Source organism: Hippocampus zosterae, chromosome 20 (genome assembly GCF_025434085.1).
Source record: "Hippocampus zosterae strain Florida chromosome 20, ASM2543408v3, whole genome shotgun sequence".
Lineage (NCBI taxonomy): Eukaryota > Metazoa > Chordata > Actinopteri > Syngnathiformes > Syngnathidae > Hippocampus > Hippocampus zosterae.
The window spans coordinates 10,751,489-10,872,399 of NC_067470.1; the positions used below are offsets into that span (position 1 = coordinate 10,751,489).

A 120,911-nucleotide genomic window follows, 5' to 3' on the forward strand; every position below is an offset into this window, starting at 1 on the left:
GACCTCCAAAATTCATCAGACATCCGCAACCGTGGAAGAAAAGAAAACTCGAGAAAAAACCCCACGAAATGTTCATTGATATTTATTGTAGATCTCCATAATACAATGTCTGCTTCATGTCTAATCATCATTCTACTTGGTGGCATTACTTAAGTTACCGTAAATAAAAGAATTCCAGTAGACAAGCACCATTCTGGGCAAATACCTGTTAGGGGGGAAAACAAAAAAACGGACATTTTCAGAATCCGTATGATTTGTGAGATGCGGCCACATACGTAAGATTCACCACAAAATCCGTATGAACTATGGCTAAACCGTATGAGTTGACAGGTATGCTATTGTGACGCTCGGTGAAAAAGGGGATGAGTGCGGTGTGCGGCGTTTCCCCCAGATGGCGGTCATGCCAAGCGGATAAACGAACGGCCCGTCGCCGTCCAGCAGACGGGGCCATTTACACCCCAAAGGCAATCCCGAGAAGCTCACCGAGAGATGACGCGAAGCTGAAAGAAAAGACCCGGCGAGCAAAGCGAACGAAGCAGCACACAGGCTCACTGGAGCGTTTGACACAGAGCAAATGGTTCTTCAAGAACGACAAAGAAGAGGCTTTGAGCTTTCCGCTTGACGTTGCCCATCCAACTCAACGTCAAACTAAGAACGACAAGTTCTTTTCAAATCAACCACACGACGGTGGCGAGCCCACGTCGGGCAATTTAGCTTTCGACTCGAATACCGCCCGGCGAAGGCAGGCGACGCCACGCCGGCAATTTCACCCTGGAAAGTCTCCCAAAGCGCTGGCGCCGCCAACGATCCTCTTTTCAATGCGCGGCCGTCGGCTCGGCTGCTTTTGCGCTGTGCCAGGGATGCGTTGCCGCTATGTGGGTCACGCCGCCGCCTTCGGCGTCGTCGCGCTTCAAAGTGCAGCAGAGACATTTGTGGTCTCTCGGCAAACGCTTTCATTCTTCTCCAGTTTCCTTGAGGTCATTTGGCGGCAGCCGTTTTATTTGTATGACGCTGACAACGTGGGCAACGTGGGCATGGTGGTGGTAATAACTGGGTGATTCCGATCACATCTAGGATGGGGAGGATTTGGTTCACTCTCTCCTGAGCCGAAAGGCCATTGGCAGAGGGCGGAGCCATCCGCGCTCTCATTCGCCGCAAAGGGGGCGGGCGGCGGCCAATGAGTGAAGGGAAGCGTCCTCCTTTGGACACGCATTCCTCACTTTGTGACTGCTTCGCACGCTCATCAGCAGCCTCTGGCTCCGCCTCCCGCCCCCTCCCCGCCCCCCCTCTCTCTTTCTGCAAGGCGCACACCGAGTGGCTTCGAAGCGGGGTCGGGCAGCCGTCGCGAGAGGAGCCGCTCCCGAAAAGCTGAGCGGCCATCCGCCGCCGGCAGAACGGAGGGGGCGGGGGAGGGCACGGCGGGTGCGAGAGCCAGGCAGAGGGAATCGTGCTTGAATGAAAGCTCTCCCGTCTGGCGTGGGCATCATGTTGTACTTCCAGTTGGTGATCATGGCCGGGACCGTCATGCTGGCCTACTACTTTGAGTGCACCGATACCTTCGGGGTGCGCGTGCGGGGATTCTTTTGCTACGACACGACCTACACCAAGCCCTACCTCGGACCGGAGGAGCGCAGCGCCGTCCCGCCCGTCCTGCTATACGCCGTGGTGGCGGTGCTGCCCACGCTGCTGGTGAGTCCGCGCTTCATCCCGAGCGCCTCCGTCCCAACACGTCGTCGTCGTCCTTCCGTCCGCTTTGAGTCCTGAGAGGATGAACGCGAGCGACGGCGAGATGGAGCGCTTCGTAGCTTTGCGGCGACGTCATCGGCCGCGCGATTACCTCCGCTCTCGCTTTGGCGCTTCGGTCGTCGGAGAAGGCTGCCAACTTCACCGTCGGAAGAGGTCGGATGATTTTCCGGCTTTGCCGCGATAATGCCGCTGCGCTTTCTTTGAAAAATCTTCCATTGTGGCAAATAAAATGACAATAGCTTTCAAAATATACACATATATGCATGCGCGTGTTGCTCGTCAGCAAGCGCCTGAGGATTGGGCCTACGGCGGCAGAGAGGTCGTGACCTCCCCGCCGAGGCCATCGTCCTTTTATTTGGGTTTTGGTCGTTCCCTCAATTAGTTCATTCAGTACCAGCCAATTCTAGACCAAGTTTGAAAAGACGTTTAAAAACGACTTTGTGGGTGAATGAGTTGAGAGAGCTTCGGCGTTCTGATTCTCAATTGGCAAAAGTATCGCAAAACGCCGCCCGAGCATCTCTTGAAAGATGCCGACGTGAACGAGTGAGCGCCGAACTGCTCTCGGATGGCGAGACGCCGTCTTTTCCGCCGTCCGTCCAAAGTCGCTTCCGTTGCAACGGGAACGTTCATTCGGAACCGGACGTCGCATCACTTGGGATCTTTGGACGCATTCCGAAGTGACTCCCAAGTCACGCGAGAGCCAGCTTGAGAGGTCGTACCAAGCGCTCATTTGACAGCCGGCGCGCGGCTGACGCTAGCTAGCTGGTGGGCTAACCATCACCGTTTGCCCGATGAGCCGAGGGGGCTTTGGCCAACGCTGAAGCGGCTGTCTTTTGTCTGCTCTTGACTCGCAACAGATCGCAGCAACCGAGGCGGTGCTGTTCCTGCTCCAGTACACCTCCAAAGAGTTTGACCGATCGGAGAAGACGGTTGCCACGGGAGACTGCTGCTATCTCAACCCACTGGTGCGCAGGACGTTCCGTTTCCTCGGTACGCCACGCCACGCCTTTCCCGTGTCCGTCCGCGAGCGCCTCCGTGCCGCCAAGGCCGGGGAGGGGGGGGGGGGGGCTTAGTGATGCGTTTGACGCCCGCCCCAACAACGGCCGATCCGCCGATGCGCCCGGCGCCCGTTTCGATCGGGAGCGGTCGCGTGCCGTCCTCCGCAAAGACGTCCGGCATGTCCGTTTACCAGATTGGGTCATCGGCGTCAGGGTCGGACCACGATTTGTCAACGACGCATTTCACGAGGAAGAAGTCGTACGCGAGCCGTGCACGGAAAGGCGGCGCCTCGGCTCCAACGGACCGAGCCAATCGCGCTTCTGCCCTAATAAGCAATTTCAGAGGTGAAGGATGGCCGGCGAGAAAGCGGCAGTCATGCGTGAAGCGCGAAGCGCCCCCACCCACCGCCACGCAAAGGAGGACAGAATTAGAACAAACAGCCTGCGCGGCAAGCTGGAAAGCCTAAAAGGACATGGGGCTTGACAAAATGCATTTCCCGCTGCTTCAAAATGGCCGCGTCCACGTCCGGAGCCTCGCGTCGCTGCCATGACCGAGAAAATGTGCACTCGTTGACGTTTCCAACAATATGTGCAAGGGGCATGTCTTGTCTTGTCTTGTCTCCCCGCCCCACAATAGCGTGTCGTGCGCGTGCGAGCGCGCGGTACCTTTTGACGCAGATGCCCTGAGCGGATGAGGTGAGCGTGGCTTTCTGAGAGCTTCCCTTCTTCTGGCCAGGAGTTTACAGCTTCGGTCTCTTCGCCGTTGACATCTTTGCCAACGCGGGCCAGGTGGCGACGGGGAACCTGGCACCATATTTCACGAGCGTCTGTAAGCCGAACTACACAGCGCTGGGCTGCCGCGGGGCCCCGCGCTACATCGGCCGGCGGGAAGCCTGCACGGGAGACCGGGAGGACGTCCTGCGCGCCCGCAAAACCTTCCCGTCCAAGGAGGCTGCCCTCAGCGCTTATGCGGCGCTCTACCTGGCCGTGAGTCGCTCCGGGCTAATCCGCGAGTCCGCGCGCCGAACTCCAAATGGGAAGGATGGGAGGCGGCGGAAACAATTTTGCGTTTGGGGTTGGAGGCGAGCAGTCATCGCGGTGCCGCCCGCGAGACGCGCCGCGCCAGGAAACGCGATGCCGTTCATGCGCAGCGGAAGACAAAGACCGCCGGCTTAATCTCCCGCCTTCAGATGTACGTGACGTGCGCGGTGCGGGTGGAGGGCAGCCGCCTGGCCAAGGCCGTCCTGTCGCTGGCCCCGCTGTGTCCGGCTTTCCTCACGGGACTGAATCGCATCGCCGAATACCGCAACCACTGGGCCGACGTCATCGCGGGCTTCGTGATCGGCGCTGCCGTCGCCACCTTCTTGGTGAGGCTTTTGGCTCGCTTTGTTACGCCGAAGTGGAGAGGAGGGGCTATCCCGAGCCTTTCTTTTTCCGGTCACGAAGGAATCCGTCACTGTTTGTCACCTTGCAACCCGCTTTGGCCTTTGCTTCAGGTGGTGTGCGTGGTCCACTATTTCCAAGGAAAGTTGCTGCTGAACGACGACGTCCCGACGCGGCCCCACGCGGCACTTGCGGGCAAGGGCCGGCTGGGCGGAGAGTCCTCTGGACAAGTACATGGCCTCGCAGGTCCGTCGCTCGCTCGCCGCCGTTTGTTGACGTTTGTCCGACCGTCGCGATCGACTTTGGAAAATCAACGTTCAGGATGTCGGCGACAGATCCTTCGTCCTAGCCCACCCCTATGTGCGGATCCAGATTTGAGGCCTTTACGCGGGCGGTGACGGCGCTCGGACTTTGGCGCCTTCTCCCGGGAAGGCCTCGGACGGAACAAATGAGGGCGGCAACGGAATAGGGTCCGCCGGCTGGAACTGGGTCCGCCAAAAATACAAACAAACCGTGCGGGAGAGCGTCCAGTAAGCCGTTCACTTCCGAAACAAACACACAGTCACTTTGTTCAAGTCTGAGAGACTTCAGAGCAACGCGTCCCGCTACAAAGATGCGCATTTGGTGGAGCGTGAAAAGAAAGCAAAAACATTGAGTCACCTGAACACGGGCAAAACAAAATAGATCAGCTGGCATTAAACTCAGCGACGCTAGGCTCAGTGGAAAGGAACCGGGCTAAAAATAGCACGGCAAAGGCTCCAAGCGGAAGAAAACGACGAGCGAGAAAGAAACATGGCGTGCTTTTCATTGCCGTTTGGTTTTGCCGCACTCTACCATCAGCGTCCTTCTTTTGCCAAGTTTTAGTTCCGACGCTGCGTAGCCGGCGCGCGAAGCCGTCCATCGTTTCTGATTATTGTTCTTGTGCCGTAGAATCACATCGCCTTTGCTGAGGTCACATGACACGGAGCCGGACCGCGCCGCTTTTCGCCAAGCCATCCGGCTAGCCCAAAAAGCCGCTGCTCTCCTCCTCTCCGTCTTCGTCTTCTCCCTCCTGTTTTCACATAGCCATCGATCCATATGAAGCGTACATCTCAAGAAGGAAAAAAGAAAGTTGCAGTTCCTACCTTTCCAATGCGCACCGAGCCCTGTTGAAAGTAGGCCAACCACGACCTCCGACCCCGTCCTTTCCAAATGAAGCTCTTCACTTGAACGGAGCGCCAAAGCCTCCAAGCCCCTTCTCCGTCGCCCAACGGCCAAAAGGAAGCGGAAGAGTGCGTCGCTCAAGGGCGGCTTCCGGGGCGCTCCGAACTAAACGTTCCCATTTTCATCTCGTCACCGCGGCTTCAGGCCTTCGCGGACACGCAACGCGGACTCGGACTGACGCCACCCGCCCGCGATCGTGTCGCGTTATGACCGTCGGCGAACGAGTCTCCGTTTTGCACGGCTTGGCGTCGAGACCGCGATTTCTCGGAGGACTCGACGGTCTTTCCCGGGAAAAGACGGCCCGTGTCCAAGACGCTTTGCACTGTGAGGAGCAAACGTTCGCGATCTCAGGAAACCCAAGTCGCCGCCCACCCAAAATGTTGCTTCGCGATCATTCGTGAGAAGCCAACCAGCGCGACGATCGCTTCCTCCATTTTCAGGTGACTCCGACGATCACCGGCGATGCACGTGGATCGATGATTTCAGTCGTACGGTCTATATAGCCCAAGCTCGAAAGCGCTTTTGAAAGCCGAGCGAATGGCCAGAAGCGCGCGCCTTCTCCAAACGCGTCTTGGACGGACTCGGCGGCGGCTCGCGATGCTCGACGTCCGTTCAAGTGCCGCGCTCCGCGTGCATCTTCTCCTCTTGGCTCAGCGTTTGTTTGCCCAAAAGGGAGCCTCCTTTGCATGGACCTTGTTCCCCCTAGTGAGCCGCGCTCTCGCGCCTGTGTTGTGTGCGTTTGTCCTTTCAAAAACTGGATGGGAAACCCGGAGTGAATAAAAGCAAAAGGCTTCAAGCAATCTAAAGTCGCTGTCTGCTTGCTTTCGATTGCTTTACAACCGGTGTCGAGACGAGCGGCCGGCGCCTGACATTTTGGGGTCGATATGGGACCAAACACCGCGCGCGCGCCGACATCCTTTCTTCAGTCGAGCGCCACAAGCCGAATGATCAGCCAAACAAGCTTTTTCTTCGTCTGCATTTACTCGAGGATGACAATACAAAATCCGAACCAAAAAGGAGGCGCAAATTGGGATTTCCTTGTCACTTGACGCGTTTCTGTGGTAAAAGGGGATGTGGGGGGAGGATTTTCTTCTTCTTGTGGCGGGCACATTCAAGACACCTTCATCCTGCGTCTTCAACGGGATCCCTTCGTTGAGACAAGAGGAATGATTCCCACACCGCCAGGCACTGCAAGCCAAAAGGTGATTGATGAGCTCGCCATCCAGATTGGACGAAACCATCATTGACGGCATACAGGCAGTCGCCGCGCTTTGCTTGTCGCCCCCCCCTCTTCCAAATGTACTTGCTTCGATGTTGTCAATTTAACCCTCGTAGTGCACCGCTTGCGATAAATGTAAAATGATGTCTTTGAATCAAAAGGCAAAGGCATTCAGAAAAACACGAGAGAGCTGAAACTTATGGACGGGTTCTAAAATGGCCTAAATTTCATGATAATTCTCAGACATTGCAGCAATAATAAAAAACGTTTTGATACCTTAATCTTCACAATTTACATATTTTGCACCATAGAGACCCATTATTCATATTTTTGAATGCATCGTAAACCTAATGTGTATACATGCATTTCATGCGATTTTTACGTCAATCGCTTTGTTTTCGCTTGGAGAGACGTAAGCATGCCACATTGTTGGGTTGAGGTCATTCCAATTGTGCAACTTTTAGGTGGCGCCAGAGGATCGCAAATGAGTTTGCCTTTTTGCAAGAGGATTCAAACCAATGCATTTTACATGAACACGTCCGGTCGGGATTGTTAGTAGGGCTTGGTTGGGACCTCCAGACGCAATTTTTTTTTCCTTTTGCACAAAATAAAGAATAAAAAATCCCAAAGAACTAATAAAAACTATATATGTATGGATAGCACAGATGCCTCTGAACATTTTGAGTGTTTGGGAAAAAATAAAAAAAAGAATGTTTTTATAACACAAAATACATGATTACAAAAATTGTAAAATGCGTAACTTAAGTCCTTTTTAATTTGGAGCACACAAGGGTTAAGATGTCGCGTGTAGAAGTTTGGGGGCAACCGCGTGGATTGGACACTCGCCTTCTCATAGCATTCCACGTTCTTCTCAGCGGTCGAGATGAAAGCCCATTTGAGGTCGTCTCTCATATTGCTCTGCCAGCGGACCCAATCCGCCTTCAACGCGCCGTTCGCCGTTTCCAGTCGATCGGCCAGAGCGTCCACTTCTTTCTCCAGCTCGGCCTAAAACGGAGAGAAAGCCGGCAAAGATGATTCGGGTTTGCTCTCGCTCGCCACCGTCTTACGAGGGGACCGGATGCAGTCCGAGGCGCTCGGCCACTCGCGAAATCGCTGTCAATTGGAGTGACGTCGCCCTCTCCTGGCTGCGGTGCGTCACAACATGCAAGCTTGCTTCCAAAAACAGAGAAGCGCCACCCAAGTGCGACTCGGCAAAAAAGAATGAAACGGGGCTGCCGATAGAAAAACGTCTTCTGGAAAGTTCGCGGCGCGTCAGCACGGACGAGGCGCCAAGAGAAGTTGCCAGCGCCGATTCAGCACAACGGTCGCCCGAGTACGCGGCGCCGGGCGTCCGAAAGGGTCACGCGAACGGAGCGAGAGCGAAGAGCACTTACATCTTCTCGGTCGGACTTCTTGGAGGCGAGGGCCTCATTTTTGGTCTCCAAGTCGGCCTGGATGGCGTCTCGCCGTTTGGTCACCGTCTGAGAGCGACGAGGGAGACTGGAATCAAGCGCCGCGGTCGGCCTTTGCGCTGGGCGCCGCGCCGGCGCTCTCGCTCACCTTGAGTACCTCGGCGTAGAGCGCGTAGTCGTGGAGAGCGGGGACCAGCACGGCCGAGAGATGGCGCATCCGCTCTTCCGCTTCTTTGCCGCATCGCTCCACGCAGCGGGCGACGAGGTTGAGCGGCTCTCGCAGCTCCTCCTCCGCCTGCGCCCACTGGCCGTAGAGGGGCCCGTACTGCTTCAGCTCGTCCAAGTGCTCTGTCGGCACGGGCGACGCGGATATTGAAGGCAACCGACGTCGCCGGCGGTTTTCCGGCATTCGGGCCGGCCGCGGCGGTCTTTCCCAAATACGCCGGCCGCACACGGTGGCGTTTGGGGGGGCATACCTCGCTGCTCCTTGACGATCCTCCGAGAAACCTTGTCAACGGACGAGATCCGGCAGCCGAAACGTTCAGCGTACTCCTGCATCAGTGTGAACTCCTGCGGGCGGCTCTTGACGCCCCGCACCGAGTTGGCCGCCGCCCGGACCGTCTCGCCCATTCGACTCAAGAGGCCCGGCCCGGGTTTCTTGCGAGACGAGAAATCCTGCAGTTGAAAGGCGACTTACTTTGGGCTCGCGATGTGAATTTGCCTTTCTCGACTCGACTTTCAGTTTTGGGAGTCGAGATGTGAGGGGGGGGGGGCAACGATCTCTCCCCGATCAGGTCACCCATTCGTCCGTATTCGCTTAGCGCTTATCCCCGCAGGGGCGCCGGACTCGCCTCTCCCCGGCCGCTTCTTCCCGGGCCGGCCGGGAGACACCGCCTCTCCGGCACGTCCTAATGGGATGCCCTAGCCACCTCGCCTGGGTCCTCTCTTTGATTTTATCGAGGATTGGTGCGCGTCTTACCTGAGCAGTTAGGAAGAGTTGGAAGTGGCGACTCGAAGACAGGGTGGGATGCTCGGCGATCTTATTGAGGAAGCGGTGCAGGGCTTTCTTCCTGGTGTCGATGAAGTCGTCGGTGAAGCGCTCCACCATGCCTTTCATCACAAACTTCTCCGGAAGAGGCTGAAAGACCAGCATCCTTTTCACCATCACCCTCCAATCGCAGCGACGATGCTTCTTTTTCTTTTTTTTTTCGTTCAGGTTGCCAAGTCAGAACGTCACGTCTGGTGTAAGCTATATAGCCCGGCCCGCGACAAAGTCGCCATGCGCCGCGTTTACACATACGGGGACGATGAGGCTCGGGTGGCTTTCTTCCAGTCGGCTCCGTAGCCAAAGGAAGTCCTGGTAGCGGCGGAGCACCTCGTACTCGCATGAGTCAAACTCACTCCTCGCCGTCTGGAAAGAGGAAGCGCAAACCGCTCTCAACTCCCAGCGGGTCGCGCTGCGAGAGTGTGCAGCTGCCAGCTTACCTTGGTCACCACTCTGTACACGATGAAGGTCTCAATAGCTGTGACGCGACTCTCTGGACTGTCGACTGTCACAAGCAGGTCTTTAGCGCCGCCGGTCTGCCGTTCATCTTCATCCGGTTGGTACTGGTTGAGCATCGAGCTGGGAGAGTTGGCCGCGGGATCATCGTCTGTCAGTAATAATTTCTGAACCCAAGACAAGGCGGGCAGTATTTGAGGGGCGGGGGGATTCCCTCATGAGCGCACGAGCAAGGAATTCGTGCGGCGGCTGCTCGGGGCACGGCGAGCTCGCCCTCGGTCGCGGTGAAGAGCCACAACTGCGGCCTCTTCTCGCACTGAACGAAGCCAACGGCGGGTGAGGCGTCCGGCCCGCATCAAAGGGGACGGACCGCCCGCCTCACGTAGCGCAGCACGAAGGCTTCCAACGCGAACAAAACGACCCGTCTCCAAATCACTGGGCGCACTAACTCCGAAATGGACGCGGAGAGCAAAAGCCGATCGAAGCGCAAAGGTCAGCTCGTCTGCCGACTCCCAACGTTTGTCGTCCCTCCGCAAGAAGCGAACATTGCCGAAAGTTAAGACGGGGGGAGTCTTCAGCAAAATCGTCACTCGAGAGTGTTTTGAGCGGGGCGATGTCCGCGTCGCGAAAGCGGGAGTCGGGAAGTTTGACGGTACCTTACTGAACACCTCCAGGTCTTCGTCTTCTTCCAGATCCGACATGTCCTTTGCTAACATGTCCGCCCGACAATTCATCTCACCGCTTTTGCTGTGAACGAGTGGGAGCCGAGAGACAAACTTGCTCGACGTCTACGCGACGCCAACCACGGAAAAGAAAAGCAGCCGTCCGATCCCATAGGTGCTACTTTTTCCTTTCCAAATAAAAGCGAACGTTTTCAAAATAAAAGCGTGGCGAAGCCCGACCTCTCTGCTTCCTCTTCGCAGGTTAAACCCAAACGGGTTTAACCTGCGTTACCAGAGGCGTGGCGTTCATTGGAGTTTTCACAGTGGAGTCCCCACCCCCGCCGACCCCCGCATTCTTGGTTCGAGCTTCCGCCAGGACAGTTGGGGGCGGGGGGGGGGGGGGGGGGTTCAAACCGCACCGACCGAGGAGGCACCGAAAGATTGCACTTGCACCTGCGCAGGCCAACAACGTCGCTTCCGCAACATTCCAAATAAACTGACTTGAATGGTTTGGGGGGGCCCCGCTAACGTCATGTTGACGTTGCCAAAATTCGGTCCGTGTCTCTTTTGGGCAATCAGATACCATGTTTGGAAACGGAGCTTCAAAATGGGGAAAATGACGCGGTCTTTGTTTTTGGTTTGGATCGAAGAACTGCAACGTTGAAATAAGGCTTGATTTTCTGCTGCGTTGCTTGGAACGAGTCAGGAAAAGTTTAACAAGAGTTTTGGTGTTTCTAAAAGCAAAATAAAATCTAGCACGGGACACAAATAGAAAAATGGATTGTCGATCTGCTTTTATGAATTTGATCGTGTCTGATCGAAGGCCACTTGAGAAAAGTCCAACGCGTTGCCCTTCGCCGTTCTTGGTTTGTTTCGTTTGATCCAATGCAATCGATCTTTCGTGATACGGCGCTTTCACAACACCCGCAGCAGTAACGGGGAGCTTTGCAGCCGATTTCCTACCAAATAACGATCGTACAACTTCACCCAACTTGGGTTCGGACGACAGACAGACACGGAGTGCAATTTCTTTTTGCGGGGCGTTACCCAACGAAGACGCGCACGTCATCCGTGACGCGTCGGCGCATCTAAATCGTACATGCCGCTTGAAGCCTTGAACCTTTTCCCGCGAGCTGGTAGGTGTGTGCTTTGGGGTCCAGCGATGTGCCGCGTTCCCAACGTTCCCAAAGCGCTTGGCTCGTTGTTCGGGAGGCAGTCGCTCCTTTCTTTGCGGCCTCCGTTCTCGCGCATGCGCAGAGCTGATCGGCAAAAGCGGCTTCTCGCACTCCAGTCGTCCACCTTGGCGCAGTTTCAGCAGGTCTCGTCAGACACATTCTGTCCACTTCCATGTCCGTTTCAATTCGACGGGGCGTTGACTTGGAAATGTTTGCGCCAGACAAATTCGTCAAGGCCTCGGCCGACTTGCTGTTCGGAGACTCATCACTGTCGGGTTGGAGTGCTTGTGTCCGAGTTTGTGAAAGATGTGTCGCGCTTGATACGTTGTCGACGTGACAGCAGGTGCGCGGCGGGGTGGGGGTGAGGGGGGCGTCCCCTCCCCTATACAAGCAGGAGGCCCCAGCGCGGACTCTGACCGGCAGCAACGGGGGCAGCGGCGGCAGCAGCACACCGAGGACTGAGGGACGGCCTGGCAGGCCGAATCATGGACCGCGAACCGGACCCGGACGACGACGACGACGACGACGACCGACTGGACGACGACCAGGACGCCCGCCAGCTGGAGCGGCGCATGAGCGAGAGGCGGCGGGCCCGCTCGCTGCCCGCCTGCCCGGCCTCGCTGCTGCTGGCCGCCGTGGCCCCGAGCGAGCAGCGCAAGCGGGTCCAGTTCGCAGACTCGCTCGGGCTGAGTCTGGCCAGCGTCAAACACTTCAGCGCGCTCGACGAGCCCCGAGTGCCCACCAAGGTGTTCTCCAGACACACCGGGCGGCCGGCGGCAGCGGCGGGCGGGCGGCACTCGCACCCGGCGGGGGGAGGGCGCCTCGTGGCCTGCTTCTCCGAGCTGGCGGACCCTGACTCTCGCCTTCGGCTGCTGCGCGTGTGCCTGGAACGGCTCTCCGTCACGCACTTCGACGTGCGCGGCCACGTGCGCGTGCTGAGCGGTAGCGCGTGCGGGGAGGTGGGCGTGCGCTACACATTCAACGAGTGGCTGTCGCACGTGGACGCGCAGGCCCTGCTGCTGGACGCGCACCCGCCGGGGGGCGGGGGCGCGCGCTACGGCTTCACCGTCTACACGCCCCCTGAGATGGAGGAAGGCGCCGCCGTGCACCTGGCCGTCTACTTCCGCTCCGACCAGGGCGACTTCTGGGACAACAACGACGGGCGAAACTTCACGCTCCGCTACTGCGCGCCCGCTTTGCCGCCTCCCGAGCCGCACGAACGGAAGTGACGCTCAAATCATCCGTCGCGGATGTTCACGTGCTGCTCGAGGACATGTCACGCTTCCGGGTCAAGGTGCGCCGCATGTAAAAGTGCTGCAAAAGGGCTTTCTGTGTGTGTGTGTGGGGAGGGGGGGGGGGGGCTGATCCGAACAGGTCCAGCAAAACAAAACTTGTTGCAGGTGAACATTTATCATTCATCAGCCGACCACCCCACACGCTTTGAATCCATTTCAACTTATTTTATGCAGTCCTTCTCCTCAGCACCTGCTGTCTTTCTTTGGGTCCCATAGTATAACATCACTTTGAGGAAATGAACAGACTCGTTAACTTGTGGATTCCGAGTGTGCGCGCTTCCAACTGTTCTGGTGTTATTCCCACTCGATATTTACTGTGAAAGTGAAGATGATTAAACCTGGCTCTTCTCTTGCTGCGTTTGTGTTGCGTGTCATCCATTAAAGCTCAGCATCGTGCGCCCTTTTGTGGCAAAATGTAAGTCCAAATTCTGCCCAGAGTTTTAAAAATGTTCATCTGTGTTGTATGTTACACATAGGTACAGCACATTTAATAAAGTTGTTTCATTCATTCATTGTCCGAACCGCTTGATCCTCACGAGGGTCGCGGGGGGTGCTGGAGCCTATCCCAGCTGCCTCCGGGCAGTAGGCGGGGGACACCCTGAATCGGTTGCCAGCCAATCGCAGGGCACACAGAGACGAACAACCATCCACGCCCACACTCACACCTAGGCACAATTTAAAGAATGTCAGCCAAGGTCGGCCCCCCGACATTTTACCACATAAAATCTGGCCCCCTTGGCAAAAAGTTTGGACACCCCTGATTTAGAGTGTTCAATCAGCCTGCCACGCATGTTTTTGGAATGTGGGAGGAAACCGGAGCACCCGGAGAAAACCCAAGCGGGCCCGGGGAGAACACGCAAACTCCACACAGGGAGGCCGGAGCTGGAATCGAACCCGGTACCTCTGTGAAGCCGACGTGCTAACCACTGGACTCCCGGGCCGCCCACAATAAAGTTGTATTCAATTCAATTCAATTACTTTCAAGTCCAAGTCATATCTGAAGTGTGATCTATCATGGGCGAATGACGTCACCGGGAATGGCTGCAGGATTTTTTCCCCACCTCCCTATGCTGAACGGTTAAAGAATTCCTAAATATGTTTAATCTTGCCCTGCGATTGACTGGCAACCAGCTGAGGGCGGAGCCCGCGACTGCCCCAAGACGGTTGGGATAGGAAACCCACAACCCTCCTGAGGAGAAGCCCATTCAAAAGTGGATGGATGGATGAAACATATCAAATGAAATGCTGGAGGAGCTCAACTGGAGCAGATGACAGAGCCCACCCGCTCCCCACCGACATCATAGCCCCGCTAGCAACCGTGCGCGCTCATCACCTGTCGTGCGTTTGTGAGGAAGTGAGGGTCAGTCGCGGGTCGCCAAAGAACTCGGCGGTCTATTATTAGCCCGTCTGCTAGCTGCGCGGTCAGTCACCCGTTTCTCCTTTGCTCCAGTAACATTGACATCGGAGCCCGCCCCACTAAAATGTGAAGTGGTTTCAAAAAGCTTCCATTTCACTTTTGTCACGTAAAGTGCTTTTATTTGGGTCTCTGTGGAAGTCGGACGCTGCAACTCCTCCCATGACGCACCGCCCACCTCACAAGCCGGAAGCTGATTGGCCGGTTCCTACTACTCCACCGCTGTCTTCGGAGCCTGGAACATACCGCCCACAACCACCTGCAGGAGCGCGCAGTCGCGTGCACACACACACACACACACACACACACACACACACCAAACTGCGTCACGTGACGAGCTTCTTCCGTCGCAATCCCATCCAAATCATGGCGTCGCATGCAAACACAAAAAAAGAATGCTTTGCTTCTTAATTGCTATTACACAACACTCGCTTTGTTTGCCGTCATTGCGTGCATGCGTTGTCGATTGATTTTCGTGTTTTTGAGGACATATCAGCTCCACATGACCCCAGTGCAGGGGTGCCTTGAGACACGAGTTGAATGCGTTGCACCACCATGCCCATGAATCAAGACACGCTTTCCTCAAGGACACCACGGCAAATGCAATAAACCAACATGCAGATCTCCCCTGCGCATGCGTGGGGGGCGGGGGGGCGGGGGCGACCAAACCGCGAGCGGCTCGGGATACACACATACATGTTTATCGACTGGAATGAGGGGAATAGCTGCGCAAGACCACCAGAGGGCGCCAAAGGTCCAAGAGACGGCAGCCTGGTGACCTCATGGCTCGGCCTCGCGGCTGGCCATGATCTTATTTTATCTGGTGTGGTCCAGCCCGACAACAGCGGCCGTACGGCAATGGCCAAATAAATCCATTTAAAATCGACCATAAATGAAAATGGGGGAGAAAAAAAAGTTTTGAAGACAAAATGTGCTTTCGGTTTGTTCTCTTTTCATTTGTTTTAACATTCGTTTTTTATTTCAATAGGAAAATGTTTTTGGGTCCTCCCCCCGAATGCAGTTGGAGTTGGAGTAATGTCATTTGTTTTGGCGATCACCTTGATGGGCGGAAGGGCAGCAAAGCCGACAACAACTTGAAAGAAAGAAGAGAAAAACTGCAGCTAGGCCAACATTTGGTTAGCAATTTTTGGACATGCCGGCAGACTCCCAATGGAGCTTGTCGTTGCGCAATATATATCAAAGCGAGAGTTTCCTCGATTTGGTATATAGAAAGCGGCCCGTACGTCGCATTTGAAAACATTCCCAAAGTCGCTGGCAGGAAAAGAACGCAAAATATAGATGCAATGCTCCCAACCCCCACCACCCCCCGCCGATTTTCAGTGATGGAAGGGAAGCGCAGGGGGAGGGGTGTCGGCGAGGCAGTCGTTCACGCTGTGTGTCGTCCTACTTTGGACTTCCCAAAAGCAACTCGTGCGTCAGAGAGAGCTGACTTGGCTTCTGGTCTGAAGTTGCAGATGTGCACCCCCCTCCCAATTTGTAACAGTTTCCGCGACCTGACAACACACGAGCACAACCCTCGAGGTGGCCGCTCGCCGACGCATCGTCCGCTGGCGGCACCCAAGAATGAGCCTGAGGGCTGCGGATGCATTTTGGGAACGAGCTCAGGCCGCAGGTGGCAGGTCAGGAAACGGGCGCTCGTGTGCGTGCTCGTCAGCCTGAGGATCTGTCGGCGTTACCTGTCTCTGTATCAGCGCCAGTGACTGGCGGCCCTCCAGCACCAGCCTCTCCACCGTGTTTGGGTCGGCCACATTCTTGTTGACTCTGAAAGCATCGCGCACACGCCGCACCGCGTACGTCCTGCAAGGGACACAGATTGGGATCAGGATTCAATTCTTATTCTAATTACGACCACTCTCATCATCGTGTTTGAGGGTGGTAAAGGCCAAAACGGCCGCCTCCACAGATGGCGGAAAACGGGTCGAGTATCTGCCTCGTTCACAATTGCATTATTCATCGAGACAGCGTGTGGAGACTCGTGAGGACACGGGTGACATATTCGTGCAAAGAACATTTTGGCCTTGGGATCCCCTTCAAAAAACGGCGGGTTGGGACTGCGTCCTGAGGTCAGGGTGCTCTTGGAAGCGTGAAAGTACAAGGACTTGTTGTTTTGCCGCTTGTACTGACGATGGAGTGGAGATGCCACACAGCTGGCAGGTGCTCAGTGACCCTGACAAGTTCCACTTCTTCTTGCGGGCGCAGCACATTGAACATTTCAGAGCGTGCCACTAAAGCCGCGATGGATCCGATTTACTAGGCGTCGTTAAAAACACAAGCGCGACAAGGACGTGTTAGCGGGATGACGACTTTTGTAGGGATGAGATGGAGGGAGGGGAAGGACAAGGAAGGCAACGCAGGGAAATGACGCCGGAGGCTGGCAGGAATGGTGAAGTGGAAGTTTCATCCTTGTGCTTCTGATGGCAATCGACAACTAATTGATTATTCAATTTCACGACAACTCTTTGGACAAATGATTGATCATTTTCAGCGGGGGCGACCAGCCAGTGGATCACAGAACGACACCAAGTCGGCCGCGAGGTTTGTGTGCGGTTTAATATTCCTGATAAGAGATGATGTGGAAATGCATGACGTCAACCATGTGGAAAGTGATGCGCGCCTTGCTATATTGTACACTTTACGATGACAACGGAGTGTAGGTTTGGTGACAATTAACGAAATAACCCCGATTCTATTAGCCGGATGAGGAAAACATTTGATGGCTTTTTGATTCGGATGTTTTTGTAATTCTGTTTTTTCCCCTTTGAAAGCGCTGACAACAAGACTGTTTTTGACCGAGGTTTCTGTTGTGTTTTGATCCCGGTGCTTGGATAGCCATTTGGAAAGTTTAGTCGGGCCGTGGAACCCCACGGGGAATGGGCGGACCGCTGCATGCATTTCACAATGCTAAAAACGTCATTCGAGTGACGTCTGATGCAAACAATGTGTAGCTACACTAGCAACCCGCTGACTAACACGCATTTCAAACGAAATGACGCAACAGGAAGAATGGCGGTCTATCGACTCGCAGTTCTTACCTGTAGTTGTACGAGGGGAAGTTGTAACTTTCTCTTAGGAGCATCTTGTACAGAGAAATCACCTGCGCTCTCGAGGGCGCCGACATGTTACTACGCTAACAACGCTAAACCTCAGACAGCAGACATTAAGGCCCCACTGACCAGGGTGCCCGAAGAGTGCCTGTCCCATTTAAGCATTGTGCCGCGAACGTTTGTCTTTGTTGTGATTTCTGGCCAAACAAATTGATATTAGCCTCTTTTTTGGGTGCGGTGGTTGACGGTCAATATGCATACGTTTACAGAATTATACTTTGAATGACGAGTTTAACATACGGGCACGTTTCTGGCCACTAAACGGAAGGCAATGCCGGGCGACGTGTGAAGGTAAGTCTCTCTTGCGATCTGTACTATAAAAAAAAACAGTAACAAAACGTCCAAAAACGAACTTTGCGTTTTACCCACATGAAATGATGTGAGAGTAATGAGCGTTATTGCAACACGCCAAACGGCATACACGTTGATCAACATCTCACCCCACGTTCCCCTTTTGTTGTTATTGGGAGGTTGGAGGGCAAAGCCATTTAAAGTCATTTGTTTCCAAAGTGACACATGCATCAACCGCTGTCGTCGCAGATCACAGAGGGCCATGGAACGCCATCAAGACTTTACGATGATATCTCCACGTCTAATATTTGTCAGTCATGTAACTCACGAGTTAACCAAAATATGCGACACGCCTCGTATGTTATCCCGATGCCGTGCACTTGCAGACTCCTGCTAAGTGCAAACATGTTCACGGAAAACCTCCAACGTGAACATGATCACGTTTGGAAAGACACGCATCTTGATACAGCTCTTCCGTTGGGAACAAAATTCGGCCCGGGAATATACGTCAACGGGGTGGGCGGAGCCCGTTCAGAAAAGCCCCCAATTCCCGACGGCCACCAAGGCCCTGACAACGAGCTTTTAAAATCTGTGAAATTAGGGACCCTGCAAAAAGGGGGAAAAAGTAAAGAAATGTACACGCATTACATGGAATGTAGTTGGGACATTCCATCTCATGTTAACATATTCGAAGACTTTTGAAAAGGCCCAGTCAAGAAATGGCATAACATGGAGGAAAACATAAGAAGGCCCTCTCTCACAGGTCGAGTTGCTTTGAGCTCTTTATTTGGTAGTCACAGTTGAAGGGAAGTTTCCTGTCCCTTCGCGCTGGCCTTCGCTGAAGCCATGCTGAGCAAATGACGGCGTTGACCTTTTTGTCTCCGCAATTCCCCCTCGGCACAGAATATTCTGCTGACGTTGCGCTTTGCTTCTCCGCACACAGCCTGTAGGGGTCCGCCGGTGCTTCAGCAGTTTCTGGCACTCGCGGTCATGCTCTTCCGGCAGCCGCTGCGCCTCCTGTCTCCGCCACTGGCCGCGTCCCGCCGACGCGCGCACACAGTGAGCCCCGCCCTCGGCCAGGAAAGCGTGGAGGTGTTAGGCCGCGCCTACGCGTGCGACGACTTCACCAATGTCACGCCCAAGGTCCTGGCCAAAGTGGGCCGCAACCTCCACAACCAACGGCATCATCCACTGTGGCTCCTCAAGGAGCGGATCAAAGCTTACTTCTACAGGTGCCTTTGCCGCGCTCAAATGAAGTCACCGTTTTACCGGACGATATTCGCCCTTTTCAAAATATGCAGAGTCAGGATTTGCCCATGAAATGCTCATGCATTTGGCAATTCCGCCACTTTGTGAGCTTTCCTCTTGAGCGCACGCGGCGCCCAGTTAAGCTGACCATCTTAACTCATTCAGTACCAGCCAATTTTAGACCAACTCTGAAAAGACGTTTAAAAACGTCATTGGGAGTGAATGAGTTAAGAGCAAGCATTGTCGAAAAGTTCATTTCTGCTCCTTGTGGTTTTTCTGCTCAGCGCTTACGCGGGTCGCTCGGGCAACCCGCTGTTCTCGGCCCACGACAACCTGAGCCCCGTGGTCACCGTGGAGCAGAACTTTGACAGGTCATTTGATCGATCGACAGCCGTGTCCCCGTCCGGGCCGCTCACCGACTGTCTTGACTGATTGACAGCTTGCTGATCCCGCCCGAGCACCCCAGCAGGAAGCGCGGCGACAACTACTACCTGAACAGGTGAGCCGCCTCGCATGCCGCGCCCCGCCCACAACAGACGGCGCCCACTCACCTCTTCTCGTAGGAGCACCATGCTGCGTGCGCACACCTCGGCCCACCAGAGGGAGCTGGTGAGCAGCGGCCTGGACGCCTTCCTCTTGGCCGGAGACGTGTACAGGCGGGACGAGATCGACGCCAGCCACTATCCCGTCTTCCACCAGATGGAGGGCGTGCGCCTCTTCTCCAACCGCCAGGTAACGGCAAAGGCAAACGACAGATGCTCCTTTTGCAAGTGCCAACCCACCCAAAAAGGGACTCGTCTCCGCACGTCCCTTTCTACCCAACGCAAAAAGAGAATGGCAGATTTAGGCATCACGCAAGTACAAAAAAAGAAATTCCCGATTAGTTTCGCCAATCTGATCAGAAGTCGGATCAGTCTTTACTGTCCGGTCGAGCCCAGCCGCTCATGAGGGATTGGGATGCATTGGCAAAAAAAAAGGACAACTCCCAAAAATGCTGATGAACATTCAACGCATGGAAAATGCCCCCCCGCCCCCCCCCCCCGTCTCTCATTTTGAGTATATTAAAAATAAATAAAGGTGAACTAATTCATTATCTGACTTTGGATGGCTTTATTGTGCTTAGCTCTTCTGCGACGTTGCCGACGGCGACGAGCTAAAGATGTTTGAGGCGGCGGGGGGCCGCAGGACGCCTCACAAACAGGAAGTCCACAGTCTGGAGGCAGTCAAGCTGCTGGAATTCAACCTCAAGCAAACGCTCAGCGGACTCGTCAGGCACCTGTTCAGAGAAGGTCGGTGGTACGCGCCGCGCCTCGCCTCACCGAACGTCGGCTGACTTTGTCTTCGTCGTCCTCGGCAGACTTAGAGGTGCGCTGGGTGGACTGCTACTTCCCCTTCACTCATCCCTCCTTTGAGATGGAGGTGCGTTTCCGTGCCGACTGGATGGAGGTGCTGGGCTGTGGAGTCATGGAGCAGCAGCTGCTCAACTCTGGTCAGAAGGCACACACACACGCACGTAGCAAGGCAGTAACCTTTGAACTTGATGGATAAGGTTGCACGATGGAAGATTGGGAAGTTGTCATATTCCCTTCTTTGCTCGATTCAAGATCAAGTCTCACTCGGTCACTAATCGAAGACAATCCAGTCTGATGTTTGCCTCGAATTTGACATTTTATTCACCTTTTTGGGTGACACACCAACTTTAAGTGAAGTGGGTGTGCTGCTTGCTGGCTGCTGAACTTCCCCCTTTCCTTGCGCTGGCCCGCTGCTTGTTGCCACCAATCATCGACACTTGGCCCATCACCACCACTGCCGCGCGGCACTCTGCATTTGACTGCCGCCACGGCACGTGCGCGCGAGCCAGCCGACTCGCCTCGAGAGGCGAGCAGGCCAAAAATAGTTCAAAGATGCTCACGCATTCATTCGTACGCTGCACGAGACCAGAGTGCGCGCACGCCTCCCCTACACCTCCACTGCGGCAGTGTGGCTGGTTGCTGTGGTAACGGCCCCCCACCCCGCACCCCATTCTCAATCCAATATTTCTGCAGCATCGGAGACAATAGAGAGCAAAAAAAAGTGAGAGAGCACCCGAGTGACTGCAGTAGAGTGAGCGAGCGGTGGTTTGGGGCGCCTGGGAGGAGGAGGAGGAAGTGGCGGCGGTGGCGGCGGCAACAGGGGACACCGGTTGGCGTGCATCTTATTTAATTCTGCGATCGCCATATGTGGTGCCTGAGGCCAGGCGTGCATGCGTATGTGGTTGCGCGTGAGTGCATGGGGGGTCGTGGGGGGGGGGGCAAGGGCACAAAGCAGAGCTGGTGGGGTGCGGCCAAGAGGAAGTTAGGAAGACAAGGCGAAGTGATGGATGCTGGAGGAGAAATGAAACCTTATTAATTCACTCAGGAAGTGTGAGAGGAGCGAGTGCTTTTCCCCTTCTATTATTTAGCCATGACACTTTGTGTATGTGTGTGTCCCAGGGTTCCCCCTCCCAACAGATGGGACCTGCTAATGACCAGGCCTCCTGGCCAAAAACAGAATTACACACACACACACACTTCCCAGGGGACCAAAAAAAAAGGGATGTGGGGGGGGGGGGCAGGAGGGTTATGGTGAGATAATATGTGCATGGGGTGTGCGCACGCGTGTGTGTGGTTAGTGAAATCTGATTAAAGTCGTGTTGGTCACAATTAAGAGGCTCTCAAAACTGTCACCACGGACCCTTGGGGAATGTGTGTGTGTGGTTCAGGTGCTCGCTTTGGCTCTTAATCCCCCCTCTTGAATAAATCATGTCTCCCCCACGCCCACCAGTGCCCCGCCCCCTGCTGTCATAAAGCTTCATGTTTTGATGAGTCACTTTTTGTGAGCCGAGGATGGAAGGATGAAGGGGTGGTCAGGAGGAAAGAGGGAGGAATGACAGATTAAAAAAAAAGAAGGATGCAGGCCTGATGCAGGAGGAAAGACTGACGTCCGGTGGCGCTCCTTCCCTTTTCTCCGCCTCCGTGTTTCCACGTTTGTAACGAGCTGACCTCTGAGCCCCATGTGACGGATTTAGATCTTTGCCACCCCACCCTCCCCCTTCCCACCGATCCGTCCTTTCATCCCCACATTCCTCCTCCTTCTGCATCAACCCTCGCTCCGTCTGCCTCACTAACACCCACTGCAGACAATGACTGGTGGCCAGCTGGTCCGCTCCCCCCCTCCCCTCCCGACACACACCCGTTCCCCGGAGGGCCTGAGGCGACTGCTTTGAGAGGCTGTTAATTGTTGGCGACATGACTTTAATCTGATCTTACCTTCTCCATACACACGTAAGGAGAGCACGGGTCAACAGTGTGAAGACGACACATGACGCGGCGCGCCACTTTGATCCAACACTTGGCCAACTTGCACATTTGTGGCCATCAAGTTGTCAGAACGCATCCCCCCGAAATCCAAAGCACTCGTGAGAAGTTTGTTACCGTTGCTCATGGAAAGGAAGTGGAGGTCCAAATGTAAAACGGTAAAATAATCTCCCAAGTCAACAACCTCTCTCTCTGTGCAAATGTCTGAGTTTGGAACATGTGTGTTTGCACGCGCGCATGCTTGCGTGTGTCGGGAGGGTTAGCGAAGGGCAGAGCAAACATTTGTTTGCGCAACCATCCATCTCAGCAAGCCGTGCATGTTCCATAACAAACAGTGGGGATACACACAGATACCCCCCAACCCCCCAAAAAATGAAATAAAAACCTGATGTCTGAATAACACTTGGCACTGAGCTCCAGGGGGCGCTACTTGCAGTGGCGTTTAGCGCGCAGTTGCCACGAGCAGCTCGAGTTGTTTTTGGCTGCTCGGAGGCCGCAAATGTCGTTGATTTGATCCGCCGTTTTCATTGGCCTGCAAACAACGAGGATTTCAGTCAGATTGCAAAATTGGGCCTCTCTTTTTAAGAACAGGCCATTATTTCCAAATGATAGGAAATGGCAAAGCAAAAACCGATGACCATGCCGATCACATCCATCAGAGAATCCGCAAAAACCTCGGGCGCCGTCTTGCCAAGTAAAGATGCAAAGAAATTCCGTCTCGCTTTGCAAACATCGGGGACTCTTTTGTGCCACGGGCGGGGACAGCTTTCCCAAGGACCAAGGCATGATCCAAATGGTGGATGTTGTTGGTTGCGAACCAATCGTCGCACCTGTAGCGCCGCCCCTCAGAATGGGTCGCAGCCGACTTTGGCAAACAGCGGGATGCGCTTCCAATCGGTCGGCCGTGAACGAAAGAACGCGCTTGTGACGCAAAAGCAGACCGGAGACCAGGGTCAATTTTGGGGCAGGCGCGCGGGCCACAAGATCACGCGACGTGCCCCGTGGAAGCCGCACGTTGGCCGCACCCGAGAGTTCAAAGTGCGAAGGGCTTGTGTGGAGGAGTCCCGCGACCGCCTCCCGCTCAGTCGGCCAGAAGCTCGGTTGCAAACGACGGACAGATGGCGAGGCCCGGCGGGCGGCGCGTTCGCCGACATTTCCTTCTGCCGTCGCCTCCCCTCTGCGTCTTTGTCCGCTTTGTCGTCTGCAGAGGACGTCGTTTAGGCGCCATCTGCGCCAGCGCGGTGAAGCGCCACTACTTGCTGCGCAGCTGGACGGCACGTCGACGGGGCGCCACTTCCTGCGTGCGTCCTCGCCAAGGCGAGGTGCCGGGGTGACGTAACGGCCGCCCGCCGCTCGTTCATTCGTTCAGAGTCGAGTCACTCGCGCTCCTGACACGGACCGCCGTGAGATTAGTGGGCCTTTGAACTCACGCACTCGGATCAAGGCTTTGAGCACAGGAGGTGGGCGACGAAGGCTTCCTCGCGAAAAGATGCGCGCAGGCCCCGTGGTTAACGCGTCTGCCCGTCTTTGAATTTGAGCGGGCCAGTCGTGTGGACTTTGCCCTCCCCCGTTCCTAAATGTCCCGCTGCACCAGCCAAATGCCAACTGAAGGCCAAACATTGAACGTCAGGATTCGAGGGCAGAATTCATTGTTCCATCGATCACAGCGAGTCGTTCGGGTCCTGAAGCGGAGAAGCGGCCCCAGATGCCATGGATGCCGTTTTTGCTCGGTCGAGGTACCCGTGGCGTTGAGACGATGTCCCGGATTCCTCCTGGCTGAATTGGAATTTGGGCAGGCGGGCGACTGTTGCGTGTTTTCTCAATTAACGGATTCTCACCGTGCGTCGCCACGCTTTATTCCGCACCGATCAAATCCGTTCCTCAATGACTTGGGAGATTTCTCTTTCTGTTCTGGAATTTCTCGGGATTACGACTTTTGGTGGCAGCTTTGGGAGATCTTTTGGCGGCCGGTTTGTGTTTGAGGGGATTTTGTCGACTGAACGGGTCCAGAGCTCATCAGGCTTGGGTGTCATCACCGGAATTGAAATCCTGGGGGTAAAAAAAAGGTGACTCAGGAATGACCTTCAAGTGTGAATTCATCATTCAAAAACATTTGTGTGTGTGTGTGGGGGGGGGGGATCCACTATCTGACTTTCTTTGATGGTTTGGACATTTGAGAAGGAGGAGTTCAAATCCTTTTTGCTGTGGCTGAATAACATGTTGTTGAAGTCGCTGTTCTTTGTATGGTGCGTTTGTTGTCAGCCGGCGCGGCCAACAAGGTGGGTTGGGCCTTCGGACTGGGCCTGGAGCGCCTGGCCATGGTCCTGTACAACATCCCCGACATCCGAATGTTCTGGAGCCAGGACGAACGTTTCCTCAAGCAATTCTGCGTGGACGACATCCATCAGGAGATCCGCTTCCAGGTAGCGAGCGTGACCGCCGCTTGGTTTGCTTTGTTTTCCGCCCCATCGCGCACGTCGCGGGATGTGCGGCCGTGAGGAAGATGAAGGCGCTTTCGTCGGAGGCTCGGCGGGGATCGCGGCTCATCTCCTGCCCAGTGGCGTTGCGTCTTCCCCGGGCTGCCTCTTCGCCTTCCCCCTGCAGCCGGCGCGGATGCCCCGACACACGCACACACACACACACACACACACACACACAAAAGATTGAAACTTCAATGTGCTCTTTCGGAAGGCAACGCATGGCTGTTTTTTTCCAGAACACATAGGCCTCCTACACTACGGCATTAGATTGTTTCTCATGCTGGTGCTACTTGAAGGGCGAACCGTTTTTCTTAGGTGGGACTGAAAGCTTTGACAAGCACCCACTTTGACTTTGAATGACTTCACAACATAGACAACAAATTAGCCACTTGTTAAAGTAACCATTATTCCTTTTCTTGTACGCGCGTGTGTGTTTGTAGGAACTGAGCAAGTACCCGCCGCTGCACAACGACATCTCCTTCTGGCTCCCCGCAGCGGGCGAGGCGGCCTTCCACGCCAACGACTTCTACGAGTTGGTGCGAGCCGTCGCCGGAGACCTGGTGGAGGAGGTCAAGCCGCTGGATGACTTCACGCACCCCACGTGAGCGCACGCACACACACGCGCATTGCAGAGGAAGGACGGGTGAGGAGGGGAAGGTGTCATTTTCTAAAAATGAAAAAGTTTTGATGATGATGGTGGTGGCGACAGTTGGGGAAAAAATGCGCATGTCTCGGCTCTCCAGCTGCCATCCTCATGAAAACAATACAGTACAGTAAAAGTTTTCTTCTTAAAAAGTAGCTTCCTTCCACTCCCATGTTGTGCGCATGAACATTAGCATCGCTATTCAAACAAATAATTTCGAAAGGAGATTGCAAGTTCAATCCAAATTGTACTTGATCAGGTCTTAAAAATTGCATGCCAAATGTCATGTGCTTCAACGTGAACCATACCCGGTTCTAGAACCATGACGAATGCAACAAATGATCCAGAACCGGCGATCGTGTAAATGCACCGCGTGCCGTATGGCAGTGACGGGAAGGAAAGGGAATCGAGTTTCACGGGAACGGAATCGAGCGAGAGCAGATTAGCAAACACTCATGAGCCATTAGCTGCGAGCGGCCGTTACGCCACACCATAATGGAGCCGTGGAACCGCCATCTCGGATCGCAAGAGCGATCGATCGGATCGCGTTTCACGAGACGGACGCCCTCGCGGCAGCTCTTACACGCACGCATACACTCGCGGGAAGCGTTGACTTCCTGTTGTAGCAGGAAGTCAAGAAAGTGAGCGGAGCTAAAGCCACCGGGGCCTGCCGGGGATCATCAAAGTTCAAGCGGAGCACTTAATAAGCAATTAGCACTGAGAAAATGGCGGCTTTATTCATTTTTAAGCATGCCTGCGCGTACGCACATAAACCGATCACAGGACCAAAAATGGCTCCCAACTTGAGTTCTTTTGGGTAAAGTGCAACATGAGCATGCTGGGATTCGTGTGTGTGTGTGTGTGCCTTGATCTCTATGGTGGAGGTGCACAATTGCATCATGGAGACATCAATTATTCAACACATGCAGACATGACATATAGCACATTCACTCGTTGAGCGCACGTTGAATAATTGAGTGGCACCGGCGGGGCGAGCGACACGCGGGATGAATGAAGAAAGAGAGAGAGAGCGAGAGAGAGAGAGAGAGAGAGAGAGAGCGCGACTGAGCCGGCCCCCGATCCTGTGGAGTATTTCAGGAGCGGAAGGCGGAGCTTGTGCTTCCGCCTGGTTTACCGCCACACGGAGCGCACGCTAAGCCAACAGGAAGTGCGTGCGGTTCACCACCAGATACAGCGCGAGGCCGAGACGCAGCTGGGCGTCGAGGGACGCTACTGAACCCGCCCTTGGTCAATCTGTCCACTTTTGCTGATCGTCACAATGAAGTATCAGTTGGTATCAAAACATTGGCGCTCATGTTCTCGTTGAAGATGACAACTTTTAAAGCCAGTAAATGTTTCCAAATAAAACATCACAAATATATCAGCTGTCCTGTGTTTGTTTTTGAGTGCTGTGATGAGTTAGCCTTTGCCAGCTCACAGAGAGGTTTACTCCCAAGGCTCAATCTTCAGAATGTTCATTTTGACGGTGAAGGGGAAGAGGAGGTCCAATCGCGCCATGAGCAACAAGGAGCGAAGCTCAAAAACAAACGGGAAGTCCGAGATTGAAAGCCGCAGGCGACCGCCTTTCGACCGCCACAAAGCTAGCATCAAGCTGAAGCTCGCGGTGAGCTCATGCTCATGACCGGCTCGTTGTCACAAAAAGTATCTTCATCATTTTTCTCTGTCTTATTTCAGCCACTGCCATGTCCCGTTCACGTGGCGATGCGCGGATGACCGATCTGTTTCATTTGGGCTCCGCGGTTAACAAATCTTCGTTGTGCGTGTGTTGCTGTGGAAACGATGCCGGGCTGCATGGGCGTAGCCTGGGCTCGTTGTTGTTGTCTCGTCGTGACTTAGCTTGTGAACATGTGTCACATGTTTCAAAATAGGAAGGTTTCAAGAAGCTTGCCGACACCCTGCCAAGCGCACTTCACATTTCCTGTTAAGACAGGAAGCTCGGTGCCGCGGCAGCCCGGTGCTTTCTGATGGGGCTCCCAAAAGGGGGGGGCGGAGGCGCTCTTATTTTAGCAGCGACCCACTTTTACTCCTGAGCTACACACTTGAAAATGTTTGACGAAAAATAAATAAACAGGAAACATTTTCACATTGGCAGTGTGCCTCAAAAATGACAAAACAAAAGCTTTGATTGAGTCCTGCAACGAACAACTATTTCAATCATTGATGAATGTCTTGCTTAATTTTGGGTAATTGATAAATTGGGTTGATTTTTTTTCAAGTCTATTTCTGAACTAAAAAAATTTGACAGGCCCCAAAAGTGTGTGTGTGTAACTGAAAGCTCAGAATCGATTGTGAAGCAAGCAAATGACATTCCTCCCATTAGAATTAATTCTCTTTCTTTTTTTAACCTTGTAGGCGTCAATTTTCTCCCTCCATAGTCCAGCCATGTATATAATTTGCCTGCTATTTGCCAGTGAGATAGGCCCCGCATTAACACGATAGCAGCCAGACGTCAGGAATATACAGGTTAGCTTCGAAATTAGCATGCCTGGTGACCTTGTGAGTTGGGGCTCAAACATTGCAGGTCACTGCTAGATTACGGCTAACACATGCTAAGCGAATATAACCAGCGCCTGTTCTTAATTGCCTCAACATCAATGTAGAAAAACAGCAGCAACTTACACACAGATAATAGAATCGGCATTGTCTTACTCCTCTGTAGCCAAAAGAATTAACCTCATTAACCTCACAGCTCCGTACGGAATTGTTTCTTCTTCCCTCGGATACCTTCTGTTTTCTATTTGCACGCGTGCACCACACTGCCTCGAAGTGGTCACCGCCGCACAGCCTTGGCGTCATCATCGCGCGGCAAACCTCATCATCAGGAAATTCTTTTCCAACCCTTTTAATCGGCGATGTGTGTGTGTGTGTGTGTGTGTGTGTGTGTGTGCTGGGGGGCACGCCCGCGCTGACACGTCTACTTGTGATATGAACAATGGATTTCTCGTAAATTTGCGTACGTGTGTTGGAGGATAAAAAAAAGAGGCCGGGTAAATGGTTTCAAAAACGGAATCATCAATTTTTAAATATAAAACATTAAAGAATAATATTAAGAAAGTATTAACATTTGCCAAAAGTGAGGTCAATAAAATGTGTCATTTTTAGATCGCTGGAGTGTCTTTTTAGTGTCTTTGTTTTCTTTCGTTCTTTTTTTCTTCGTTGCCGTTTGCTGATATTTTGAATAAATTCATGTTCATGTTGCTCTTTCTGAGAATAAATCATTTTGTGTCCTTTCGTGCCGTGCTCACTGACTCTCATTGTTGTCCAGAATGGTTGTAAACGTACGATTGTGATGATTTTCCTTTGACTCTTTCCATCAGCATTTCAGATCAATCGATTCATCTCGAACGTACGCTTTCCAAGGTGAGGAAATTCTTGTTCTTTGGAATGCCATAACGAGTGCAGCAGACGCCTGCAGGGCGTGGTCGCGAGTGGGTTGAGGCCAGGAGAACTCTCGCGGGACTTTCCACATTAATATTTCATGAGCGCCTTTCTTCTGCAGGCCTTAATTGCGTCTTCAATTATTCAGCAGCCTCGTTTCCAGGAATTAGTCGGCTCCCTCCGAGACGTTCGCATGTGGTCCCCAAAAGTCATTAAAAAAATATGTGTTTGTTGTTGGGTTGTTGTCTTTTTTTTGTCAAATCGGATTTCAATTTGAGTATTTTGCCTTCACCTCATCTGTCAATAAAACAGCGAACTATGTGTCGCCAATGATTTTGTGCTCACACACGCGCATCCCAAAAATCATACACCTGCAAGCCACCCATCTATCTATCAAATATGTGTGTATATATATTTGTTTTTTTATCATTTCCTTTTTTGGGACCGATTTCTAGTGTAACGTTTTCATAAAAAGAAATGTGGGCTGATTGTTGAAAAAAATGTCCCCCGCCCCCCAATTCCCGCATTCTAAAAAGCACGCGGGTATGCACAGCCTGCTCGGCGTACTGTCAATGCTCGATTGTCTGCAAATGGGCGAGCCGCGCAGCAATCTCACGGAGGACTTTTGCCGTTTGGGCAGCTGAGGCCTCCTCGTCTTTATTCTGCACCTCTTCATCTTCAGCCACCTTTTACGCAATGATGGCGCGAGCACGCGAGAGAGAGGGAGAGAGAGAGAGAGAGAGAGCGAGAGACAGAGAGAGAGAGAGAGAGAGAGAGAGACCAGACAGATGGAGTGACGTCCCAGACTTCCTTTCAAACAGTCGTGTTTTATTTTGCACTAAATATTCTTTTCTGAAATTTCTATGTTCATTATAAGTGGAATAAAGTCTCGATGATAAATCTTATTTTGTCTTTCTCGGAAGAACATCATAAATCCTTATAAATTATTTTGATGATTTTTGGAATGATTTGTAAAAATTGCGAGCAAACAAACAGAAACCAACAGAGATACGAATATGTAATTATAATTATTGTGATTATTATTCAACATTATTACTTGTTATTTATTGGAGCACAACAGTCTTGATGAATGCTTATTGATCAGTCGATTGACTAGACCAATACTGGCCATGATGTCGTGGTGGTATTGCTCTTTTGTTTTTCTATTTTTGCCGCCATCACAAACGTAACAACGGTAACGCTAAACTTTCTACTCACGTACCAAAAAAAAAAAAATTCAGGAAACCAGCACAAAGAAAACTTCAAACCTCTTTGCTAAAAGATTAGGAACCTGCAAGCACATGGGCGTGGACGCAAAAGCGCTCAAATGTTAGAACGCAAAACATTGAAACGCTAAAACGTTAAAACGATGAAAAGTGAAAACAAAACTCTGAAAACAGTAAATGGTAAAATGCTGGAATGCTAAAACGTAAACACTAAACATGAAAACACAAAAATGTTAACGTGCAACACGTTAAAGTGTATTAGCACCCAAAACATAAGAACCCTAAACGTTAAAATAGGACAAGGTTAAAACGCGGAAATGTGAAGAATTCAAACCTTCATCCGGCGAAAATCCACCGCATCGACATCACAAAGGACCATGAGCTGACGCAAGACAAGAGCTGTGCTAAAAGTCACACGTTGCCCTCCTCGGTTCAACACTCAGCTGCAGCCGATGACCGTTAGCCACGCAAATCCTCGACAAAGTGTTGAACCCCAACTTAGCCGCATTGAGAAAACTCATTCACAAAGACATTCGTTGGCGCAAGTCCACTCTGGTTAGCCTGAGCCCATGTTAACGCAAAGGTTTGGATTCGCAGCTCTACGCTGAATGGGCGTAGCGCCAGGCCCACGTTTGTGCTCATGTCCTAAAAAGGCTGAGAAGGTGACACGTGTCACGGTGTCACGCAAGTCAGCATCACTCACTTCCAGCCCATGGGTGTCCACAAACTTTGGCTGTTTTGGACATCAACCAAGGGCCACTGAAAAAAAAACAACAAAAAATGGCTGTTCTACAGAGCAGTCGGGTGCGGGCAAAGACCTTGGAACTTGGGCTAACCCATGTTCAAGTGCAAAACATGATGGCGCCAAAACATGAAAAGAGTGAAAGATTCAAATGCTGACTGGCTGGAATGTTGAAGCGCTTCAAATTGGCAACAGCGGAAGGTCCCAGAAGTGCCTTTCCACAAACCAGGGTGGGCTTCCCAACACAGCCAAAGAAGGGAGTGAGAGAGAGAAAAAGCTAGCTCGCAAGCTAGCTGCTAAAACTATATTGCAGGGGGGGACAATTTGCTGCTTTTGGGACGGGAATGTTGTGCCCGCCCGGCGCCCGCTCAGCGACGACATCATTTTGAAAAAGTCCTGCGACGTCTCAACCGAATGTCCTCGAAGTTTCACCAAGCGTCATGACGGGTGGCGGGGTTGGACCAAGCGCCGAGAAGGCAGAGGGCAAACGCGGGGCTCCGCTTTCCACTTTTTGGGGGGTTGGGGGGGGATTCCGGGTGAGTGGGCGTCTCTCCTAAAGGGCCAGCAGCCAGGTCAGCAGGCTGGGCAGCAGGACCAGGAAGGCCCTTGCCGGGCCCCGCCCGGAGGGGGCGCCGTTTCCCCCGCCGCAAAGTTCAAACAAACTCCCGCGAAAATCCAGACTGCGAGATTCTTTCTTGAGTTTCTCCCAAAGGTCGCTGGCGCCTTCCTGGCAGTCGGACAACGCCGTGCTGGCGCACGAGTGGAAGTCATCCCAGTAGCTGTCGGGGAACAAGCACAAGGGGTAAAAAGCAAAACAAAAAGTCACATGCATTCCACATGCGAGGTGCGCTCTTTTGTGTGTGTTTCCAAACTCAAGTGGGAATAGCGTGAGCAAGAATCAAGTTCTTCCAAGTGCCACATCGACGCAACATCGTCCTGTCTGTTTTCGACCAAAAAGCGGCTCAATGTCACCAGGCATCAGAAGGGAAAGACAAGAAAAGTCAAGTCGTTTTGCGATGAAGGGCCTTTTGGGCAATGTCTGTCGGGGTTGCGTGTCAACGGTTCAGCGTTTGGACCTTTTTCACATTCAACGTTGTTTGAACACGTTTGCCTTTTGAGTGGCCCTTTTGGAACAAAGTCCGATCTTTTCTTTTGTCCCAACGCTCTCGGAAGATTGACACTAGACCCTCCGAAACCCTACAGCACAGAACGTGTGTCTGCATACTGTTGAGAAGGCCTTCTCGTTTTTTTTTTTTTTTTGTCCGGGGAAAGAGGGCCGCAGCTCCACGTGAGAGCAACGAGGCGCGCGATCGCCGCTTGCCCTCCGACCCGGCCGCGTTCACGCTCCCAATTAGCGCGCGTGTGCATGTGCGAGGAGGCGTGTTAAGCGCTTCCACCCGCCACGCCCCCTGCTGCGATCAAGCTGACATATTGCGCGGGTGCCTGCGCCATCTGGAGTGGGCGTGTCGCCCTCATCAAAGTGTGTTTAAGTGTGGCGGAGGACACAAAACTCCGCCCCCACGCGTGTCTCGCGCAAACATTTGGCCTTTGAAGCCGCAGGGGGCGGAGCTCATCTCCACGGCCGATTAGCGGCTTTCGCGGGAGCAACCGTCACACCCCCGTTTGCACGAGGCAACGCTCCCGTGGAACGAGTTGGCACAACCGAGAAAAAGCTCTGAGGTTTGCGGGAGTGAAATGCCCAAAACAAGGCGCTGGGCTCGCCTACACGTTTCTCGCCAATGGCTCGCACATGCAACCTTTGCGCTTCGATCCTCGCTTTCCATCAAATGTGTGTCTTTGGAACCAAATGCTGACATTGGAGGCGCACTTGCGGATCCATGAAGGACTCGCTGGCGCCTGACGGATTGGCGACCGCTTTGACCTCGGATGACCTCAAATGACCTCGCTGAACATTTCCCCAATTCCCATGAAAGCGGACGGACGGTCTTTTTTTCTTTTGCCTTTGACAAGGAGACATTTGCGACTACCCGCTCGCGCTTTGGAAAACAACGCGCGGGCTCCCCCAGCGCAATTTGTCGATCGTTGGAAAAGCGCTCGGCCAGATGAATCGCTGAGAAGGCGTGCTCGGCGCTGGCGCGGCTGCCCCGCGCGGGACTCTTACGTGCAGATCTTGTGCAGGTTCTGCTGGTCGTCGAGGTCGGCGGGGTAGTTGGCCATGTTGTCCCCCAGCTGCAGCAAACAGTCGGAAAAGCCTTTGAAGACGGCGTCACAGCGGGCGGAGCTCACCAGCGCCGACTGCGGCAGCCAACCTGAGGCCGGGCGAGAGCACAACAACGGCGCCGGCGTGAGACCGAGTTGCGTCGACGACGTCGAGACCGCACGTCGCCCGATGCCGGTGCGTCTCTCGATCCCGACGGTCGGTCACACGTGGCCGGAAAACCATGAAAGACAAAAAGGGCCTCCACACCCCTACTCGTCCCGACCAACGACGACAACCGCTCGGGGGGCCTATTTTCCCGCCGCCCGTATTCGGGGAATCCCTTCCTTTTCCTTTTCGACAACAAGCCAGCAAACACCTTGGTGCTTCGAGGGCCGAATCCCAGGTCTTCTGATTTTGAGTGATTGATTTTTTTTTGGGGGGGGGGGGGTCGAGACACTTGGCTGCAGGTTCAATGCGGAAGTGGCGACGCGGCACGCGGGCCTGACATTTGCGGCCCGTCCAGCTTTCAGTTCGCACCGGAACCTTCTTGGAGCCTTGGCGACATTCCAACACTTGAGGCCTTGTGATTTCATTCCAATCATCTCGCCCGTGAATCGAAATGCTTCAAAAGAAGCTGAGCCTTGGTCAAATTGAAAGCGCGGCCACCACTGGACAATCTTACAATACAATACATGCTGATTTATATAGCGCTTTCACAGCAGCGGCAGCTGTAACAAAGCGCTTAACAAAACATTTAAAGTAAAATAATAAACACAACAATCTTCAACGGAGAGAGCGAGGGGATTTTGTTCCCCTCCCCAAAAATATGAATGAGGAGCGGAAGACGTCACTGGACGTCATGCTGCAGCATTCGGTTTTTTTTTTGTGGGGGGGGGGGGTCGTTTCTCTTTCAAAAACGAAAAAATGTCCCCGCGTGGGGTTGTCTCGTTTGTGCACTTTGATTGTCGTATTTGCCACACGTTGCTTTGCTTTCTCTTTTTCGTTGGCTTTGGCTTTTCCTTTCAGGGCGCCTCACGCGCAAACTAGCGCGTTCCTGCATTGCGTGCGTTCGACACGCCCACCCCGCGCGCGCACGCAAACACACAGGCAAAGAAAGCGAACGCGCGTTGCCATTTCGTCTCCTTGCCACGAAATCCCCGCAGCCCCAAAAAATAAACCAAAGTCTGTCACACGAAATCAATGTTTTCAGAACGAGTCGGAATCACGACGATGAGGATCACAATAAGAATTGATTAAATAAAATTGGCTAAGTTCGGTCATCATAAGAATAATGCTAACAATAAAGGAGGCGATAAAAAATATGAGGGGATGGAAGAAACAGAAAGACCGAGGTGCTCGCGCGCGCTTCCGAAGAAGAAAAGCGTGCTCAGCCTTTGCACGCGCGCGCACACCTCCGCGTATCGCTCTTATGCAACAATTACAACGAGCTTCGTGAAAAAAAAACTATTAGAAGAAAAAAAGAAGACGATTGGTGCAGTCCACATATTAGACGGAGCCCGCCCGGCACGCATTCTGCGCGCACGGCTAAAAATGACATCATTTTTTTCGCCTAATTTTTTTCATGATTCTTTTATTTTATTTTTTTAAAGACACTACAACAAAACGCGAGTATTATTGCAGAAAAAAGCGAGGCCTCGGCGTTGAGTTCGCAACGTTTGTGAGAAAGAGCGCGCTCTCTCTCTCACACACACACACACACACAAACACGCAAACACACACACACACGCTCAGGCGCGCGCGCAAACGAACATTTAAGTCTCACGCGCAAAAGGCCACTTTGGCACAAATAAAGGAGGAAGAGGAGCAAGATGAAGACGAGCAGGAGGAAGAAGGCAAGGGGGTGGGGATCCCCCTTTTTGGCGCACCCGATCGCGCTCACGTGACAGAAATCAAAGGAGCTCACGAGACCAAATGAATAAATGCCTATTTTGGGGTGGAGAAGAAAACAATGAAATGGACCCGTGCACTTTCCGCCGCGAGTCACGTGCCAGCAGTGCAAGGTGAGGGGCTGCAAATAAATTCCAAACGGAACAACCGTCGTTCGAGACGAACAATTGCCGTCAATGAGGACGACGACGCGAGTTTCAAAAACGTCCTTTCGGCGGCCGCAACTCACCAAAGTGAAGCACCAGCATGAGCGCGAGGGTTCCCGCCATCCTCGGTGGACGTGCACGTAGGCACGCACGCACGCAGGCCCGCACGCACGGACTAACGCCGCAGAGGAGGCGCGCATGCCCGCAAAGTCACACGCACGTACACGCTCCTCCTCCTCCGTGGCGGGAAAGAGAGAGAGAGAGAGAGAGAGAGAGAGAGAGACTCCTCCTTCTTCTCTTCGTCAAAGGAACAACTCCTTCATTCACTTTTTTCATCTGCAACAAAAAAAAAACAATCCTTCCTGAACGTCACCAAGATGCCACACTCACGTGATCGCTGAAATGACGTCACGAGTTTGACGTCCATTTGTCTCCGTTCCGAAAGTACTGCCGGAAAAGCAGTTGAGGTGAGGTGCTACGCCTTCGGCTCAAAGTCCCGTTTCAGCGCGTCGCGATTATCCTCTGCTCGATCATCCAGATTGCTCCAACGAAGTCAAAGAGAACAGAAAAGAAAGAAAAATGTCACCTGCTTTTTGGCGTCGTCGTGCAAATGACACACGACGCTCTGCGGTGTATGCCGTGATTATCGTCAACCAAGATGATTATTAACATGGCGATAGACGTAAATTGGACGTCGCAGTAGGTAGCTGAAGCCGTCCGGGGAAGCCATCCGGGGTTGAAGGGTCCTCTGGCGTCCTCTGCTGGCGCGAAAGGAAGAAGCAAGAGCAAAAGGACGCGGCACGACAGCAAGAGGTCTTTCTTGGGGTCGCGCTCTCCCAACAGCTGCAGCTGCTCGCGAGGGCGCTTCCACATCCAATAGGACCCGACACATCGGACTACAGAAAACACAAATCCAACCCGAGCAACTTTTCCTCCACGGGCCTTGTCGGGGGAAGCGGTTCAAGATGTGAAAGTGGGGACGTCATGATCGCAGTTTGCCAGTTTGTCAAGGCTCAAAAGGACTCTGCGCGCAAGGACAACTTGCAATCCCCCCCTTGCCGCCCAAAAAAGAAAAAAAAACAATTCAAGAATGCCAGTTAGACTTTCCAGCATTTGCAAATTCCAGAAGAGCAGCAAGAATTAACATTGTGTCATTATTGTCTGAAATTCATGTTTCATGTCCACAAAGGACAATGTGATCCGTCTCTGATGTGACCTGCGAGCGGGTCGTCGTGGGCCTGACTTTGTCAACTTTGGGCATCAGCATGGCGCAAATGCTTGACATCTTCATCGTGTGTGTGTGTGTGTGTGTGTGTGACTGTTGCTGTGCTGACTGAGCATCCAAAAGGTTTTTCGTTTTTTGTGTTGGGGCGACCTTCCACTTCCTTGCTCCACTTTCTTCAGTCAAGTTGCACTCTTGCTCATCACTTGGTCGCAAAACAGGACGTCGGCGACTTGACCTCCGCGGCGGCGGCGTGTCACGATGACCTTTGAGGTCAGAGGAAATGAGAGTTTGGTTTTGGGCAAAAGGAATGCTTCGCTCGCCGCCTCCCGAGGCGCGACAAAGAGGAAGTCAGTCGGCTACTTAACGGAGGCTCCGCGTGTCGTGGTCACAACGCTGCCTCCAACACGCAGGTAAGACACGCGCTCACACGCCCGGGCCTCTTATTTGCCGGCTAAACGTGACGCCTCTCCAAACGGGAAGCGTAGCTCTTCTGGGAAGCTTTTCATTCCAATCGGTACGAGCGGAGGTCACGGACAAGTCACGTGACCGTCGACTCATCGTTTCGAGACGGTGTTGAAGTTCAAATTGCCCAGATGTCAACCTCTCAACGGCAAATCTGCAGCCCGACCGAGTCTTGGTCTGGTGGCGAATCCCCACGCGGGACACTTGGCAAGCCTCTCACCTCAACCTTGGAAAAGCTTTTGGCAACCACCCTCTCGCGAACATGACCGAAGCCGGCAACCGACGGGTTGTCGCTGGCTTGCCTGCACGTTCCCCGAGCCATTGATTGTCAACGAGGCGCCCAGTCCGGGGCGGAGCCCGCCTCAGGCTTGCTCTGAGCCAGCTAGGATTCGAAAAAAGGGAGAGCAGGATACAGCGTGGCGCTTTCCATCTCACGTGTTTGTTCTTTCTGCGCTGTCGCTTTTGTTTGTTTTGCTCAGCTCGCGATCCAGCCGCGGCCACCATGGACACAACGGGGCGCTACAACGAGGCGGTGAGTGCGAGACAGCGGCCGCAAAAGCCGGCCGGGCGTTTCAAATCCGACGATTTGCAGTGGCGTGGCACGTCGTAACGGAAAGCCAAATGTCACCGCAGCCGTCCACCAGCAACCTGGGCAACGACGAAGACGATTTCCCGCTATTCGAAGCTTTCCACGAGGACGACAAAGTGTTTGACGACGACCCCGATCCCAGAGGCTGGCGCGAGTCGCTCAGGGTGGTGGAAGTCAACACGTGCAGGGACATCAACATGCCCAAGCACCGCACACAGGCCTACGACACCGAGCACCTGGTGATCCGCCGGGGGCAAGAGTTTGTCCTGCGCGTCACCTTTTCCCGACCCGTCACCCCCAGGGACAAGTTCAAGCTGGAGTTCCTGATCGGTGCGTCCGAGCCCGTTTCCGAGCCGACTTGAGACTCGGGTGGGAAGTGGAGGAATGAGCTCCTCCGTCCTCAGGTTCCAGGGCCTCGGTCCGTCGACGCACCCTGGAGGAGGCCACCTTCGGCACGCGGCGCAGGGGTCGCTGGCCAGGTCGGATCGTGGAGTCCCAGGGCTCGTGGCTGCTGTTGGGAATCACACCGCAGGCCGACGCCATCGTGGGCAAGTTCCGCATGTACGTCACCATCGTGACCGCAAAAGGGCTGCAGCGCACCAAGAGGGACCCGGACACCGACTGTTACATTCTCTTCAACTGCTGGAATAGCGGTGGGTGAAATCGTTTGCCCGCCCACCGCGCGCCTCCTCCCTCAGATGGGTGCGTGAGGTTTTCCGTGCCGGCCCGCAGAGGACTCCGTGTACTATCCGGACGACGAAGGACGGCAGGAGTACGTTCTCGGCGACGTGGGCGCCATCTACATGGGCTCCAAAGAGACCTTACTCAGTCGCGACTGGGTATTCGGACAGGTGCGTTCCGGCGCCAGCCGACGGGCTTGCTGGCCAACGGATAACATCCGGCACACATCCTTTCGCAGTTTGATCGAGGCATCTTGGACGCCTGCATTTACATCCTGGACGCATCCCGCATGCCCATCAGAAACCGCGGCGACGCCATTAAAATGGTCCGGAAAGGTTCGGCCGTGGTGAGCTTCTCTCCTTGCTGCCCGACCGGGACGGCTTCTTTGGCGTCCCGACTTCTCCTGAGCCCGTTGCGGCGTGGCCGCACGCAAGGCTCCTCTCCCATTCGCTCCTGTCCTCCGGCCTTTTTGGCCGTCACCGCGGCTGCGGGGAGTCTTCCAGGAAATCTCCCGCTCAGTCTTCCTCTTTGCCTGCGAGGCGGCGGCTCCGGTTTCCAGCGTCCTCCCAGCGGCGCATTCTATGTCCGTCAAATCCATTGCCGCGTCTGATCTTATTCCTCACCCTGTCCGTCGCCGGCTGCGTCTCAGTCTCCAACGCATTCGAGGTGTCCAGTCTCTCACTCACTCTCTCCCAACACCGCGCTGCCCGCCTTCCCCTCCGCAGATTAACTCCCAGGACGAAGACGGCGTCCTGGTGGGCAACTGGAGCGAGAACTTTTCCGGGGGCACGGCGCCCACCCTGTGGACGGGCAGCGTGAATATCCTGCTGCAGTACGCCAACACGGGCAGCCCCGTGCGCTACGGCCAGTGCTGGGTGTTTGCCGGAGTCTTCAACACCTGTAAGAGGGGGCGCGCGCACTCACACCTCTCGTGCACAAAGCGGCGTCGAAAGGATGACGTATGGGCAAAAGTAGAAGCGCTCATTCAAGGTCTCGACTTTGCGTCGGTATGCCAAGGTCAAAAAGCACAGACGGTCAAATGGACTCGAGGCCAAAGTGAAAATTGAAGTCCTGATAGAGGACTTCCACGTCCCTGTACGTCGTGGTTTTTCCGCCGGCCATGATTTCATTCGGTCAAGATCTCATCCGCAGTTGACGGTCGGGGTCAAAATCTGTCGTCACGGCTCGGGCGACCGCCGCCGCGGTGGTGACAATGGCTGTTCTTTTGGCAGTCCTGCGCTGCCTGGGCATCCCGGCCAGAGTCATCTCCAACTTCAACTCGGCTCACGACAACAACGGCAACTTGAAGATCGAACTCGTCTTCAAGTCGGACGGATCCGCGGACGAGCGAAACACGCAGGACTCCATCTGGTGAGTCCCCACACACGCACTCACTCGCCGTCCCCACGGATGTCGCAAAGAGGAGCGACCGTCGGCGATGACGAGATACCTCATCGGGAGACACTTTGATTCCTGAAAAGCCCATCTCTCAAGATAAGGACCGAGCGTTCGGCCGATCGGTGGCCGTCAACGCCGCCGCGTCCAAAATGGCAAACGGACCCGCTCCGGATGTCGTCCGTGCTTTGCGTCCGCGTGTTTGTGGTCCTGACAGTCAAGGTGTCCGCGCAGGAACTACCACTGCTGGAACGAGGTCTACATGAAGCGCCCCGACCTGCCCCCACGACTGAGCGGCTGGCAGGTGGTGGACGCCACCCCGCAGGAGACCAGCGACGGTACGTGGGGGTTGCGCCTGGGGTCACCGGAGCACAACGGCGGCTCCCGCGCTCAGGTCGCGTGCCGCAGTCAGTCTGCGGCACGCGATTAGTCGCGTCTTGGCCGTCCACGTTGAGAAGTCTGCCCTTTGGAGATAGCCGGGCCCTTTTTAATGAGTCCTATTTGGTGTCCTCCAGTCAAATCCGACCAGAACGCAAAGTTGTCAAATGGCAAAAAAAGACCTTTGAACTCAAAGGATATGAAAGGCGGGCGGCCCGGTAGTCCAGTGGTTAGCACGTCGGCTTCACAGTGCAGAGGTTCGATTCCAGCTCCGGCCTCCCTGTGTGGAGTTTGCATGTTCTCCTGCGTGGGTTTTCTCTGGTTGCTCCGGTTTCCTTCCACATTCCAAAAACATGCGTGGCAGGCTGATTGAACACTCTAAATTGTCCCTACGTGTGAGTGTGAGTGTGAATGGTTGTTCGTTTCTGTGTGCCCTGTGATTGGCTGGCAACTGATTCAGGGTGTCCCCCGCCTCCTGCCCGAAGACAGCTAGGATAAGCTGCAGCACCCCCCGCGACCCTAGTGAGGATCAAGCGGCTTGGAAGATGAATGAATGAATGAATGAATGAAAGAATGAATGAAAGGATATGAAAGGCGAGCATGTCTGGCGTCCGCCGTCACAAGAGAAGACGCAGAGTGACAGCTGAGCTACGTTCACTCAACAGTTTCAAACACAAACTGGAGCACCTGCGCCAAAATAGGCAATGTTGTACGACTGGACTTGTGACCGGTTGACTGCACGCCACGGGACCTTCCGGGTTTTCACAACAGCAACTAGGCGCTTGCTTCAAAGTGCAAGCTGAATAGCGGAGTCTTCCTTAGCGGTGACGTCCTCCCACCCGTGCAGGCCTCTACCGCTGTGGCCCCGCCTCGGTGCTCGCCATCAAGGAGGGTCAGGTGGGCCACTCCTACGACGCTCCCTTCATTTTCGCTGAGGTCAGCCGGCGAGCCTGGGCGCACCGCTTCCCGTGTCTTCCGGTGGCTAACGTCAGCCAATGTGCTATAAAAACCCGCAGGTGAACAGCGACGTCCACTACTTGACGCGGGACAAATACGGCAATGTGATCTCGGTCTACGTGGACAAGACGCTGGTGGGAAAGGGACTCTTCACCAAGCACATCCTGGCGGACACCCCGGACGAGGTCACGTTCACGTACAAGCACCCCGAAGGTGACGGCATCTCCATTCCGACCGCTGCCACCTCCCCCGGCCCAACTCAAATGTACGCGCCAATGTGTGTGTAGGAAGTCCCGACGAGGCCAAGGCAATGGTGGCAGCACAGGGCTTCGGTCTGGAGAGGGATGACGCTGGAGCAGGCCAAGCAGATTCTCAGATCACCTGCTCGCTTTCCACTCAAGAGGTGTCCGTCCTCATGCCTCCACGTGTCACACTAGCTGTCCTTGTGTCTTGACACGACCCTCTCTCTCTCTCTCTCTCTCTCTCTCTCTCTCTCGAGATGGCCACGGGTCATTTGTATCTGTCCTCATCTGGCCTTCGATTTTCTTGGTGTTTCTCGTCTTCACGTGTCCTCGCGTCTTCCTTTCGGCGCTCGGCGCGTCCGACTTTTGCCGGTGCGGCGCGATCGCTCTCCGCCCGCGCCGCGTGTGAGGTGGAGTCGCGTGAAGCACCCACTTTGAGCGTGGGAAATATCTTAATGACAAACGCTCCGGAACACGCTGCAACGACGTCAGCTGGCCGTCAGGAGTCATCTTGTCGACTTCTTTATTGGATGGTCCGTGGCCGGAGGATCTTTTAAAAGGAGTCGGCCGGAGTGCGAAGCCAAGCCAGCCGATGTTTTGTTTTTTGTTTTTTAAAGCAAAGCCCTTCATTTGTGTCCTGAGGCTCAGGTGTTGCTGGGCAAGGACGTGGACCTGGTGGTGGAGTTCCAGAGCAAGAGCGACACGGCCCAAACGGTCAAAGCGCTGGTGACGTGCGCCGTTATCTTCTACACGGGCGTGCTGTCCAATCGCTTCACATCTGAGGCCGTGGAGATCACCATGCCACCCAATAAGAGTGAGTCGCCCGTTTAGATGAGATGAGATCGGAAAGCTCAAGTTGAGTGACTGGCTTGCAGCCGAGCGTGTGGTGGTGAAGATCAGGGCTCAGGATTACCTGAAGAACTTGGGCTTCCAGCGCTTCCTGTGCTTCACGCTGGCGGGTCACGGCGACACTGCGTACCTGAACGCCATGAAGGTGGTCTACCTGCAGGCCCCCAACCTCCAGCTCACGGTAGTGGGCCTTCCCGACACGGTGCGGCGCGACAGGTCGAGCGCGACGGGAAGCTGACGCCGGTGCTTTTGCGGCCCCACAGGTCAGTGGCATTCAAGCGGTCGGACAGGACATGTTTGTCAACGTCTCCTTCGTCAACACCTTCACCTTCCCTCTCTACAACGTCACCTTGGCCATAGAGGGCCCCCGAACCATGACCAACAGGAAACGCTTCTACAAGTATGCGCGTCCGCTGCCGGGCTGCCGTCGGGGTGCGCCTGTGTCTTCACGTGCGCATGGGTGTGCCTTTCAGCATCCTCCAACCTCAAGCCTCTTTCAACTGGAAGGAATCCTTCATCCCGCAAATAACCGGAAAGCGCACCCTGGTGGCCGTGATGTCCAGTGCCAATCTGTGCGAGGTAAAAACAAAGAAAAAAAAACACGCTTTGCGTCAAGTGCTTGACACGCAGGGCCCTCTGCTTCCTTTTGTTCTCTGGCACTTCCCATACTCTTGGCTCAACAAACACATCATCCGGAATCCTTCGCGGCAGTATGATTTCAAGCAGCAGACCGCTGACAACTATTATGCTCCACAGTTTTATTGAACAAATGCAACAAATCCATCATTTGATGAAACAAAGTATCGCTGAGCGCCTCGTCTTACTTTCTTGCGAGGTCTCCCCAAAAAGAGGCTTGCTTGCCTCCAGCTGTCCATTTGTCCCTCCCATTCGGAGTGTACTCGAAAACGCAACAAAGATTGTATTGTGAAACACAGACATTTTCAAAGCAGCCGCATGCTTTTGCTCGCGTGACGCTCATGTAGAATGCAAAAGACGAGCTAACGGGAATTAGCATCAACTCGATGGTCATTCTGAAACTTGGAGCAAATAAAGAGAGCGCGCTTGCCTTCTCTGGGCTCTGTGGGATTCATTGGGGACCTTCTCTGCCTCTACTTCTTTCTCTGAACAACGCACCATGTCTTCCCGTCGGACTCGGGGCTGCCTGGCCTATTTTAGCGCACCGCGGTGCCGCACTCCTGACGCAAAGTCAGAAATGTCCGTATTGAACTTCAGGCCCCTATATGCAGGCTTTTAAAGGAGAGGGAGAGAGTCTTTCCTTTCACTTTGAGAAGAGGTGAATGCCAATGATGTGATTCTTCCATCAGCGTTGGCGTTTGCTTTGTTCGATCCATCTGGACGCATCAAGACCCCTTTGTCGTTTTGTCTCTTCTTGCAGATTTGGGGAAAGGTTGACTTCATCGTTGAGGAAAAGCTCAAGGATGAGGAAGACTGAAGCGGGCCACATTCGCTTCTCATTCGCGTGGATCCGATGAGGCTCTTTCACGCAATCCCCGAGAATGAACGATGACGGCAAATCCATTTTTGATCAGGCTGGCAATGAGACGGGAATGCCGAGCGTGGCTGCGAGTTTCCGCTTTTTGGGGAGTTCCGATGACGGCTGCTGGAGAAATTGCGTTGTTTTTCGTTTTGTGTGTGTGTGTCGGCGAAAAGAGCCTCTTTGCTCGGGGGCTTTTCTTTCCCCACATTGGAGCAAAACAGGCCAATGTGCCAATTTGTCCGCATCGCTGGGGACCCTTTGGTTTCAACTTCTCCTCTTCTCCGATTGGCTGCCCTCTACAACGGCCACCTAAATCAATGACCGTGACGTTTCCAAGGGCGGCGACACTCGACTTGCGCAGCCGAAGAGGAACCCGATTGACTGCAGGAGCTCCATCGCTCATCAATCCCACTTGTCATGTTGCTAATCAATCCAACCAGACGATTGTTTCTCTCTTCAGCCATTTCTTCTAGTGCATTCCTCGCTTACCTACTAACAATAAAGCAAAGTCAAAAGCATCTCTATTACTACTGTCATTTGATATTGACCGTGGCGACCGTTGCCTTGTTCGTCACGATGTGCAGTGAGCGTCCATCGTTTTTCGACAAGTGCAAGTTGCAAGTACAAGTTTGTCGGTGGTCTCCAAGTGCCCCGAGACCGACTGCGGTGAGGAGAAGCGTCTTTGGAGTGCAACGTGGTGCCCCCTAGCGGCCGCCCGTGTCACTACACGCTGGGCAGGTCCAAGTCGGAGACGCAGCGGTCGGTCGAGGTGGCAAATCCAGGTCCGGAGAGTCCAAGGCCTGCCGCCATTTGCTAGCGGTATTTGGCTCAGGGCAAAGCGTGGCAGGTTTTCGACGCGCTGGACGTGCATTTGCCTCCCGTGGCGATACGCCCTCATGTTCCAGGGCAAGCGGAGACACAGTTGCCACGCACTGCTTCTTTAAGCAGCGCACAAGAGCGAGTTGGCTGACAGGCAAACTAGCATGAGCTCCGAATCACGATGGGAAACCGGTTTTGCGGGGCCCTCCCCCTCTCACGCCCGCCGTCCGCAGCTGGAGATGTCTGTTTGTTGTGTCATCCCGACGCTGTAAACAGGTGGCGCTGTCACGTCAACTCCTAGCTCCGGTGGAGGCCGAAGAGGAGTTGGAGGAGGAGCAGGCCAGGGCACGGCAGGGCACATTTTAGACCCTAACCCTCGACGTAGCGGACGATAGAGTGGCAAAACTTCCTCGTGTTCGCAGAAATGGACAACTCGAACTAAAAATTGGAAAGTTGGGGCCCTGGAACTTGAAGGCGGCCGGGGACGGGGAGCAATTCCCGGCAGCCGCGAGCTCCTCCTGGCCTCGGTCTGAATGAATGAATCCAGGCCATTTCAGGCCAATGCTTGGCTCCTCTGCGACATCTCCGTGGCGACCGGCCAATAAATAACATGGCACACTTTGTGCTGCCGGAGACGCAACTTTGTCTCCTCGCTACTCGGTCCCAGACGCTTGCGTGACTTCGCCTCGTTGTTCGGCAAGCCTGGCGCCGGCCGGAGGGAGTCGGAGGACTAGCCCGCTCAGAGTTAGCGTGCCTAGGAAGGGAACGCTACGGCCGATAACCAAGCCAAACCTTTTGAACGCTTGATTGGCATCTTGGAGAAAGAGGAGCAAAAATTGTTTGGAACGATGTCATGGGCAAGAAAGAGCAAGAATGACATTGTCAAGTTTGCTCAGTGAAGTCACTTGATTGACGATCACGTCTTGGCTCGCTGGGATGGACGGGGGAAGTCATGCGAACCGCCTCCGAGTGGAGCGCATCGCATAGAAATGCAAAATGAGGAGATTAGCGCCGTCAAGTGGTTCCAAAGGTCGCGACAACGGCCTCATCGCAATCACAATCACAATCGAGCGGCTCAAGCGCGCGGCATGCCGACACACCTTCCCCGTTTCCACCTTCATTTAGGACTTCCTTGAAGCCATTCGCTTGGCCTGCGCTGGACCAAAATCCACACGCCCTCGTGGACACAGTGGACTGCTTTACTTTCTCGAACACTTTTGCCTCTTTTTATTTTTTTAACTGAGACAGTAGACCACCAAACCAGGAAGTGAACCACAATCAATTAGTTTTCTTGCTTTTTCTCCGCTCTCCATTTGAAACCATGTCCTGTTTTTGAATCAGCAAAGGGAAAAACGTTTTTTTTTTAAATCCCAATTTTGAGAAAATACAGTCTCCAGATTAACCATTGATCAAACAAAAAATGATTTGCGTCACTGTAATTGGAAAATTGCAGCGTATCAGAAGATTGTGCAATAATTGAGGAAGAATGAATAAATTGCGTTAACAAGATTGTTTCAATGTGGGTATTATCTTAAATGAATACAGAGAAGTGCATCTTCCTTCTTTTGCATGGTATTTGTTGAACACGGGGAAAAAGTGGGAGGGGCGGAGGAGCCAATTCTTTTCACGTTTTTTGTCACCCCATTTTTTTGGAAAAAATATACAGATTTATCAGCATTTTTGGAAAACTGGGTGATTTTTTTTTTCAGTGGGGTGACCCAGTGCCCATGCCCCCTGCATTTGATTTGATCGAGGCCATCTTTGTTGGCTACTTTTCAAGATGCATTGCGGCACAAAACAAACGGGTCACATAACCACAAAATGGCCAAGTCACTCAATTATGAGTGGGGTGTGACTTTGGAGAACGGCCCTGAACAAACACTGACCTACTTTCCTCATTGTCGTTACCGTCAGCGGCGGACGGCCTTTGTGGAGGAAGGAGGAGCAGGAGCCCTGGAAGGAAGGTGGAAGGCAGCAACGGTGGAAACGTTGAAGCACAGCGCTCAGACGTTTGCATCATAAATACATGCGCTGCAGTTTAACCAAGAGCACCGCCCCAGTGTCCATGTTGGGATGTTTCTGGATAGGTTACTTTACGTTGATGTCATCACAATTCAATTTTACCACACATACACAACGATCTGGGGCTGTGAATATTGGACGTTAATATTGAAGACTGTCAGCCCGATCCAATTTTCGGGACACATGCACTCGTAACATATCTCAGAGCACAAAGCTTATATCCAAGGACAACCTTATTAGACCGAGATCGTCGGCACTTTGTCATCCTAAAAGTGTGGCCAAAAAAATAAAAATAATTGCCCGATTGTCTTGATGTGTGGACTAGGTCAAGGGTATCACACGCGCTAAATGACAGTAGTGGATCAATAAACAAGTTCAATAGGGCACCCTGTCAGTCAGATCATCTTATTTTGGATATTACATGTTTGTATTGAGAAACACTGACATGAAAAAGCAAGTTCAACTTCTACTGCTCCAATTTATAAAGTTGTCTTTGAAGACCATTTTAAGTTAGGCAAATCCACTTGCAAACAATGAACGACTAAGTGACAACAATGACTCCATGAATAAAAGCATAATGGGACACCAAACCGACTTTATATGTTTAGGTATCGAAGAAAAAGATATGTGGGATTTAAACAATGACCTTGTTTTCCTTGTTGCCCTGTCAACATACACATACAAAGTTGTTTTTCTACATTCAGGAGTACAGCTCACCTCGCAGGGCTTAAATAATCAGCATTCTCCAATTGAAAGTGGATTTAAATTACTCACATGTATGTAAAAGTTATCAAACAGGAGAAGCTGTGGATTTGGTAGCTACAAGCTAAGCTAAATCGGGCCTGAGCGTTAGCATCCTCCTATTCCACATCCTCTCGCGCCAAGTCTCGCGAGATTTGCACTCCACGGATGCTGCGCTGGCTGGTTTGGGCAAACCCAAGAAACAAGTCGGGCGGGGGGGGGGGGGGGGTAACGGCAGCGTTTGACGAGAGTCGACTCGTCAAACCACAAAGTTTCAAAGAAGTTGCTGGGCTGCGCGTGCGCGCAAAGGAAGAAGCCTCCCGCGGGCGGGCGCGTGCGCGTGCACAGAGATGCTTGATGGCCACGTCCCCTTGGAGATACACGCACACACACACACACACACACACACACACACACGCACACAACACGTGATGGGCTTTAGTGTACGGCTTTAGAAACACACACACACACACACACGGAGGAGGAAGAGGAGGAGAGGCCGACGACTTGAACACACAACAAGCTTCTTCTTCTTCGAGTCTTTTTGACTCGAGTGACTTGCGAGAGATTCGAGCGAGGGAGGGAGGAAGAGGAGGGGAGGAGAAGGAGGGGGAGGGGGGAAGAGGAGGAGGAGGAGAAGCCGGAGTAAAGTTTGTCCAAGTTTGCACATCCCTTCGGAAACGCCATTTTGATTCGTCTCCTCTTCGGATCAACTTTGCAGCCTCTCCGCCGTCACTGCCTTCATCTTCATCCTCCTCATCCTCTTCATCGTCATCCTCGGCCGCCACGATGTCTCGGCGTAAGCAGCCCAACCCCAACAAAGTCCGCTGTGAGTGTTGCTCTTCTTATTTTTTGGGACACTTGGTTTTGGGCGAGTGTGTGTTGTGTGACTTGTCGGATGCTTGTTGACTTGTTGCCGTGTGCCAAGTCAACTTTAAGATGGCGAGCGAGCACTTTTGCTCCCTCCCCTCGTTGCTTCCTAGTTTGATGCGCATCCAAGCGGTGGAATTCAGCGCGGCTGGCTCCCCTTCCTCCTTCCTTCGTCGCAATTTGAAGCCCATTCGAGCTATTTCGCACTTTCGGGACAAACTTTGGGCAGGGGGCAGTCAGCGGGGGTCGTCGTCGGGAGCTTTTGCCCGCGGGGAGAGTGGCGCGGGTGGGGTCAAAGTGTGCTGGCGGCCGCAGGGGAGCATCCATATCTCGGCTGCACTTTGGTCGGAGCCTCGCTGTTTGCCAGTCAGTTAGTTAGTGGCCATGTGTAAAGCTAGCAGACGCCACCGTCAGGCCAGCGGCAAGCACAGCGGCGGCTTCCTGCCGGCGCCTTCAAAGTAAAGCCACCTGTTGCTTTTGGGCCTGGAGAAGCACTCGAACCGTGGCCCGGGCGACTTGTTGAGGGACTTGAACTTATATTGGGCATGTTTTTGGCGTTCGCAAACCATGGATGTCACTCGTCGTGGCAGCTCGGGTTACGTCGTTTCACTTGCATGCGTCATATGACGACGGGGCCCTTAGTTTTAGTTTTTACATCCCGTAACGACACCAATATGTTTCCAAGCGCACGTTGGTTCCGAAACGTACCGACGCAAATCACGGAATAGCTTTTCAAGTACAAATATATGAATGTTGCACCTCGATCTCCCTGGGCCTCTGTTGTAATTTGGAGGGACGCGTACTGTGCTTCCGCTCACATCGCAGCTAACAGCTGCTGGTTGCACAGTGGTGCGGTGACCTTGCTCAGACAAATTTATCAAGAAAGTCAGCCTCGTTGTCGTTTAAAATTGGTCGAGGCGACGACAAGTCGTCGAATGTCGCCGTTGGGGGCTGAAAACGTCACCTTGGTGGTGCTTTGCTCACTTTTTCGACGCATCTTCGAGACTTTTTAGCGTCTCGGTTGGCGTGACGCCTGTTGCATCCTCCCCACCCCCCGACCCCAACCGTGTTCCCCACTACCATTTCACGCACGCGCCTATCCCCGTCGTTGACTTTCCACGCTGGTTCGCGCGTGCACGCGACTCTTTCGAGCATCTTGGTAGCGCGTTAGCCGCTTAGCTTAGCTTTGCGCGTAGGAGGATGCTGGCCGTGTATGAGGTGTCATGACGTCACCGCCGTGTCTTATCTGCGTGAGTCAATGATTGACACTTGCAAGAAGTAGGGAAGGACTTTTGGGACCGCCTTCGGGAACTTTGCAGTTAACTTGTTACGACACGACACCGAAATGATGCGCAACCGTGGCGATTGATGGACTTCTAGTACATTTGTTTTCAAGTTATGTCATTCAGAAGTTTAGATGTGCTGCAGGAGTGAGGGATAGATGTACCTTGATTTGTGTTTTTGCGGCGCTTGCGGGATGTGATGATGACGATGAAGATGGTGAACATGTGTCCAGATGGTCAAATGACAAATGAAGGGATGCTTCAAATAACACAAGTAATATTTCGGCAAATCTGCTAATTGTCATTGAAATGGTGATTGAGAGGGAGGTAGACCCTCCTGCTGGTCATCCAGCGATCATGCGAAGCGTGCGCAACCTTTGCCATCCATTTTCTACCGCTACCAACACAATTCAAATCGAGGGCAGACAATTATTGCGAAACGTAAAGTAAAAAGCCTTCTGAAACCATCCTCAGAACTGCCAAGAAGTTTTCTGCAGATGATAAAGCACATGATGAGCCCAAAAGTCTTTGACCGATGCTCATACGATGAGATGCTTGTACTGATGCCAAATCATCTCAAAACTGATGTAAACTATGTTAAAGAAGACAATTTGCAAGTCTTCCTATCTCACTAATGCATGTTGAGATGCTACTAGAATTGTTCCATCGACGCTAAAGCACATTTGAAACTGTCTAGAAGTCATCCACTGACGTACTACACATTGAGATACTTTGAGAATTCTGAGAATTGATGCTAACAATGCTACCAAAAAAACTTCTCAGCAGTCTTCTACTGCCACAAGCACAAATTTAAAGCTTTTACAAGTAATCTGATGTGACTTTCTAGAAGTCATTCATTGATGTTTGGACACAGCATCCAAGTCATGAACAACAAGTTGTTCACTGATGCTAGCACGCGTTTTGGAACCATTTCAAAGTTTTCAAACATGTCAAGAGTCTTGTAGAAGCCATTCGCCGTTGTGATTAGAGATGCTTCCAGAAGTTCTTCACTGATGCTAACACAGACTAAAACATTTTCCAAGTCTTCTGCTGATGCTAAAACACGTGAAGAGATTTGTAGAGGTCACCCGCTGATGTGAATACCCAATGTATAAGCTCTTAGAAGGCTTTTTGCTGATGCTAACGTGTTAGCAGTGAAGAGTCTTCCTCTGATGCCGGAACCTATTAAAAGCCTTCTAGAAGTCCCCCACTGATGTTGAGATGCTTCTCGAATTCTTCCACTGAAGCTAACATATTAGCATTCCGGTGAAGCTCTGATGCTAAAACACACTTTTCTCGAAGTCTTGTACTAAATGCTATTGTCCATTTAGCGTGCATGAAGAGGAAATGCAACTCATGGAAGCCTGCATTCGAGAATTCATTGACTTATGCCAAAACGTGGAAATGAAAAAAAGCCAGACTGTTTACAAGTGGTGCACTCATGTCCCACATTACTTGTGGAATTCCTCCGCCGATGCTAACAGGTTAGCTTCCCTGTAAAGTAAGTCAGCAGAGCTGCGTTCCGCCCCAGGCAGACGCGCATCTGCGCCTCTCGCCGTCTATTGGCCCGTCCACTGCTCTGCGCGTGTGCGCGCGCGTACGCACGCACTTCGTCTCTTTTCACACGCGCGCAGCGCGCGAGTGGGAGGGAGGAGCGCCAATCAAAACATCAAAGCGCTGGGAATTCCTGGGCGTTGTGGCGACCGGAGGATGCTTCCTCTTGACCGGCCGAGAGGCCGGCCTGGCCGTCATGGCTTCGAAACATGCGGTGCGCACAAGACGCTCTTTGTGCGCCACCGGCGCCTCCTGCATTGTGAGCGCGCTCCTGCACCGCCTGTGGCCACGTAGTTGGCGTGACGACAGCGGATGCTCGCCACTTTTTGTCCCTGGTGGCGCTTTATTTGAAAAGAAGCTCCACTTTGTTCGCTTGTTCCCACTTGCTCCCCGCGTTGCATCAAGATGAACTCGGACGTCGTGGAACAATTTGAAACAACCGGGCACTCTTTGAAGTCACGATATCGATGACGATGGAGTCAGGTGACTTGGGCCGAGAGGCCGAGTGCACTCTGGACTGTTCGCAGGCGACCCGAATACACTTGAGCGTTGGCGCTCACGTTCGCACCGAAGGACCCGTTCATGGAGGCAAACGGGCGAACCACACACAGGAAGGCTAGAGCCAAGATTCCGACTTGTAATAATAACTTTAAGAACTGATGCTTTTAATCTGTTGATTTTTTTTTTTTTTTGTGGTTGTCCCCCCCCCATCAATCGGACAAAAAACCAAAAACAATTCTAAATTTCCGTCCCTTTATTCCAAAACGGAGCATTCGTTCGATTGGACGTTGCCGTTAATGTACAAACATGAATTGATGATTTGGTCCATAGCATTCATGAGAACATGTTGTTTTTCAAAGTAAAAGTAGTTTGTCAATGTCTTATTTTGAAAGAACACAAAGAAAATCAGTATAATCTTTCACGGAGGATGACAGAAAGCATAGTCAATGTTTCCAATCATACAAGGTCTCTGAGCCATTGTTAGTGATCTTGATAATTTTGATCATGCATTATTTTTCAGTGAATGAAGTGTAGCGCTTCTTGCTTACTAAGGGATGCTGTTTGATATTCAGCGCGAGACTACTTAGTTGTGCCGTGAGAACATACTTTGTCGTGGAATTGTATTTTTTGGTGGGGGGCGGGAATGAAACTGCCATGGCAATTGTTCATTAGTTTCAGACTCTCGAATCACTGCAAAGGGATTTTCAGTCACGTTGAACCAATTGAAGTGTTACGTCTCGAATTGGAACATTGGAACTCGACAAATTTTGAGGCGGATACAAACACCACTTGCTGGCCGGCCGCAAAGAATTCAGCGGGAACGATGACTGTAATTTGAAATTGAAACGAAGGAGGTAACGATGATCCACTGGCCACTCTTTGTGGGGGGACCGGGAACCCCCATACTCGAATATTTCTCTCTGCGCGTTAATGACGTTTCAATGGGATGCACGTGTGTCATTGGGGAGTCAAGCGGCTAATTAAAAGCTTTCACGGTCCCCCTGAGACGCTCACTGTCTCCACATTCAGCTCATGTTAATACACGCACGCACACATTGATCCACTTGTAGTCTCGTGAGCGCCCCCTACAAGCTCTTTGTCAACCTCTGAAAGGCGCTGACAAAACAAGCGAAGGATAGACGCGAGCCCCGGCTACCGTCTGGTTGCGCGCGCGGTGCTATTTAGAGAGCCGCCTTTTTTTAGATAAGATTAGGTTTCGCCCCCGAGCCCCCCGCCCCCTCCTCCCCAGCGGGTGAGGGAAGATGGCGAGGAGGGAGGGGGAGGAGATAAATGCAAGGTGCAGGCCAAAGTTGAAGACGACACGACTCGCTTGCCGCATCCGCACGCTCGCCCTCTCGCGTCTCGAGAGCCATTGCGTAAGCCGCACGCGGCCGATGCCGGCAGACTTCCGTTTGGGAGCTTTGAGAAGACTGAGTCTCAAATATGCTCAACTCTCGGAGCGCCGCCGCTAAAAACCCCGAGTACCAAGGCAAAAGTGGCGCGAAAAGGGCAGTCGGGAAACGGTGCGGGTCACCCCATGACGAGAGCACCCTGGCGTTTGCTGTGCTCCTATTTTGGGATTGATCCCAGCAACCGAAAGGTTCTGAGCGGTTCCGTTTCCTTCATCAACCTGTGAGCCCAAGCTCCGCCTCTTCCCGTTTCCCTCATCAACACCCCGATGCTGTGACAGGAGTGAAGGATGATTGACGTTGGCCGTTCCAGACTGCATAATGATGGCAGTGGGATTTCGGGGTGGGGGGGTGGGGGGGCATCGAGGTCCACTGCGCGTCACAAAGTTCCCTTGCAGCGATGGGGGTGACAGTGAGGTCTACACGGCAGCCGTCCGGCCGACGGAAAAGCATCAACTTGCACCCCCCACCCCACTACCCCTCCCCCTCTCTGGCCACTCTGACATTCTTTCACAGCTCGGACTTTGTCCCGGCAACAAATAGGTCGAGGCTTGTGGCGACGGTAGGCGGGCGGTCCCGGCCTTGCCGTCTGTCAGTGCCCCGAGCCGCTCATCGACGACGGCGTCGGGCCACGCCCGAGCGCGCCGGCTCAGCCTACAGCATGCCAGGCATCCGGCGCAACAGGTCCGACCTCCACGCGACGCCTCGACACAAAAGCCCGCCCGCTCTGTGGGAGGAAGTCGAGGCGCCGCAAAGAGTTAAAAAAGCCGGCCGAGTAGCAGCCAGCCTCAAAGGCGACTCCCCCGCCCACCCGCCAGCCGCTGCTGACTAAACACTTTTGTCAGCTGGCTGCTGACGGACGAGGACGAGGAGGAGGAGGAGGACGCAAGTGAGATGGATACTTGAATCCAAATGAAAGTGTCCCAACGGCAACATCAACATTTAGCCGAGCGACTTTGACTGAACAAGAACAATGCACAGGGCCCGTCTTTGCATGTTTGGTGGATCTTGCCATTTGCTTTGTGTCCTTCATGACGTGCTCATCAACATTTGGGCATTGAAAATCTCACTTGGCCATTCACATCCCGAGAAGAAAACAAAAGGACGTGCTGCACTGTTTTTTATTTCTTTATTTTTTCTTGCCAGCAAGTAGCACCTCAAATGGGATTGTGTTTGTGTCAACTCGAAACAGGACTTCAATGACGTTTGAATTCCATTAAATGGGGCCTAAATCAATGAGTGGAAAAAGAATATTGTGAAAGATGAGAGAAGAATGACCTAAGTAGTGATTTTGATTGATTGATTTTTGGGTGGGGGCGGAGGCCAATTCTTTTTTTGGAATTGGAAACCAAAATGTGGGATGCGCTAACTTTTCATGTCTATCGATGCCACATCCGGTCAGCATGAAGTGGTCATCGGTGAGCTCCAACACTTAAGGAGTCGTCCTCGCTGCCATTGGCCGATGGCAAGCTGATTGCAGCCGCACTGGCGAGCCCGCGCCGAGGCGAATGATTCGGGCGCTTCTTAGCAGCAATGATACAATGCTCGCTCATTACCATGCCGATCGATCGATTGATTGGATAGTTTGTGTGTAATTGCAACTTGTGCGTCACTTGTCGATTGCGTTGTTGTGTTTAAATCGCCTAATCCCCATTACACGCGCTAATCTCTCTCTCTCTCTATCACACACACACACACACACACACACACACACACACACACATGCTGGTGACCACACTGATTAACACACAAACAGACAGTCAGAAAAGAAGAGGAATGCGTGCACACGCAGCCCCTCCCTCCAGTGAAAAGGTACCATTGTTTGTTCTACAAACACGGGACACACCTTGTTATCATGGCGACCGCAGACAGCACCAGCATGCCCCCACACTACGCACACATAGACTGATACTTACATTTCCTACTTAGCAGTGTGGGGGTCCGATTGTAGCCATCGATGACTACCATTTCATAAAGTCCTCCCACCACCGAGGCATTTAGATTTGCAGCACTTTGTCATTTTTTTGTCATCGGCACCGGTGGCGGGGACAGTAGTTCGACTCAAATAAAAGGACTGTTGCTGTTTGTGTGTGTGTGTGTGTGTGTCTGCGCGCACGCGTGTGCATTGTTGTGTCACCAAAATGGCTGTCATCACGCATGGGTCTCACGATGACGCACACACGCGTGCGCGTTCAGGCACTTCCTATCTCATCCACGGAAGTCCACTGCGATCGGACTGATCCCGCCTGCCCCCCACCCCCCAACAAACGAACTCTCAATGCTTGCATCATGTGACAGCGTGACAATCAATCAATCTCAATGCTGTTGGGTCATTGTATTTTTAGCTCAGTAACAAACACTTGTTCCACTGTGGGGATGATGTGCTCCCTGCTCTTCTAGGCAGACTGTGTGTGTGTGTGTGTGTGTGTGTGTGCATGCGTTCGGGCAAGCGCGTGGTCTCAGGCGTATATTGTTGTAGGTGTGGCCATAAAACTCCATTCAACTTTTTGTCCAAATGACAATAACACTCCCATGGGAAAATCTCCCCCCCCCCACACACACACAGACTATTCAGGTTTGCGCGCGTGTGTGTGTGTTTTGCCTGGAGGCACACACACACAGGATTTTTCACTGAACTGAAACCCGGTCTGCGACCACGCCCCAACACGCACGCATGCGCGAACGCAGAGGCCAGTTGCAGTGCACTCAGTTTCACGACCTCCTTGGGGACTTTTCTTGGCTTTTTTGTCTTCTTCTGGCGACCATCGTCACTGAAGAAAGGCTCTGCGGGCATCAAAAAAAAAAAAGAGAAGACGAAAAAGAGTCCCCCCTCCACTTCCTGCTTCCTCTCCAGACAGGAAGTGAAGGTTGCCAGCGTGTTATTTCAGCATCTCTGCCGTGCTGATAAGTGATGTCGTTGCTCCAACTTTGTCGATGTGTGCGCGCGTCAGTCTGCGTTTTGCTCACTCGGGCATGTAAGGGAGGTGGCAAAGTCCAAGCGCTGTTTCCCAAACTGTCAAAAGAATTGACGATGGCCAGTGAGTGAAGTGGACGAGAAAAACTGGCTCCAATGATCAGGGCATCACCGACGAGACGCAACTAGCATTGATCTTCATCATCCATTCATCTGTCTATGAATTAGTTTCAATTTGTCAATGCGCAAAGATCATACAATTGTGATTGACGTACTGCTTTGGTTCGGAAGATGGCCACGACTTGTTTCCCAAAGTAATGGCAGATGTTTGGGGGGGAACCCACAAAGGCTGTTTTCATGGAAGACAACAGAGATGGCGTCTGCTGGTGACTGTTGAGAGACAATTTGAAGGCAAACAAGGTCTCGAAATGGTGAAGCAATGATCGAATTAGCCGGCAATGAATTGGATCCTCACTCGGTTGTAGTTGTGCTTTATTGGGGCCACCGTTTGATCCTCAGCACATTGCCAATGGCACGGAAAGATTTTTGCGACCCCGTTTGCAAACATTTGCTCACTCGTTCGCGACAACCTCCTCACTACAAATATGTTTCATTCTTTTTCAAAACTATGTCGGTCACCTATGTCAGCATTCCAGTGTAGTGGTTGGAGAATGAGTGAATGATTCCCAAAAGGGCCGTCGCAAGCACACGCCCTCAGGGCTGTCCCACACAGGATGGCGGGCGGGCGTCCAGCGACGCCATTGGCCGGTAGCGCGGCCTTGTACTTTGGCCTCTGGCGGCCATCAGCGCAAAGAAAAGACGGCCAACAAACGTGAAGCGCGAGTGAAGGACGGAGGGAGCGAGTCACGCGAGTCAGAAGTTGAGCTCACGTAAGCCGCACATCCGCCATCTTGCGGTTGCCCGCCAGCTGGTGCCAACACCTGTTAGCGCATCTTTGTTTTGCTCCAAATGCTCAGTTGCACATGATGATTGACATGCTAGGTGACGGCGCCCCTTGCGCTCGTGTCCATGTGGATGACAAGATGACAGCGACCTAAGCAGTTGTGCGCTCATTCGCCCAATGCGCTCTCACGTATGCGGGCGGTGTGTTTGTGGCAGCTGTTGCACATGAATGTGTGCCTTGTCGTGCAGCTGTGCTGTGCGCGCGCCCGTCAATGTGTTGATTGGAGCTGTGAATTGTTGCGACGAGGTTTGGTTTTGTTCCAAAAATGTCCATTCGAGTGATTGAGAAAACGTGTTAGCATTGCGTTAACGTCTGTGAACATGCGCTCAAAAGCTCTTATTTGGAAGTCATCGCTGTATTTTGACGAATAAGGTCCTGGAGTTGGGGATTCCGGATGTCGGTCACCGCGCTGGCGGGGACCCGTTAGTGTGCGTGGAGGCTGTCGGCGGCACCTGTCGGTGAGAGTGAAACAGCTGCTCGGCACGTTGATGTCTCCCGAGGACCCCCCCCCCCCCCCCACCTCCCCAACCAACCGTTGCGCACGTGCAACGGCAATGGCAGAAGGCCGCACGTTGGGTGCAAGTGCGTGTCGTTATACAGCAAGCGACACGTTGGCCACCTCTTGATGATGCTCACCATGATGTCAGCGGCGGTCTTTAATGACCGACGTACGGAGAAGCCCTTTATTCCGTCGGCCGCTTGAAAAGTGGACTTTGTGTTTGCGGCGGCGCCGGCTGGGAGGGATGCTTTGCGGGTGAGTGTGCTCTCAGCAGGCCACGGCGACGGGCCGCGCATTGGCTACCTTGGATCCGGACGTGGTCGGCTTCGTTCAACTTCATCTGTAGTAGGGACGTTCTCGTCACATGAAAAATATTTGTGTTTTTTTTCCCCGCGAGGATGCCTTTGACATGACATCGTTGGCACCGTAACCTCTTGGCATTTCTTTTGAAAGGGTCCGTTTTGAAGTCGCTGCCGACGGGCACGTCACGACTGCGTTGGCGACGCTCGGGCAGGCGGGCGGGGTGCCGCTCATCCGGTCCGACCGGATTCTTCTCGTCACTCGCGCCGCTCTGTGCCGCCCGCGCTTTGCGGCAAATGATGGATGATGCGCAGAGGTCAAAGGTCACATCCGGCTGACTCAAACTTGAGCACTTTTGGCCTGAAATGTGGCAAACACAAACTGTCCTCTTTTCATCTTGCCTTCTTTCCTTGCACATTTTCTGTTCTTGCCTTCTTTCCTCCTTTTACGTTTGCTCAGCCTTCGTTCTCTGCTTTTGGCATCCTCTCATCCCTCTCCCCACTGTTTCCTGTATACACTCTGGACCTGTCCTCGTTCCTTCTGCTGTCCTTTCTCGCTTGCTCCTTTCCACATAGCGACTGCTTCCCTTCCCTTCATCTTCCTCGCTTCCTTTCCGCTGGCGTTTGCCGTCATGTGTGGACGTGTGCGGCACGTCCGGGCCGGCCCGGTGCATCCCAGCAGCATTCCTCTCCTCTCCTCTTCTTTGTGGCATCATGTCACCTGCGAGCATCTGAACGCTCAGCAGAGGATGTGTGGATGGGAGGCGTCTTGTCAGACTTTTCCTTCCAACAGCACTTTGAATGCTGGGTCCTTGCTTTCGGGCAAGGAGAGGAGGAAGACATTCTTCTTTTGGTCTCGGCGTGCCGCCGCCGCCGCTGCTGCTGAGAATCAAGTTGCAACTTGTTGTCAGCAGCGGCTTCTCTCGCTCGCGGCTCGCCGCTTAGCTTAACGTCAGGATGGCCTTTCTCCGGCTAGCCACTTAGCGTGAAGTTGCCACTCCAATTTTTTTATCTCCCCCTACCCCCATCTCGACGTGCCGTAATTAGCCCGGTGCTAAGCTCTTAATCTCGCTCTCCTCCCCAAATCCATCCTCTCCACTTGCCCTCATCCCTCTATTCAGATTATCGCTCTCTGTGTCCTCTGCTTGCTCATCTTGACTTGGATGAGCGTCTCCCATCGGCCGTTGTTGATGAGGCTCTCTTGCATGGTTTTGCCGTTGTCATACCCCACCGGCGCTTTTGTCTCGGACGGCAAAATCTGCCAAAAAGGACTTTGGGGCTGGCTTAGCTTCTCGAGCTACCTTGCATCATCATCATCATCGTCACCATGCAAAGCGGCGGAACGGGTCGGAATGTCGCTCGCGCCGCGCACAAGCGACAGTTCAGACTTCATGAAAGCAAAAGTCAGCCCACTGGAAATGTACAAATCCTGAGTGCGGCCAAGTTAGTCACGGGGTGGCGCGTACAGGACTGGACTACGCCGAGGAAGTTGGCTTTCCTTGGATTTGGCCTGCCTGTGCGGACTGCGTGTGTCTCGGCTTATGTCGGTGGGCATTTGATGACGGCTGAACGTCGCCTGGCGACATGGCGGCAGTGTGTGAAGCCAGCGTGCTATATTCCTGTTAAGCGCGCTGTCAAAGCGCCGCCGCTTCCTTCCTCGAGATCTTGCGTTTTCCTCGCGCGTCTCCCGAGCAGCGTGCTACTCTCGGACAGGCAGCGGCCTTCGCAGTCGCGAAGGCCTCTGAAAACGTCCATCCGAGCCCGCCTCAGATTTCACTCCCTCGATGGTCATGCCGCGCCCCCGGGGCGTGTCTTCATACCTGTGCGTGTTGGTGTTGTACTGACGTGTTTGTGTGCTCTTTCCGCAGTGTGAGCAGCGGTTGCAGACGCTCAACCCAAAGAAGCGAGCGAGCCTTTCTTTGCAGGTAAATATTCTTTCCCTCCATTGCCACTGAACCGCACCCCCATCCCCAACCACACACACACCTCATGCCCCTCTTTGCCAATCTTGCCTTGCCCTCTGAGTTTAATGGCTGATTGATTGATTTATTTATATTAAAAAAAAAACAACCTACCTACCTACTTCCATTCATCAGCACGGATGACTGCATCCCTGTGTGCGTGCTTGCGTGTGTGTTTTAAAGGCAGGAGGAGTGTGTGTGCGCGCGCAGCGTGAAGGAATCTGCAAGCTGATTGGCTAACAGCCGGCAGACAGTTTCCTCAGCGCTTGGCTTTAGGTCAGGCCTTTGCACCCCGCCCACTCCCGCACCGCCTAGTGGAGCTGACACACGTCTGATGATATCTCAACACTTTATCACGCCGGCTCCAAACTCCAACTCCACCGTGCACGCGTAAACTTGGAAAACAAGATGGAGGCGGGGGAGTGCGAGAGGGAGATGATGCAACGGGGAGGGGAGGAAAGGAGGAGTTGAGGAAGTTACCGACAAATGAGTCGCAACGAACGAACCAACGTGTGCAGTCGACATTCTTCAAAAGTCGAACGCTCATCGCGTGTGCTCCGCTCGCTCGCCGGTGTCAAGAGAGTGCGAGTGTGGAGGATGGTGGCTGGCAGCCGAGTGTGAGCTGGACGAAGCCGAGCCATCTCCCACGACTCTTCCTCGTGTCCACTTCCCGTTGCCGGCAGACGCCGGCGTTCAACCCAACTTGATCTGCGTTGCACGTTCACAAAGCATCCACATAACCACAACGACAGAGTCTTGTGTTCTGGACACTCGGGTGAGGAGAGGGGCGGAGCTGTCAACTGATCACCACCTGGTGGTGAGTAGGCTCCGATGGTGGGGGAAGATGCCGGTCCGTCCTGGCAGACCCAAATGTATTGTGAGGGTGTGTTGGGAGCGTCTGGCGGAATCCCCTGTCAGAAGGAGTTTCAACTCCCACCTCCGACAGAGCTTTTCCCATGTTCCGGGGGAGGCGGGGGACATTGAGTCCGAGTGGACCATGTTCCGTGCCTCTATTGTTGAGGCGGACAATCTGAGTTGTGGCCGTAAGGTGGTTGGTGCCTGTCGTGGCGGCAACCCTCGTACTCGCTGGTGGACACCAGCAGTAAGGGATGCCGTCAAGCTGAAGAAGGAGTCCTATCGAGCCTTTATGGCCTGTGGGACCCCAGTGGCAGCTGACGGGTATCGACTGGCCAAGCGGAACGCAGCTTTGGTGGTCGCCGAGGCAAAAACCAGAGCATGGGAAGAGTTCGGTGAGGCCATGGAAGCCGACTTCCGGACGGCTTCGAGGAAATTCTGGTCCACCATCCGACGTCTCAGGAGGGGGAAGCAGTGCACCATTAACACTGTACAGTGGGGATGGGGCGCTGCTGACTTCGACTCGGGACGTTGTGAACCGGTGGGCAGAGTACTTCGAAGACCTCCTCAACTCCACCAACACGCCTTCCTTGGAGGAAGCAGGGGATTCTGAGGTGTGCTCTCCTATCTCTGTGGTTGAAGTCACTGATGTGGTTAAAAAGCTCCTCGGTGGCAAGGCCCCAGGGGTGGATGAGATCCGCCCGGAGTTCCTCAAGGTTCTGGATGTTGTGGGGCTGTCCTGGTTGACACACCTCTGCAACATTGCGTGGTCAACGGGGAGAGTGCCTCTGGATTGGCAGACCGTAGGGTGTGTTCCAACTACAGAGGGATCACACTCCTCAGCCTCCCTGGTAAGGTCTATTCAGGGGTGTTGGAGAGGAGGGTCCGTCAGGAAGTCGAGCCTCAGATTGAGGAGGAGCAGTGTGGTTTTTGTCCCGGCCGTGGAACAGTAGACCAGCTCTACACCCTTAGCAGGGTTCTCGAGGGTATGTGGGAATTCGCCCAACCAGTCTACATGTGTTTTGTGGACTTGGAGAAGGCGTTTGACCGTGTCCCTCGGGGAGTTGGTGCTTCGTGGGTATGGGGTGCTTCGTGGGTATGGAGTACCGAACCCCCTGATACGGGCTGTTCGGTCACTATACCACCGATGTCAGAGTTTGGTTCGCATTGCGGCAGTAAGTCGGAATCGTTTCCAGTGAGGGTAGGACTCCGCCAAGGTTGCCCTTTGTCGCCGATTCTGTTCATAACTTTTATGGACAGAATTTCTAGCCGCAGCCGAAGCGTTGAGGGGGTCCGTTTTGGTGGCCTCAGTATTGCATCCCTGCTTTTTGCAGATGATGTGGTGCTGTTGGCTCCTTCAAAAAAGGCCCTCCAACTCTCACTGGAGCGTTTCGCAGCCGAGTGTGAAGCGGTTGGGATGAAAATCGGCACCTCCAAATCTGAAACCATGGTCCTCAGTCGGAAAAGGGTGGAGTGCCCCCTCCGAGTCGGGGGGGAGATCTTGCCCCAAGTGGAGGAATTTAAGTATCTTGGGGTCTTGTTCACGAGTGAGGGCAGGAGGGAACGAGAGATAGACAGGCGGATCGATGCAGCGTCTGCTGTGATGCGGACGTTGTATCGGTCTGTCCTGGTGAAGAAGGAGCTGAGCCAAAGGGCGAAGCTCTCAATTTACCGGTCGATCTACGTTCCAACCCTTATCTATGGTCACGAGCTATGGGTCGTGACCGAAAGAACGAGATCCCGGATACAAGCGGCCGAAATGAGTTTTCTCTGCAGGGTGTCCGGGCTCTCCCTTAGAGATAAGGTGAGAAGCTCGGTCATCCAGGAGGGGCTCCGAGTCGAGCCGCTTCTCCTCCACATCGAGAGGAGCCAGATGAGGTGGCTTGGGCATCTGATTCGGATGCCTCCTGAACGCCTCCCTGGTGAGGTGTTCCGGGCATGTCCCACCGGGAGGAGACCCCGAGGAAGACCCAGGACACGCTGGAGAGACTATGTCACCCAGCTGGCCTGGGAACGCCTCGGGATCCCCCGGGGAGAGCTGGAAGAAGTAGCTAAGGAGAGGAAAGTCTGGGCTTCCCTGCTAAAGCTGTTGCCCCCGTGACCCGGCCCCGGATAAGCGGTAGAAGATGGATGGATGGATGGATGACAGAGTCTTGAGTAAGCGGACAAAATCGTTCCCAAAATATGAACGGATGAAGCGACCTTGACGATTCTCTTCTGTGCTACGCTCAGATTCACGAGACGTCTGGGACTCGATGTGAAATCGGATCACACTCGATCTCTGACGGCAAATGGCTGTGCCGCCGCCTCCAAACGGACCGTGGATGAAGTCGTCGTTGAAAGCTGCATCAAATGAGGCGTAGTTGGGGCTGGCCGACGTGGCTCACAGCAGGAAGATGCTTGACGTTTGAGCAGAGTGAGGCCTGCGCGGCCATTTCTAGGAATGCAGTCAGGAATGTGTTAGTGCGGGTGCCATCTTGTGTGAGATGGAGAGCGAGTAGGAGGAGGAGGAGGAGGAGTATGAGGACAGTTAGCCGGTCATAAATAGTCAACATATGGTCACCGGATCCTGCCCTCCCCCACGTCTGATGCTAAACTCGGGGGGCTGTTAGCTGACACCCGACGTCACGCCTTCCATCGACATGGCAGCTCATCCACTGTCCACCCGCTCGCACGTCAACTACATGAGAGCAAAGAAAGACGTTGACACCTTCATTCCTGTAGCCCGGAGCGCGGGAACTGCTCTTCCTTCGTGTGCTAACGCTTGCGGCAAATAATTTTATCCTCCATGTGCTGCTTCCAACTCGAAAGCAATGAAGAACTCCACAAACAGTGCAGCGGCACGCATAGTAACCATAATAACAACAGTCAAAATAGTATCTGCGCTTGGAAGTGGCGCTGGAAGTTGCTTGTTTGAGTTGCGAGCGCGCTTACGGTCGTGTGTCAAGGCAGCGTACGGTGGCCAGGGATTCCCTGTTTTGTAGCTCCACACGGAGGCTACGATGGGACTACTCGGACCGCTAAATGCGAACTAAGCTCGGTTGTAGCCGCGGGACGATCTGACTCGACGACCCGCAACGTTTTGAACTTCGTGAGTCTCATGATGACGCTTTGAAAAGCTCCGCTGCCAGCGGAGTTACGTGCGCCGGCGCCGGACGGATTGCGGCAGATGCGCAAAAACAGCCACCGGAGGCATCCTCTTTCCGTCTTGGTCCGGCTAACGATCCCCCCCCCAGGCTCTCCATCCTTCTCCCCCTCTTCAGCCTCCTCCTCATCCTCTTCTTGCAACCATCTGTTGCTGTTTGTTTTCAGCCTGCTGTAAAAACTGCCGCCCGAGCACTTCATCAGACAAAAGTGACACTTATGCGTGTGTGAGCCTGAAAATGAATGAGGCTAATGTAAAAAAACAATCCCGTGTGTGTGTGTGTGTGTCCACCTGCTCCTGCTTTGTCATGACACAAGCAATTGCAACACTGACACATGCACGCAAACACACCCGTCCATAGTGGCAGTTGTCAGCAGTCAGCCTAATTTCACTCTTTCACTCTCGTAAAAGGAGAAGTGAGAACAATCAATGAAAAGTAAAATAACTGCGCGCCTGTGTGTGTCAGCTCCTCAAATTGTACAAAAATAAATGTACTTAGTTTCTGTTTTGTTGGAAAAATGAATCTCTTAGCTGTCCGACTCATTTCTACGTGGAATGCACACGCACGCACGCACAGCAAGCTGAGCTGGAAGAGGAAGTGGCCGACTCCGGAGAGTGTCTTCCTGTGGGGGAAGCTAAACAGGAAATGGTCATCATTTCTTCTCCTCTGACGACTCTTTTCGCCAATCTGCGTGTGCGTTTTGAGCAAACAAGTGTGTGCCTGCTTGCAAAATGTCCCCTCCGGTTGAGTTGGCTCGGGCCCATGAAACCGTCCGCTGGCCTCGAAAACATGTGACCTCTAACCCGTTCTTTGTGACCTTCACGCAACATTCATCAACTTTCTTTTTGAAGGTGGTGTGCACTTTCACGCTTGGCAGAAAGCAGGTGCCGTCTCGTGTTGGATGATGCTCACGTGACACGAGTTGATTAACTTTGTGCGTGTGCGCAGACATGGAAAAGGCCACAGAAAAGCAGGAAGCAGGAGGAGCCAACTCGGTGGCGAAAGGCCAAGAGGCGGGGCTGGCGGAGGAGACGCTGCAGAATAGCATCAGTAGCATCAAAGGTACATTAGCTTCTGCGTGTCGTCCAGTTGCTCCTCGGTTGTCTTTTTGTCGGGGCAGGCTCGTGGCTTGTGTCGCCGATGGGGTCCCTTACGCTCGTCGCGTGAGTGGACGTCTTTGACTGTCAGTCACTGTGACCCCGCCCACCAGTTGCATCTGAGAGCACCAAGAACGAGGACGAGAGCGCGCCGAGCCTCCATAACGGCGGCGGCGGCGACTTGTCCTCCATCAACGCCATGATGTCGGCGGTGATGTCGGCAGCAGGCAACATTAATGGAGGAGGAGACGCAGGAAGTGATGTCACTCCGGGACCCTCGCCAAGGTGGCCGCAAATTTCCTTAACGGGGATAGCTCCCGACACGGTCGCCGCCACGCACGTGTGGCGAAGGCCCGAGTTTTTCACCGCCGCTGACTGATTTGTGCTCCTTCTAGCCCCTCCCCCAGCAAAACGCCCGGGGCCTCGGCGGCCACGAGGGCGCCGCCCGGCCGCGGCGTCCGTCGCAGCCAGGTGAGCCCGGCCCTCTCGCCCCTCGGCCCGCGGACGCCCGTTGACGCGTCGCTTTGTCTCGGCCGCCAGGACGCCAAAGATGATCACGCCGCCCACGTGTGCCCGCTTTGCGACAAGAGCTGCCAGTCGCAGCATCAGCTCACCATGCACATCAGACAGGTAATGGCTACACGCCCGCGCTTCCGCTTCGAAAAGGCCGTCCTCACGAGCGGGCGTTTTTGTTGTAGCACAACGCCGACGCGGGCGCCACGGACCACTCATGCAGCATTTGCGGCAAATGCTTGAGCTCGGCCTCGTCGTTGGATCGCCACATGCTGGTGCACAGCGGCGAAAGGCCCTACAAGTGCAGCGTGTGCTCACAGACGTTCACCACCAACGGCAACATGCACAGGTATGCGCACGGGCGCGCGCAACCATGGCAGGAAGTTGTCCATTAACCCGTCCTGCATTTCGCCATGGTGGAAGAACAACTTCACTGGTGGGTGGCTGCGTTCAGGAAGTTAGACTTTAAACCATCTGTCCCCATCTCACACGCACACACACACACAGCAGCAGCAACGCCCATCGTTTATCAGTGGAGTGCAGCCTGAAACATCCACACGCGGCGGCCGTGTTCGTACGCCCGCTTGCAGGCGTCTTTGATTGTGTGTCTCGTTGCGAAACAAGTTGGCCCGCAGGTCTGCGTGTGAAAAATGAAAATCCAAAATGGAACATTGGCATCAAGGATTTGGCTTGGCTCCCTAAAAGAACACACACACACACACACACACACACACACTCACACAAGTTCATGAGGGAGCCAGGCAGACTGCGCACATCAATGTTTGGGGAGGGGGAGGGGGTTGTCGGCATCAGAGCAGTACACATGTTGTCCAGCGGAGGGCGCCGCAGTCTGAACTTTCAGCCATGATGGCCAACTTGTACTTTTGACACACACACACACACCCACGCACGCACGCACAGCAGCGCAAGGCAGGGGCTACCTGCCCCCTCTCTGGTTGGCGAGCGAGTGAGTTTTGGGGCACCTTTCTCCGCCTCTCTGTGACCGGTGTATCAAGTTGTTGCCGTCAGCTGGCGGCAGGACCCGTTTAGGGCGTCCAGCCTGCTGCCTGCCACCTTCTATTAATAGAGCGCTTCCTTTTGACCTCTTCTCTCTTGACCGCTTCCGTCGTCATCCTTTCTTCTTCCACTTTGTCGCACTAACTCGGTGTTCCCCAACTTTTGCCGTCAGAAAAATCTCACGGCACGCAACCAAAACCAAAGCGTCGCTACCAGTATTGCGGATTGCAGCTCGGCTTTGCGTCCCGTGGACCTTCCGCCATCGAGTGGACGAGCAAATCCATCACTGAGAATTCTCAGCGATCATTTTGTGGGGCCCGCTCATACGCGGCTCGCTAAAATATGGACACAAATTCAAAATTATCTTTGGAGAGATTGCATATTTTTGTTTCCAATCCCCTTTTTGAAATGTAGTTCAACACATTTTTATGGACTTTTGATTCCAAATTGGAGCCACAATTTGCAGATCTTAATGTGATGGTCCATCTACGGCCAACCATGAACATTTTTGATTTATATATGTATGTTTTGAATTCTTCAACGATGTACGAAGAAAACAATGTCATTGAAAGCATGAGCAGAATGTCCCTGAAGCTATTTAGTATTGATTGTTTAGTTTTTATTTTTATTTTTTATCCCGTCGTTGGTTTTCCACGGTTGTGCGTTCATTGATATGAGGGCAAAGCCCAAGTTGGACTCGGCCCACCGCACAAATGATTCTGGGGTGAAATTGGATCATTTGCTCATTGGGACGGCTTCACAAAGCAACTCCCTCCCAAAGTAACCGGCGCACGTTTGCCCCCCGTGCGCAGACACATGAAGATTCACGAGAAGGACCCCGCCAGCAGCCTCCCGCCCGTGAGCCCGCCGTCGCCCACCAAGCGCCGCCGTCCGTCTGTCAAGCGGCGCCAAGGCCAGGAGGATGAGGACGGCGAGGAGCCACCCGCCAAAAAGGTGAGCGCGTTCGGCCCGGCCGTCGAACGGAGCGGTAGGGTGGCGGCGGGGCTAAATGACCACGTCGCGCAGGCGACGGAGGACTCGGCCGCGGAGGACGCGGCGGCGGCGCCGCTGAAGGCCATCGCGGGGGCGGTCAGCGCGCGCGCCGTGGAGGAGCGTGCGCTTCCTTGTCCCATCTGCTTCAAGACGTGCGGCGGGCGGCTGGAACTGGACGCGCACATGGACACGCACCCTGACAGCACGCTCAGGTGCGCACGCGCACGCGTAAAGCGCACGCGCACACCTGGCCCGTGCCGCCGCTGTAAAGGTTTGCCCGTTGCGGTGCTCGCAGGTGCGACTTGTGTTGTCTTTCGTTCCGCACCCACCGCAGCCTGTTGCGTCACAACGCGGGCGTCCACAAGCTCCTCCCCCGAGATCCCAGCGGCCGACCGTTCATCCAGACCAATCCGTCCATCCCGGCCGGCTTCAATGACCTGGCCTTCATGGACTTCTCCTGCAAGAAGTTCGCTCGCGTGGCGCAGGTCGGTTCCTCCGGCCGCCGTCTTTTCGCAAGCCGGGCTTCTGTTTGGCGGCTGAGCCGTGTCTCGCGCGGGCGCTTCCCCCGCAGGTGTGGTGCGAGACCAACCTACGGCGTTGTATCAGCAACTTTCACCGCTTCGTCTGCGAGAGCTGCGACAAGGCCTTCCCGCTGCACTCAGCCCTGGAGCTCCACAAGAGCGCCGCCCACTCAGACGACGTGGCCCAGGAAGCGGCCGGCGCCGGGCAAAACTGCACCCGGGACGCTGGGGACGACGCGCCGCAGTTCCGCTTCATGGAGGCGCTGGGACTCCGGCACATTTCCAAGGTAACCGCCGCTGTCTGGAACCTCCGGCCAGCTCTCGCTCTCGCCGCCCGTGAGGGGCGGAGATTTGCTGCAAGGAAAAAACTGAGAGGAAAAAAGCGCTGAAAGTGTCGGGCCAATGTTTGGTTGAAGTCTTGTCTTCTCCCGATTGCTTGCCTTCCGAAGCCCGGCCAAGCCTCACAGAAATCAAATCCGCAAAAGCAACGACGTGCGCTACTTGAGCTTGGTGACTGACCACTTCATGTGCCTCCTGTCGGGCGCGCCCCTCCTCCCTCCCTCCCTCCCTCCGTCCCTCAGGTGAAGCACACCCCCACGGAGGATGAGATCCACCAGGCGCACCTGGACAGCATCAAGGCGATCCACGTGGAGCCCCTGAGCTGCAGTCTGCCCCAGGAGCTCGCCTTCCCGCCGGGTGGACCGACTGTCGGCGCGGGCGGTCTGACGGCGCTGGGCCTCCCCCTACTGGAGCAGTCGGGAGCCGCCGTCGCCGGCGCGTCCACGCTGCAGGGCCTGTCTCAGCGAGATGCCCTGAGCCTGCTGTCCCTGCAGCCTTTCCAGGCGGGCTTCCTCCTGCAGCCCAACGGCGCCGCCGCTACCGCCGCCGCCGTCAAAGCGGGCGAGGCGGGCGGCGTGGTGGAGCTGGCCGACATCCAGCAGATCCTCAAAGTGGCCGCCGCCGCGCCCAATCAGATGGGACTGGGCTTCCCTGCGCTGGCGAAAGGGGCAGGCTTTGCCGCGGGGCAAGGTGGGCGCCGAGCGCCGCCGTCCTTTGTGTTGGGAACGCCACCGTGTAACGCTTTGCGTTTGTGACGCAGGTCAAGTGCAGAACCAAAAGGCCATGCCGACGCTGAAGCCCAAGCCCCCCGTCACGCCGCGCTCCAGCCTAACGGCGAGCACGCCGCCGCCTCTGCAGAGCTCCCAGCGAGCATCGCTGGGCTGCATCGGTCCCGGCCCGCCGCCGCCCACGCCGGCCCTCTTCAAGTCGCCCTCTTCGTCCTCGCCGCCGGCAGCCGCCACCGCCGCGCACGAAGAGGCTGGGCCGGTCCGCAAGAAAGCGGCGGGCAAAGCAGCGGGCGCGGCGAACGCCGAGGCCGGCTCGGCCAAAGGCTCCTTCCCGTGCCGCTTCTGCGAGCAGGTCTTCTCCTTCTCGGGCGTCCTGCAGGCCCACATGCGCTTCCACCTGGGCATCCTGCCCCACCAGTGCAACATCTGCGACTATGTAGCGCCCGACAAGGCCACGCTCATACGCCACCTGCGCACCCACAGCGGCGAGCGGCCCTACATCTGCCGCGTCTGCCACTACCCGTTCACCGTCAAGGCTAACTGCGAGCGACACCTCCGCAAGAAGCACGGCAAGACGTCCAGGAAGGACATTGAGAAAAACATCAAGTGCGTCTTCTCCGCCTCGCCCGGCAACCCTAGCAGCGCCGCCGTTGCCGCCCTCTCGGCCTCCGACGGCGAGGCGGGGCGGGCCGAGGCCGCTTGCCGCTTCTGCGGCGAGGACCTGAAGACGTACCGGGCCCTGCAGATCCACCTGCGCACGCACAACGGCTGCCAGAGGAAACCTTTCGAGTGTCGCCGCTGCGGCGCCGCCTTCCTGGCCAAGCGCAACTGCATCCACCATTTGCTCAAGCAGCACCCCGAGGTCCAGGAGCGCGAGATCGAGGAGCACATCGCCACCATGCGGCCCGCCACCGACGGGCCGGCTCCGACGCCGTCGGTGAAGACGGAGGAGGCGAGCGGTTTCCGGCAAGATCCCGACCAGCCTCTGGACTTCTCGGCCAAAAGCCGCGGCGCTCGCGTGGCGTCCCCGGTCATCAAAATGGAGAGCGCGTCTCCCACGCCAGAGCGGCCCGGCCCGGAGCCGCCCCTGGACCAGCCCATAGACCTGTCGGTCCCCGGCAAACGCCTTTGGCGAGAAGCGGCCGAGCGGCGCCCGATCAAGACGGAGCAAACGGCCGGCGAGGCGGCTGACGAAGACGAGACGGCGGCCGCCTCGCCTCTGGGGCGCTACCGCTTCGCCCCCGGCTCCACCCCTCCGCCCGCCCCCTCGCCCCGCCCGCAGCGCCTCAAGCCTCTCCTCCCCAAGCCCGCCTCCGTCAAGGAGCTCCCTCCTCTGGCGTCCATCGCGCAGATCATCCACTCGGTGTCCGCCGCCCCCGACCTGCTGAAGAGAGAGGCGGAGGCCAAACCCGCGCCGGCGTCCGAGGCGCCCCCGGACCCGCCGGGCGGCGCCGTCCTCCTGGAGACGCCGGGGGACGACATCGCCAGGTTGCCACTTTTTCTTTTTCTTTTTGAACCATTCCTCTGAAATTGTAAAGCGCCGTTTGACGACAGCAAGTGTGCTTGGGGACGATCGGGTGAGCGTTGGCACAATATGCCCGATCAAGGCAGGGTTGAACTTCCCGGCCCCCGACTTGAACGGGTCACGATTGGGGTCAGAACCGAGGCCTCCCAACGGTCGGCAGTGGCGCCGGCCAAAAGTGTCGGCGGGCAAGAAATCGTTGACCTCGGTCTCCGACTTTTCACGAGCCACCATTTGAACTGGGGCGACATGGAGGACGGCTCGGGATGCGGTGCGCGCGGACAAGTCAAAGGCGGAAAAAGCCCCCAATGCGCTAGCAGTCTGGTTGTCTGCTCGAGATGCTCCGGCTCCGCCTTTGAGCTTTTGTGACGGTTGTGCTTGCGCAGGAAGAGGAACCGCAAGAAGAGTGCCAAGGAGGCGGGCGTGATGGACGTGAACTTGGAGTCCAGCGGCGAGTTGGCCAGCGTGGAGAAGATGCTCGCTAACACCGATGCCAACAAGTTCTCAAACTTCCTGCAGACCGGCGGCGCAAGCCACCTCGCCCCCAAGACTGCCCTCAGAGGTCAAGGCACACACGCACGCACGCACGCCCCAGGGCAACCGTAAAGTGTCCGATTTCAAAATCCCTATATTTGTGAGAAGCGGGCCACGGTTTCAAATGGTGAGTGCAGAATAACGACCCAAGATCAACGCACTTCCTGGTTTGGCCCCATCCCTGGGCGGCGAATGTTTTTGTCGCACGTGGAGTCGTAGTTGAGACCCTGTGACCTTTGCGTGCGCAGATGGCGAGCGAGGCGCGAACAAGGAGGCGGGGTCGCGAGAGGAAGCCAAGACGGCGGCGTTGCTTCCCCAGTCCAAAGGCAAGAAGAACGCCTACTCCAACTCGGTGCAGAAGATGACGTGTCCCTTCTGCCCTCGCGTCTTCCCGTGGGCCAGCTCTCTGCAGAGGCACATGCTCACGCACACCGGTAGGTCGGCGCGCCTCGCCCGACGGCCGGCGTCGCGGCCGACGCCATCCGCACTGACGACGGCGCCCGTCCGTCCTCAGGCCAGAAGCCGTTCCCGTGCCCGCGCTGCGACGCCTTCTTCTCCACCAAGTCCAACTGTGAGCGCCACCTGCTGAGGAAGCACGGTGTTACCAACCGCACGCTGAGGCGCAACGGCGTCTTCGCCAAGAAAGAAAGTGACGACGGCTCGCATGAGAGCGCCGGTGAGGCTCGCGCCAGAAAACGACGCGTGGCCAAATGAGCTTTGACACGTCGCTGCCGGAACGCGCCGATGAGCATCGACGAGCGATGCTTTTTCTCCTTCGGCGTGGTCGCATCCGCTCCCGAGCCGCCCGAGCTCGGCGATGATTTCCGCGGCGTCGAAGACCATTTTGTCATCGGCCACTTGCGCACACAAAGCAGTCCACTTGCGCACATGCCGGCCGTGACGCTTTTTTCCTCTTCTCGTTAGAGAGTCAGTCCGACGCCGAGCAGCTGGCCAACGACTCGTCGCCGCTCGGCACGGCCCCTCCCGCTCCCCTGAAAGACACGCCCTCTGAGCGCCAGGGAGATGAGCCCGCGCCACCCAGCCCCGCCCACACGGCCACCCCAGGTGAGTCCCCCTCCCGCGTATGCCAATTAAGGATGCCGATGGCGTCATCATCAGGAATTTGCGCCTTGTGCGGGTAGCAGGTTCGAGTCCCACGCAAGCTTCTGAGCTCGCGCAGCGGCCGGGGGCAACGGAGACCTTAACCGACGCGTCCCAGCAAGCTCCACCTAGCGCCAAGGTAACCCGGCACACACTCGAGCGGCCGGGCAGAAGCGGGCAGCCGCCGCTGACTTGACTAACACCTACCTTTGCTGAGGGAAAGTCGGCATCGTTGAATGTTGAGAAAAAATGCAAAATGCATTTGATGTGCTCGCGCTTGGAAGCAACGAACCGCTGAACACAAACAGTCCGCCAACATAATGCAACGACACCCACTATTCTTGATCCTCTCTATGAGAAACGGCTGATGTTGCAGTAACATCAGCCGAGTCAAAGTCGATTGGGCTTCGTTTGCGTCCGCGTGATTGGATTGTACCGCCTCCCAGTGGCCCAGGTTGACCAGCGCACCGGAAGGAGCGGCACACTAAATATTTGGTTGCAGTATTCAAACAGGGTGCACAAACTCTTCCCTCCTTTACTTTCTCTTTGCATAAAGAAAGATCATGTAGAGCGCTCCTTTTCCGTCATAAAATTTCATAAAAAACACACACACATTCACACACTATATATATATATATATATATATATATATATATATTGCATAATTGCGGGGGGTTGGATTAATGTTGTAACTACGAAACAAACTTGCCTTGCAACTCAAGGCGAATGGTGGTGACTGTTTCCGTTTGTTTTGGCTTTAGTGTGATCACCACGACGACGACGATTGCCACAGCAACAAAAGTTTGGATTTGAACTTCGGCTCCAAGCTGATTGACTTCAAACTATCAAACTCGGCTGCCCCGGGCCCCGCCCCCGTCCCTCAAGCCAAGGCCACCGCCGCCCCCCCGACGGACGAAACGGATGCCCCCGCAGCTGCCGTCAAGACTCAGTCGGACTGGAAGCACGTTTGCGCAACGTGCCACAAAAGTTTCCGCTACGCCACCACCCTCGCGCGCCATGAAAGGGCGCACCTGAGCCAGGAGGGGCCGCCCGAGGAGAAGCAGCAGGCAGCGCCGCCGCCCCTGGAGGCCGACCGGGAGAACTGCGAGGTGAAGCCCGAGGGCAAAGAGGATGATGAGGATGAGGGAGGAGCAACAAGGCCGGGGGAGAGCGATGCCCCGGAGAGCGACGACAACGACGATGACGACGACGACAACGACGATGACGACGAGCGCACAGACGACGATGGCAAAAGCTCAGAGACGGGGGATCTGGCCGCCGGCTGCGCCGCCGTCGTGGACAAACGCAAAAAGAAGACATGCGACGTGTGCGCCAAACGATTTTGGTCGCTGCAGGACCTCACGCGACACATGAGGTCGCACACCGGTACGTCACGCCTAGCACACACGCACGTGCCACGAAGACGCCGTTGAGCCCGTCCGGCCCGATGAAGTTTGCTTTTCGCCTTTTGGAAACAGGCCGCCAATTTCCAAACAGAGTGAAGGCCCGTTTTCCCAGGCCACCAAAAAGTCACCGCATGCTCACATCAAAAGAAGGAAGAAGCTTGAAACAAAGTTCAACGTGTTAAGTCCCTATGAGAATCCGAGTGACTCAGCAGCCGAACGCGCCCCCTGGTGTTGTTCTGGGAAATGACATTTTAAGGCTCCGTATATCAGGACGGGCGGTGGCTTGAGAAAGGCGCGGGCTTCCTTTTCAGAAGATCGTGCTGCCACAAAAGGGGCGTGTGCTCGCTAACACTGCATCGCCCGCGTTTACCGTTGCCGCCATCAACCGTTTGGGTGCATGTGTGTGATATCTGTTGAGTGGGAAAAAACAATCTCTTAGCCATCCCGCTCATTTCTACGTGGAATGCACACACACAGTCTGGCTGGAGAGTGTGACAACTCTCCTTTCCAAAACGATGCACATTTTCCACCAGCAATGTTGAGCACGCTTAATATTTCAGATGAGCAGCTCGACCATATTCATGCAACAAACCCACTCGGAACACAATCGGGACGCAAAGTGCCCCGCGCTGAAAGTGTGCATCTGCGTGGCCGTGCGCAGGTGCTTGCGCTGACATGTGGTTTCTTCCCACAGGCGAGCGTCCTTACCGCTGCGCCACGTGCGAGCGCACGTTCACGCTCAAGCACAGCCTGGTTCGCCACCAGCGTATCCATGCCAAGACGCCAAGCGAGGATGGCGACCGGGATGGTCCCGCGCTCAGCGAAACCCGCCCCCCTTCCGAGAACGGGAGCGAGTGTGCCAGGGACTTGGATGACGGCCGCGCATCCGACCCGGAGCCCGCCGGAGGAGCGGCCGCCGCCAAGGATGAGCCTAAACTTAACGCGGCCCCGCCGGAGGCCGCGCCTCCCGGCCAGTCGGCCGCCCGCGTGGCGCCGAACTCAAACGTTTCCAAAGAGCTCCCGGGCCAGGCCTCGATTCAGGACCTGTTGGAGCTCCGAGCCCCGCCCACCCTGGATCACACGTTGGCCAATGGGGAACCTCCGGTGGTGGGTGTGGACTGAGCGTGCGCAAGATGCCCTACCGCTAACAAGTGCCTTACTACTCATCCTTTTATAGCTTTTTAACTTTGTTTTGTCAGCAATCAGATCAAGATGGCCGACCGGTGTCACGTGACACCTCTTGTAACTGGAAAAGATGGCGGATGGACAAACGTTGGCCACCACCGCCCCTCATCTTGTGTGCGAGAACTTCTCAGTTGACTTTTTGGTGTTGGGAGTTTTCTTTTTTTCTTCTTCTTTTTTTTTCAAGTGAACAAATGTCCTAAGTTGATGTGCGTGTGCGTGCGCGTGATCGCCCTGTGTTGTTGTCGGCCGGCCGCCTTGGCGCCGACCCGGGTTCCCATTACCTCAACGCTGTCAATCACGTCTTCCTGCTCGCGAACACGGTGGCTGGTAGCCGGTGCAACGTGTCCAGTCGTCTGCTTTGGCTACAATGGCGCCTTTCGTGCGATTGGCCCTCAGCGCACAACAAGAGCGATTCGCTTTAGCATTTAGCGAGGCCTCGCCTCAGCTTCATCAGGGCTAACGTGACTTCTCCGCAGCTAGCCGGGGCGTTCAAACACTCAGCGGCAAGCGCTAACACATGCGTCGTACGCGGCGAGGGACAACTGTTAGTTTAGCTCAGACGTGACGTCGCTAACTGCAAAGCAGGCCAGGTACCGTAGGCGGACGGCAGGCCAAGTGAGCATTTGCGCACTTGCCATCAAACACTTAGCTAACATGCCTATTCCCCCTCGAGCTCACACTTGACAGACATGAATTCTTACTTTAATTTCAAACTTGTTCTGGCGTCTGAGACAATCAAATGGGTGCGGAAAAATGTTTTTGGGTGTGAAAGTTCAACACTATCTTGTGTCACTGGATTCAACTTGACTTTTGGTTCAATGCGTGTGTCGGGGGGAGACCTGGGGGGCTGTTTTGTTTGCCCTCCTGTCCATTTGGCCCCAAATAAAATGAACAAGTCACCATGACTTCACTGCTCCAACTGGATGGACACTAACTGCTACTTTTACTTCTACTACCCTTGACAGCAGTACTACTACAGTAGAGTACAAGGACTCGAGTAGCGCCGCTTGTATTTGGACATGGTCAGCATGGGTTTTCATCTCTTGAGTGCGGCTCACGCCAAGGGCCTCGGGCTGGACGTCGCGAGCTATCTTAGGTGCTGGCCACTGCAAGTCAATGCAGTGACTTTGTCCACGTCACGGCGGCCGACGCTCCTCTTGAGTTTCACATTGGCAACGCGTGGCCGCCGTTATCAGATTTTCAGAAGTCCGGTCGAGTCAGATCAAACATGCTGAGGTGATGTTTGAAAGTTCAGTGAAGTTCATCAAATGTGAGGCTGAAGATTCGCAAGCGCGCTTGGATGAAGTCATCGAGTTGCGCGCGGAACGCAGCTGGCCGGGCTGCAAACGAGCAATAGAATTATCCAAGAGGAGAGAGAGGTTAAAAAAAAAAGCTTTAATCATCAAATCTTTTGTTCTTTCTGTTAAACTGTGAACATGAACATGAACATTATTATTATTATTATTTGATTTTTTTTCGCTTCTTCTGGGTGACTTTTAGGATAGTGTTTTGTTTTTGCATGCTTAATCAAATGAGCTTGATGATTTCTGTACACACACACACACACACACACACACACACACGTCATAAATAAAAGATGATGTTGCGCTCAGGGTTCTTCTCAAACTGTTTTTGTTTTGCTTCCTGAGATGCAAATGATGATTTCTTGAGTTCATGTCGACTGTCAATCAATCAATCGCACCAGCACTTGACTGTGAACACACACTCAACAAGTGGACAAAGTCGTCAATGAAAGTACAAAAATAAAGTTTGAAAATGCCTCTTGCTGTCCACGTTTTTTGCAGATCCCGCTTTGGGAACGGGAAGCAGATTGCGGTCACTCATGCGAAGGGCTTGTTGACATGGATGCTTTATTTCACGTTGACTAGGGACGACGGCCGCGCATGCGCACACGCAGGAAAGCACGACAGCTGGCCGGACGTCCCGCTGATGTCGGTCAGGTGGTGGCCGCTCTCATCAGTGCCTGCTCACCAAACACGTGCGTGAAGTGAAGCACGTGCTCCTCGCAGTGCTCGCCTGCAGGCCAACAAAGACACAACATGACACAACGCGAGGCGATTCAGAGCTTGCTTGCCAAACGGCGGCTAACGTTAGCATCCCAGCCCCGGAGGAGATGAAGCTGACTGGAGATGTTGCAAACAACTGGGATAACTTTCGTGCTGAATTTGAGGACTATTCTTTGGCATCCGGTTTGGGAGATAAAGACAAAAGAGTGCAGGCCGCTGCTCTGAGAAGACTTATGGGGGGCGATTGCCGCCATTTGTACAAACACAACCTGAACCTGTCTGCGGCACAACAGGAGGACGTGAAGGAGATATTGGACGCGTTGGAGAATTATTTCAAACCAAAACGGAATGTAATATTCGAGAGATACGTGTTTGGAAACTGCAAGCAAGATGACGGTGAGCCAATTGATTCGTTTGTTACGAGACTGCGCGAGAGGGCCGCTTCATGTGAATACGGAGAGCTAAAAGAAGAGCTGCTACGCGACCGGCTGGTCCTTGGAATCACTGACGAAAATGTGAGAAGACGCCTACTTGGGGAGAAAGACCTGACACTAAGATCGGCCATTGATATGTGCAGAGAGGCTGAAATGACGGGTATGAAATTGAAACTCATGACGCCAGAGTGCATTTCAGAGAGTATTCACGTATCAGACAAGCAACAGCAACGGGGCACGCGAGGCATGTATAAACCCAAAGATGGAGAGAGGAGAAGGAACATTGTCGAGTGCAAATATTGTGGTGGCTCACACAAATGGGGAGCGGATGCGTGCCCAGCATTTGGAAAAAACATCGCAAATGTGGGACTTTGAATCACTTCGCAAAAGTGTGCATGAGAAAAGTTCAATCCAACCAGAGAGTTAATATCACGGAAGACGCACAGTTTGACGAAGAACAGGATGATATCTATGCGGCGGAGAGCATTGGTGCTGTACATGGTCATGGGAGAAAATGGTTCGCTACCCTCTCATTAAACGGAGCACCCCAGAGATGTCGGTTGGATTCGGGGGCCACGTGCAATGTAATGAGCATCAGAGACAAGAGGAAGCTTGCGCCCAACGTTCCTCTACTCTCAAGCAAGACCAAGCTAGTTTTGTATTCTGGAGAAACGCTCAACTCAATTGGGGTTTTTAGAACTGAATGTGTGGTACACGGCAAAAGGCATATCTTAGACTTCGAGGTTGTGAGGTGCAAACAGCGCCCCCTCCTGTCGGGCTCAACGAGTGTGGAGTTGGGGCTAATGCATTTCACCATCCCAGAAGAACTGAATCTGATAGGGCAGAGCAGCACTGGGCCACTTACCAAGCAGCAAATTGTGATTGAACGGGTTGGCCAACCTACAAGGTTGAAAATGACTTGCTGTTTTAGAAAGCCGATCTTAAAGGCTCAACAAAACAAAATACCGCTATCTCATTGCGGGAAAGTATCTGAAATCAAGGTTCCGCTTGTACAAAAACGTCTCGGGGGCATTTTGGTTGAGCGTTGTACCGCGGGCTTCTTTTCTCATTTCCAACAACGGTGGCACAGTAAGCGGAGAAGGGCGCAAGATCAGTCAGTCTGCGCGGGCCTGGTCCGTCCCTCGTCGGCAGCGACGGCCAATCGGCGTCAAGGCCCTCGTTTCCACGTCACACGCAGACATGCCGCCAAATGAAGAAAAATAAGTCCCGCTTTATTTGGGGTGAAAAAGGTTCTGGATTTGGCTGCGCCTCAGTTGCGTGACCTAGTACGGCTAAGGCCGTTGCCGCCGACTCGGACGGCCCAAAATACCGACGGAAGCTCACTGAGGCACTCGCCGGACTGACCGCGCTCACCTCCATTAGGAAGCTTACGGACGGGCGCACTGACCCGGGTTGAACACCAGGTTCCCCTTGTGAATGTTCTCCATCAGCACGGCGATGGTCAACTTGTGGGAGGCGCCCTGCGCGACAAGACCACAGCTTTGCGCTTGCTTTCTTTGCCGGTGCCCCGTTGCTTGACGAATGGCCGGCGGGAAGGAAAAATAATCCAAATCCCTTTGCTGAGGGACCTACCGCTACGTTTCTTCCCATTCTGCCGTCCCTCCTTGCGAGAGCTCGCCCGGTAGCCAAGGCGATGGCGGTCGTTTCTGCGCTACCTTCGGACTTTAATCATAATAATAATACATTTTATTTATAAGCGCCTTTCAAGACACTCAAGGACACTTTACAATAACAAAAAACACAAAACAATACGGGTTGAGCAGCGGCAGCCAAAACGCGCCAGCGTTCACTCAACCCGAAGGTCAGAAAGAAACCACAGGGGAGGGAGAGAGGGAGAAAAAACCCACGCTCGAACTACCCTCATTTTGAGGATAATTTGAGTGAGGCAAAAAAAAACCCTGCTTAAGCATATGACAGTTACAACAGGTCACAAGACATAAACAACAAAGACGGTGAATCAAGGGAATGTATGAGGGAGGGGCTGATGGTGGGGGACTAGCTTCTGTGCATATTTTCATCAGGGGAAGGTCGAGATAGGAGATGTTGTTTTGGTAGCAGGCTGCCCAAGAATTTAAGACAGCCTTGAGTCCGTGGCTTATGTCTCTTTAGTGGCGTCTATTATCTCAAGTATCTGTGTTCCTGCCATCACACCAAATGGTGGGTAGTGGTGGTCTGGTCTCACCTCACCGCTCCCAACTTCCACACCGGGTCAGATGACATGTTACTTTCTTTGTTTCGGGATTTGCATGAGAGGCGTACCTCCCCGCCTCTCATTATCATATTGTCTCTATATAATCTCATGAATGTGTTTCTTTGGGGCTTCCTGATGAAATCTGAGACTCACAGGAACCCAAATCGATTCGTGTTGTGATAAATTGAAGAAAAGACAACATGGTGTTGGGTCTTCTTCCACACTATAGAGAGATAAAAGAACCTGTGTCCAAGGAGGACCAAGAGCAATTTGACCGCTCCCATTCCTCAACACGTCAATCAGCCAAATCCATGATTTCAGTCAGTAATTGAATACAGATTCCAGTTTTCTCCAAGTTGTTGACCATCCTGCTGTGGCGCTCCAAACCCGCAACAGTTGTTGCAGTGGTTGAGCACAGTCTGAATCTGAGTGTTGGACATCCGCGTTATGCCATCCTTCGACCGGCAGCCTCGTCCAATAGAGCCGCTCGATAGATCAGGAAACTGCTCACACCAAACAGCAGCATACCTATTATCGGAAGGCCGAAAATGTAGATGTCGTCCAAATCCTCAACGGACAGTGTTGACAGGCACACCATTCTCCGCTTCCTCCAAGGATCTTGCTTTATTTTATTTTATTGAATATTTTTTGGGGGTGAAAATGAGACTGATAGGATGATTAGGGTGCAGCCTACATTAACACAAAAATATATTACTAACATGTACAAAGACACACAAATGTTTGTTTGTTTTTTTTCTCCTCGACAACCTCGGATCTACTTGGGACCTGTTCTGATCTACTGGGAGATCAGGATCTAGCTAATGGGCACCCCTGATCTAGTGTGTGTTTTTAGGATGAAAATACGACAGGAGGCTAGGAAAAGTCCGACAAAAGACACGCACAAGGACTGAGTGGGGAGCAGGGAAGGGTGGGGGTGGGGTGGGGGACAGCGCAGAAAGCAAAAGCGTCCGCCTTCGTCGTGAGCCAAGCAAGAAAGACTCCGCGCAAATTCGGGAAATGTGGTGACAAAATACCCGAAGTGAAAAGTTTGGATTTGTTCCTCTGGCTGATGTCGCTTCATCATAATGTTAGAACCGCCTCCCTCATTAATCAAAAAGCGACGTCGACGTACATACGGCCAAATCCCAACCAAGCGGTGAGGCCGAGAACGAGCGAAACGACGCGTTTCAGTTTCCTTCAAGTCGTTTGTACCTTCCTCTCGGTGAACGCCGACAATGCGTGTACATGTCCGACTGGTCGATTACCGCCTGGCTTCTGATTGGTCGCTTGTGAGAAACTCCGCCTCGCGCCGGCCTTGCCTCCACGGCCTGCCGGCACCTACAAACAGTTCGTGAGGGTGGGGTTTGGGGGACTCACCACGGACTTTGACGTTCTCTGCACGGCAAGAATTTTGTAGTCAAGGGAGAATTTGATGCACTTGACTTCTTTGTCCTCCATTCTGCACACAAAACAAATTTTGAGCCCAAGCTCTCATAAAAATAAGAATGATGAACAATTGTGGGGCGCCTGCGCCTTCCCTGAAGGTAACCGAACTCTTGTCGTCCGGACCTTTGACGACCGCCCCCGGAACGCACCACGAACACCTGAAGGCGGCACCAGACCATCATCAGCTTCATGTATGGACAAACATCTCAAACAAACGGATACCCGCCATATATGCTGTTGGATGGCGTTTTTTTTTTAATTTTATTTTTATTTTATTTTTTTGCGGCTTCGTTGCCGCCACTAGTCAGCTGATTCTCAGTTGAAGCTCGCGGAAGCTGACCTGTTTGTTGGCTTCGTCGAAGAAAACATTGTTGACGCTCGAAGCGTTTTCAAAGTGGACCAGGTTGTCGCAAAGCTCAAAGTAATGCTCGTCACTCATTGTCTTAAAACATCATTCATTCATTCATCTTCCTAACCGCTTGAGGGTCGCGGGGGTTGCTGGAGCCTATCCCAGCTGTCTCCGGGCAGTAGGCGGGGGACACCCTGAATCGGTTGCCAGCCAATCGCAGGGCACACAGAGACGAACAACCATTCACACTCACACTCACACCTAGGGACAATTTAGAGTGTTCAATCAGCCTGCCATGCATATTTTTGGTCGCTTTTTTTTTTCCCCTCTACTTTTACGGCCACCAAAACAAGACGGGCGGAAATATCGTTGGCTGTCGGTTCAATCACTTCCGGTGCGCAGTTTCACAATAAAAAAGCATTCCGTTCGCTCTTCAAATGAAAATTGGACAGGAGAAAAACAAAGCGCCAAGTTACGCTCGGAACAACAATTTGCCATCAGAAAGTAGGAAGCACGACGAGCCATTCTTTGGGACCGGCTGTCGACCCGATGAGGACAAGCAGCAACGACAGAGAAAATAAGCCACAATGGAAACTGATGGCTGAGGAGCATTTCGGATTGCTCTTCTTTTTGTGTGAAATCATCACTCAGAGCGAAGCAACTTGACATATTCATTTGAAAAGACATTTACATATTCAGTGAAATGTTTTTTTTGTTTGTTTGTTCAAGAAGCTTACGAGACCACGGTCTCCTTATTAAAATAGAATTCATGATTCCAGTTTATTGTCTTGTATTCTGTCAATGAAATACATCTGAAAATACATAGAAAGGAAAACAAAAAGCGGACGGGACCCGGAATTTCCTGCCGTCACGGCGTCAACCTTGTTTGCCTGTGGCTTTCTTTCGGCTTTTGGTCCTGCCTTCTTGTTCTCCTCCCAACCTCTCTAAATGACTTTGATGGCGCTGACACGCTTCCCATTAACGTGAGTTTTTCTTTCACTTCTGTGGAAATCCCCGCCGAGGGCGAAGTTGGTGTTCGTTAACGTCAAGAGAAAGGCCACAGGAGCGAAAGGTCAACTGATGCGTTTCAAAGAAAGACGAGAATGTTTGACGAGAAAGGAACCCGGTCGAGTCGAGTGGCACTTTTGGGCAGAGGAGCGAGGACGTCGTGGCGCGGTGAGCCCCCGCCTCATAGTGCGGAGGTGCAGGGTTCGATTCCATCTGCGTCTTTCCTGCGTGGCGTTTGCACGTTCTTCCCCTCCTCTCGCGAAACGTGCATGGCAGGTTGAGGGAGCGCTCGAAACTGTCCCTCGGTGTGATAGCGAGCGTGAACGGTTGTTTTTCTGTGTGATTTTTTTGCGATTGGCTGGCAACCCGTTCGGGGTGTACCCCGCCTACTGCCCGAAGTCGGCTGGCATATGCTCCTGCACGCCTGCGACCGTCCCTGAAGAGAACCGGATCAGATTATGGATGGAGTGAGGATGTCACGCAATGCATCCTGGGAAGCTAGCAAACGGATACATCGGCAAATGTCAGGGAGTAAGACGAGAGCGAGAGGCACCACGATGTGATATAACACAAACAAAAGTCAAGAGAGTCGCCGGAAGTGCTCTGTCCGTCCTCGCAGTCACTGGCCTTTGGAGTTGAGATGTTGGCGCGTTGTGTTGTTGTTGACATGTTGTGGTTGCGTGTCGTGATCAGGTTGTGGCGATTGTCCAGCGTTCCCACCATCGAGTGGTGCCGGGATGGAGAGTAATAAGATTGTCGCTCATCGCCGGCCCCCTGTGGACAGGAGGTACGTGAAAGCCTTCATCGACTTCCCCAAGCTGCTGGTGGTGGTGGTGAACGGACCGGCCGTGGGAATCTCCGTCACAGTCATGGGAATGTTCGACTTGGTCTAAGCAACGGAGAGCGTATGCACCCGCGCACGCATGCATTCGGCAAACTCGTGATTTGTATTTATTCCAAATCAAAGTCGTGAAATTATTTGTCGTATTGAGGCTACTTTCCACACGCCCTTCAGCCAACTGGGCCAGAGTCCGGAAGGTAGGGATGTGAATCTCAGCACTGAGGACGATTCGATACACATCACGATCCACTGCCAGCGATGCGATACTTAAACGATACATGGAATTTTCTGGCGATACGATGCAATACGTTTCACCGTCGTCACGATGCGATACGATTCGATACACATTAAGTTCAAATCAATGCGATCCGATACGATACAATGCAATTTGTTGCGATATTGTGCAATTAAACATGATGCAAATAACCAAAGAAAAAAAGCTTTTAAAAAGATGGAATTCAGTATGGTATTACAAAAAGGATACCACTTTATTCCTTATAAAGAGTAGAACTTGTAAAACAACTTATTTAAGCCCTTTCACAATTGGGTTTTGTGCAAAGAAAATGTAAACAATTTGGCACCTGAGACTCACAGCTGTTGCTATAGTGTAAACACAAACAGACTCTCACTGAGTGTCTTATATGAAATATTCATATATATATATATATATATAAATATATATATATATATATTAATCTATAGCGCAAGATGTCCACCCATCCACTGTAAGTGCAACTCTTTGCGCACTGTTCAGCGACACAGTAATCTCACTTCTCACTTTGTTGTACACATCGGGAATATGTTTGTAAGTGAACACAGACCTGTCTGGTATTTTATACCTGGGTTCCAAAACGTGCACGAGATGTCTGAAACCCTCGTTGTCCACCACGCTAAGGCTGGAGGTCTTTGCATATGAAATAAGCAGTGGCCTTAGTTATAGCCATTGCGCGGTCACAGTGAGTTGCAAGGGGACTCCCAAAATAAGAGGCAATTTTTTTCTGATCCTGACCTGGTTTACCAAGAGTTTCTCCGGTGTCCGACGAGGAACTGGGCGGGGAAGCGGGAGGGAAACTTGTCGGTGATCTGGTGCCATCGGTTTAAGTGGGTCTGCATATTTGTGGTGCTGCCGTTGTATGGCTTCTTAGTGCGACATTCCTTGCAAATTACGGAGGTTTTATCAAGCTTTCCGTCTTTCAAGCCGTAGTATTTCCAAACATAAGATTTGAATGTTGCGGCTGCATTAAATATAGTAGTTTCCTTGCTGCTGCGTGCGCTAACTTCCATAATGTTTCGCTCGTTGTGTACTGGACTGTATGTGACGCACGGCTACCGTCCGTATTCAACACAAAACGCAAAGCAATGATGGTGCATTCATTGCGCCTAGGAAAGGGCAGATATGTGACGTTTAACATGAATAAAACGGCGATTGAATCGGATTTTACCGATACCCATCAATGCATCGTGATGAATCGCGATTTCACCGATACCCATCAATGCATCGTGATGAATCGCGATTTCACCCGTCAATCGCGTCGTACCCAGTGAATGAGCCGATGCACTCGGATCGCGGTGGTGCGCATCGATGTATCGATTAATATCGATTATTTTCCACACCCTTACCGGAAGGCTGCTCGTCATACACGTTCCCTCGCATCATGGGCCTCGGCAAGGCACCTGCACGAGAACCGCGCACGCACACGTACACACTTGTGATTGACAGCGGCGCGCGTATGTGCAGGCCAATGAGATGTTGCTGTTCAACAAGAAGCTCACGGCCTTCCAGGCATGCCAGCTGGGCCTGGTCACGCAAGTCTTCCCCGACAGCAGCTTCCACGCGGAAGTTTGGAGCCGACTGAAGAACAACGCCAAGCTACCTCCAAATGTAAATGCGCACAGTTCACGGCAGCGGGGGGATCAACATCATCGCAAAAAGACCATTTTAGATGATACGCATCGTTTTGCGGGGCTTGACATTAAACAATGGCCCGAGGGTACAGCAAAGCTTACGACGCTGGGCCGAACGAGCCAAGAAAAATATGTCTGGCTCATCGCTCCGGTTGAAAAAGCAAACTGTACCTCTCCCGCCCCCAGCAGAAGTCGTGAGCTCGCAACGCCGCGCGTAACGTTGTCGGTGTGTGTGTTCCGTTAGTCTCTGGCGCTGTCCAAGCAACTCATACGCTCTGTGGAGAAAGAGCGCCTCCACGCCGTCAATGACGCTGAGGTGGACTGTCTGATAGAGCGATGGATGTCGGATGAGTGCTTCAACGCTGTCATGAGCTTCTTTCAGGCCAAAGCGAAGCTTTGAGCTGTTTCGGCAAGCGTCTGGACCCACCGCAAGGAGTGTCTCTGTGGTGGCGTGCCACCGCGCGCTGGTTGTTGAGGCCATTGATTTCGGCCAGACATTTCGGCCAACGTGAAGGATCAAGCGCCTGACCGGATTTGCACACGTGCGTGGCACTCGACTCTATCCTGTGTGTCCATTTGTCTACAAGGGGAAAAAAAGTTGTTCAAATGATCAATAAACACGTCTCCTTTCTTTGACCTGTATAATCACTTGGTGTTGTTAGCAGGAGCTATTGTTCAGATTCGCAGCATTCTCATTAGCAATTATCCGCGCGATCATCTTGTCATTTATTTGTGTTTGTGATCGTTCAAATTGCCGACATCGAAGCCATGAAGCACTAGCCATGATGAGCGTCGTCGTGTTGCCCGGCAACGAATCGTCCAATCACGAAGCGCACCGCCTCCCTTTAAAAAAAGGGGGGCCCTCCTCACGTGCGTCAACGCAAGATGGCGGCCGTCTGAGATGATGACGCGTTCCTGGGTTTCGACTTCAGCACAGCAGGTAATAGTGATGGGTCCATGAGGCCTCATGAGGCGTGTCGACACACTGACACACTGTGTTGATACTGTGCTGATACTGTGTCACTGACCACTGCCACCTGCTGGACCTTCAAAATCCCTGCATCCAACCCACTCAACAGACTGAACTGACTGATAATTTTTTTGTATATTGAACATATAAAATATACAATTCGGTAATAAATTGGCAAAAAGTGAAGGTAAGATATAAAAAAAGGAAAAGAAAATAGTCATCATCACAAATATGTGTTCAAAGGAGTAGAAAGAAGTAAAAAAAACCCTAGAGTCCTACCCCTTCTTATATATGAATTGATCATTTTTCAAAATAGAAAAGAAAGTCTACATATCAACAAATGCTTTTACCCTTATGTATGCTGTACTTATACATTTTTACAACTTTAGGTTTGTATATACAGTACATACTCATTGGAGCACAAGTATATGTCAATTTTCTCATATTCATAATGGATGCTACATTTCATTAATATATTAAATAATCTCATCAATGTATTCCTGATGTATTGCTATATTTCATGGGTGTATCGAATTTATTAGCTTAATTCTGATTTGTGTAGTTGTCTTGTACTACTCTCAAATTCATTTTTAATCTCAGCAAGAGAGTTACTCATTTTACTGGTCCGTTTCAGAATCATTCCACAGATTTACACCTATTACAGATACACTCCTTTGCGTGATGTTTGTTCGTGTTTTGGATTTTTCTGTATAGGTTAGTACCCCTTAAATTATGACAACTTTCTCGAATTTTAAAAAGCTTCTGGATGTTTTGGCAAAGGAGGTTATTGTGTGCTTTGTACATTAATTGGGCGATTTTGAAGTCAACCAGGTCATGAGATTTCATTGTTTAATTTGATAAACGGTGGATTTGTGGGTTCCGTCTATTTGGAGCCAGTGATTGTTCTGATTGCTTTGTATTGTAGTTTTAAAACAGTTTTACTGGCATTTCCCCATATTTCCACACAATAGGTCAAATATGGAAGTAATAAAAGTGTGTACAAGGATTTCTTATTCAGCACATCCTTAGTTTTGGGAGGATCCCTATGGTTTGGGATACTTTTCTTTTATTATCTATTATGTAGCTGCCAGCACGGTTTTGCATCTACAACTGTTCCAAGACATTTTCATAAGGTCATTCATCGATTTGATGAAGTGTATACAATATCATTCACATCCATGCATTCATTTTGCAACATTCAATGTGTTCAAATAATGTGAAGATCATTTGAATGAGGATGCTTGTGGGCTTTGATTTCACATTTTTATTGAGAAAAATAAGATGCTCCAATGTTTTAAACTTCAGCCTGTTGCGTCTTTTACAAGCAATTTCTCCTGCTGTGAAGAACACACGCTCACAAGGGACGGATGAGGCTGGCGTACAAAGGAACTCCTTTGCGAGGTGGGAGAGGTTTGGGAAAGAAGTGTGTTGGTCCTTCCAGTACAGCTGCTTCCTGGAACCTTGATTGTCAAACATGGAGTGGAGAGTCAACCAATAATTACTGATTGTCAATTAATCATCAACATGGCAACCGTGAAAAGATGAGAACGTTTGTATACCTGGCGTAATACCGGGTGTATCGCGAACTTCATTCTCATGCTTGGCCCGATAATGCCTCAGCATGGTGGAGGTGCTTCTGTTGGCGAATTGACTTGGCAAATTCGACATTTCACCTGTAATGAAATGTGAATAAGAAGTAACTAAGTTACCTTGAAATGTATTCGGATTAGAACGGTACAACACGTCAATAATCTGAGAGGCACTCGGCGAGTGCCTCTCGCCGAGAGGCTCTCGGCGACAGAAGGCGATTTGAATAAATAAATAAATAAATAATACCTTATTCTCCAGGACATCAAAATGGTCCCACACGGCAGATGATTTGCGTCTCTGCTCCATAATCGGCAAGGAAGGCAAGGCACGAACACGAAGTCTGCACTGACACGAGCTTCGACAAGCGAGCGTGAGTGAGGTCTGGCTTGTTTCGGCAGGTGTTCCTTATAAACACTGTGTGGCGGGCTTTTGCTGTGTCAACGCCCTCTGCACTGAGTCGACGCCCCCTGGACTAAGTGGCGCAGCCTGTACTGTGCCAAGCAGCTGATGCAGGTGCAGTTCACGTGTCAATTAGCAGCCTGGACTGTGTCAACGCAGCCGATGTGTCAATTAGCAGCCTGGACTGTGTCAACGCAGCCGGTGTGTCAATTAGAAGCCTGGACTGTGTCAACGCAGTTCACGTGTCAATCACGTGACGTAATGAGCCAGCACATGCCTCGACACTTGGTTTGCTCTGTGAGCCCGGCGCATGTGTCAATGCATCGGTGTCGCTGGACCCATCACTAGCAGGTAAGAAACAAACGCCATCCCGTGGTCGCGTGTAAACATCTTGGGACTGCAATAATCTGTCCAAACGTTTCAGAGTGTTTTTTTGATCGTAACACAGGCCAAAGCTATTGATTAACCCCATTCGAATGACGCTGTTCAGGAATTATTCCGCTAGAAGGAGTAGTAGAACACTGTTGAGGAATTTCACCTTGCTATGAGAACTATCGACACTAGTCTCTGTCCTGAACATCTGCTGAAGTACTTAAAACAAAGAATGTGAAGTATAGATCCTATTTTCACTTGGTTAATTAACAGCTAGTGATGGGTCCAGCGACACCGATGCATTGACACATGCGCCGGGCTCACAGAGCAAACCACGTGTCGATGCATGTGCTGGCTCATTACGTCACGTGATTGACACGTGAACTGCGTTGACACAGTCCAGGCTTCTAATTGACACACCGGCTGCGTTGACACAGTCCGGGCTGCTAATTGACACATCGGCTGCGTTGACACAGTCCAGGCTGCTAATTGACACGTGAACTGCACCGGTGCAGTTTAGACTGCATCGGCTGCTTGGCACAGTACAGGCTGCGCCACTTAGTCCAGGGGGCGTCGACTCAGTGCAGAGGGCGTTGACGCAGCAAAAGCCCGCCGCACAGTGTTTATAAGGAAGTGGGTTTGGCGACACAATGCCACTTGCCGAAACAAGCCAGACCTCACTCACGCTCGCTTGTCGAAGTTCGTGTCAGTGCAGACTTCGTGTTCGTGCCTTGCCTTCCTTGCCGATTATGGAGCAGAGACGCAAATCATCCGCCGTGTGGGACCATTTTGATGTACCGGAGAATACGGTTTTATTTATTTATTTATTCAAATCGCCTTCTGTCGCCGAGAGCCTCTCGGCGAGAGGCACTCGCCGAGTGCCTCTCAGATTATTGACATGTGTTGTACCATTCTAATCCGAATACATTTCAAGGTAACTCTTAGTTACTTCTTATTCACATTTCATTACAGGTGAAATGTCGAATTTGCCAAGTCGAATTGTCATACACCAACAGAAGCACCTCCACCATGCTGAGGCATTATCGGGCCAAGCATGAGAATGAAGTTCGCGATACACCCAGTATTACGCCAGGTATACAAACGTTATATCAGAAGAGGGAGTTAAGAACCATTTAAAATACTGACACAAGGGAGCACAGGAATGTGCCATGCTGTTCTTCCACTAAAGGTGAATGCAATGTCTGAGGCATGCAAATATTATTTGAGGACGCCATTGGGATGTTCATTTAACATGTTGCGGTGTTCTGCTGTTAAACAGCTGCAAAGATCCCCGGGTAGACGGGAGCAAAACTGCACACAATCGAAACGTCCCGCGATTTGTCTTGTCTAATTGTCTGTGTGTGGCTCTTCTGTGCTGAAGCTGTGAGCATACTGTGGCGTCGCGCATGCGTCTGTTTCCTGACACAATCATCCATTTTGAATGCGTGACGCTGATGTATGGATACGCCTTAAGTTCAGAGGAGCCAATCAGCGCATCGTTATCGCCGACATGCCCCCGTCTCCAGTTCGTCAAACATTATACACACACTGAGTCGCGCTGCTGCGTCCTCAGCAATTCATCTGTTCGTGCACGCAAATAATACAGCGGATAATTTTAACAAGCGATCGCGGTAATGCGCAGATTATAGTCCAAAAATAGAAAATGTATAACGTAAAAATCACTTTATAATTTATTATTTTATACAATTTGCCGAGGGTCCAGACAGAGGAGGCCCGGACAGAGGAGGTCGGCGGTCCGGTCGTGGATCGCGATCCGCCAGTTGAGGAAGGGGCTGTATTATTTAGGTCCATGCTTCTATCATTAAAAGTAAGAATTTATTGTGTTCAATAAATTTACTCTTCATTCGCTATGTTTTTCTGTCTACACATGAATGTTGACGGTTAATATACTTGTGTGCAACGGTGAATGGTTTAATAACATTTTACAGATATTTCCTATTGGCTGTGAGGCACGTCGGCCTCACAGTGCACAGGTGCAGGATTCGAATCCGGTTCCGGCCTTCCTGTGTGGAGTCTCCGGCTTCTTCGCATCCTCCCACATTCCAAAAACATGCGGGGCAGGTTAATGGAACACTCCAAATAATTGTCCGTGATTGTGAGGGCAGATGGTTGTTCGTCTGTGTGCACTGCGATTTGCTGGCAACCGGTTCAGGGTGTCCCCCCCCCTACTGCCCAACAACTGCTGGGACAGGCTGCACAGCATATCTCGTGACCCTTGTGAGGATAAAGCGGATCAGAAAAAGTGTGGATATGTTTTCTATCAATATTAACAATAAGACATCCATCCACTTTTGACCCATATATCCTCCAGGGTCACGGGACATGCTGGAGCCATGGCACTGTTGTTTAAAATAAAGGTTTCAGAAAGGGCAAGTCCGTGTACATCCAGCCCACTGCTGAAAAGAGTGCAATCTAGAGAAGTCAAAAAACAACAACTGGTTTATGGAGCAAATTTGAAGCTTCATTTTCCCAAAATTGCATCAGTACATACTGTATGTCAAATAGACTTCAGTAATTCCTCTCTCAACTTAACATACAAGTCACTTGCATCCAATGTATCTGATGGCGCGTGCCATTCATTTTCCTCCATAAGCGAACAACACAGTTCAAATACAGTTTCATCACAAGGAAAATTGCCTTTTGTAGTGCACTCTTCCATACATGCAGTGACCTCTTCCGTTCCAACAGGTTTTAATTGATCCTCGGCACTGTGCATCGCAGGGAATGAATACATGACGACTGGTCGACCTAAAGCTGTATCATGGTGCAATCTTGGTCTTATTTTGTGTGCGTTCCACGTGTTCACAACTTCATCCAGCTCATCCTGAACACAAAGCAGCATAGTTAAGTCTTATATTTTCATTCGTCCAAAAATAATTTGTCCAGAAAAATTATTCTACCTGCACAAGATTAAGAAAGCAGAACCGGATAAGACTTTTATCCAGAAAATCTCCTGGAAAGTGGCCATCATCTTGAAGAGTTTGTGTAGACCTCATTTCGAATGACTAAACTTGGTTCGATGACAACATTGGAGACATTTTACTTTCGCTAGGTCGCTACCACTGTCAGACGAACACAGAGAAGCTCCACCCGCTGTATTTATATGGACACGGAACGCTGTAACCTTCCACACAAAATAGTTCCAAACAAGTAACAATCGCGTCAGTGGCATACATCGTATACCTGTATGATACAGAGAGAGAGAGAGAAGAACAGATAACTTTGGTCTTGTCAGTGGAGCAATATGGCAACTCTTTAAAAGTAAACTTTCCATTCATAAACTCTTTAAGTATCCGTTTTCGGTGTCTCGCGCTGCCGTGGCTGGCAAAACAGACGTGGGCGTGGACTTCTGCAGCGCGCTTGTTGTTTTGTTTCTGGTGTATTTATAGAGCAACGTAACATCCGCTTGTGACGTGTGCCGCGTTAATCTCGCGAGAAAATTTTTAATCCCGTTAAAATTCATTTAAATTAATGCCAATAAAGGCAGCTCTAATATATAATCCTCATCTCACCCCTCGGGTGGTGTCCGTCCCTCATTCAGTTCGGGTCCTCTACCAGAGGCCAGGAAGCTTGAGGGTTCTGCGCAGTATCCTTGCTGTTCCCAGCACTGCACATTTCTGGACTGAGATGTCCGATGTTGTTCCCGGGATCTGTTGCAGCCACTCATCTAGTTTGGGGGTCACTGCCCCAAGTGCTCCGACCACCACAGGCACGACTGTCACCTTTACCTTCCAGGCTCTCTCCAGCTCCTCTCTGAGCCCTTGGTATTTCTCGAGTTTCTCATGTTCCTTCTTCCTGATGTTTCCATCACTTGGGACCGCTACATCCACTACAACGGCTTTCCTCTGCCCTTTATCTATGATCACGATATCTGGTTGGTTCGCCATTACCATCTTGTCAGTCTGGATCTGGAAGTCCCACAGGATCTTCGCTCTGTCATTCTCCACCACCTTCGGAGGTGTTTCCCATTTTGACCTTGGGGTTTCCAGTCCATACTCCGCACAGATGTTTCGGTAGACTATGCCAGCCACCTGGTTATGGCGTTCCATGTAGGCTTTCCCTGCCAGCATCTTACACCCTGCAGTTATGTGTTGGATCGTCTCAGGTGCCTCTTTGCACAACCTACACCTTGGGTCTTGTCTGGTGTGGTATATCTGGGCCTCGATTGCTCTGGTGCTCAAGGCCTGCTCCTGAGCAGCCAGGATGAGTGCCTCTGTGCTGTCCTTCAGGCCAGCCCTCTCTAGCCACTGATAGGACTTCTTGAGATCAGCCACTTCAGTTATGGTCCGGTGGTACATCCCGTGTAGGGGCTTGTCCTCCCATGATGGTCCCTCTTCCAGCACCTCATCTTCTGTTCCCCATTGTCTGAGACATTCTCTGAGTACGTCATCCGTTGGAGCCTTCTCCTTGATGTATTCATGGAGCTTGGATGTTTCATCCTGGACAGTGGCTCTCACACTCACTAGTCCCCGGCCTCCTTCCTTTCGGCTTGCGTACAGTCTCAGGGTGCTGGATTTGGGATGGAACCCTCCATGCATGGTTAGGAGCTTTCGGGTCTTAACGTCCGTGGTCTGAATCTCTTCCTTTGGCCACCTTATTATTGCTGCAGGGTATCTGATCACTGGCAGGGCATAGCTGTTTATTGCCCGGGTCTTATTCTTGCCATTGAGCTGGCTTCTTAGGACTTGCCTCACTCGCTGGAGGTATTTGGCCGTAGCCGCTTTCCTTGTTGCCAGTTCGAGGTTGCCATTGGCTTGTGGTATACCAAGGTACTTGTAGCTGTCCTCAATGTCTGCTATTGTTCCTTCAGGGAGTGAGACCCCTTCAGTGCAGACTACCTTTCCTCTCTTAGTCACCATCCGACTACATTTCTCAAGCCCGAATGACATCCCGATGTCGCTGCTGTAGGTCCTGGTCGTGTGGATCAGGGAATCTATGTCCCTTTCGCTCTTAGCATACAGCTTTATGTCATCCATGTAGAGGAGGTGACTGATCGTAGCTCCATTTCTGAGGCGGTATCCATAGCCTGTCTTGGTGATTACTTGGCTTAGTGGGTTCAGTCCTATGCAGAACAGCAGTGGGGAGCGTGCATCACCTTGGTATATGCCACATTTGATGGACACTTGGGTAAGTGGCTTGCCATTGGCTTCAAGTGTGCTTTTCCACATCCTCATCGAGTTCGCAACGAAAGCTCTTAGGGTCCTGTTCACCTTATACAACTCCAAGCATTCAGTGATCCATGTATGTGGCATCGAGTCATAGGCTTTCTTGTAATCAATCCAAGCTGTGCACAGGTTGGTACGTCGGGACCTGCAGTCTTGTGCGACTGTTCTGTCAACCAGGAGCTGATGTTTGGCTCCTCTGGTATCTCTACCAATGCCCTTCTGCGCTTTGTTCATGTATTGATCCATGTGTCCACTTATCTTAGCCGCAATGATGCCTGACATGAGCTTCCATGTTGTGGAGAGACAGGTTATTGGCCGATAGTTGGATGGGGCTGCACCCTTCGAGGGATCCTTCATGATCAGGATCGTTCGCCCTTCGGTTAGCCATTCTGGGTGAGTCCCATCCCTCAGCAGCTGGTTCATTTGTACTGCTAGGCGCTCATGGAGTGCTGTGAGTTTCTTTAGCCAGTAGGTGTGGACCATGTCCGGGCCTGGTGCTGTCCAATTCTTCATCTGGATGTACCTCTCGGGTATCGGCCTTTTCATCACACCTCTCTGGGCCTCCGTCAATTGACTCACATCTTTCCGGGCCGCCTTGATCTTAGCCTCCAACCGTCTTTTCCATGGTGGGTAACGTATCTCATGGTTTCCAGAGCCCAGAGTCTCCAGGATCACTGATGCTGAAGCGTATATCAGTTCATTGGTTTCTGTGATCGTTACGGTAGGGATCGCCCTCAGTGCTGCATTTACACTTTCTATGAGACTTTCAGATGGTACTTCACATAGCCTTTGTAATTGGTTTCTAGGTTGCCCAGCTTTCATTCTCGCCATGATCTTAGCTTTCAGCCTCGCTCAGCATTTCATTCATTGGGGCTGGCCACCCAATCTCATCATCTGCATTCATTGGGGCTTGCCTCCCAATCTCTTGTATGACCTCCTCCTCTGATCTGGCAGCCTTCACCATGGAACCTGCGTTGTACCTCATCAATCTCAAGTTGTGACAGCAGTTGCCGTTTGTGGATGTTGGAACACTGAGCTACGAGTTGTTTCGTGGTCAACCGTGACTGTGGGTTTCGAAGTAACCATTTAGCCCACATTCTCTGCATGTAACCCCTCTGATTAGGGTTGCTTGAGTAGTAGCATTCCAACAGAGCCATGTTATCGCATCTCGCCCATCTCCGCTTTGTTCCAGTAGCCCATTTTTCATCAAGGTGCTCTGGTTCCCCAGCACCTGACGCAGACCTTGTTTGGCCGGGCGACATCTGAGCAGGCATGTCATTCGTTTTATTGTCTCTCATCATTGTATGAGGTAGGCATTAGCGTAAAGGATCTTGCCCAAGGACCCACACTGGATGGTGTTATGTGCTCATTTTTTGCCCCAAGCGGGATTCGAACCACCGTCTCCTGTATGCGAAACCGATGCCTTACCAACTGAGCTATCCAGCCGCTATCTATATATATATACACACACACACACACACACACACACACACACACACACACACACACACACACACACACACACACACACACACACACACACACACACACACACACACACACACACACACACACACACACACATATTCATTCATTCATCTTCCGTACCGCTTGATCCTCACTAGGATCGCGGGGGGTGCTGGAGCCCATCCCGGCAGTCTCCGGGCAGTAGGCGGGGTACACCCTGAATCGGTTGCCAGCCAATCGCAGGGCACACATAGACGAACAACCATCCACGCTCACACTCACACCTAGGGACAATATAGAGTGTTCAATCAGCCTGCCATGCATATTTTTGGAATGTGGGAGGAAACCGGAGCACCCGGAGAAAACCCACGCAGGCCCGGGGAGAACATGCAAACTCCACACAGGGAGGCCGGAGCTGGAATTGAACCCGGTACCTCTGCACTGTGAAGCCGACGTGCTAACCACTGGACTACCGGGCCGCCTATATATATATATATATATATATATATATATATATATATATATATATATATATATATATATATATATATATATATATATATATATATATATATATATATATATATATATATATATATATATATAAGACATCCTTTATTCGTCCCACACTGGGGAAATATATATATATATATATATATATATATATATATATATATATATATATATATATATATATATATATATATATATATATACACACACAGAGAAAGATAGAGAGGTAGAGAGACAGAAAGAATAATCAAAAGTATGAATTGTTTTTATAAAATCACTTCTGTACTTTCTTCTTCAGGTATTATGAGCCGGGCGCGTAAGGGTTAAAACTTTAAGACTGAATATTCATTCTCTGAATATTGACCAATCAAAATTCTTGTCCACCCTGCTTCATTTGCATGCAGCCCACTTGTGAACATGTCGGTGTTCGAGTCGCAACTGAGACATGAATGATCGCATGTTATAGTTGACATGCTCACTTGTAAGGGCCAAATGTCCACTGGGTACACTAGTTAAGGTGTTCTGGCCTTAGCAGGGAACTTGTCAGTTTAAAAATTGATCGCTAGCTCACTAGTCAGGCATATTATGTCCACTAGTTACACTAGTTAGATCTTCCAAACCTTACTAGCTGACTAGTGAGGTACAAAATGTTCACTAGTTAACTTGTAAATGCGACAATTTCCACTAGTTGCACTCGTTGGTCTCATTTCAAACTCACTTGTGAACTAGTGAAACACATGTTTTCTTTCTAGTAAACTAGTTGAGTCCAGAGTGAGCCACTAGTTCACTAGAGACGCTCGTGTTTATTCAACTAGTTAACTAGTGGGAGGCATTTTGTCTCACTAGTCAGACCAAAAAATGAACTTGTGCAAGGTTTGACTGAACATGTTTGACATTTTTCCTACATGTTGGGCCTTTCTTTTCACTTGTTGGTGTAAATCAGCACTTGTGCAGCGACTGTGCACGAGTGCAACAAATATCAAACATGTAGGGATTTTTGTTGCACTAGCTCATGTTTTTGGCATACTAGCTGGCATGTACATCGTACTAGCTAAATAAAATTGCTTACTAGTTGACATGTGTGCACAACTAGTGAACTTGTAAAGTTTTGTAACTGCCAAACATGTAAACTAGCCAAATGTAATTATTTCACTAGTAAACTAGATGTGTGCACATGTCACCTAGTGCCCAGTTTTGTCAAACATGTTCAGTCAAAGCCTATACATGTTCAGCATTGAGCCTGACAAGTGAGACAAAATACGATCCACTAGTTAACTAGTGATATGAAAATCTGTGTCACTAGCTCACTAGTGTGTCACACTGAACCCAACTAGTTTACTAGTGAGGAAACATGTGTATCACTAGTTAACAAGTACAGTGAAAATGGGCCCACCTAGTGGATATCTCTACATTGACTTGTGAACATGTTCACATTTTGAAACCGTCTAGTTAACGTGTAAGGTCAAATCGATTGCACCTAGTTCACTAGTTTGGATTTCTGGATTCACTCGTCGACATGTAACCAATAATGGGCATCCTCTAGTGAACTAGCTGCAAATCCTCAGGACAACTTGTAAACTAGTGTAAAACATGCAAATGAAGTGGATGTGATTATGACAAAATCTGAATCCCGATTGTTGTATTTTAACTGCAGATCCAATAGGAATCCTGCAGCCACATTTCTGCCCCACTTCCTCATTATATTTTGTGCAACTAGCTTACTAGTGAGCATGTTGGCATCCACTAGTTCTGCTAGTGAACATTTTAGACCTCACTAGTTGAACTAGTGAGACATTAAATGTCACACTTGTGCAACTAGTAAATATTTGGGGCATCATCAGTGAACAAGTAACATTTTTGACACTCACTAGTTAGATATCAAGGCGTCAAGGGCCCTTAACTAGTAAATTAGCTACTGTTTTATCCGCCACTAGTAAACTAGTGAGTATTTCAGCTCACACTTGTTTACTCGCGCAGGAAATCACGGGTCACAAGTTCACATGTTAGAATAATCCATGATTGACAAGTTAACATGTTGCTGAAAATGAATGACTAGTTGGAGTTTGTATGCAACTAGTTCGACATTCGGTGTCACTAGTGTGGCAGAGTGTCGAACTAGTGCTGAAAGAGATCAAACTAGTGTAACACGTTATGTTTGATATAAGGGATTTGGAATAAATGCTCAAATGGCTTGCCATAGGTGACTCCAAATCCTCTCTCCCTCGTGCTTTCGAAGCTCTTTCGTGGCAAACCTTTTCACTCCGAGGCAGCTCACGGCCACTTCTGACACCATGTGTTGTCTCTCTTATCATGTAATGAAGGAGACGAGGTGTGTTGGATAGAACTCGTTCACTCTTTACTTCCAACTTGTACTCTCAACTCCTGTGCCATGCTGGGTAATGTAGTTCTTATGTTATTTTACGCATAGCATCACAGTACTGTATCCATTTTACGAGTCTAGGCTATTGTTGCCTTTAAGTTTGTCCCTAAGGCTTTGCCGTACATCGTTGTGCGATCGCTGAAGCTGTACCTCTGCACGCCACACTACAACACGGCGCCAGTTTAAAAAGTAACAATTAAAAAAAGAACAATAACCAACATTTCGTCTCGAATTACAGGCTAAGAATTACGTACTTAGCCTCGACGCAGGACACCCATCATTGCTTTATTGGACTATAACATAATTATCACAAGATTCGGGGCCTAGTTTAGCTTACTTAGCTTAGCTTACTTGGCCTAGCTTGCTAGCCGCCGCAAAGCAGAGGTGTGAACGTAAAGTGTTGTGAATTTACCGAAATATGAGCACAAGAGGAAAGGCGGAGCACCATGAGCAACTTTGTGGAGCAAAAGAAGACAGCGGTGCTGTTTTTAACCAGTCTCGATCTCGATTCGGCTCACGTGGAGCAGGTTTGGGCATTACTAGTTCTTTCACCATAGGTTACGACCTACTTTTCTTCCTGTCATGATTAACCATTTTACGCAACTTTTCTGTCAAAAGCGGTCAAGAGAGACAAATTGACTTCCTTTTCTTTTCTCCCAGTTATCTTCCCTTCGCTGCGTTCTTACTTTTTGGAAATTATTATTTTTTTCTGGGAAGGGGAAGGCAGTTGATTTGACGGACACGCCTGCTAGCTCCAGTTGGGTGCTCTTTTCCTCATGGTTCTCTGTGCCTTGCCATGTCTTTTTTCATATAGTTCATCAGGGTGTGTGTGTGTGTGTGTGTGTGTGTGTGCACATAGGCATCTTGTGTTATGTATCTGTTAGTTGGGGAGGGAGGAGAAGGGTCCTATTTTTATGTTGTAATTTTGATGTTTTAATTGCACAGCACTTTTGAGTTGTACTTTTCTGTTTGAAAAGTGCAATATAAACGAACTTCGATTGATCTGGCTCTTCTCATAACTTTCATTGTCAATCTAAACCATGATTCCACACGTGTTTGTCTTTTTCAGACATCAGCGAAGATGTTTGTCCTGAGTGGCTGGATGCAGAGCCTTCTCATTTGAAAGAAGAAGAGGAGCAGCAAGCCCAATACATTAAAGAGGAGGAGCTAGAGCACCCTTGCACGAAAGCGGAGGTGGATGAGCCCCCTGACATCAAAGAAGAGGAGGAGGAGGAGGTTATCTGGAAGGTGCCATTTAATGGCGTCCCTCTGAGTATAAATGAGGCAAACGGAGAGGCTCCAAGCAGAAGCTCATGTCAACACATGACAACAAAAGGTGTTGGAAACCACCAGGAAGAATCAAAAGCAGATGGCCTCTTAGCTCCACTATCAGATAGTGACAGCACATCGTCAAATGCAGATGATGATGATGATGATGATGATGAGGATGTAGATGAGTCAGAAGGTGATCTGACGTGTAACACTGACAGCAAACCCTGGAAATGTTCTCACTGTGGGAAAATGTATGCTTATAAAAGTGCTTTGGAATTACACATCAGAAAACACACTGGTGAGAAACCGTTCACCTGCTCAGAATGTGGCCGGAAATTCTCTTGTAAGGGAACCTTAACAGGTCACACAAGAACCCACACTGGTGAGAAACCTTTTTCCTGCTTAGTTTGTGGCCAAAGATTCTGTTGGAGGGAAAGCTTAAAAAAGCACCTAAGAACCCACACTGGTGAGAAACCTTTTGCCTGCTCAGATTGTGGTCAAATATTCTCTGAGAAGGCAAACTTAAATAAGCACATACGAACTCACACTGGTGAGAAACCTTTTACCTGCTTAGTTTGTGGCCAAACATTCTCTCGGAAGGAAAGCTTAACAGTTCACACAAGTACCCACACTGGTGAGAAACCTCTTTCGTGCTCAGTTTGTGGTCAAAGATTCTCTCAGAAGGATCACTTAATGCGTCACACAAGTACACACACTGCTGAGAAGCCTTTTGCTTGCTCAGTTTGTGGTCAAAGATTCTCTTGGAAGGGACACCTAGAATGTCACACAAGAACCCATACTGGTGAGAAACCTTTTTCATGTTCAGAGTGTGGCCAAAGATTCTCTCAGAAGGGGAACTTAAACATACACACAAAAACACACACTGGTGAGAAACGTTTTGCCTGCTTAGTTTGTGGCCAAAGATTTTCTCAGAAGGGAACCTTAATAAGTCACACAAGAACCCACAGTGGTGAGAAACCTTTTGCCTGCACAGATTGTGGGCAAAGATTCTCTCAGAAAGGAAGCTTAATAAATCACGCAAGAACCCATGCTGGTGAGAATACGTTTGCCTGCTGAGTTTTTGGCCAAAGATTCTTGTGGCAACATCAGATTAATAATCGCAAGTGTGTTGAGATGAACGGGGATCAGCTAACAGTTAAGTTTTCAGCTTTCATCTGTGCAGGCTTCATGATTTCATCACCAAGGCTGATTGCATGTTCCTTCTTATCGGGATACCGAACTTTTCTTTCCCTTGACTGCATTGAAAATTACTTTTGGATTCTTCATGGAAGTTAATTTTCATTGGGTTGTGAGTTGTGGTTTTTAAATATGGCTTGTTTTCAGAGGATTTTTGGTCATTTATATTAGTTCTTTTTTTTCTAATTTCAAAATTGAACCGTCTTTGTCTGGACAGGTTTGGTCATTTGTATTTGTTTTTTCTTTTTTGTTTTTTTTCCCTCCTCAAAATTGAACCCTCTTTGAATTGGAAAAATGTTTTCTGTCTTCAATTTTGCTCCATGTGCTCATTTCTCCCCACCCACTTGCTGTCAATCAACTTTGGAGGTGCTCGGAGTTGAAAGGGCAGTTGGGATGTGGACGTTTTTTGAATGAGCAATGAAACAATATTCATGTAATCTGTGCACAAAATACTAGTTTGTGTGCATTTGATAAATATGTTAATGTCTCTATCCTGTATCATTTGGGCCACGAATAAGGTCAAGGTCATCTTTATTGTCAAATATGCTATATGTATATATAAAATATTACACATGTCCGTGAAGTTACTTTGTATATGTTATGCTTTTTTAAAAATAAAACGTAACTGACTATTCATTAATTTTGTCTCAGTTTGAACTTTTCTGGGTTCAGTTTAATTGTCTAATGTCTGCACCGCTTCCTGGAAAACCTCTGGACTTCTTCTGATCCAATCTGTGCCACAGTCCACGGGAATGAAAAGACCTCTGAGCTCAAGGTTTGGAAGCTCCTCTTTCAGAGGCCTCATCATGGCGGCCGGATCATGTCGCTTTGGTCATTGCCACAAGTTTCACACTTTTCATCCACTTGCATCCATCCATACTGAATAGACGCACCTGAAACCCTGGACTCTCCCCCACTCACCCCTTGTAAATAGCACAGCCACCTTATGCAGCTGCATATATGCTTCTATCTTAGATTTTATATTGCATTCTGTACTGTGTACAGGTCATTTTTTAAAATTTATTTTGTGCATTTAAATACTTCATGTTTTTCTACTTTCTTCCCTCCAAATGTTGGTGCTGTAAATTGCAAATTTCTCCATTGGAGACAGTTTTCCCATTATGTCCGGAATATTTACATAGTGCCCTATCAGTCCTTGTCTATAAAGGTAGAATATTGACATTTCAATCTACCAGTGTTTTAAATATAGGCCTACATCATAATATAATAAATTTAGAAGCGCTTTGTACCTTGGTTCGTTCAAAACAATATTTCACTGTGAATAGTCGTGGCATTGAAGAAAATTGAGTATTTGGTGCCCTTTTTACTGTTTTATAAATTCTTCATTATTATTACTGTACTTATCTTTGTGAAAGTTTTTGAAACATTCAGATTGACTAGTTATTTTGTGTCTGCGATTGGCTGGCAACCGGTTCAGGGTGTCCCTCGCCTACTGCCCGAAGAAGGCTGGGATAGGCTCCAACACCCCCTGCAACCCTTGTGAGGATAAAGCGGATCAGAAAATGGATGGATGGATAAGATAAGAAAACCTTTATTTGTTTCGCAATGGAGAAATTTGCAAATTACAGCAGCAAATTTTGGAGGGAAGACAATCGAAACTCATGAAGTATTTGCATGCACAAAATCAATTAAAAAATTAACTGTACACAGTACTGAATGCAATATAAAATATAAGATAGAAGCATATATGCTGCATAAGGTGGCTGTGCCATTTACAATGTGTCAGTGGGGGAGACTCTAGGTTTTCAGGTGCGTCTTTTCAGTTTGGATCGATGGAAGTTATTTGGTAAAATAAAGCAAAACTGACAAATACTCAGTTTGTTCATTTCTGTCAGAGGTGGTGTGGGTGATGTGGGTAGGGGGCGGCACCACAAAGCATTTATGCTTCGGGCACCAAAATGGCTGGCGCCGCCCTGGTTGAAAGCAACTCTGAAGGACAATGGAACAGATGAAAAGGTAGCTCAGAGGTATTTTCATTCCCATGGATTGTGACACAGACTGGAACAGAAGAAGTCCAGAGGTTTTTAAGGAAGCGGTGCAGACAGAAAACAATTAAACTGAACCCAGAAAAGGTCAAACTGAGCCAAAGTGAGTGAACATTCAGTTCTATTTTATTTTTTAAAAAGCGTAACATGTAAAAAGTAACGACACAGACATTTGTCATATTTTATTGATGGCCTAAATGATACAGGATAGACATGAACATTTATATCAAATGCACAAAAATTAGCATTTTGTGGACAGATTCCATAATTTTTTTATCGTTCATAAAAAAAAAAACCCCTCCACATTCCAACTGCCCTTTCAACTTCTGAGCACCTCCGAAGGCGATTGACAGCAAGTGCGTGTGGAGAAATGAGCATCCATCCATCCATCTTCTACCGCTTATCCGGGGCCGGGTCGCGGGGGCAACAGCTTTAGCAGGGAAGTCCGGACTTCCCTCTCCCTAGCTACTTCTTCCGGCTCTCCCTGGGGGACCCCGAGGCATTCCCATGCCAGCTGGGTGACATAGTCTCTCCAGCGTGTCCTGGGTCTTCCTCAGGGTCTCCTCCCGGTGGGACATGCCCGGAACACCTCGCCAGGGAGGCGTTCAGGAGGCATCCGAATCAGATGCCCATGCCACCTCATCTGGCTCCTCTCGATGTGGTGGAGAAGCGGCTCGACTCTGAGCCCATCCCGGATGACCGAGCTTCTCACTTTATCTCTAAGGGAGAGCCCGGACACACTGCGGAGAAAACTCATTTCGGCCGCTTGTATCCGGGATGTCGTTCTTTCGGTCACGACCCTTAGCTCGTGACCATAGATGAGGGTTGGAACGTAGATCGACCGGTAAATTGAGAGCTTCGCCCTTTGGCTCAGCTCCTTCTTCACCACGACAGACCGATGCAACGTCCGCATCACAGCAGACGCTGCACCGATCCGCCTGTCGATCTCTCGCTCCCTCCGGTCCTCACTCGTGAGCAAGAACCCAAGATACTTAAACTCCTCCACTTGGGGCAAGATCTCCCCACCGACCCGGAGGGGGCACTCCACCCTTTACCGACTGAGGACCATGGTTTCAGATTTGGAGGTGGTGATTTTCATCCCAACCGCTTCACACTCGGCTGCGAAACGCTCCAGTGAGAGTTGGAGGGCCTTTTTTGAAGGAGCCAACAGCACCACATCATCTGCAAAAAGCAGGGATGCAATACTGAGGCCACCAAAACGGATCCCCTCAATGCTTCGGCTGCGCCTAGAAATTCTGTCCATAAAGGTTATGAACAGAATCGGCGACAAAGGGCAGCCTTGGCGGAGTCCTACCCCCACTGGAAACGATTCTTACTGCCGGCAATGCGAACCAAACTCTGACATTGGTGGTATAGTGACCGAACAGCCCGTATCAGGGGGTTCGGTACCCCATACCCACGAAGCACCCCCCACAGAACACACCGAGAGACATGGTCAAACGCCTTCTCCAAGTCCACAAAACACATGCAGACTGGTTGGGCGAATTCCCACATACCCTCGAGGACCCTGCTAAGGGTGTAGAGCTGGTCCACTGTTCCACGGCCGGGACGAAAACCACACTGCTCCTCCTCAATCTGAGGCTCGACTTCCTGACGGACCCTCCTCTCGAGCACCCCTGAATAGACCTTACCAGGGAGGCTGAGGAGTGTGATCCCTCTGTAGTTGAAACACACCCTCCGGTCCCCCTTTTTAAGAGGGACTACCACCCCGGTCTGCCAATCCAGAGGCACTCTCCCCGTTGACCACGCGATGTTGCAGAGGCGTGTCAACCAGGACAGCCCCACAACATCCAGAGCCTTGAGGAACTGCGGGTGGATCTCATCCACCCCTGGGGCCTTGCCACCGAGGAGCTTTTTAACCACATCGGTGACTTCAACAACAGAGATAGTAGAGCCCACCTCAGGGTCCTCAGACTGCTTTGCCCAAGGAAGACGTGTTGGTGGAGTTGAGGAGGTCTTCGAAGTACTCGGCCCACCGGTTCACAACGTCCCGAGTCAAAGTCAGCAGCGCCCCATCCCCACTGTACACAGTGTTAGTGGTGCACTGCTTCCCCCTCCTGAGACGTCGGATGGTGGACCAGAATTTCCTCGAAGCCGTCCGGAAGTCGGCCTCCATGGCCTCACCGAACTCTTCCCACGCTCGGGTTTTAGCCTCGGCGACCACTGAAGCTGTGTTCCGCTTGGCCAGTCGATACCCGTCAGCTGCCACTGGGGTTCCACAGGCCATAAAGGCTCGATAGGACTCCTTCTTCAGCTTGACGACATCCCTTACTGCTGGTGTCCACCAGCGAGTACAAGGGTTGCCGCCACGCCAGGCACCAACCACCTTACGGCCACAACTCAGATTGGCCGCCTCAACAATAGAGGCACGGAACATGGTCCACTCGACTCAATGTCCCCCGTCTCCCCCGGAACATGGGAAAAGCTCTGTCGTAGGTGGGAGTTGAAACTCCTTCGGACAGGGGATTCCGCCAGACGCTCCCAACAAACCCTCACAATACGTTTGGGTCTGTCAGGACGGACCGGCATCTTCCCCCACCATCGGAGCCTACTCACCACCAGGTGATGATCAGTTGTCAGGTCCGCCCCTCTCTTCACCCGAGTGTCCAAAACATGTGTCCGCAAATCCGATGATACAACCACAAGGTCGATCATCGAACTACGGGTGTCCTGGTGCCAAGTGCACATATGGACACTGTCCTGCCCACAGTAAAAGTTTCGGGCCATTTCATTAATAGTAATTTTGTTTAGAATATTGATTAGTTATCGCGGTGCATTGTGGGTAGCAGATGCCATGTTTCATCAGACGAGTCATTACAGAAAGCCTGACCGTGGTCGTTGCAACTGTACCTCCTGAGTTATATTCCTTTCGTTTCACCTTCGAAAGCAATGGCTGTAAGTCTGCTCGTGTTTATCATTATTTAGAAATGTGTTTTAGAGATTGCTTTCCCTCAATTGTTGTTCTTGGAAACTCGCTAGCTTAGGGTATTGCTAACGATGACGATTGCTAAATCAGTGCTAACAAGCTAATTAGCATGCAAAGGTGTTGCGAAAATGCATTGTTTATCGTTGTTTGTCACATTTTGAGCTGTATTTATATCCTTTGTTAAACACCTGACGATTTGTGTTGTATTTGTGTACACAATATTAATGCATGTTTTAAATCTGTTCATTTCAGTTTCACTCTACAATTCATTGAGCTGATGTCACAGTTGTTCACTGTACGCCGTCAAGAAGACGTAATAAAGGAGCAAGGCGCTCAGTTTCCTGGCTCATGAAGAAATGAGTTTGGCTTGCTTACTATTAACATTTATAGTATTTAACACGTAGCGATAACAGTACAGTGAAAAGCCATATCAGCAGTTGATGCAAGATAGAACCACAACGCAGCGATGGACAATGCCCAAGAAGAAATGGCTTACTCCGAAGCCAAAGCATCATCGAAGGCATCATCCAAACACTCATCCATATTGTCCAGTGTACTGGAAGCAGCCATCTTGGCAAGAGCCTCTGCAGAAGCTACAAATGCTAAAGCTTCATACAGGAAAAAACAATTGGAAATCAAGAAACAACAAGCAAAACTGGAATTAGAAAAAGCAACATTAGAGGCAGATCTAGATCTGCTGGAGATGGAGAAGGAAGTGGCAGCCGCTACAGCGAAAGCTAGAAGCAGCTGTAGCGATCGAACATGGCAAAGCTGAAAGCGTCAAGAGTGCAGTCCCACTACAAGCAGTAAGAGAACGAACTATGGAGTACGTGCAACACCAGACCCAGCTGAAGTCGCAAGTTCAACCGGCAAGGACACAATTGTTCACCTCAAGGACACCCGAACAACACCGCTCTCCACCGGTACACAAGAAAACGTATGTAAAGGATGAAACACCTGACATACCAAGAGACTATGTGAAGCATAGCTACCACGCTTCCCCCAATAATGATCCACCCATGGCAGACTTTACTAAGTTCCTTGCACGCAGAGAGTTAGTCACAACAGGGCTATTTCAGTTTGACGACACCCCAGAAAACGCTAGAGCATGGCAGTTGTCATTCATAAATGCAACCGGAAATGTTGGTCTCACATGCAGTCAGAAGTTAGATCTCCTAGTCAAGTGGCTCGGTAAAGAGTCCTCAGAATACGAAAAGAGAATCAGAGCTGTATATACCACTAACCCTCAAGCAGCCCTCCAGGTGTCATGGGACAGGCTCCAACAATGTTACGCTACACCAGAAGTAGTAGAAAACGCCCTCTTTGAAAAATTAGACAACTTCCCTCGCCTTACAAACAGAGACAACGTAAAACTCAGGGAGCTCTGAGATCTGCTCTTAGAGCTACAAGTTGCTAAAGATGAGACTTATCTCCCTGGTCTTGCTTACCTCGACACACACCATGGTGTTAAGCTCATAGTTGAAAAGTTGCCTCTAAGTCTCCAAGAAAGATGGCTTCACACAGGCTCAAAATACAAACAACTATATGACGTGTCGTTCCCTCTTTCGCATATTTTGTCAGGTTTGTCCAAGATGAGGCTAAAGCAAGAAACGATCCAAGTTTTGCCATCATCATCGAGTTCAACACCATCAAGCAGCATACTGAGAATTTTTCACCACCCGACAATAAAAACTCTGACCCTACTGAAGCAGGAAATTCACATACCAAAAAACATGGACTTCGAATCCTTTGATGACCCTTCAAACCCTTTGATGACCTCCAACCATACTGACCACAAGACGTTTGACCCTGAGAACAACTTGGACCCGGACAATAACTTTTTCAAGACCGACCGACCGCGAGGCAGCCAGCGACGACCGACCGTGAGGGAGCCAGTGATGACCGCGAGAAAGCCAGCGACGACTGCAGGGAAGCCAGCGACCGTGAGGAAGCCTGGAGACAACCAGCCTGCGACCACCGTGAGGGAGCCAACGACGACCGCAAGGGAGCTAGAGACAACCGAGAGGAAACCAGCGACGACTGCAGGGGAGCCAGTGACCGCGAGGGAGCGGGGAGACGGCGAGCCTGAGGCAGCCGGGAGACAACCAGCCAGCGCACGTGAGAGAGCCGGGAGGCAGCCAGCCGGCGAGCGTAAGGGAGTCGGCGACGACCGCAAGGGAGCCAGTGACCACGAGGGACCCAGTGATGACGGCGAGAGAGCGAGCGACGACAGCGAGGGAACCAACAACGGCCGTGAGGGAGCCATCGACGACCGTGTGGGAGCGGGAAATTCACATCCCAAAAACATGAACTTCCAACCCTTTGAAGATATTGACTATAAGCCATTCGATCCCGAGAACAATTTGGACCCAGACAATAACTTCTTCAACAACAAACAAAGGGTAACAAACTCTGACTATTACCTGGATGAACAATTCAACACTAATATAAAATTGGAAAATGCACTTTCAGTAATACACTTAAACAGTAGAAGTCTCTATAAAAACTTCACAAAAATTAAAGAATACCTGACTAAATTCAATAAATTTAAAATAATTGCCATATCAGAAACTTGGCTTGATGAAGATAAAACAACTGAAATGGAAATAGAAGGTTATGAAATGTTTGCAACTAATAGAGAAAACAAAAAAGGAGGGGGGGTTGCAATATATGTAGACAAAGCACTTAAATGCAGTAAAATCGAGAGATTGACAAACACAATAGAAAATCTAATGGAATGTCTAACCATTGAAATACACAATAAAAAGGCATCAAATATCATCATAAGTTGCATCTATAGGACACCAGGAACATGTATTGACACATTCAATAAAAAACTAACAGATATGCTCAGTTACTACAACGATAAGAAAACACGAATAATATGTGGTGACTTTAACATTGACTTATTAAACCCAAATAGACACAAAAAACAACTGACTTCATAAATACTATGTACAGCAACAGCTTTTTCCCAGTAATCCTGAAACCTAGCAGAATAACAGTTGACACGGCCACATTAATAGATAACATATTTATAAATAAGATTGATCATAAAATGGAAAGTGGACTTCTCATTAATGACATAAGTGACCACCTGCCTGTTTTTGCAGTTTTTCATAATTATTTCGATAGAAAAGCCAAATCAACAAATTGTATAACAGAAATAAGACTAAGAACCCAACGTTCCATCGATGCCTTTAAGCAAGACCTAGAAAAACAAAACTGGACCGAGGTCTACTCAAACGAAAACCCAAATACAGCGTTTGAAGTATTTCAGTCTACCATAATCTCCTTATATGATAAACATTTTCCATTAACTAAAGTTTCCAAAAAGTATAAAGACCCAAGTAAGCCATGGATAACGAAAGGCATAGAAAACGCATGTAAAAAGAAAAACAATTTATATAAATTGTTTTTAAAATTCAGAACTGAAGAAGCAGAAAAAAAATATAAGACCTATAAAAATAAACTAGTAAATATTATAAGAACCAGTAAAAGAGATCATTATCATGCACTATTAGAGCAGAATAAAGGTAACGCACTAGAAATATGGAAAATACTTAACCAAGTAATCAGAAATTGTCCTAAAAAAATGGATTATCCAGAGTATTTTATCAAAGGCAAAAATACTATTTTGGAAAAAACTGCAGAAATAGCAACTGAATTTAATGAGTATTTTGTCAACATCGGCAGTAACCTAGCAAAACAAATTCCTGATCCAACAGACCTGTTTGAAGTGGATAGATACGTAGAAAAAAACTCCTCCACGATGTTCCTTACTGCAGTAAAACAAGAAGAAGTATCAAATATTATAAAAACTTTTAAAAATAAAAAGTCAACTGATTGCTTTAATATTGATATGACAATAATCAAGCAGATTATAGAATATGTAGTGCACATATACAACCTGTCATTCAAAGCTGGTATCTTTCCATCAAAAATGAAAATTGCTAAAGTTATTCCAATCTATAAAAGTGGAGAAAAACATCTGTTTACAAATTATAGACCAATATCACTACTACCACAATTTTCAAAAATATTAGAAAAACTATTTTCTCGCAGAGTTGATAGATTTATACAAAAGCATGCGCTGTTAAGTGAGAATCAATATGGCTTCAGGGAAAAACGGACCACCTCAATGGCAGTTATGGAGTTTGTGGAAGCAATAGCCACTAATATAGACAACAAAGAATTTACTGTTGGGGTTTTCCTAGATCTAAAAAAAGCTTTTGACACAATAGATCACAGTATATTATTGAAAAAACTAGAAAGATATGGCATTAGAGGTGTAGCTTATAAATGGATAAAAAGTTATTTAGAAAACAGATATCAGTACGTGCAACTCAACAATAAAAAAACAAATCAACTGAAAATCACTCACGGAGTACCTCAGGGGTCAGTGCTTGGTCCAAAACTATTCATCTTATATATAAATGATATCTGCAAGGTCTCAAAACTATTTAAATGTGTCCTATTTGCTGATGATACAACTTTCTACTGTTCTGGAATAAATCTGAAACAGCTCCTGACAACCGTAGAAAACGAATTAAACAAATTAAAAAACTGGTTCGACAGAAATAAATTGTCACTCAACCTGAAAAAATCGAAGTCAATTGTTTTTGGCACAAGACCAATGAAACACCAAGCTAAAATTATGGTAAACTCAATTGAAATAGAAAGAGCGTATGAAACCAAGTTTCTCGGATTAGTAATAGACTCAAAACTATGTTGGAAACCACATATCGATAACGTAAAAAGAAAAATAGCCAAGACCGTAGGGATCCTCTACAAAACCAAGGAAGTGCTAAATAAGAGATCCTTGTACACATTATACACTTCATTATTATTACCATACATGACCTACTGTGTGGAAATATGGGGAAATGCCTGCAAAACAAACACACTCCCTGTTCTCAAACTACAAAAAAAAGCAATTCGAATTATTAATAGATCAAAATATATGGAACCCACAAATCCACTATTTATTAAATTAAATACGATAAAATTTTATGACCTGGTTGACTTTAAAATTGCCCAATTAATGTACAAAGCACACAATAACCTGCTCTGCCAAAACATTCAGAAGTTTTTTTAAATTCGAGAAAGCAACTATGAATTAAGAGGTACCAACTTATTCAAAAAACTCAAAACAAGAACAAACATCAAGCAAAGAAGTGTATCTAGCAAAGGTGTTAATCTGTGGAATAATCTCGAAACGGACCTAAAAATGAGTAAATCGCTTGCTGAGTTCAAAAACAAATTTAAAAAAATAGTACAAACAACCTACACCAATCAGAGTTAAAATGATAAATTCTAAACATTAAATATAATGATAAATCAGAACTAAGTTGATAAATAGAGAAAGGTATTGCAATATCCATTATGAATACAAGAGAAAATTGACACAAGAGTGCCAGGGTGAGGATGTATATAATCCCGATACAAACCAAAAGTTGTGAAAATATCACGGTTAAGGGTAAAGTATGAGCCTTAATGGAGACTTCTTTTACTTCTTCTTACTTTTTCTTTTCTGATTGATATAAAAATGATTCAGTAGATATAAACACATAACGGGGTAGGACTATCCATCCATCCATCCATCCATCCATCCATCCATCCATCCATCCATCCATCATCTACCGCTTGTCGATCATCGAACTGCGACCTAGGGTGTCCTGGTGCCAAGTGCACATATGGACACCCTTGTGTTTGAACAAGGTGTTCGTTATGGACAATCCGTGACGAGCACAGAAGTCCAATAACAAAACACCACTCGGGTTCAGATCGGGGGGGCCGTTCCTCCCAATCACGCCCCTCCAGGTCTCACTGTCATTGCCCACGTGAGCATTGAAGTCCCCCAGCAGAACAAGGGAGTCCCCAGCAGGAGTACTCTCCAGCACGCCCTCCAAGGACTCCAAAAAGGGTGGGTATGCTGAGCTGCTGTTTGGTGCATATGCACAAATAACAGTCAGGACCCGTCCACCCACCCGAAGGCGGAGGGAGGCAACCCTCTCGTCTACCGGTGTGAACCCCAATGTACAGGCACTGAGCCGGGGGGCAATGAGTATGCCCACACCTGCTCTGCGCCTCTCACCGTGAGCAACTCCAGAGTGGAAGAGAGTCCAACCCCTCTCGAGAGAACTGGTACCAGAACCCAGGCTGTGTGTGGAGGCAAGTCCGACTATATCCAGTCGGAAATTCTCTGCCTCACACACCAGCTCGGGCTCCTTCCCTGCCAGAGAGGTGACATTCCATGTCCCAAGAGCTAGCTTCTGCAGCCGAGGATCGGACCGCCAGGGTCCCCGCCTTTGGCTGCCGCCCAGCTCACATAGCACCCGACCCCTTTGGCCCCTCTCATGGGTGGTGAGCCCATGGGAAGGGGGACCCACGTTGCCTCTTCGGGCTGTGCCCGACCGGGCCCCATGGGTGTAGGCCCGGCCACCAGGCGCTTGCCAACGAGCCCCACCTCCAGGCCTGGCTCCAGAGGGGGGCCCCGGTGACCCGCGTCCGGGCAAGGGAAACCTAGATCCATTTATTTCATTCATCATGGGGGTCTTTGAGCCGTGCTTTGTCTGGCCCCTCACCTAGAACCTGTTTGCCATGGGTGACCCTGCCAGGGGCATAAAGCCCCAGACAACTTAGCTTCTAGGATCATTGGGACACACAAACCACTCCACCACGGTAAGGTGACGACTCTCGGAGGGGGCGGGGGTAGGACTAGATACGTTTTTTTACTTCATCCTACTCACTTGAACATAATAACTGTGTTGAATGAAGACTGATTTATTTCTTTTACTTTTTTATCTACCTTATTTTCTGTCAAATTATTACTGTATATGTTTTATGTTCAATAAACAACCCAAACCATCTGCAGCAGTCAACCCTTCCCCAAAGGTGAAAGACCACCATACAAACAACCTAGCTACAAAACACCTCTTACAGTAAACAAAAAAGAGGTTGACACAGCCACTCCAGATAATACAGAGGAGGATGATTTAACACGCTACTCCAACACACTGCCCCGTTCATAAGAAATCACATCCTCTGGCTAGATGTAGAGCATTCCGGACCAAACCACTACAAGAAAGGAGGAACATACTCAAGGAATACAGAAGATGTTTTCGCTGCTGTTCTCCCCTTCATTAAATAAAGGACTGCGACATGAAATTAAACAGCGAGGAGTGTCACAGCGAAAAACACTGCTCTGTCATGCATACTGAGTCAAGTCGACAACTTCAGCTGGAAAACGCGCCTAAACCAGAGCCTCAGCTCCAAGACAACACACCACCAGAGGTACCGTCACGATGCACTGAGATCTGTGGTAAAGGCAGTCCGCCGCACTCTTGCTCGAAGGTATGTCTCGTTCGTGTTTTCCCAAAAGACCAGCCAGAACGATCCGTTAAGATGTATGTAATCCTTGACGATTAGAGCAATAGCTCGCTGGCTCGTCACAAATTCTTCAACCTCTTCGGGATCAAGAGTAGCCCCCTGACTTATGAGATGAGAACGTGCGCTGGTCTGACCGAAATGCTTGGCAGAAAAGCAACGGGGTTCCAAATTGAGCCAGTAGCTGGAAGCCCACGTCTAGACCTCTCACCTCTTATTGAATGTGATGGGATCGTTTTCAATAGAGGTGAGATACCTACGCCCGAAATCGCTCTCGCCCACGCCCACTTAAAACACCTCGCTCCTTTCATTCCAAAGTACGATCCTGATGCTCAAATTGCAGTTTTACTGGGCAGAGACATTATACAAGTCCACAAAGCACGGCAGTAGATCAACGGACCCCACAATGCTCCCTTTGCCCAGCGCCTGGATCTAGGCTGGGTAATCGTGGGAGAAGTGTGTCTTAATGCTCACAAGTCAACAGTCAGCATTTACAAAACTCACATGCTCTCCAATGGTCGCCTGTCTCTCCTCACTCCTTGTCCCAACAGCATCACTACCAAAGAAAAAACATGCTACGGCGGGGAGCACAACAATGGTTTCTCTAACCGCAGCTCGAAAGCCGATGCAGTAGCTGAAACGCTCGGAGACGACGTTTTTGAGTGTGCAGAGAACGATGACCAGTGTACCATGCCTTTCGAGGATGAGACCTTAAAAATAATGGTGAAGGAGGTACACCAGGACAAAAATAACAACTGGGTCGCTCCATTACCGTTCAAGTCACCTCGCTTGCCACTCCAAAACAACAGGGACCAAGCATCGTCAAAACATAACTCGCTCGGACGCAGCCGAATGAAAAACCCTCAAATGAAAGCCTTTGTGGAGAGACACTTCTATGTAGATGATGGGTTGCTTTCACTCCCCACCGAGTCTGGAGCCATAGATTTGCTCGGGGGCACGTGTGCATCCGTGGCCTAGTCCAATCTCAAGCTCCACAAAATCGCCTCAAACAGTGTCTCAGTGATGCAACCCTTCAAACCAGAAGTCCTGACCACCGATATCAAAGATTTGAGCCTCAGCGATGAGACGCTACTACTTCAGAGAAGTCTCGGGTTGTGCTGGCACAGAAGCACCGACTCCTTCACGTTCAAGATAGCTGTCAACGACAAACCCTACATCCGTCATGGGGTTCTATCAGTAATCAACAGCATCTTTGACCCATTGGGACTAGCAACAGCAGTAACAATTAAAAGCAGACTTCAGTTACGCCAACTTTCAAATGGAGTCCAAGATTGGGACGCTCCTCTCTCTCAGAAAAATGGACTATCATCAGAACGCTCCCAACGCTTTTCAAATTGGAACTTGCTGGTACGTGCCATTGCATTCCTGACTCACCAAGCTCGTTCCCATTTATCTAGTAACTCATCGAATCACTCATGGAAAGGGTGGCATCTGTGTCCTATACCACGCACTCCAGAGGAGCTACACATCACCAGTAGCCTCATCCTGCAGTCCGTTCAACGAGATCCCTTCCCTGACGAATAATCCAAATAAATCAAACCGTCCACAGCTCAAGTCCTATTGTAGCTTTCGATCCCTACACGAGTGACCGAGTGACGGCCTCATTAAAGTCAGTCGTTGTCTCAAGCATGCTTCACAAAATCAAGCACCAAGAAATGAATGGACAATGGCCATCATCAAAGCCACATTTCAAAGCGACGACGGAAGGTCAGAAAGGTCGAAGTGAGGACATCATGTTTGAACAAGGTGTTCGTTATGGACAGTCGTCACGGACTGTCCATAACACAGAAGTCCAATAACAAAACACCACTCGAGTTCTGATCGGGGGGGGGCATTCCTCCCAATCACGCCCCTCCAGGTCTCACTGTCATTGCCCACGTGAGCATTGAAGTCCCCCAGTAGAACAAGGGAGTCCCCAGCAGCAGTACTCTCCAGCACACCCTCCAAGGACTCCAAAAAGGCATTGTATGCTGAGCTGCGGTTTGGTGCATATGCACAAACAACAGTCAGGATCCGTCTCCCTACCCGAAGGGGGAGGGAGGCAACCCTCTCGTCTACCGGTGGGAACCCCAATGTACAGACACTGAGCCGGGGGGCAATGAGCATGCCCACACCTGTACTGCGCCTCTCACCGTGAGCAACTCCAGAGTGGAAGAGAGTCCAACCCCTCTCGAGAGAACTGGTACCAGAACCCAGGCTGTGTGTGGAGCCAAGTCCGACTATATCCAGTCGGAACTTCTCTGCCTCACACATCAGCTCGGGCTCCTTCCCTGCCAGAGAGGTGACATTCCATGTCCCAAGAGGATCGGACTGCCAGGGTCCCCACCTTTGGCTGCCGCCCAGCTCGCATTGCACCGGACCCCTTTAACCCCTCCCACGGGTGGTGAGACCATGAGAAGGGGGACCCACGTTGCCTCTTCGGGCTGAGCCCGGCCGGGCCCCATGGGTGTAGGCCCGGCCACCAGGCGCTCGTCAACGAGCCCCACCTGCAGGCCTGGCTCCAGCGGGGGGCCCCGGTGACCCGCGTCCGGGCAAGGGAAACTTAGATCCATTAATTTTAATCATCATAAGGGGTCTTTGAGCCGTCTGGTCCCTCACCTAGAACCTGTTTGCCATGGGCGACCCTGCCAGGGGCATAAAACACCAGACAACTTAGCTCCTAGGATCATTGGGACACACAAACCCCTCCACCACGGTAAGGTGACGACTCACGTGGGGGAGACCTGCACACATTACATTTATATAAAAGTCTTAATCTGTTGATTCATCCAGGGCCAGTATACACAGTCTGAGACATCCTTCAATCCCGAGATGAGAAGAGTGGATGCGACAGGTGATATCACTTCTGAGTGCATCGGAAATTACTGCTCTCTCTCGTTTGAAAACAATTCCATCCTGATATCTTAATTGGAAGTGTTGTATATCTGCTAGGATATCTTTTTTTGCTCTTCGGCCACCCTTTCTAGATCACTTGAATCAACTGTTGTAATCTTTTGTCCTCTTTAGTTGCCAATCAAATGGAGATGAGTCTCTCTGTAGAGATGGGTAGATGATCAATCATACTGACAGTTTCCATCTCTGACTCAGTGTCTCCTATATGACAGTCATATAAATATGCTCTGCTTAAAGTGTCAGCTAACAACATGTCTCAGCCTGGTCCATAAGTCACATGAATATTGTACTTTTGTAATCTGAATAACATTCGTTGTAGTCTCTTTGGTGCACTTATCAATGGTTTCTTGTGTATGTTTTCTAAAGGTTTGTGATCACTCTGGACGGTCACGACTCTGCCATAGGTGTATTGATGAAATTTCTCTAGTCCAAACACAATTGCGAGGCATTTATTCTCTATTTGACCGTAGCCCCTCTCTGTGGGTGTCAGAGCTCTGCTTGCATACGCTTCCCATTCTGCATGAGGGCAGCTCCCAGTCCGGTCTCAGATGCATCAAATTGCAGCATCAGGTCTCCTTTCTGGTTGTAGTATTTCAGGACTGGACGTTGGCTATTTTGTCCCAGTCACTCAAATGCCTCTTTGTGGACATCTGTCCATTCCCATATGTTTTCTTTGTGTGTCAGTTGTCTCAGGACCTCACAGTCACCTCATAAGTGTTCACAGAATTTTGAATTCACCATCCCTGCCAGTCGTACACCTTTCACATTAGTTGGTCTCGGCATCTCTCTGATTGCTCGCACTTTCTCTGGATCAACACACAGTCCTTCAGCTGTCAGCAGATGTCCAATATATGTCACGTTGCGTGGTGGACCCCAAAAAGCAGGCAGGAGAGCGGAGCATGGTGTATTTGAAGAAGTGAATTGATAAAACTCAGAAAACTAAATCCAAAGTCAAACAAAGTCCAAAGTAGCAAACAAAAATCATGACTGAAGATAAAACATAACAGCAACCAAAACATGACTGAAACAAACCTGATTGCAGCAAACAAACTGACAGGAGCCAAGAGCAAACAAACAAACATGACAGTGGCAAGAAACAACAATGACCCGACACTGAGTGTTCGGGCTGGGAGTCCTTTTAAGGCCTTAATTACCTATGAGCAACAGGTGTGCAGCTGCCGGGGGAGCCCTACAGTGCCACCTGTTGGTCCATAAACCGAATCATGAAAATATAAGGTACTTTTGTTTGTCGCAGCTTGAACTTGTTCTTGTTTAGTTTAGTTTTTCTCCATGAATCTCTGTAGGAAGCATCTCAGTTTCACATCATGGTCTTGTGTAGCTTCCTCTTGGGTTGACGACCCTTCTCCTGTGATTAATATATCATCAGCAATGATGTATGTTCCAGGTAAGCCTTCCAGTGCATTCAGGAGTTTCCTTTGGAAGATCTCTGGTGCTGAGCTTATTCCCATTGGCATTCTTAGCCATCTAAAGCGTTCGACTGGGGTTGAGAATGTTGTGAGGTAACTTGACTCTTCCTCCAGTTCAATGTGCCAAAATCCATGTTTGACATCGTAAACAGTGAATACCTTCGCATTTGCAAGCTCTGGCAAGATTTCATCTATTGTTGGGAGTGTAAAATGGCTTCGTTTCAATGCTCGGTTTAATGGTTTGGGGTCTATTCTCAACTTCCCACTTGGTTTTCTCAATGAAATCATGCTACTAACCCAGTCTGTACTTCGTTCCACCGGAGCAATGATTACTCTTTTAACTAGTTCTTTGAGTTCCTCTTTGAGTGGTTCCATCATTGCAACTGGCACTGCGTTTTGGCAGTTTTACTGGTGGTATATTATCGTCTATCTCAATCCTGTATTCTCCTTCCATACAGCCATCACTAGTGAAAACATTAGAGAATTCTGTTTATATCCTTTCCATCGTCGTGATTTTGCTGTAATGTTCTTCTTTTGGTATTGGCATCAATTCTTTTGTTACAATTCTGTCCACAGCCATTATGTTCTCATATTGTACTCGGATCAGCTTCATGTCTTTACTTGCCTTTCTGCATAGGATTGGTACACCCCATTCCATGTTCACTACTTGAAACAGTACTCGGTACAGTTTATTATTTCTGGGGTTCCGTATCTTGACTCGACACTGGCCCAATGGAATCATTTTTGATTTTTTGTACATGACCAGAACTTTGTCAGAATGTTCCAACCTCACATCTGGGTTTAGAAGACATTACATTACAGCTTGCTCCACAGTATATTTGAAACACAACTTGTCTTGTCTCAATTGGCATTCCAGCAAATAGTTGTTTTTCTTGCTTATGCTTGTCTCTCATTTGGCTCACTTTCTCTTCTGTTTCCATTTTGTGGGTTATACAATACAATACAATACAATACAATACAATACAATACAATACAATAAAATACAATACAATACAATACAATACATGCTGATTTATATAGCGCTTTCACAACAGCGGCAGCTGTAACAAAGCGCTTAACAAAACAGTTAACATAAAGTAAAATAATCAACACAACACATAACATAAAACACGGACAGTTGTCAAGTCAAGTCAAGTCAAGTCAACAGTATTTATAGAGCACTTTCAAACAGCCATCGCTGCATACAAAGTGCTGTACATGGAGCGATTGCGCGGATTCTTCAGCCGAGATGTGCAACAGATTCCTTCAGTTCTTTATTGATAAGGTCTCTACAGCTAGGATTCCGGTCCCAAATACCGCATCTGACCCCTCTGTCCATGTTCCATGTTCAGCTGTCCTAAATTCTTTTGATACTGTGTCCTTGGCGCTTTTGGAGGATGTAGTTTGCCAGACGAAGCCATCTGGCTCCCCTTGCGACTCTCTTCCCCCACGCTTCTTTCAGGAGGTTCTCCCGAGTGTTGGTGCATCGGTCTTGGATATCATCAACAGCAGCCTTTCTTCTGGTGTAGTTCCCCAACAGTTTAAACATGCTGTGGTCCAACCCTTGATCAAGAAACCTGGTCTTGATCCAGATGAGCTGTCAAGTTACAGACCCATTTCCAAACTGCCTTTCATTTCCAAAATTCTGGAAAAAGTGGTGCACATGCAGTTGAAACTTTTCTTGGATGAACATAACATCTTGGAGGTCTTCCAGTCAGGTTTCAAGACGATGCATAGCACGGAGTCAGCCCTGTTACGCGTTTCTAATGACATCCTCCTGGCAAATGACTCTGGAGACCACGTGTGTCTGGTTTTATTGGACTTAACTGCAGCATTTGATACAGTGGATCACAGTATTCTGCTGACTCGTTTGCAGCACTTGGTGGGCATTGGCGGGAGTGTTCTTGATTGGTTTAGGTCCTATCTAGCTGACAGGACCTTTTGTGTCAGCCTTGGCTGCTCTGAATCACGCACTGCTCCCCTGTCATGTGGTGTTCCACAGGGCTCAATTCTGGGGCCTCTGCTGTTCTCGCTGTATCTGCTCCCATTGGGTTCCATCTTAAGGAAACATGGTATTCCTTTCCACTGCTATGCAGATGACTGCCAGATCTATGTCCCACTGAGCAAGAAAGACACCTTCTCATTAAGGCCACTCCTATCCTGTCTGGAAGAAATCAAAACCTGGATGGCACAAAATTTCTTGAAGTTCAACGAAAAGAAGACAGAGGTGATATTGTTTGGCCCCGTGCAGTCCTAACCACTTTTCCGTCACACACTATGTTGTTTGAAGCAGTTTGAGATGAAAGAGGAGAGAATCAAAGTGTCCTTTAACCAGTGGATCAGAGACGTCATGCTCAAAATGTGCACACGTCGGCTACAAGCTAAGTTTCAAAGTCAACAAGAAGCTGTAGCATCCATTGACAAAAAAAGAGATTGGTTCACTTCTCCTGTCCCATGGAAATCCATTTCAATTCCAAGCGGCGACTCTCGGTTCCAAATACGCATCGGCGCTCTGCGCCAACACTCCTCTCTCCACATCCTCAACTTCAGCAGCCATCCATCCAGCCGCACCAACGCCGACTGTCCAACAGCGCCGACACAGCCACTGAACAAAACGGGGTTGTGAAAAATGGTGCCCATTACAGGCGCAAAAAACACAAGCACCCCAGGTCTGTCCAGCACCGACAGTCAATGACGCCGACATTCCTCCCAATCAAAATCTGTGCTGGTACAGGCGTGCTGCCGAGAAGGCGCAACCACCAAGCACAGATACTTCTCATTTGACAAATGTCGTGGCCAAAAAGCGCTGAAAACAGTCCATATCAGGTCCACACGATGAAACAACAAACAACATGTGACGAAACAAAAGAAAAAAACAGCAAAAAAGAACAAAAAAGCAAGGCTCTTGAAGAGCACTTGCCGAAGGCTGCCTACTCGGGCGGCATCTTGGAAAAAAATCAGACCATCTTCATATTTGTCTTCATCTTGCTCCTCAACAGCATTTAGTGCTCTGTCATTCTTACTGTGTGTATTTTTTGTCTTAAAAATTACAGCAAAATGATTATCCTTTCCACATTTTTTACACTTTTTTTCCGAAAGCAGGACACTTCTTTTTATTTCTCTTGTGTGTCTTGCCGCAAAATTTACAGCAAACCTCACTTTTGCTTGTCTTCTTCTGCTTGAGTGAACACACTGCATTCACTGTCTGCCCTTGCAATGTTTTACAGTTTACTCTCGACAGTTCTGATGCTCTGCAAATCTTCATGCATTTTTCCAACGTTAGATTTTCGTCTCTTAGCAGCCTTTCTCTCAGCCCTTTGTCGTTTGTGCCACACACTATTCTATCTTTTATCAAGGAGTCTTTTAACTGCTCGAAATTACAGGTGCTGGCCAAAACTCTTAATTCCGTGACGTACTTGTCTACATTTTCTCCCGTTTTTTGATCTCTCATGAAGAAATTGCATCTCTCCATGGTTTCGTTTAGCTTAGGGTTACAATGTTCGTCAAACTTTCTCATCATATCCCTCACGGTGTTCCTTGCAGACACATCATTGCTAAACCACGTGTCCAACAAATTCTCTACCTTCTTCTCCTATGAGGTAGCGAAACAGCTTGCATCTCGTGGCTTCCTTTGTGTTTGGCATCGTCAGGTCCACGTACAATGTGAATTCCTCTTACTACGTCTTCCATGTCTTTGCCAGATTTCTTGAATCCAAAGAAAGAATCGGCGGTGGTCTCAGGCCTTCCATCGTAGCCTCTGTCTGCAGTAAGCTTCCGTGCTAACAAGCTAGCGTTTCGTCTTTTCACGACGCCAATCCCTACACACACGCTGCCACCATGTTTCGCTCTGCTCTGTTCTCTCTTAACAGAGTGGACAGTTAAAGCATTTGCTTACTTGTCTTTAAAAGGCATAACTCTGGAAGCATATGTACGGAACTCAGTCTCGTAACATCGGGGAGAACACACGTCACTTCTGGTTCCCTCACCCAAAGCTGTCCCCCTAGCAACAACTCTAACTATACTATTGTTACAAGGTCCATCAATTTGACATTTAGACATAAAACACAAGGAGGGGACAGGAGACTCAATTCTGGTACCAGTGGGGAACAAGGAGAAGCGTTGATTTCAGTTCTCTGCACGTCACCCAAGGATCTCCCTGCTCGCCCTCTCATTTATTGGGAATCTAATACATGGGTGTGTCCAACCTAAAGGATGAGGGCTGTTGAAAACACACTGAACTTGTTTGACTATGTGTGAATGTGAGTGTAAATTACGTACATGTGTGCAATTGTTACAAGAACATCAAGTTACAGCTGGTGTTGACAGTTCCGTCCCCGTCCGACCGTGCTCCTGTTTAGTCTTAATACGCATCTCTTTCTAACCACTTTCTCGGAAAGGTGGTTGCGTCCCTCAACTGCCACACAGTGCACTAAGCATTCTTATATTATAAATGTGAGCACATCTTCATTACTATTAAAAACATAAGCGTTCTACATTGCAAGCATAATCAATTAATGACTGCAGCCATAAGCGTTCTTCATTGCAAGCATAATCAATTTATCATTAATAATATACAAATGTATTCATTCATTCATTCATCCTTTCATTCATCTTCCGAGCCACTTGATCCTCACTAGGGTCGCGGGGGGTGCTGGAGCCAATCCCAGCTGTCTCCGGGCAGTAGGCGGGGGACACCCTGAATCGGTTGCCAACCAATCGCAGGGCACACAGAGACGAACAACCATCCACGCTCACACTCACACCCAGTGTGACAATTCAGAGTGTTCAATCAGCCTGCCATGCATATTTTTGGAATGTGGGAGGAAACCGGAGTACCCGGAGAAAACCCACGCAGGCCCGGGGAGAACATGCAAACTCCA

The 120,911-nt window shown here is 51.0% G+C and overlaps 11 protein-coding genes and 2 long non-coding RNA genes across 17 annotated transcripts; 8 read left to right on the top strand and 5 right to left on the bottom strand.

Moving 5' to 3' along the window:
• Positions 1–1,485: 1,485 nt before the first annotated feature.
• On the top strand, positions 1,486–6,136 carry LOC127593077 (phospholipid phosphatase-related protein type 5-like). Its single transcript, XM_052054295.1, has 6 exons — positions 1,486–1,689; positions 2,604–2,736; positions 3,481–3,731; positions 3,935–4,111; positions 4,241–4,373; positions 5,058–6,136. The coding sequence occupies exons 1-6, from the start codon at positions 1,486–1,488 to the stop codon at positions 5,075–5,077; spliced, it is 918 nt and encodes a 305-aa protein (XP_051910255.1). The 3' UTR covers positions 5,078–6,136.
• Positions 6,137–6,336: 200 nt separating this feature from the next.
• snx7 (sorting nexin 7) lies at positions 6,337–10,330 on the bottom strand. The gene is made up of 9 exons (XM_052054284.1): positions 10,119–10,330; positions 9,447–9,629; positions 9,262–9,372; positions 8,941–9,099; positions 8,438–8,636; positions 8,110–8,309; positions 7,944–8,030; positions 7,396–7,554; positions 6,337–6,518 (listed from the first exon to the last, which is right to left on the bottom strand). Exons 1-9 carry the CDS (start codon positions 10,194–10,196, stop codon positions 6,453–6,455), a joined length of 1,242 nt encoding a protein of 413 aa, XP_051910244.1. The 5' UTR covers positions 10,197–10,330; the 3' UTR covers positions 6,337–6,452.
• A 1,391-nt stretch (positions 10,331–11,721) lies between these two features.
• ppp1r3g (protein phosphatase 1 regulatory subunit 3G) lies at positions 11,722–12,948 on the top strand. The gene has a single exon (XM_052054310.1). The coding sequence runs from the start codon at positions 11,785–11,787 to the stop codon at positions 12,526–12,528; it is 744 nt and encodes a 247-aa protein (XP_051910270.1). The 5' UTR covers positions 11,722–11,784; the 3' UTR covers positions 12,529–12,948.
• Positions 12,949–14,108: 1,160 nt separating this feature from the next.
• LOC127593093 (LYR motif-containing protein 4) lies at positions 14,109–43,422 on the bottom strand. Of its 3 annotated transcripts, none has more exons than XM_052054321.1 (4): positions 43,404–43,422; positions 17,062–17,146; positions 15,706–15,826; positions 14,109–14,267 (listed from the first exon to the last, which is right to left on the bottom strand). In XM_052054321.1, exons 1-4 carry the CDS (start codon positions 43,405–43,407, stop codon positions 14,220–14,222), a joined length of 258 nt encoding a protein of 85 aa, XP_051910281.1. In that variant the 5' UTR covers positions 43,408–43,422; the 3' UTR covers positions 14,109–14,219. The 3 variants fall into 3 exon arrangements, with proteins under 3 accessions (XP_051910281.1, XP_051910282.1, XP_051910283.1); XM_052054322.1 differs by lacking the exon at positions 43,404–43,422 and adding an exon at positions 28,342–28,346; XM_052054323.1 differs by lacking the exon at positions 43,404–43,422 and having other exon boundaries at positions 17,062–17,274.
• fars2 (phenylalanyl-tRNA synthetase 2, mitochondrial) lies at positions 16,238–26,511 on the top strand. Its single transcript, XM_052054282.1, has 10 exons — positions 16,238–16,564; positions 18,368–18,656; positions 18,957–19,043; positions 19,112–19,171; positions 19,236–19,404; positions 19,796–19,961; positions 20,030–20,161; positions 24,270–24,430; positions 24,928–25,088; positions 26,229–26,511. Exons 2-10 carry the CDS (start codon positions 18,415–18,417, stop codon positions 26,365–26,367), a joined length of 1,317 nt encoding a protein of 438 aa, XP_051910242.1. The 5' UTR covers positions 16,238–16,564; positions 18,368–18,414; the 3' UTR covers positions 26,368–26,511.
• On the bottom strand, positions 29,766–34,944 carry nrn1a (neuritin 1a). Its single transcript, XM_052054320.1, has 3 exons — positions 34,796–34,944; positions 32,620–32,767; positions 29,766–31,276 (listed from the first exon to the last, which is right to left on the bottom strand). Exons 1-3 carry the CDS (start codon positions 34,833–34,835, stop codon positions 31,051–31,053), a joined length of 414 nt encoding a protein of 137 aa, XP_051910280.1. The 5' UTR covers positions 34,836–34,944; the 3' UTR covers positions 29,766–31,050.
• LOC127593059 (coagulation factor XIII A chain-like) lies at positions 36,197–43,068 on the top strand. The gene is made up of 17 exons (XM_052054264.1): positions 36,197–36,347; positions 36,879–36,931; positions 37,033–37,318; positions 37,393–37,641; positions 37,721–37,839; positions 37,908–38,015; positions 38,395–38,569; positions 38,902–39,040; positions 39,299–39,402; positions 40,290–40,378; positions 40,459–40,612; positions 40,687–40,802; positions 41,284–41,455; positions 41,517–41,671; positions 41,754–41,890; positions 41,964–42,069; positions 42,887–43,068. The coding sequence occupies exons 2-17, from the start codon at positions 36,902–36,904 to the stop codon at positions 42,941–42,943; spliced, it is 2,196 nt and encodes a 731-aa protein (XP_051910224.1). The 5' UTR covers positions 36,197–36,347; positions 36,879–36,901; the 3' UTR covers positions 42,944–43,068.
• Positions 43,423–46,842: 3,420 nt separating the features above from the next.
• On the top strand, positions 46,843–75,562 carry rreb1a (ras responsive element binding protein 1a). Of its 3 annotated transcripts, none has more exons than XM_052054247.1 (20): positions 46,843–47,399; positions 58,732–58,788; positions 63,774–63,887; positions 64,036–64,207; positions 64,318–64,393; positions 64,463–64,552; positions 64,621–64,784; positions 66,265–66,406; positions 66,479–66,657; positions 66,780–66,930; positions 67,017–67,253; positions 67,548–67,995; positions 68,066–69,521; positions 69,942–70,117; positions 70,338–70,523; positions 70,604–70,765; positions 71,014–71,154; positions 71,232–71,329; positions 71,952–72,576; positions 73,291–75,562. In XM_052054247.1, the coding sequence occupies exons 3-20, from the start codon at positions 63,776–63,778 to the stop codon at positions 73,716–73,718; spliced, it is 5,043 nt and encodes a 1,680-aa protein (XP_051910207.1). In that variant the 5' UTR covers positions 46,843–47,399; positions 58,732–58,788; positions 63,774–63,775; the 3' UTR covers positions 73,719–75,562. The 3 variants fall into 3 exon arrangements, with proteins under 3 accessions (XP_051910207.1, XP_051910205.1, XP_051910206.1); XM_052054245.1 differs by having other exon boundaries at positions 46,844–47,399; positions 66,741–66,930; XM_052054246.1 differs by having other exon boundaries at positions 46,844–47,399; positions 66,741–66,930; positions 71,235–71,329.
• Positions 75,349–77,676, bottom strand: LOC127593103 (uncharacterized). Its single transcript, XR_007960316.1, has 2 exons — positions 77,587–77,676; positions 75,349–75,818 (listed from the first exon to the last, which is right to left on the bottom strand). It is a non-coding gene; the product is annotated as an uncharacterized LOC127593103 (long non-coding RNA).
• Positions 77,677–81,982: 4,306 nt separating this feature from the next.
• On the top strand, positions 81,983–84,639 carry eci2 (enoyl-CoA delta isomerase 2). Its single transcript, XM_052054314.1, is given in 5 exon segments — positions 81,983–82,162; positions 82,250–82,295; positions 83,725–83,768; positions 83,837–83,980; positions 84,248–84,639. Coding segments are annotated over 5 exon segments (558 nt in total). The 5' UTR covers positions 81,983–81,994; the 3' UTR covers positions 84,404–84,639.
• A 5,155-nt stretch (positions 84,640–89,794) lies between these two features.
• LOC127593074 (uncharacterized) lies at positions 89,795–91,901 on the bottom strand. The gene is made up of 2 exons (XM_052054292.1): positions 90,256–91,901; positions 89,795–90,179 (listed from the first exon to the last, which is right to left on the bottom strand). Exon 1 carries the CDS (start codon positions 91,891–91,893, stop codon positions 90,907–90,909), a length of 987 nt encoding a protein of 328 aa, XP_051910252.1. The 5' UTR covers positions 91,894–91,901; the 3' UTR covers positions 89,795–90,179; positions 90,256–90,906.
• Positions 91,902–96,922: 5,021 nt separating this feature from the next.
• On the top strand, positions 96,923–99,987 carry LOC127593065 (zinc finger protein OZF-like). The gene is made up of 3 exons (XM_052054277.1): positions 96,923–97,255; positions 97,296–97,407; positions 97,950–99,987. The coding sequence occupies exons 2-3, from the start codon at positions 97,299–97,301 to the stop codon at positions 99,227–99,229; spliced, it is 1,389 nt and encodes a 462-aa protein (XP_051910237.1). The 5' UTR covers positions 96,923–97,255; positions 97,296–97,298; the 3' UTR covers positions 99,230–99,987.
• Positions 99,988–101,553: 1,566 nt separating this feature from the next.
• On the top strand, positions 101,554–105,518 carry LOC127593101 (uncharacterized). Its single transcript, XR_007960314.1, has 2 exons — positions 101,554–104,271; positions 104,555–105,518. It is a non-coding gene; the product is annotated as an uncharacterized LOC127593101 (long non-coding RNA).
• Positions 105,519–120,911: the final 15,393 nt, after the last annotated feature.

Coding starts and splice junctions, on each gene's coding strand:
- LOC127593074 (XM_052054292.1), bottom strand. CDS start 91,893: ATGCATGGAGGGTTCCATCCCAAATCCAGCACCCTGAGACTGTACGCA.
- nrn1a (XM_052054320.1), bottom strand. CDS start 34,835: ATGGCGGGAACCCTCGCGCTCATGCTGGTGCTTCACTTTG. Junction 32,768..34,795: donor CATGCTGGTGCTTCACTTTG/GTGAGTTGCGGC, acceptor GCCCGGCCTCAG/GTTGGCTGCCGCAGTCGGCG. Junction 31,277..32,619: donor AACCTGCACAAGATCTGCAC/GTAAGAGTCCCG, acceptor GTTCCCCGACAG/CTACTGGGATGACTTCCACT.
- snx7 (XM_052054284.1), bottom strand. CDS start 10,196: ATGAATTGTCGGGCGGACATGTTAGCAAAGGACATGTCGGATCTGGAA. Junction 9,373..9,446: donor TGTACAGAGTGGTGACCAAG/GTAAGCTGGCAG, acceptor TCCTCTTTCCAG/ACGGCGAGGAGTGAGTTTGA. Junction 6,519..7,395: donor ACGTGGAATGCTATGAGAAG/GCGAGTGTCCAA, acceptor TTTGGCTTGCAG/TGCCTGGCGGTGTGGGAATC.
- LOC127593065 (XM_052054277.1), top strand. CDS start 97,299: ATGAGCACAAGAGGAAAGGCGGAGCACCATGAGCAACTTTGTGGAGCA. Junction 97,408..97,949: donor ATTCGGCTCACGTGGAGCAG/GTTTGGGCATTA, acceptor TGTCTTTTTCAG/ACATCAGCGAAGATGTTTGT.
- rreb1a (XM_052054245.1), top strand. CDS start 63,776: ATGGAAAAGGCCACAGAAAAGCAGGAAGCAGGAGGAGCCAACTCGGTG. Junction 67,254..67,547: donor GACTCCGGCACATTTCCAAG/GTAACCGCCGCT, acceptor TCCGTCCCTCAG/GTGAAGCACACCCCCACGGA. Junction 71,155..71,231: donor CGCCCACACGGCCACCCCAG/GTGAGTCCCCCT, acceptor TTGTGCGGGTAG/CAGGTTCGAGTCCCACGCAA.
- fars2 (XM_052054282.1), top strand. CDS start 18,415: ATGCTCTTCCGGCAGCCGCTGCGCCTCCTGTCTCCGCCACTGGCCGCG. Junction 19,044..19,111: donor GTGGAGCAGAACTTTGACAG/GTCATTTGATCG, acceptor ACTGATTGACAG/CTTGCTGATCCCGCCCGAGC. Junction 20,162..24,269: donor GCAGCAGCTGCTCAACTCTG/GTCAGAAGGCAC, acceptor GTTTGTTGTCAG/CCGGCGCGGCCAACAAGGTG.
- LOC127593077 (XM_052054295.1), top strand. CDS start 1,486: ATGTTGTACTTCCAGTTGGTGATCATGGCCGGGACCGTCATGCTGGCC. Junction 3,732..3,934: donor ATGCGGCGCTCTACCTGGCC/GTGAGTCGCTCC, acceptor TCCCGCCTTCAG/ATGTACGTGACGTGCGCGGT. Junction 4,374..5,057: donor ACAAGTACATGGCCTCGCAG/GTCCGTCGCTCG, acceptor CTTGTGCCGTAG/AATCACATCGCCTTTGCTGA.
- LOC127593093 (XM_052054321.1), bottom strand. Junction 15,827..17,061: donor TTCCCCTCGTACAACTACAG/GTAAGAACTGCG, acceptor TGTCCCTTGCAG/GACGTACGCGGTGCGGCGTG. Junction 14,268..15,705: donor TGGCGCTGATACAGAGACAG/GTAACGCCGACA, acceptor GCGCTCCTGCAG/GTGGTTGTGGGCGGTATGTT.
- ppp1r3g (XM_052054310.1), top strand. CDS start 11,785: ATGGACCGCGAACCGGACCCGGACGACGACGACGACGACGACGACCGA.
- LOC127593059 (XM_052054264.1), top strand. CDS start 36,902: ATGGACACAACGGGGCGCTACAACGAGGCG. Junction 37,642..37,720: donor CTTCAACTGCTGGAATAGCG/GTGGGTGAAATC, acceptor GCCGGCCCGCAG/AGGACTCCGTGTACTATCCG. Junction 39,041..39,298: donor AACACGCAGGACTCCATCTG/GTGAGTCCCCAC, acceptor GTGTCCGCGCAG/GAACTACCACTGCTGGAACG.